The sequence below is a fragment of the Oryzias latipes genome, chromosome 10 (assembly GCF_002234675.1).
Source record: "Oryzias latipes chromosome 10, ASM223467v1".
Classification (NCBI taxonomy): Eukaryota; Metazoa; Chordata; class Actinopteri; order Beloniformes; family Adrianichthyidae; genus Oryzias; species Oryzias latipes.
In genome coordinates, this window is record NC_019868.2 from 13953490 (window position 1) to 14093925 (window position 140436).

General features: G+C 39.5%; 13 protein-coding genes across 21 annotated transcripts in view; 5 read left to right on the forward strand and 8 right to left on the reverse strand.

Annotated features, from left to right (window-relative positions):
* Positions 1–289: 289 nt before the first annotated feature.
* On the reverse strand, positions 290–3021 carry ran (RAN, member RAS oncogene family). 3 transcript variants are annotated; one of them, XM_004073231.4, is made up of 7 exons: positions 2931–3021; positions 2032–2089; positions 1868–1952; positions 1368–1493; positions 1097–1284; positions 825–995; positions 290–679 (listed from the first exon to the last, which is right to left on the reverse strand). In XM_004073231.4, the coding sequence occupies exons 2-7, from the start codon at positions 2074–2076 to the stop codon at positions 635–637; spliced, it is 660 nt and encodes a 219-aa protein (XP_004073279.1). In that variant the 5' UTR covers positions 2077–2089; positions 2931–3021; the 3' UTR covers positions 290–634. The 3 variants fall into 3 exon arrangements, with proteins under 3 accessions (XP_004073279.1, XP_004073280.1, XP_020562191.1); XM_004073232.3 differs by having other exon boundaries at positions 2841–2935; XM_020706532.2 differs by lacking the exon at positions 2931–3021 and adding an exon at positions 2287–2673.
* A 241-nt stretch (positions 3022–3262) lies between these two features.
* On the reverse strand, positions 3263–5823 carry LOC101164653 (NADH dehydrogenase [ubiquinone] iron-sulfur protein 8, mitochondrial-like). The gene is given in 6 exon segments (XM_011480088.3): positions 3263–3706; positions 3831–3959; positions 4728–4900; positions 5249–5338; positions 5471–5539; positions 5617–5823. Coding segments are annotated over 6 exon segments (675 nt in total). The 5' UTR covers positions 5699–5823; the 3' UTR covers positions 3263–3574.
* A 749-nt stretch (positions 5824–6572) lies between these two features.
* LOC101164901 (ecotropic viral integration site 5 ortholog) lies at positions 6573–17129 on the forward strand. 2 transcript variants are annotated; one of them, XM_011480093.3, is made up of 10 exons: positions 6573–6673; positions 6890–7021; positions 8152–8251; positions 8450–8557; positions 9222–9328; positions 9515–9629; positions 12891–12956; positions 13091–13280; positions 13495–13652; positions 13724–17129. In XM_011480093.3, exons 2-10 carry the CDS (start codon positions 6894–6896, stop codon positions 16028–16030), a joined length of 3279 nt encoding a protein of 1092 aa, XP_011478395.1. In that variant the 5' UTR covers positions 6573–6673; positions 6890–6893; the 3' UTR covers positions 16031–17129. The 2 variants fall into 2 exon arrangements, with proteins under 2 accessions (XP_011478395.1, XP_011478394.1); XM_011480092.3 differs by lacking the exon at positions 6573–6673 and having other exon boundaries at positions 6680–7021.
* rad9a (RAD9 checkpoint clamp component A) lies at positions 16098–22833 on the reverse strand. Its single transcript, XM_004073234.4, has 12 exons — positions 21474–22833; positions 21296–21366; positions 21097–21170; positions 20964–21012; positions 19589–19703; positions 19397–19496; positions 19181–19287; positions 18755–18861; positions 18595–18659; positions 18411–18509; positions 17145–17382; positions 16098–16539 (listed from the first exon to the last, which is right to left on the reverse strand). The coding sequence occupies exons 1-12, from the start codon at positions 21505–21507 to the stop codon at positions 16432–16434; spliced, it is 1167 nt and encodes a 388-aa protein (XP_004073282.1). The 5' UTR covers positions 21508–22833; the 3' UTR covers positions 16098–16431.
* On the forward strand, positions 21177–27532 carry LOC105354882. Its single transcript, XM_011480089.3, has 7 exons — positions 21177–21395; positions 22913–24287; positions 24398–24516; positions 24998–25448; positions 25536–25647; positions 25844–26028; positions 26375–27532. The coding sequence occupies exons 2-7, from the start codon at positions 23430–23432 to the stop codon at positions 26621–26623; spliced, it is 1974 nt and encodes a 657-aa protein (XP_011478391.1). The 5' UTR covers positions 21177–21395; positions 22913–23429; the 3' UTR covers positions 26624–27532.
* Positions 27533–29805: 2273 nt separating this feature from the next.
* LOC101165153 (P2X purinoceptor 3) lies at positions 29806–36212 on the reverse strand. Its single transcript, XM_004073266.4, has 12 exons — positions 35821–36212; positions 35560–35695; positions 34966–35037; positions 34660–34729; positions 34204–34291; positions 34037–34114; positions 33642–33783; positions 32266–32402; positions 32067–32160; positions 30633–30698; positions 30476–30553; positions 29806–30399 (listed from the first exon to the last, which is right to left on the reverse strand). Exons 1-12 carry the CDS (start codon positions 35961–35963, stop codon positions 30286–30288), a joined length of 1218 nt encoding a protein of 405 aa, XP_004073314.2. The 5' UTR covers positions 35964–36212; the 3' UTR covers positions 29806–30285.
* Positions 36213–39169: 2957 nt separating this feature from the next.
* ssrp1 (structure specific recognition protein 1) lies at positions 39170–53748 on the reverse strand. Of its 2 annotated transcripts, XM_023959106.1 has the most exons (19): positions 53657–53748; positions 52966–53024; positions 52041–52226; positions 49358–49463; positions 48943–49136; positions 48732–48832; positions 46717–46846; positions 46496–46599; positions 46193–46321; positions 45895–46116; positions 45629–45701; positions 45517–45522; positions 44498–44630; positions 44370–44415; positions 44165–44300; positions 41577–41744; positions 41337–41434; positions 41073–41244; positions 39170–39695 (listed from the first exon to the last, which is right to left on the reverse strand). In XM_023959106.1, the coding sequence occupies exons 2-19, from the start codon at positions 53017–53019 to the stop codon at positions 39630–39632; spliced, it is 2124 nt and encodes a 707-aa protein (XP_023814874.1). In that variant the 5' UTR covers positions 53020–53024; positions 53657–53748; the 3' UTR covers positions 39170–39629. The 2 variants fall into 2 exon arrangements, with proteins under 2 accessions (XP_023814874.1, XP_023814875.1); XM_023959107.1 differs by lacking the exon at positions 45517–45522.
* A 592-nt stretch (positions 53749–54340) lies between these two features.
* On the forward strand, positions 54341–70199 carry clcf1 (cardiotrophin like cytokine factor 1). Its single transcript, XM_011480094.3, has 3 exons — positions 54341–55429; positions 64061–64212; positions 66272–70199. The coding sequence occupies exons 1-3, from the start codon at positions 55411–55413 to the stop codon at positions 67577–67579; spliced, it is 1479 nt and encodes a 492-aa protein (XP_011478396.1). The 5' UTR covers positions 54341–55410; the 3' UTR covers positions 67580–70199.
* A 35570-nt stretch (positions 70200–105769) lies between these two features.
* slc43a1 (solute carrier family 43 member 1) lies at positions 105770–125958 on the forward strand. Of its 2 annotated transcripts, none has more exons than XM_011480095.3 (15): positions 105770–106018; positions 111193–111356; positions 111983–112175; positions 114197–114252; positions 114706–114782; positions 119659–119751; positions 119929–120062; positions 120145–120266; positions 120418–120564; positions 120641–120676; positions 120766–120901; positions 121009–121129; positions 121232–121305; positions 121939–122062; positions 123332–125958. In XM_011480095.3, exons 2-15 carry the CDS (start codon positions 111203–111205, stop codon positions 123527–123529), a joined length of 1665 nt encoding a protein of 554 aa, XP_011478397.1. In that variant the 5' UTR covers positions 105770–106018; positions 111193–111202; the 3' UTR covers positions 123530–125958. The 2 variants fall into 2 exon arrangements, with proteins under 2 accessions (XP_011478397.1, XP_011478398.1); XM_011480096.3 differs by having other exon boundaries at positions 105770–106014.
* Positions 125959–126186: 228 nt separating this feature from the next.
* med19 (mediator complex subunit 19) lies at positions 126187–130292 on the reverse strand. Its single transcript, XM_004073236.4, has 6 exons — positions 129877–130292; positions 129314–129436; positions 127590–127723; positions 127329–127425; positions 127153–127247; positions 126187–126540 (listed from the first exon to the last, which is right to left on the reverse strand). The coding sequence occupies exons 1-6, from the start codon at positions 130094–130096 to the stop codon at positions 126475–126477; spliced, it is 735 nt and encodes a 244-aa protein (XP_004073284.1). The 5' UTR covers positions 130097–130292; the 3' UTR covers positions 126187–126474.
* Positions 130293–130310: 18 nt separating this feature from the next.
* LOC101157951 (polyamine-modulated factor 1) lies at positions 130311–132683 on the reverse strand. The gene is made up of 5 exons (XM_004073238.2): positions 132436–132683; positions 132152–132257; positions 131974–132074; positions 130788–130983; positions 130311–130461 (listed from the first exon to the last, which is right to left on the reverse strand). The coding sequence occupies exons 1-5, from the start codon at positions 132654–132656 to the stop codon at positions 130396–130398; spliced, it is 690 nt and encodes a 229-aa protein (XP_004073286.1). The 5' UTR covers positions 132657–132683; the 3' UTR covers positions 130311–130395.
* A 34-nt stretch (positions 132684–132717) lies between these two features.
* On the forward strand, positions 132718–135622 carry tmx2 (thioredoxin related transmembrane protein 2). Its single transcript, XM_004073239.4, has 8 exons — positions 132718–132998; positions 133147–133207; positions 133458–133571; positions 134408–134484; positions 134601–134707; positions 134915–134980; positions 135083–135212; positions 135291–135622. Exons 1-8 carry the CDS (start codon positions 132810–132812, stop codon positions 135462–135464), a joined length of 918 nt encoding a protein of 305 aa, XP_004073287.1. The 5' UTR covers positions 132718–132809; the 3' UTR covers positions 135465–135622.
* A 149-nt stretch (positions 135623–135771) lies between these two features.
* Positions 135772–140436, reverse strand: part of zdhhc5 (zinc finger DHHC-type containing 5) — a 9553-nt gene continuing 4888 nt past the window's right edge. For 2 of the 4 annotated variants that reach the window (XM_023959109.1, XM_023959108.1), the window contains 3 exons: positions 139882–139988; positions 138220–139154; positions 135772–137753 (listed from right to left, as the gene is read on the reverse strand). In XM_023959109.1, coding sequence (XP_023814877.1) covers positions 137648–137753; positions 138220–139154; positions 139882–139988 — 1148 coding nt within the window. In that variant the 3' untranslated portion in view covers positions 135772–137647. Of the gene's footprint in view, positions 138131–138219; positions 139155–139881; positions 139989–140436 lie in introns of all 4 variants that reach the window. The other 2 variants (XM_023959111.1, XM_023959110.1) reach the window with 2 other exon arrangements.

Here is a 140436-nt window from a genome sequence, read left to right on the forward strand (position 1 = left end):
GAGTCATCAATCCATCATCTTCAGAACTTGATGAACCCTTCTCAGGGTCACAGGCTGCTATAGGCAATAGACAAGCTAATAAAACAAGTTTTCACTATTTGAGCCGCCAGTTATACATCTTTAAATTCCTTAACCAAAGAATGCCTAAAAGCCTTAATACTTTTAAAGGAAAATAGGATTGAAGAGCAATTAAGGTTGAAAGTTTTTTATAAACAACTATCATTGAGATTATTTCACATTTACATGTACTATTTAGGAAACAAAGATATTAAGCAAAAACAAAGTCAAGTCAATGTTTTAATGACAATATTTTTATTCAAAGTTTATTCCCCTTAGTGCTCCCAGTACACCGTACAACAGCATTATGTGAGTTGGGTAGATGCAGTGGAGAGTGCTTGATGAAAAGTAGCACGTTGCCATGCCAACAACAAATCTGGGATGGGCTTGTCCTACAATGAAATTAGAACGACAACTTTTGCACAAAGTTTTTTTTTCTTTGTAAGTTTTAAAACAAAAAAATTCAAAAATAAAAAAATCTGAAAAGGGATTTTACAGTAAAGGGGCAAAACAACTTCCTGTCCACAGTCAGAGAGAGAAGGGTAAAAGGAAAGGGTTAAGGAAAGCGGTTCCCAGGTTAGAGGTCATCTTCTTCATCTGGGAGTGCTGTCTGTGATGCAACCTGGAAAACAAAATAATGTTTAAGCACCCAACAGGAAAACAGAAGCAGAGCGTGTATATCGTTCCTTTGTGACATTTATTGTTTTTTTAATGAATGCACATGATGATTAATGTGCAATATGAAAGAAAAACCGTGTACTACTCACCTGAAGTTCTTCCTCGTATTTAGCGGCAAGGTTGGGGTCCATAAGGACCTCTGGGGGAGCAAGGGCAGGCATTGCCACAAACTCCAGATTTGGATCACCGATCAACTTCCTTGCTAACCACAGGAAGGGCTTCTCAAAGTTGTAGTTACTCTTGGCAGAAATGTCATAGTACTGGAAAAAGAAATTAAATAAGACAAATACAAATGAGTTTGTGTAAATTCAACACAGAGACACTGAATAATTAAAAAAAAAAAGAAAAGAAGCAATTTTACCTGCAAGTTCTTCTTGCGGTGAAACACGATGCTCTTGGCTTTGACTTTTCTGTCTTTGATGTCTACCTTGTTGCCGCAAAGGACAATGGGAATGTTCTCACAGACACGGACCAAGTCACGGTGCCAGTTGGGTACGTTTTTGTAGGTGACCCGAGATGTGACATCAAACATGATGATAGCACACTGAGCTGTTGATGGGACAGATAAGTATCAACTTTAATATTCAGAGGTCACACGCACAAGACAACCTCTCTGAAAATAAAAGGAGCACCTTGAATATAGTAGCCATCTCTCAGGCCCCCAAATTTCTCCTGACCAGCTGTGTCCCAGACATTGTACTTGATGGGTCCTCTGTTGGTGTGGAACATCAGTGGGTGCACTTCGACTCCGAGAGTAGCTGTAATAGAAGAAGACGCGTAGAGGTGTCATCGAAAGCACAAAATATTTTAAAATCAAGACAAAACCATATTGCTTTTAAGCGTGGCTCATGGGTTTATCTGCAATACCACATATTGCTAAACAGAAAATATTTACATTAATACTTTCAAATGCAAACTTTGAGCTTTTTGACTATTTTTAAACCTCCGTGTCACTAAACGCGACACCCCAAGTAAAATATTGGCTATTATATACAATCAAAGATTTGAATGATGTTCCAGCACATTCTAACTCAAAAATAGTATTGGGAACTTCCAACTGTTTCGGTTTGTACAGCAATATCTAAAAAGATGAAAATATTGTTTATCTGTAATTACAGTGGAATATACTCACCTACATACTTCTTCTCAAACTCTCCTGTAATGTGTCTCTTCACAAAAGTCGTTTTTCCTGTGCCTCCATCTCCAACCAGCACCAACTGTTGAGGAGACACTGCATTTAGCATTTACGAACACTGGGCAACAAATAAACATATCAATTGCTATGACATAACTTACCTTGAAAACTGCAACTGGTACAGACTGCCCCATTGAATCAGCCATGGCTGCGACTTTTCTAAGTAAAAAGAAAGGCGGGATGAATTTGTTAGCATGCTAGCGGTCTGCTCGGGTTAGCATTGGTCACATTAGAGGAAATTAAATATGACTAAACGAAGAGCTACAACCGTAATTATTTGTGGAATTTACGGTCTGTAAGTTTAAGAAGAACCGGGCCGTTACCCGCCTATAACTTCTAGCATGTTCTATACACACCAGCAAGTGTGTAGCAATGCGTTCCTCTTTTTAGTCGAAAACATAATTAACGAAAACGGGTCAAAAGAATACGGCATCATTAAATAAAAACAAACCTGCCCTAAGGCACAACGTTAAAATCGATGGTTACCAACTAGCTCGAATGCTAACAAGCACTAACGTAGTGCGCCATATGACGCGAGAGCGCACTTTTTCTTGTTCGGCTAGAACAATTGGTCTCGATACGCCACAAACGTGTTCCCCTCTGTAAACCGGTTCGAATCCGACCTAAGCACGTTTTTCACGTGCAAGTCATTTACGGTATTTTTAAAATCTAATATAAGGATACAATCAGACGATTATGAAAAAGCACACAGAAGTCCCCTTAATAACTGCTAGCAAACGCGAGCGTTAGCTTAGCACCGTGGGTATTCTTTTCAACGGGGCCAACTGCTAGCTTAGCTTAGCTAGCAGTTGGCACACAGAAATACAAAAAAGAAACACGAATAGCTTGATTGGTTTCTCTGAGTACACACATCACATGGCCTACACAAACGCGTGAATCCTAATCCTACCTCAACGTATTTTTCTCTATTAAACCCTTTAAACGGGTACAAAGTTGAAAATATGGAATGGCCTGCGGCAGCAAGTGATCACAGACTCACCGGTGTAACTGCAGCGAGAGGAAAGACTAAATGGCCGCGTTCGCGGGAGATTCAGCGTGGACTATGAGTCAGTTTCCGCCCTGGTCACGTGACTCACTAAACGGTTTGAAAAGAATTACCTTTTTGAGTTTGGGTTCTAAATACAGTTTAAAAAATATATAGTTTAGTATATTTATATATGTATATAATGTAATGTATAAATATAGCAATAATATAATATATAAATATTAAATATATAAAAGTCTGCTATTAGTTCTTTATATTCTCATGAATGCGTCCTTATATTTTTATTTTAAGACAATGATGCAATGCAACAAACAAATGAGCACAACATTTTCCAATGTGCTTTATTTTAGTGTCATAACTAGTCCTAAATAAGAGTATTTCACATTTTTCAAACTACACAGTCAGATCAAAGTGTTTCCAGACTTTGTATTAGCCTCATTTTGTATAAAAATGTGCAAATTTAACACTTATAAGTTTAACACTACTCATCTGTACAATATATAATATAATTTGTGCGTTTTTACGATTTTAAATTCTGACAGGAAAGCAGCAGACCTAAAGGCTTTGTGGCTCATATAATAGTAAAGTAAATGCTTTTAATGCAGTAAAGCCTAGTAAAGACTGCAGATGCAAAAGGTTTATCTGTACAAGTAGTCTGCTTGTATGTTGGCTGCTATCTCTGATTCCCATCGGTCCCCATTGTTGAGCAGCTTCTCTTTGTTGTACAGTAGTTCCTCGTGGCTTTCTGTGGAAAACTCAAAGTTTGGACCCTTAGAGAAATTTAAAGAGAAAAGGACAAATGTAAAAAGAAATACCAGACATTCAAACGTGAAAAACCACTCTGATCGCCAAACAAAAGAAAATCGCGATAAAAAATACAATACTTTTTCCTACCTCAACAAAAGCATCAACAGGACAAGCTTCCTGGCAGAAACCACAGTAGATTCACTTTGTCATGTCAATGTCATAGCGAGTAGTTCTCCTGCTGCCATCAGCTCGAGTCTCAGCCTCAATAGTAATGGCCTTAGACATGAGGAAACAAAAGATCAGACCAGACAAGCAGTTCTTGGTATAAGAAATCTTTACTTCAAAGGATAAAGGGCTGTAAGAGCCCAGCATGTCGTGTGCATACTGAGTGTTAGTCAAACGTTAAAAAAAATGCTACAGAAAAATATAGTATGTCATAAGCAAAATTGAAAGACCTGAAAATATTACTTAACATCAACTTTGGCATTTCTCCACCACCAGCCTGTAAATTTTGTAGTATTTGTAGATATTTTATTTCCTTTCCTTAACTTCCACTTCAGTCAGATCAGCTGATCAGCTGCTCTGGGATGAACCAAGGTCAAAGTGTAAGCTCTGGGGGGCCAGAGCTTTCGCTGTTGCTTGCTCCAAATGCTCATTAGACAGTTACCTGCACTATTTATTTGTATAACCTGCCAAAAAAAAGCTTTTCTTATGTAGCATGTCATTCATTTGAACAATAGAATAGAATAGGATAGAATAGAACAGGACAGAATAGAATAGAAGAACTACACAAGACAGAATGTATCACACTGAATTAAAATACAAGTAAAACACAAATTCAAAAGCATTCGATAAATGCAGACCAGTTCCTTTTAGTTTTTTTTTTAGGTTTATTTTTACTTATTACATCCTTGCATTTTGAAAGACGATGCTTTTATTCTTGTCATTTATCTTCCTGTCTGCCATATGTCTATTTCTCATTTGTTGACATGTGCATCATTTTATTTACAATAAAAATGTAAAACACTGTTAATTTGCGCTCACCTGAGCAGGGCAGATGGCTTCACACAGTTTACAGGCAATGCAACGCTCTTCTCCATTAGGATATCGGCGAAGGGCGTGCTCGCCACGGAACCGTGGCGACAGAGGGCCCTTCTCGAATGGATAGTTGATGGTCGCAGGCTCCCGGAACAGGTAGCTCATAGTCATCCCCAAACCTGTGAGGAAAAAGTGGACAAAGGAATCAAACAGAACATCAGCCAGACACTGTGTACTAATAATTACAGTATGAGAAATGGAAACGGGAGACTTATCAATAACATCAACCCAATCCTTCAGTTTTCTTAAACACTTTCTGCTCATTAAAGTTGAAATAATTAAGATCAGTAGAAAACCAAAATGCATTAGGTATGCTGAGGTGCAAACAGTATGTGCATCTGTTAATGTATGAATAGGTTTGTTTTGTTTTGCATAATGCCAGTTTGTAAAACATGTTTACTGGGAATCTGAATTGTCTAGCTTTTACAAAACGCTCCATCTTTGCTAAAATCAAAAAGGAGTGTTACCTCTAAAGAGTTCAGTCCAAAGCAGGGTTGTGGCAGCACGGTCAGTTATAGATCTCAGATCAGTTGGCAGCTCTTGGGCATTGACATACTCTGCAAGAAGATTAGAGAGGAAATTACAGAGTGCTTTTTAAGGATTTATTAGACTTGGTCATTATTCAGAAAACACCAATAATCTGCAGTTCTTTTTTGTTGTTGTTGTTGTTGTTTTTTGGCAACACGTACTATAACCGCCTCTCTGCACGCTAACACTTAAAGTTCGCATGATGACACCGGGGCCAAATCCAAAAATACCTGCAGAGAGAGAGAGAGCCAGAGGAATGGAACTGAATCACTCACTGTGATGATGTTTAATGCATGCGGTTCGGTACCTTGCTCAGAGCAGCAACGCAGAAAACGCAGACTCAGTGAGGCAGACATCTGCGGGGATACAGACCAGACCAAAACACACATACGAACTTACAAAACTTAGTGTTAAACCACAGAAACCTGCAGACGGGGGAACACAATTTGAACAAAGTCGTTAATCTGGGGTTCCAAATCCGTGAGAGAACTTCAACGTCATGGTGCATTCAGGAAACACAGGATAATCGGAAAAAGTAGCCCTCGCAACATAACAGCACTTCATTAACACTACAGAATTATAGATTAACAGGCAAACAAAAATTTATAGATTTTTATTGATTTATCTTTGATCCTCATTGTAAATAAGTAAGAAAGGATAGTTAGTTAAACTGCTAAAAACTAGCCTAAAATATACCTAGATATTTATGGCCTCTACACTCATTTTAAAACATTTTAGAACAGCACACATGTCTCTTAAAGATTTATTAACGTATTCCTAAATATGTTTATTTAGATGACTCCTGTTTATCGAGGTTTTTCACTGCTTGACCTGATTTAGACTTCATTTGGCACTCAGCCTTTTTTCACTATTGTGATAGGTAAATGTTTTGGGATAATTCAGACAAGATAGTACAGATTCCTTTTTTAAAGTCTATACCAAAAACCAATAGTTTTAAAGTGCATGTTTGTACACAAATTTCCCACTGAGCTATAAAAACGGGCAGCAGTCCCTGAACTGTACATTAGATAAGTTTAAGGGGCGTCTTTATTTCATATTTTGCTCTGTTGTGACACCTTAAATGTCACTTTTGACATTTCACAAGTCAAAATCTCTTGTTATTCCTTTCTTAATTAAGTAGTTTATATAAAAAACAAGTTCACATGGATTAAAACATTTTCTCAGGGTGAGGATTGTTAGATACACAAGTTATGTATAAATGGGCGGAGTGTAGAATGAACAGCTAAAGGAAAATGAGTAAGAAAGAGAGAGAGAGGAAGCTTGCCTTCCTCTTTCATCACTGCTGGGTCTTACGCTTTACCTCCTCAGCAACAGACAAAACAGCCATGACGAAACTTTGAAAGGTATTTATTATTAGTGCATATTTTTAAGAGCGTTGATGCTTGTGCATTTTCATAAAATGGCAAGAAGTTAAACATTATCAAAAAAAGACAAAAGATCTCAGCAATCATCTGACAAAACAGTGGAAAAACACGTTGACGGCCATTTGAACTTCAACGCTGATGGACCTTTCCAGCTTTACTGCAAAGTGGACGTAAGAGTCTCATCTTCTGCTGTAGGAAGATGTCAGGTCAAGCTCCAAAACACACCAGCGAAGAGGACAACTCAGGATCTGATTCAGGGTCAGAAATCAGTTTGGAGCCAGAGACAGACCGGTTTGGCTTTATCCTGACCAATGGATCCACATCTGTGTGAGTACATCCTGATGTGAACGCTGTCATTAAAACAAGGCTTTAACAGTTCTTACTGTATTTTAAGACACACACTTAAAATATGAAGAAAATATGCGTAAAAATCAAAGTTTGACATCCTTCTAAAATTATTTACATTGACTTTCTGTAGACATTGTACAAAACAGAGTGAAGTCAAAAACAAGTGATTTATAGAATATCCCATCACTGCTCATATTGAAAATGAACGGTTCAGCTGGAACAACATTTTATAAAATATTACATCTGTTCGTCTATGTGATATTTAAGTATAACTGAAACATTTCTACCAGCTGTTGTAGCTATGTCATAAATAAAAAGAGCGAGTGCGCATGGGTTTCCTTCACTCTGATAGGACTTACTTAAAAGCTTTATGCAAAAGAGTTACTAACATACAATTAAGTTTTATCAGATATGTAAGTAATCTTAATCTCTTTTTGAAAGGAGGAGCATTAAAACTGCTTTGGAGGACAGAAACGTTTTTGAAAACGTTTTTTTTTTTTTTTTTTAAAGTAAAGCTGCGAGCCTACCACCCCCTAAAAAGTAGTCAATTAACAAACTAGAGCAAAGTGTAAATGAAAAAAAGTCTGTTACAGAGAGAGAACTTGAAGACGGAGACAGTTTTTGGAAATGTCACAGATCTCACTGACCTCAGATCACTTTTACTGTACCATAAATGTGGAAAAAGCTCCGTTTGCATTTCTGGAAAAGTAATTTGTCTCATTAGATAACTTCTGTAGGTGTACAAATGAATAAAATGTTGTTAACCTTTTGCAGAAAAATCTGTTTATGCAGAGACTAATGAATATTTCTATAACATTTTTAGCAGGTGAAGCTACACTTAAATCACATTTTTAGTTGGTCCAAGCAAACTTCTACCTGTCATCTTCACACTTTCTTCACTGATAACATCCTGGGCAGTTACCATGGAGACATCATGCTGCTAGAGTGTGGTTTTCCTGTTTCCTGCCTCCTTTTTTGTAGCTGAGTTTCTGTGCAGTAATGACAACACAAGCTGTGTGAAGCAGCACTGCAGGCCGACAAAACAGAAACAGAGCGGATCTGAAAAACACTGAAATTAACTTGATGGTTTTTGTACTTTGTCATATCAGAAGTGTGGGTCCGTCCCCTGAGCTGGTCAGACAGAGGGAGGCCAAGTGGATTAACATCATTGGGCAATGGGATCACATCTTGTTGAAGAAAAGCAGTAAGGTGCGACCTGCTTCAGACAAGAAGTCATTATTTGCACTGTAAAATTAGCTGCTGAGATAAACTGAGACACGTAGAATTTTATATAATTGTACAATAAAAAATTAGAGTAGATTGTGGATCAGACACTTTTGTTGCCTAAACAATGTTTATGTGATGGTTGAATGCTGGATTGAGTGTTTGATGGTGATATCTGTGCAGGTCAAGGTGCAGTGTCAGAAAGGAATTCCTGCATCGCTTAGAGCAAAGTGCTGGTCTCTGCTGAGCGGAGCGTCCGAAAAGATGGAACAGAATAAAAATCTCTACGAGGCAAGAAAAATGTGTATTATTTGTGTGGTCCAATGTCTTCTGTTTACACAGACTTTACATAGGACATATAAAGAAAATTAGACTGAAAATTGCGGTAGTATTTCTGTATTCAAACTGTTGTGAATCAGGAGCAGATGAAAAAATGTAGTTGAAAAAATCTTGTAGCAGTGAAGTAGTTACTACAATCGGCATGTCACAAGCTCCTTACTTCACTGTGATGCATCCACTTGGAGGCAAATAGATCCATATATGTCTTTGTTTTCTTCATCTTAGCTGGTATCTGGCTCAAAATTGTACTGCTGGATAGCTCCAACATTGCTCACATTTTTTCTGTTGCACCACTGAAGTTAGCTTGGGGTTGTGAGAGGCTGTAAGCTAGTGGACTAGCCTGTAGACAGATGAATGATGGGACTTGTGGGAGGGCTCACATCATGTCGGCGGTCCTGCCCATGACTCAGAGGTAAATTTCTGATGAATTCCTGCCGGTCTGCAGAAACTATGGTCTAGAAAATGACACAGGATTTTTGATTTATGATAAAAACAGCAAAATCATAATTTAAAAAACCCAGTGGAAATGCTTTTACAATAGTTCAAAAGATGACTGGAGTGGGACTACACAGTAACACATGCATGACTGATTTGACTGAATGATTATACTGTTTAGTCCCTGGACTCACAGGCGGGTGTGCAGAGCTGGGTGGACATCATTGAGAGGGACCTGGACCGACAGTTCCCCTTTCACGAGATGTTCCAGTCCAAAGATGGACACGGGTAGGCAGCTTTTCCCCTGTTTAATTTACCGACCACCATCCTAAAGCAAAGTCCTATGCTTGCTTTATTTTTCTGCAACTGCTCCAACTATTTTATCTGTGTGAAAGAAAAGAAACATCAAAAGCTAATACCTTGTTTGTGCATTTCAATGATTGGGTGTAGGTAATTGTTGTGGTTTGTGTGCAGGCAGCGTGGCTTATTCCGGGTGTTAAAGGCTTACACCCAGTACCAGCCAGACGAGGGTTACTGCCAAGCACAAGGGCCGGTAGCTGCAGTGCTGCTCATGAACATGCCAGCTCAGGTAGTGATTGATAACAGTTTTCGGTCCCACTGACTATAAAACCTCCCTCAAATGCATAGGTGTGTATATAGTACATATATATTATGTTTTATTGATATTGAAACAGAATTGTAAATCATTTTTTTTGTCTGCAACCCAAAACTAACCTTGACCCCTTCACATCTTTTGCACTATTTGAGATCCCAAAATGTAAACATTTTAAATTTAAGTTTATGATGTTGTTTTGGCAAATGCAGTAAGATGCAGGGCTACTTAATTGACCAAATGTTTTTCTTCTTCATAAACAAGGGTGTCATTATCGTTTAGAGAGAGATACAGATTGTTTTTTTCTCAAAAATATAAAATTTTAACAGACTTTTTAAATATGAGATGAAATAAAAATAATAGATAAATTTGTGCTTCTATAAATAGTTTCAAGCCTAGTTTTTATTTGAGGATTGTAAAGAAAAAGGTTTCATGTTAGTTGATATGAAAGAACAGAGGTTGTTCCTTGAGAGTTTGATACACAATAAGTTTTATATTTTTCATTTTAAACTAATTGCGAATTTACAATAAAAGTTGTAGTCAACATTTTAGGATGCTGCTGTGGTTGATCTGCCTAAAATGAGTAAACCATCGTTCAGTATCTTATTAGCAACATGTTTGGAAAGAGTATATGGGAGTTTGACCAATATAATGCACATGAAAATGTCTGCTTTTGACACCAGTTTCCCATGATAACAGAAAACAGGTGCAGGTTCAAAATACCTCAAAGGCCAGAATAGCACGACAGGCCAAAGTAATGTCATTTAAAGTAGCTATGTGGTTTCACAGTTGGTCTCAAACACTTGAGTTCTGGTTTAAAATGTGCATGTTTCTTCAGGTTTCATTGTCAACAAAGCGGAATGGCTTTAGCATAGCAATGGAAATGACTGTTTCTCTTTTAAATAGGAGTACTCAGAAATATCATGGATAACAGGAACTGGACTGGAGCAAAAACTTTGTGGAGCACCATAACGATCAGATCTAGGAATGGAATGAGGATTTAACATGTTCTCCAGAACATAGTAGATATCTATTGGAAATAAAACTGATTTGGGGCAGAATGAAGGATCTCAGGACACCTGTGGGTGTTAATGCTGACATACTTTTTGTTTTATTTTAGTTTAGTTTTTTAAAAAGGGGATGGAATGTGTTTTACCAAAACAGTTCCACTTTGGTCTTCTCTTTTCGAAATGTAGTTTTCCCTACGCACTTTTAGTTTTATTGACATGAAACTCTGCAAACCTAAAATGTGCTGCCTCAGTTGTATTAGTAATAGGGTGCTTAATCTGTCCAATTAAGTGATGTTTGTGCATTCAATTGCGCTTTAAATTATAACCTGAGGCCTCTAGGATCTGAGATGCAACTCGTCTGATTTCTGGTATTTCTTAGATTGTATTACTGTCTGATTTGTGGGTTAACTTACTGAGATATTCACTTTTGGGAGGCTCTCTTTTCTTCATGTGAAATGTTCTCATTGCAGAATGATGGGCCCAACCTTATTAGAATTGGTTTTCAGATACATCCTCGATTAAAGGAAAAGCTCAAAGACTGCAGAAGTTATTTTCTGATGTCCTTGTATTTAAACACTCATGAAGACTTCACAGCAAAGTAAACAAAGGTTCTGCTTCAATAACAGAGATCATACTGTCCGTTGATTGCTTTATTCATTCCATCCTGTGAGCATGCTCTGGTCACCTTTAACATTTTGAAAGCTGCAAGGGTGCATTAAGTTCTTCCACACACTTTTTTGAGCTTTATACCAAGTTTACATTTCTTCTGATGACTAAATTATGACCTAGCAATACTTATTTATACACTGTATATTTATTTATTTGACCAAGGTCAAATACATTATTTTGTCTTTGTAGATGTACATAAACTCTGTGACAGGATACAGAGGGAAAAGGTGTGGTTTGTCTGCGGAAGTCTGGTGTGGCAGAGAAATACGTTTGAGATGTTCAAGACATGTATGAGAGCTGTAAGACCATGTAGAAGTGTGCTGTAAGTGTGACAGATGAGTTCTAGGTGGAGGCGGGATCAGCTTTGAACTCAAGTGTAACAGTGAGGTTACAGGTAGCAAAAGTGAAGAAGGTGGAGGACTTTAAGTACTTAAAGACAACAGAGAGTGTGGGAAAAGGTAAAGAGGTGTGCAAGTAGGCTGCAATGGGTGGAGGAAGGTTTCTGATGTGTGACAAAAGAGTGTTAGCAAGAATGAAAGGAAAGGTCCAGAAGACTATGCCAAGAGCAGCCATGTTGTTGGTTTAGAGACAGTGGCTCTGAGAAAGAAACAGGAGGCAGAGCTGTAAGATGAAGATGCTGAGGTTCTAAATGGGAGTGATGAGGATGGATAAGATCAGGAGTGAATACATGAGAGTAACAGCTCATGTTAGCCAGAGATAAATTCAGGGCAGTAGATTGAGATGGTCTGGAGGGGAGCCAGTTTAGCTCGTGCTGGTTTGCGGCGCCTTCCGTCCGTGAAACCCGGGTTCGACTCCAGGCTGCTCCCTGTTCCCTTCTCTACCTCTGCCAGTTCCAAGCCCGGCTAGAGAAGGTTGCGTCAGGAAGGGCATCCGGCGTAAAAAAAACATTGCCAAATTTACCATGCGACTTGTTCGCTGTGGCGACCCCTGATGGGAGAAGCCGAAAGTGGAAGAAGATTGAGATGGTCTGGACATACTGGGAGGAGGGACGGTGATTATGTTTATAAAAGGATGCTGATTTTAGAGCTACCAGGAAACAGGTTAAGAGATAGTTCTTTGATGCAGTAAAGGAAGTCACAAGGGTGATTTCCTTATTTGTTGTGGCGACCACTAAAGGGAGCAGCCAAAAGGCAAAGATTTACCTATGTGATTTCTACTTTCTGTTTGGGTGAGCGCTCTAGCCTCACGGCGAGATGACCTTGATTCGAATCCTGGTTGGGACCCTTCTGTGAGGAGTTTGCATGCTCTCCTTGTCCATGCGTGGGTTTTCTCAGGGCATTTCATGCTTCTTGGGTAATTGGTAACTCTAAATTGCCCCTAGGTAGTGTGGCCCTGCGACAGACTGCCGACTTGTTCAAAGTGTATCCCGCCTTTACTCAACTGTAGCTGCATTGGCTCTAGCAGGCCTATTATTATTGTGATTCAGCGGGTTTTGAGGATGGATGGATGCTTTTTGCTTTTTGACTCTGATCATATAATCTTTTCATTAAATTAAAAGCTCGAAACCTTACTTTTTTACTTTGTTTACCTCTGGCAGGAAGCCTTCTGGTGTTTGGTGCAAATCAGTGAGCAGTACCTGCCTGGATACTACAGCCCTCTGCTGGTAAGCACATGCACACAGTGCACACACATGTTCTGAGCAAAATACCAGTTTAGCAGACGTGCACTGAAGTAAGCAGTGAATGCTGTGGCTGCACATGAGCTGTTTGTCTGAGCCTACAGAGCTGTTTTGTTTAGGAGGGAGTTTTGTTTGACGCAGCCTTACTGACTTGGGTTTTGAAGAGGACGTGCCCGGCTGCACACAAACATCTGCAGCAGCACGGCGTGGAGCCCCTCATGTTCGCCACCGACTGGCTGATGTGTCTGTTCACACGTCACCTGCCTTTCAACACTCTCCTCAGAGTCTGGGACCTCTTCTTCTGCTATGGTGTGTCTACTCTTCCAAAAGTAATACTGATGTTTGTCCTCTACCATTGCAGTTGGAGGACAAGATGATTATCTAGAATTAGATCATTTTTAGATGCGTTCTTGACAGGTTTATTACATTTATTATTTTAATGTTGCACTCACTGCTTTACCTTGCTTAGAAGTTGATTTTAACCTCTTTATGCCCTGCACCCCCCTCCTTTTCTGCTGCGCAGGTGTGCGAGTGCTCCTGCAGGTGGCAGTAGTGCTGGTGCGCCGGGTCCTGGGACGTGCAGAGCAAAGGAAGGAGTGTCAGGGTCAGGTGGAGACTCTAGAAACACTGAGGGGTGTCAAGGCACAAGTCCAAGAAGAAGATGATGCCTTCATAGTAGAGGTAGATTTTTTTCTCTTCTTTTTAAATTAATTAAATTAAGAGCGAGACCTGACACTTTGCCTTCCTTTCAGGTGTGCTCTGTACCCCTCTCAGCCAAAGATCTGGAGAAGCGAACAGAGAAGGAGCTAGGCAAGTGGAGGAAAGAGAGGCCCACATCTAAATTTGACCCTAGAGCCCGTTGCCATGGATACAGGATGGTGTGGACAAGAGCTCGAGAGAAAAAAGCAGAAAAAGAAAAAACTCAAAAAGTCAAAGGGAACCTGACTCTGTCTCTCGCTCGCTCAGCCTCTACTCTTTCGCTGTCACCTTCCCTTCTTCGCAAAAAGTGGAGGAAAGTAGGAAAAGTCTCCACAGATGACCCTGAAGGTGGTAAAAAAGTTGTGAGGCACCTTTCCATGGGAGAAAGGGGCGACTGGAAAAACTGGACAGATTTAAATTCCGAGTTGGCAACCAGTGTTCAAGAAGAAGAGGAAGACTTCATTTCAGAGGGAAACAAACCACAGAATTTTTTCACAACAACAACAGAGCAAGAGAAACTCAAAACACCAAACCCATCAACTGAGCACGCAGGAGAAAAAGTCATCGTAACACTCACACCTCCATGTGAAGAAGAGGAAAAGATAGAGACAACCAGTCAGAGTCAAGTCCCGCAAGAGCAAAAATATGAACAAATTTCCCAGGAATCTGAATTTGACAAGAAAAACAAGGAAATAGACAAGCCGGAGGCAGATGTTGAGCACATGGCTTCAGTGGAGGACGACCACGCCGAGATTCAGGGGGAAGCGGTGCCAGATCCAAACACAGAGGTGCAGGAAAATGTAGATACCAGTCAGATAAAAACCAATATAAAACAACAAAAAGAGGCAGAAGCTGATAATGTGGAGCAGATACAGGTGGATACAGTCACACAGACATTGGAGACAAAAGACGAGAACGATTTAGACTCAGAAGAATTCAGCAAAGTAAAAGATTCAGCTGCCAAAGACCTGATAAAAGACACACAACAGGAGCAAGAAGAGCTGACAACAAATGAATTGAAACCTGCTCTTGTGGGACAAAACCAGAGTAGTGAGGCATTAGCTGAGATAGAAACAACAGAAACTGTTTCACAAGATGTGATTATAGAGACCTCAGAGGAACCTGACGGGATCCCAAATGAATCAAATTCTGAACTAATAGCAACAGAAAAACAAATAGATTCAGAAAAGGAAGCAGAGAGTGAAGACGACGCACCCAAACCAGCATCACCTGAACAAAGAAAGATCCCTGACCTCACAGATGATGCAGAGACGGATCAAGAGGTTGCAGCTTCACCAAACATAGAAACATTTGTGGCTGAATTTATAAAAGAAATAATAAAAAATGTTGTGGCTGAACTCTCAGAGACACAAAAAGAGGGATGTATTGTTGATCAAATAAATCTAAATGAAACACAAGGAGAAACAACGGAGGACAACGCAAAGTTTGTCGCTTTAATGGAAGGTGATGCAGCGAACCAAACCGCTGAGCCCGAGGACAAGACTCCAGAACAAGAACACACTCCTGACTTGCAAGCAGTGGAACAATTGAACAGCCAGGCCACTTTGAGTGTTGCAGACCGGACGGAGAGCACAGAAAAAGTTGCAGAAAACACAGCAGCAGAGAACAATTTCTTCATGTCTACCCAGGAAACCCACGAATCACCTCCAGGCAGTATTCTACAGACCCAAGACCTAGATCCAGACTCCAGAGAAAACCAGGCTGACTCTGAGAACCGCAGTCTGGAGAAAGGACTTGAGTATCGCCGCAGCAGCAGGTCCTCCAGTGACTTTTGCATGCGCCGGTCGTCTCACTCACAGGGGTCAAGGTTAGCACGCAGACTTTCTGAGGATCTCTTCACCTCCCCAGTGAAAAGCAGCAGACCACAATGCACCACTGATCCCTCAAAACCAGATCCTGGAACAGTAGATGTAGTAAAGACAGATGTAGATGAGACATCCGTGAGACTCCAGGAGAAGCAGCCAGACTATCCTAAAGGTTTCGGCCTTCTGCGCAGACTGAGAGGGGAGAAGCCAAAAAACACCAAAGTAAAAATGCAAGTGCCCAAAATCTTGATTCAAGATTTCAGTGATGAAACGGTGTCAGAGAGACTCATGGACGGAGAGGTGGAGGGAAAAATCAACTCCAGAGAGAGAAGGAGGAGGCGGAGAGAGAACGAAAGAAAGGAAAAAGAGGAGGAGAAGCTCAAGAAGAAAAAGGAGAAGCTGGAAAAAGGGAAGAAGAAAAAAGAGGCGAAAGCAAATAGTTTTCAAGTGAAGACGGAGAACAGTAGCGGCGATGTCGCTCAGCCTGCAAAGACTGGCTCACATGCACTGACTTATGCTGACTCGTATTTCTGACAGGAAACATTTTGAGTTGAACATTAATGAACACGTGAAATCTTTAAAAGTAAATTATCTTTACACATTTACTTGAAAAACATTTATTTGGTGGGATTTGACATCCTGCTTCTGCTTTACATATCAGACATATTGCAAAACCAAAAAAATAAATAAATAAACAGAAGTGCTTCTTTTTCAGTTCTATGTGATCCCAGATCAAATCCAACAAGAACGCTGCTGGCCTCTCAGTAACAAACAGGGTCCATGTAAGCCTCACAGCGGGCGATAAAGGGGAGCAGCACAGTCCAAACTGCCACTTTTTTTTTTTATTGAAGAAGTCCTCAGGTCGTGATGCAGTAGCCTTTTCACATCCCCTCTACCGTCACGTCTACCTGCAACTCCCTTGTCTGTCACCCCGCTTAAGATTCATCCTCACTGTCGCTGGCCAACACCTCCTGAGTCGTCACAGGTTGTGTACTAATCTTGGGGGATGGAGGAAACACGGATCCAAAGAAAAGGGATCGGAACTGTGAGAGGAAAAAAACACGAGACGTTAAAAAATACATCATTTTCTACTACAAAGACAAATAGTTATTTTAAGTTGTTGATTTTTCTGTAAAGGCCTATGGAGAAAAAAATAGATAAACCAGTAAACACCCCCATGCCATGTTTGTATAATTATTATTTGCTTTAATCAACACTCAAAATTAAATAATATGCAGTTAGAACCCTTGATACAACAGGTCACAAGTGTTCTCTTTTTAGTGCCAGAGTATCAAGAGAACTGTTAGGGATTGGAAATAATCTGAGCTGCATGCAGCACAAAACTATGGTAAATCTTGTTGTCAACAGTGGGCTTAAGGAGCTGTTACATGGTGTGTCAGCAGACAGACTGAGCAAATGTAGAGCAGTAATCCCTCTATGGATGTACATGTCAGAATAATCTGTGACATCAGAGTAGATGAAGTCTTTAGCAATTTCTATGTTTTCAAATTTGTTTTTACCTGGTTGGTGTTCCAAACCATGTTTTTGCTGTGTTTGTTGGATTAAACCTGATCTTTAAACCTGGAAACTCAAGTTAAGCTTGTGTGTGCAGTGATTAAAAAAAAAAAAAAAAGTATCTAAACCAAACCTTTTTGTTGGGTGGCCTGTCAGAACCATCCTCCATCTCCTCTTCCTCCTCCTCACTGTGTGTTCTTGTCCTGTGATTGGCTTCAGGGAGTTTTGAGGTACAGGGGTCGGTTAGTGTTGATGCTGATGGGCCAGCAGTCGAGGGTCCTGATGCAACACTGGTGTCCATGGCAATTAGGTAGGAGTCCATGTCATCGTTCATAAAGTCATCAGGAGGAGGTGACGGCGGTGCGTGAGCTCTTAGAGTGGACCAGAAAGTCCAGAATGGAAAAAGAAAAAAAAAGCGCCGTGACTAATTTACTCTGACGTTTCAACGCTTGTAAAGGAATTTTCCCTGAGGCTTTTTACACATTTCCAGACATGCAACTCCTCATATTTCAAATACCTCAAGTCCCATGTCAACCAAGTGATTGCTTAGAATTGTTGATCCACAGGTTGTAAGGAAGACGGATTCTTCATTGAGTATAAAAAAGTCAAATGCTTTTAATCAATCCGTCCTTTTGCTTTAGATCGACTTCATTCTGCTACATCAATGATCCACTCCACTAAAAATTATGTTTTTGGTTTTTTTAACATGTTTTTGTGGCCTTTTTCTAATTACAAAGGACATACATAAACAATAATAATAATAATATTATTATTAATAATATTATTATTAATAGTATTTCTTTAGTCAAATCATTGTAAATCAGGTCGCAGACAAAAAATGCTGCTGGAAAAAGCTTGTAGTTGTGACATAAAAGCTGCAATCAGCGGTTCACAAGCTCCCCGCTCCGTTCCATTTTGATGCATCCACTTGTAGACAAACAGATCCATGATCTGGCTTAGAACTGTGTAGCTGGATAGCTCCAATCTGGCTCGCCATTTTTGTTGCATCTGTAATGTTAGGTTTGTAGTGTGAGGGGCTATAAGCTAGTGGAAGAGTATAGGAGCTCTTTTATACTTGGGGGGGGTCTCGAATTTTAAGTAAGTATTCAGATTACCTGTTTTTCATTGCTCCATTTGCTGCAACTGAAAAGGTTTTTTATAAAAACTACCTGGGGCAAAGGCTAGGGGAAAATATACGACGCTTAAACAGAGCTTTCTTTACCCGCCACATGGTATAGTACATAAATGCTGACAGGCTTACTTAAGTAATTTAAGTTACTAGTGAAATGGCAATGCCAGATTTTATTTTTGACATGCATATTCATCTGAAAATGACTGTCAATATCTGAACTGAAGAGACAAGACATACTTCCAGCTTTTTCTGTGTTTGTGTGTTTACCCTTTGCTTTTGTTTTTAGGAAGGCTGGGGTCGTCTGAAAGTGTAGCCAGCACAAAGTTTCCCTCAAGGACACCGTCTGTCACTGAAAGCACCACGGGACTGATGCACAAAAAAAGCACACATAAATATACAGAGAATGAATTCAGATTACAAACGGCAAGGGTCTGACGATAAACGCGCTCACCTTCCTGGTTCATCAAAGTACATGGAAACAGGAAGATTGCTGGACTCTGCAAACACAAGCAAACCCTGAAAGACAGGTGGCATTAAATATAGAATATGTCTATATCTACAATTGCTTTTGCATGGCTCCCATGATTTACTTGGGAAATTAAAAATCTCACCCGAAACTCCTTCAAACAAAAGGTGACACTGTTAGGAGTCTTGACAACAAAATGGTCAAACTCATCAGAAGCCAGACACAGCTCTGTCAGCATGGCCTTGGACCGCTCTGAGGAAAACGGGAAAATTGAATGAAACACCTGCTGAAAAGAACTCCTTTGGAATTTTGCGTCCGTCAGAAAAAACCTGGTCAAACTACCACAAGAGCCCCCATTGGTTCTAAATCAAACTTCTTTCTTTTTTATCCATCAGCAGAGTGATTTAAACATTTCCAGTTAACAACTATATGCATGTGTTACAGCTGAATTTGTAAATATGAACAGTTTGTATTTTACATTTTTTTGGCAAATATGTCTGTACAGTAATTTGCTGATGTTTTAAATAAGCAACCATTTGTCGCTTCCTCCTGAAAACACCAGTGGTGTTACCTGTTTCATCCTCCACATGGTTTCTCACCCACATCCGCTCATCGCTCACCGTCACAGTCACTTCTTCCAGAGATGGAGGGAAGTGGGCGACTGTATCCACCAGCACCCTACAAAACACAGTTTTCATTAGCAAAACTGCTAAATATTCTCCTTTTTGCTAATAAAAACTGAAGGAAATAGTATCAGTAAAGCCGTTTGACAACAATATTTATATACCTTGGCTGCGCTCTGAACTCATTGGTGCAGGTGTCTTTATCAAACACTGCCTGCAGACTTTCACTGTCCTGGTAAGACAGGTTGTGTGTTTTTAAAAGGCCTATGGAGAAAAAGAAAGTAATAAGAGACGATTAAGATAAATACGATGAATTGATGACTGTTGAGTAACTGGATGGAGTGAAGCACTGTTACCATGTTTGCAGTGCAGGGTGAAGGTGAGGCGGTCTTTCTGCTCATTCAGCTCAATGTGACACTTTTCTACCGTTTTCTCCAGAGTTGCCAAAGATCTGAATACAGACTGTACACTCTGACAAGCACAGAAAAAAACAACAACAAATAAGAGAAAAATAATGAATGCACGTGTGTCTGAACATTTACAAAACAACATATCCTAACTGCTTCTTTTAAAAAAGGGTTAAAGGTTAGACATTGATTTGCAAAGTGATGTTACTATTAGGTGAGCTTTCACACAGCAGTGAGAATAGGCGTATTTGGCCCCTTTTGTTATTATCTACAACTGCCAGAGGAAGGAAGCTAAGAGGTTTGAAACATTTTCACTCAGATAACCACAACATTAAAGTTGCTACATGGCAGCAAAGAGATAACTTGAAATCAAGAAAACGGGTTTTAGCTCAAAAACTTTCACTTCTAAACAGTTAAATCGGATAACAGTCGGTAAGCAATCATACATATTCCTATTCTTAAAATTGAAAAAGAAATAGATTGGGGGAGTTTAGGAGTTTGAAAAAATAATAATAATAGTCGTACAAATGCATCGTATGACAGTCAAGATGTCAAAGAAGGGAAATAAAGGGATTTTTTTTTCTAAAAGGGGACAAAAATATGTTTAATGACTAACCAATAAAAGTAAGCTTGGACTGCCAAACTTAACAGGACGGGTGAAAGCTATAAGTGGCAGATTAAAGCAAATCATATCAATGTCATAAATCTTTCATCTGATCACGTTTATATTAAAAACTTTAATTGCAATCCACCTCTTTATTTTTAGAGCACCTTTCATCAACATGCTTGACATAAAAGTCATATGTAAACATAGGTTAAAAAGTCATAAAAAACAGTAGATTAAAAGCTTAAAAGATAGAAGGGTAAAAACATACTAACGATAACATAAAATACTGAAAAGCCAAATAAATAAATAAGTTAATTATATGAGTTACGCAGTGCTACGTTAGAATGATGCATCTTTAATTTACATTTAAAAATCTCCACGGATGCAGAAAATGTCAGATCTGCAGGTAAGTTACTCCACAGATGAGGAGCACTGTACTGAAAAGAGGCCTCGCTGTGAGTCCTGGTTCAGATTAGAGAGCAGGACCTGAGGATCTGACAGTTCTGGAGGAAGGAGTATGGAGATGTAATTGATGCTAATAACAACTAAATGATTACAAATATTACTAACAAATAATGGTCAAAGTATGTTTTATTGGGAAATGTACTTAATAAAGGACAAAGAAAAGTACTTGGAGTCATCTGATGATGAGCTTTGGGATTTTTCACAAAAAGATAAGCAGATTCACTTTCATTGGTAAACAGCTTGAGAATCCACCTTTATTGCTATCTTGCAGCGGAAGTTTCTCCCGTCGGGAATCGAGTACCTGCACAAAAACACGGGCAGTTGGAAGCTGACTTGCATCACTGACACGATCTGTGATTGATTGAAACGAGAGCGGAGCGTGCACCTGCTGAAGAAGAGTGGTGCGAACAGGAAGCAAGCATATGCCGACCGAGAAGAGTTCACAGACCGCAGCGCCAGCTACAAGAGAGAGATGCATTCAAATCAGCACCATTCGTCGACGCAAACAGGAAGTAAGCAAAATATATACATGATGGTTGGTAGGAGGAAGTGCTGGTGTTTCTGACAGCGTCAAAGCAGCTCACCCCGTCTTCCTGGGGCTCCACGTACAACTCATCACCGATGCGCGACAGAGAATGGATAGCTTTGGCCAACACTATTGAGTGGACGCACGCGCCCAAACAGGTAATAACGACAGCTTTGTTATTATTATCAATGGTAGTAGCACAATTGTGTTTCAGTGACAGAAAAATCCTGGTCTACCTTTCACGTTTCCTCCCGTCACGACACACTGCATTTCTGCAAACGAACTTTCCCCGTCGAGTTAGTCTAAAATGAATCCAAACTAGCAGCTGTGCAACACCATCGAAATAATTAAGGGGGCTTTCGTATGTTGCACGTACAACACAGACGCACTTTCTAAACTTATGCTTAAATGTTAGTGGAATACCAAATGTTTTTTTAGGAGACTGCAAGACAGTTGAGCCAAACCTCACGTTGTTTACGGCGCCACAAGCTGCTTCCGCACAGTTGACCAATCAGAGTTACTGAATTTCGAAGAGGGCGCGGCTACACCCATGCACATGCGCAATAGCTTTGGTGTTTTTACTATGAAATTTCTTTACGTCGACACTCGCAGTATTAAAGGATTCAACCTGTCTTTACAACTTATAAAAATATTATTATTTTTTTATTTAACAGACTCCGAAGCAAAGTATATAATATATTTTTCTGATAGACGGACAGCAACTTAACTGTGTCCACTCCGTCCACCACAGCCACCCACTATCACTCAATATCACTTTCCACTTAACATATTACATCAAATTCGTCTTTTTAGTCTACTTCTGTTGAGGTGCCCACTCCCCCAACACATTACACCTAAGAGCAAAGCAATGTCATTTCAGTCATTTAAACTAAAACAGAGAATTTGGTCCTTTAAAGGCTTTTACCTTATTAAAAAGTGCAGTATGTTTCTTTTGACCCTCTTCAAGCTTTAGGTGGTTACAGGTGATCAAGTTCTTCACCTTCTTTGTCCTCTTACTATGACTAGATTTCTTGAAAGAACTTGTAAAGCTGCAGTCTTTGTTGTAGACTTTGCTTTCTTTGGCATGATTCCCACACATTTTGGGCTGTATTCTGGAAAACAATACCAATGTGGAATAATTGTAGGTGTTTTTATAAAAATACAGGTAATATCCTGAATAACTGAAGTGTTATTATCTGTTTCTTAAAGTTTTAAAGATAATTCTGTTACTTTATTCTGTTTTTGTGCTTTTTATGCACGTTTATTTCACATATAGGGAAAAGTTGCTGTAGTTCAAGTGGTAAGTTTGACTCCCTGCCAACAATGTCAAGTTTTTGACATTGTTGGCATTTAGATAAAATGAAAAAACAAAAGTAAAGGGTGGAGGTAAAATGGCATTTTCCAAAAAGCTGACTTTTTGTGTCATGTTTCTTCTTCTGTTTAGAAGTAGCTACTGATCTTACAAAACCTCACTGTAATTACTAGCTGAAACCCAAAGTGGAGAAAAATAGTGCATGTGTAAGAGAGCCTGAGAGAAATAGGACGGAAGGGCAAGCTAAACTGGCTGCAAAGCCAGAGTCACAAAGGGAGTCACAAAGGGAGAGTCACAAAGGGAGAGTCACTGGGAAAGCAAAGTTATCTAACCTCACTGGTTTTACGTGTTGGTTTGCTTCAGTGCGTGAGATCTGAGGAACGCTGTCGAGAACCACCTCTCCTCTGATCACCGCTGACAGTAGTGGCCGCGAAAAGAAGAAGAGGTGGGACTAAACTAATCGCTGTGGACATTCAGTGAAAGATATCTAATGGATACAAGAGGACTGCCTTCGGGAGGTGCTGGCTTCTTTTGTTAAAACGAGGAAAGGAGGACCCCTACTTCATAAAACCTGAGGATTCTAAGTGGAGGAAATTCAAAATAACAGGAAGACATCAACAAAAGAAGTGACAGGACGTTCAACTGACCGTTTGCAAAGAGAAAGTGTAAGCATGATTGAAACAGACCAGAACATCCCAAAAAAGGGACTTAGTCCTTGCAGGATGTTTTTTATATCAAATAATTGTGACATTTCAATTTTTCTAACATGGGTTTCAGCCTCAGTACAACAGAAAATGGTGTGATACCTTTGCTAGTTTAGATAAAAAGAGGATTATTCGTTTGTACACACTGTGACTACATCTAAATGTGACCTTTAGAGATGTCTCAGTCACAGCAACAGACAGACACGCAGGCCATGCTGCAGTCAATGCTTCAGAAACTGAAGCTCCAGCCAGGATCAGAAGGCCATGGATCCCAGCAAACATTTGCCGTGGATGCTCCCACACCGGTGCAACATCATGAAAAAGGATTGTTCCCTCCACAGGGGGTCAACACCAGCACTGTGGAAGTGTTTGGTTTCAACGGAAGTGCCTTAAAAGAGTATGGGTCCCCCACTGACTTTGGCTTTAGTGGTGGAAAAGGGAAGCAACCAGGTCCTGGCTGTGAGGTGAGCAGTCCAGTTTCCTTCCCTTCTTTTAATTTCAGTGCTGTTAGCAACAAGAGCAAGAGCTGGGTGCTGGAACACGCCACTCATCCTGGGGTCACACCAGCAGCAACGTGGCATCTGTTTCCTGCAACATCACCAAAGGACATTGATCTCACTTCCTTTAAGTCCACTAATGGGGACACAAGCACTTTTGGAAACTTTACAATGACTCAACCCTTCCTTGCTAATAAGGAGACTGCTTTTAATTTGAGATCCAATCAGACCACAGTTCAGGGTTTCACACCCAAATCGCATGTGTGGTCCAAGAAGGGTACTGATGCTGACAAAGACAACAAGGAGTTGAACACGGGGAATGGTGCAGGTTTGGACCAAAGTAGAGGCTTGCACTTTGCAAGTAACCAAAAACCAGCAGGCAGCAGGAGAAAACAGAGATCAGAATCTGAGAATAATACCAAAAAGAGATGGACACAGAAAATTAAGGAGAGACTAAAGGACAAACAAGGGAACAATGGCAAAAAGCCAAGAGAAGAGGGAAGCACGACAGATAAGATAGCCGAGCAAGAAACTCAGGTGAGTAGGATATGTTCACTTTTCTTATTTCCTAAAGTCAAAATTTCAAAAATAAATCTTTAGATGGAAAATTGAGGATTTTTAATTGACAAATTTTAACCTCAAAACAGCAACGGGTGGAGGATCTTTTTAATACATCAAACTCGGATGGGAAAGGGGCTCTTTCCTCAGTGGGCAGCAGCATGTTTCCTGTAAAAACAGAGGACAGCACAACTGACAGCAGTTCCAGGTAATCAATTGACTCCAAAAAAAGCGCAAGGGTTTTAGCTCCAGTAATAAAGCACCGAACACTCACAGTCTGTTTGCAATGTCTCTCAAAAAGCCATCATCACAAAGATATGAAAGGAATTTAAGAATGTTTCCATGCCAGTACAGTTACTAGATTTTTCCCCCCTCATTAATGGCCTTGACTTATATCAGTAACTGACAGCATTTGTCATCAGCTGCCCAGAGTCACATTTTCATACATGTGCTGTGGGCTTTTTTGTGGAAGGAAATAACCTTCTGCATGCAAACAGGATGCAGAAATACAATGAAGCCAACCTGAAAAGCATGGTTCTCATTCATGGTGTTAGTTGTTAGCTGACATTGTCATCCAAATGCCAGTTTGTTTGGTTTATCTCCAAAACCAACAAAACCTTTTCACAAATTAAAGGGCAACATTAATATGTTATCATTTATTTTATAAGTGACCTTTTTTCTTTTTCCAGATTCACCAGTGACTTTGAGATTGGTCTGGGGTCATTTAGTCTGCTGGATGAAATTGTCAAGGGTCAGGAGTGGGCAAATTTCTTAAATCCCAGCCATTCAACCACTTCAGTGCGTCAAAGGCCATCAGCGGAGTCTGTATTCCAGCGCCACAATCAACCAGATTCTCACAACAATAATCAGTTACTGCAGAGCTATAATCACCCTGGAGACGGAAGGAACACCTGGAGTTCAAGGAGCACCATCTCATCACCAGCTGACGGCTTTGGGATGGCACCTCAAACTTTCCTGCCTGCCATTACGGATGCTTATAAAGGAAAACAGCACGCTGTCGGAGAAGCTGAACATTCAGAAGCTATGGAAGATGATAATAGCAAATTGGACCTGCAGTCTGCAGGAAGTGAAGCAAGGAGGAATTTTAGGTCTTGTCACAGACCTTCAACACAAGCAGATGTGAGAAACTCAACACTGTATCTGATAAAATGATGCAAAAAATGTTTCCAGGTTCAACAATTAAAACAAAGGTATTTTTGTTTGCAGTCTGAGGATAATATGAACAAGTCCACCCTGATGAAGAAACTCTATGCCAGTAGAAAGAGGCAGCATCAGCATCGGGCTGAGAAGATGGATGAAGGAGAAGTAACAGATGGAGGTCAGAGCACTTTAATCCTCGGCAGGATCGCAATCATGCAAATATTTTCAGTCAACACACAAAATCCTCTTTCTATGAATCAGAATATAAGTTTATAGCTTTTCTTTGATCTTTTATATTTTTCATTTACTTTATTTGTTGTCATTTGTTGCAGGAATGCTTTAACTTTACTCTTTTTTTTTTTCTCATTTCACAGCGGGGACAGTGACTTATGGGACCCAAATCAACTTTGCTATGATGGATGCATCAGGAGACTCACAACAGAACATGCCACCTTTAAGTGCGCCACTCTCACATCCAGCTTTTTCTGCACCACGTGGTGTCCTCAGACACCCCAAAGAGCACAGTTCAGAGCCCTCAATGGAAACTGACACAAAAAGAGTGAGTTTCTTCCCTTGCGGTGCCATCTAGTGGTGGGAAATGACAAAAAACATCTTCTAACATTGCTATAATTAACAAAAGATATTGCAAATACAAATCCAGTGTGTGTTATTTATGAATGAAATAATTTTGTGTATCTACAGTAGATTTTCTCCTTACTACAAAATCCTAATAATATTTTGTTGCAGTGAATCTTGTTTGCTTCTTGAGATGAACCAACAACTGCAGTTTTAAAAAGCAAAGCATCATTACAGATCCCACGCTATACATAGTAATGATTACATTTAAGAAGACCTTTACATTTTTGTTGTCTTCTGTTCCTTCATTCATTCTGTTTCTGTTTCAGAGACGTGTTGAAGACAACCGGCGGGTACATTTTGCAGAGGAAGTGGTGACTGTAACCTCCTCAGTTCTGTACCCAGACTTGATCGACTCAGAGGAGGAATCATTTCCAGAGGAGGACTCTGTCACCGAGCAGGAGGGTGAGGTGCTGCAGCCAATGATGGAGGAGGTGGCGACGGCTCGTCGGCCTGAACGGTCCGGCTGGATAAAGGCTCTGATCAGGAAGAATACCAGGAGGAAGCACAAGCAGTAACTTCACTCTTCCAGGGTTTTCATCTTACAAGAAAACGAGTCAGAAAACATGTCAGCTGCTGCAATTGTGGTGCTCAGAATCATAATCCCTGCTGTTTTAAATATTTTTGATTGACTTTATTTGTAAAAAAAAAAAAACCAAAACAATTTAATCAGCAGTGTGAGTCTAATTCTGAGAGATCTTAAACACGTGGTGGCCTATAGGGGGTGACCTAACCCTTAAGACATTCAAAACCAACCTTTTAATTTTGTAGCATACAGTACAGTTCAGATTTTCTGTAAGGATTCCTATGTGTCTTCAGACTCAGCTCTGACAACTACCAAATACGTAAATCAGTGCAGGTTTAATGTGCATAAACTGCCATTCTTTGTTTGCAGACTGGATTTTGGTTGGTTGGGACAGTCTGTGTGCTGCAAGTGCTTCTGTCACTTTTTAAGCATGGAGTTAATATTTTATGAACCTTTTTTTTTAAAGTGAAAAATGTCTGCCTTCATCAGTTGAACACTTAACACTGGAAAGCAGCAGACTGCTCTCTGTTTAACTGTGTCATGACTCTGCACACTTCCTGTCTCCTGGTAATGATGGTGCCACTTCAAGTCATTGTGAAAATGGACCCCGGAGAAGGAAAGATGGAGATGGAGCATTTCATTAGAACGGCTCAGCATGTTGTGATGGACTGCTGCTCCTCCTCTTCCTCTCAGCGATTTGCTTGCAGAGATCAAATCACCAAATGTGTGGAGTGTTTTCATCCAAAGTGTTTCCACTTAAGACAATGCTACCATTATTGTTAAATCTCAAATTACTCATCACTTGTAAAAGAATATCCTTTGTGCTTCTGTGGACTTTAAGTAGTGGCATCATGGGACATTTTGTTCAAGGTTTGAGCAAACATTAAAGTTATTTTCACAATTTTGTGGAAGGGTTTTGATTCTTTTGGAGGATGGTGAGAAGATTCACAACATTTAACATGTTGGCATGCAAAATACACTAAAACTTAACTTAAACGAGGAGAGATATTGGTTATACGCTGACAGATGTATTCATAAAACGGAAAATGTGGATGAAGTAATTCGAACCCTTTTGCGGTTAATGCTCCGGTGATGTCTTGTAAGCATGGGATGACTAAAACTATAGATAAAACAATCCTAGAGCTTAGATGCCAGGAGGAGAATGGGGTGAAGGGAAGCTGGCGAAAACATCTGGAATGTGACTAAACAGACATCTATGAGTTTAAATGCGGGGATTTGATTGTGATTGGCTGTGAAGAAAAGTGGATTCTTTAGCTATTGGTTCAGAGTAAACTTAATTGCTGAGTGACATGTAGAGTGAAGTAATCAACAACCCAGCCCACCTGGAATTGAGGTTGATCTTCCGTACTGAAATTGTGCCAAATCCTAATGAATAAAAGAGCAAATACCTAGCATCTGTGGTTCTTCCCCCCCCCAAAAAGCTTCAGGTACATTTATTAAAGGGAGATGACTTTGGGGCTTTTCCTCTTAAGTTAGAAGCATGAAAGTTGTCAGCTTCTTGCTCAAATGATCACAACATTGTTGTGGAACAATTCTGCATGGATGGTTCAGTTGTTACCAATTAAAACAATCAAAATAGTCCCAAATCATAATTCATCCACCACTTGGCAGTTATTTTCTGAAAACTGCAGTAAATGTTTTTTTTTACTTGTCTAACTAAAGCCAGTCTACAGGTTTCTGTTTTGCTTTTCCATCCCATGTTTCTCTTGGAACTGGCTTTCTGCTTAAAGTTTAAGAACGCTCTGCTCTCCCTGTTCACCTCTAATTGCATTCTAGCTGAAGCCTGTAGTGTCTGATGTGCGTCTCTTTTTTTTTTCTGGAGCACTTTCTTTTTTGGATCACTCATTTTTTGGAGAACTTTTTTGGAGTTTTTTGGAACTAATTAACGTATTACTGTATTTATGTGTAAATTTGATTATTGCAGTACATTGAAGCAACTGGTGTCCCATGACCAGAAAAGTTAAGACATTCATAAGGTAATGTATTTTCACATATGCTTTTATTTACTTTAAGAAAAGCAACATTAGAGCCTTCCAGTGGGCTTTGGTTGAAGTTAAACAGAAAAAACAGCAGAGTAAAAAATAAATTACATCTGCTGTTATTATTACCCAGTGTGTACAAATTTGATTCAATCGTCCAACTTGAGCACTCTCACCTCATAGTGAGAAAGCCCAGGTTCAAATCCTGGCTGGGTCCTTTCTGTTTTTGCGTGATGTCTTTGTGCATGCGCGGGTTTTCTGCGAGGAACTCATAGGTTAATTTCGGACTCTTGTTGTCCCTGGATACAAATGTAAATGTGAATGGTTGCCTGTCTCTCTGCGACCCTGAGATGGCAAACAATCCAGGATGTGCCCCACCTTTGACCAACAGTAGCTGGGATGGGCTCCAGCATCCCTGTGACCCTGAAAGGGATTAAGCAGGTTTGGAAAATGGGCGGATGGATAGTTGCAGTTGGTGAACAAGAATTAATGGTTAACTGAACAAAAATATCTATAAATCAGATCGTTTCTTTTAATTGGTTGCATGCATTGTATTGTTTATCTGTCGTTTTGCAACTGGTTGTTGGTAATTTTATTTCAGTTCCTGAGGGATCTTCTGCAGACTTCCGCCCTTGTAAATCACTTTCAGAACCATTAACCCTTGTGCTATCTTAGATGACCCCACCCTTACATTGACGTGTTCTCCCTACCATGACAAAGGTGGATAAAGGTGAAGACGATTTCATGTAATCCATGGACACCAGTGAAGATCACAAATCATTGAAGAAAAAAGGTTCAGAGCACTGTCTAGTGGGTCTAGATGACCCAACTCCCAATGTTAAACTGCCTAGGATAGCACAAGGGTTAAGGAGCATTTCTGCTTCTGTTTTTAGTTTTTAGCCCACATTCAAAATCAAAAGATTACAGAAATTAACTAAAAGAATTCTTCATTCTGCAATCATACATAGAAAGACTTACAAGAAGCACACAGCACAAGCGCAAGAGGAAAAACTGGAAAGAAAAACTAAAAAGAAAAAATAAGAGTATTTGCTTTAGTCCATTACTGTCTACAGAATCATCAGTGAGTGCACTAAAGGACCCATTTGTTAGCACTGGGAGATGCATGTTTGTCTCTTTCTCCCTCTTAAAGACAAACTCAGAGGAAATCACGTGATTTACCCAAAGTATAGACTTCAACAGTTTATTTGAGATTGCAGGCAGTTGTTCAACATGTGCGCACAGTTACAATAAGAAACATAACAATGAAAAAAAAAAGTCTCAACAGTCGAATGGTTTTTCCCCCCGCCATTCTTACATCAACAAGTATAGCTTTAATGATTTTTTTTAATTAAGAAAAAACTACTACAGTTCAGAGTTTAAAATAGTGGAACTACGTAACATAATACCAAAATACATTTACTTTTGTTTTCTTTTGAGAGTCTGCTCAGAAACTGGAAACCAAAAACATGCGTTGCCAGTGGTAATTACTTCATGTCCCGTTCTTCTAAATGTTCACACACACATCCTCCAGACAAACCTTGCATGTATTTGTAAACTAAACCTGCCTACATCATCATTCTAAAAAACACACTGTAGAAACGTCTTAGCTATCCAAAAGGAGGAGGTGCTTCCATTCTGTCAGACTTTGGTTGTGTCAGTCAGAGATGGACAGGGAAATGGCTCCGGAGTCGCAGGAGCTCTTCATTCCCTCCTTGATTGATGGCTTGCTCTCCAAACTGGGAGATGTTTCTATCTGAGACTCTGACACCTGGACGGACAACAGTCATCATGACCCCAAAGAAAGGAATTCGCATTATTCAATTTTATGAGAAAAAACAGATCACCTCTTCAAACTTCTTGGCTTTGTACTGCTTTGCTCCTTTCAGAAAGTTTAGTAAGATGATATCACAGATGACCGTTCCCTGTTGGCACAGACAGAGGGTGAAGACAGCTGACAGAGACAAGAACATCCAACATCAGCTCATTTTCGGAAATGCATACCAGTCCGATGGATGTAAATGCAGCAACTAAGTTGATCAGTGTTGGGATTGTGCTGAACTTTCCAGCCTGAAAGAAAAATTATCATTTACAATTTTGTAGAAACGCTGTCTTCAGAAATATTCCATGGGCACCACAAGAATACTTACTTAGAAATTAACAAGTAAACCATTTAACTCTACAGGAAATAGCTTCAAGTGCTAAATTTTATTGAAAAGACTGAAGCCACTTCAAAGCTTCAAGAAATGACGCTCCCTCCTCATATAAGCATCGCTCAGTCCAGCAGTCTGCAACCTTCAACATTTAAAGAGCCATTTGGGTTAAATTCTTACCAACCACATCCGAGCAGGAGCCAAAAAGCCCTACTTAACCCTTTAGAAAAATAACACACTGATTTGTATTCATGCTATTGATACTTTTGTGATACAAAATAAATGTAATGTTGTTTTGGGCATAGAGAAAACAAAAAGAATTGCTTTTTTTTCCAGAAACAATGAAACAGTTTATAATTTTTGACAGAGGTTCACATGACTTCCTTTCAAAATGAAAGACATCCGGCATGACATAGGATCATCTCAATGCAGTTTATGTGACCCTTTGTGGTGCATCTTAGTTAGGAATTTGTAAATTTAACTATCCAAAGTTAAACCAGAGCTAATTCACTGACCCATACCATACTCTTTGAACCATAAGACAAACTTAAAATCCCTGAATTTACTCAAAAATATAAAAACTGAATTATAATCCAATGCACCTTAATTCTGGTTGTGCATCCAGAGCTCTGATTGATTTTCTGTAGTAAATTGCACAAAAAAATCTGTCAAAATGTTTTACCTCAACTTGTGAAATGTACTGTCCTTTGGGTATTTGAATACACTTTGAGTTAGTTTTCTATATTTTTATTTATTTATATTTCCTTACTTTTTAATTTAAAGTTACTTTTTAAAATAAGAAAACATTTTATTTTTCTTTAACCAGAGAGCCACAATGGAGGGGTTAAAGTGCCACGCGTGGCTCTGGAGCCTCAGGTTGCAGACCCCTGTCTTAGCCCTATATGGTTAAAGGGATAGAGTACACTAATTAAAGTACTTCCTCGTGAATAAACTTTTTAACAGGATTTTGCTCATTAAGTTTGTGAAAAGCAAAGAGTAGTTTACCCTTTCAGTGTTTCTGCTTGCGAAACATGCTGATCATGAGGATGTCAATTCACATTGAGAGTAAGGTTGTTTCTTCTGAACCAGCTTCTATTTAAAAACTCGTACCCTTAGAGGTGCATAACACTTTAAACAAACTCACTGCTGCATTCAAATCTATTCAATTTAGTTTTTTTAACTAATGTTTTGCAATCCCTTACCTCATATTTGATTAGAAAAAAACTGCACATTTTCATGTATTTATGTATTTATTTTTCATGAATAGGCTAAATCCACAACTCACATTTCCAGTAACCATGACATCAAAACGGATGGCAAAGGCTTTGTGAAGAGTCCTGAATTCTGTTCCATTTTCTGTCTTGTAATATTTGGCAAATCTGGATTTTATGAGAAAAAAATGGCACAAAGGATTGAAAAAATTAATGAATAAATATTTTAAAGCGAAAAAATTCATAAAGAAGAAAACATCCCCAGGACTTTACCTGAAGTTGTAACCCTTGGAGACTTGGTTCTTCATGAAAGGGGCATCCAGTCTTGTGAAGGAGTACTTGGGGACACACAGCTCAATATCTCTGTCAAAGTTACACTTCCATTCAATATTTATTCCGATTTCTCCACCCTGTGAAGAGAAAAAAACAAAGAAAGTATATGTGACACTTTGCAATAATTAAGACAAACTCCAGAGTGCAAAGTAGATATTTAAGACATCTGTCTTTTCCTAAATTTGTAGTTATTCTTTAAATACTCAGTTAGATTGAGAGTTGCACAAGTAGAACTCCATTTTGCTAAAGAAACACTTTGGTAGCATTTTCATTTGTTTTCTTGCTATGATGTTTTATTCTCCATCATTCTGCTCTTTTGTGAAGGAGAAAAACAGAGGTTACCAAAATTGTGAACTTTGTAAACGTGTTACAAACAATTTTTAAACTAAAAATAAGTTAAAAAGCTAAATTTGCTTCACACAGCTTCATTTGTGCAGTGTGAGATTGACCCCGTAACAGACCAGTGATCTGTTTCAGGGTGTACCCCAACTTCATCCAACAGTAGCCTGGGACAGGCTCCGATGACCCTGTGACCCTGAAATTAATTCAGAGGGTTGAACAAACGAATAAAGAGGTTTGTGTCAAAGTCCTTAGATTGAATGAATGTGATTCCAGTTAAACCTTTCAAAAAAGAAACAGTGGTGCATGAGTTGGAACAAACAGAGGGAATATGAAAAGTATTATTTGGTTATTTAACCCTTGTGCTATCTTAGATGACCCCACCCTCACATTGACATGTTCTCCCTACCATGACAAAGGTGGATAAAGGTGGAAAGATCTCATGTAATCCATGGACACCAGTGAAGATCACAAATCATTGAAGAAAAAAGGTTCAGCGCACTGTCTAGTGGGTCTAGATGACCCAACTCCCAATGGTAAACTGCCTAGGATAGCACAAGGGTTACTCCACTAAAGCTATGCTTAGCTAGACTCTGCTGATGTCCAAATCTTAAAACAGGACTGCATCATGAGGTGTTGTTACCTTTTAGCTGCTGATTAAAACTGTTCTGCTCAAGCAGGGTTCTGCACAAAGACAAATATAACTTCACTGAGTCCAAAAGAAGCCTTACTTTAGCAATATTTGGAAAAGACCAAGTCTTTGACATTACAACTTAATCTGGAATAAATTATAATCCTGAAAAGCAGGAATCCCCATTTTTGTCTTTTTTGTCCATTTGTTTATCTTTTTAAATAGAGATTTATGCAATACCATACATGGTTACCATGTCCATTCTTATTGTAGCTGTTGTTGAGATTTTTATAATAACAATAAATCAACGTTTTAGTCCAGAGATTGAAAAGAAAAATGTGCAGACCTTCTCTGTCAGGGAGGTTAAATCCTGTCCAGTGTAGTTCAGCACATCTCCCACACGGAAGATGGGACAGGAGGGATTATGTTCCGGATGGTAGACACAGTTCTTGATCATCTCGGATGTCATAGAAGAAGGGAAATTTCCCCTGAAATAGAATGTGTTTAATGATTTCATATCAAGGCTGCCCAGTCCTACTACGCACTATATTCCACTGTTTTGTTTTTCAGCCTTCCCCGCCCACATTGTTGGTGATTAAGTGTAATCAGAATCAATGGATTCAGATAATCAGAAGCAGGAAGGGCAAAATTGCTGAAGAACAAAGACGGTGGGAGATCTTGAAGACCAGCATTAGGTATACACGGTTTAAACAGTATCAGGTAGACTTGAATGTGACCCACCTGGTGACATTAAAAAGGGGGAAACGAATGCTATTTTTGATGAAGATGGTGAAGTTTAGCACATCTAGTGTCGTTGAACTGTGGACAAATTTGAAGAATGTTTAGACTCCTAACTCAGGACAATTTGGTGTGGTTTGGCACATGGATGACTTTGTTTTAAACTCTACTTAGTAACATCGTCATTCTCAGCTGGGCACCATCCTTCAATTTCACAGCGACCCCCAGACTCATTACGGCAAACACCTGTAATTACACCTGTAGAAAAAAACCCCACATAAATAGTCTTGTGTTAAGCATTTGAGTCATGAAGGAAATGTCATAAAAAGAGGAATATCTTTAAAAATGGCCTTCAAAATTAAATTTAAATGACTTTTTAAAATGTTTTATTTTCAAGTATCAAAAATACGGAGTCAAAATTCCTTAAAGTCCTCCATATTTTGATGAACCAGTTACTTTTATTTTAAAAAAATTGAGGTGGCAATGTAATGCAGCTTTCCACCAAAAGCACATCGTTCATCTGTGTTCCTTGGAATAACAGCTGAGAATCTGCAGTAACATTATCAGACCAAGAGTTCACACAGCACCTGAAATGCTGTTGTGGCTGTGGATTAAAAGAGACTCACCGTTGGACAGGAGGGTGTTTTTATGCAAATAACAGTCTTCATCTGTGCTACAGTTGAAGTTTGGCTGAGACTGAAACACACAAGCAAAACGGGAATCCATGCTGGAAGTTTTTCTCCCCTGGTTTAATCTTATTGGCATAATTAAAGGTTTTTTTTAAGATAAATCATTAACTTGTGCTAAATAGTAAAAAAAAGAGAAGCTTAAAAACCTACGGTTCCGAAAATCTCTGAAAATATCCACATGATTTTGCTTTAAGACAACTCATGCGGATCAAACTTACTCTAACAGTAATAAAGTGTTCTCACCTCTGCACATCGACCTTGAAACTGGTCCTCAGTGACGATGATTCTGGTCATGATGCAGAAAATTCCTGAACCCTAACACACAAAATAGAAAAGTCAGAAAGGTCCAAACATTCATCCAAACACACATATTTCCTTTTAGTTTATGCTAAGACAGATTCCAAATGTGAGATTTTGTCATTTACAACAAAACATTACAATTTTTACAATTATTTGCATTTTGCAAACAGTAAAACAGAATAAAGTAGAAATGAAACATCTGCAGTTTAGACTTTGCAGTCTTTGAACCTGCAGTTTAAACTTTAACTTGCTTAGGCTTAAAGAAAATATTATTATCTAATCTATTTGTGAATTTCTAACTCATATAAACGTCCATGTCCATTTGTTTGCATTTATCTGTCGTTGTTTCTGGCATCAACTGTACTGTCATGTTGGCTTAAAACAGATCAGGTTCGGGAACAGAAAAAAAAAGTTTAGTCATGGGTTACTTGTCTTCATTTGAAGATGCTTCTAACACCCCACCAACCATCAAAGAAAAAGCTGAGCATTAAAAGATGCTCTGAAAGCAGGAATCTCTTGTTTCTGAGGAAATCTGACCTGAGGAGGATAGACGTAGTCGGCCACATCCATGACTTGATGGTTCAGACGACCAAAGCCTTTAACTTTGGTCATCACAGAGGACTCAATCCCAGTGTCAATCACCTGATAAGCCTTCTCGTGAATGAAAACCCAACTGCAGAACAAAGGAGCCAATAAAAATAATCAGATTGAGTTCAGTCACAGAAGTAATCATTTTAAGCTAAGTATTGCTTTAACCTGATTACTTCAATTTCATTCAGAAACAACAGAATGACTCACCCAACAAAATAGGTGATGATGAGCAGTTGTACGATTCGGTTGATGATCCCCACAGACCAGCTCTTCACCACCACAGACTTGGTGGTCTCGTATGTGAAGAAGCCAGTAACGAAGCCCAATGCCATAGATGTCATGGCTTCCATGTAACTACGTTCCTCGCTTCAACAGGTTTGTCTCCAATCTGGGATGGGAGATGTTTAAAGATGATTTCTACCTGAACGTCCAGAGAAGATCCGTTTGTCTCTTGGGGGGGTGGTTGGCCCGTTTGTTTGCTCCTTTGCATATTTGACGACTGGAAGCCCTCTGTCTCTCTTCCCTCACTGCCTCTGTATCATTGGTTCATGAAAACAAAGTGGACCTCCTCCTCTTTACCCAGATGGGCAGGAGGAGGAAATATTTCTCTTTTCCACCACAATTCCCAATCTCCCACGCCTCATTCTGTATCTCTGTCATGATCTGAAAACACACTAAGGATGTAAACATTTCGGCAGAAACCAATCAATATCTCATAAATCACCTCTCATTTGCTGTACACACTTCACTCACTGGTTTTCTTCTAGCTTTCATTAGTTTATTTAGTTTTGATATAAATAAAAGGATGTCAGTTACAGCTTTGGACCTGAAGATAAAGACAGAATGGCACTGGGCTGCTAAATGATTATAGCTATTCTGATCAGGTGGAAAACTGAACAGAAAAGATTCAGATAGATTTGGATTTTTTATTATTGTGTATTATTTTCAGTTTTTCTTAAACATTAGGTTTGATTACAAATTTGAGAAAATCCAGCAGCTGAATAAAAAAAACTGTATTAGCCTTTTTTTTACAAGAATAACAGAAAGACAAAACACACCCTTTCTCATCAAACAGCAGACTAAAACACAATACAAGATTTTTACATAACCATTTGTTATAATGTTTTAATATATCCTACATTATACATGTTAAAAAAAAACATAAAAAATGGTATACTTTATGATGTTATCTTGTTGCCTCTCCTAGATCCAAGATGAAAAATAGTTCAAGAATTAATGAGTAGAAACAAAAAATAATAATAAACGTGAAAAACATAAAATATCCGCAATATTATTTTATTGTTATTAAGAGCTTTACAAGCTAGATCGTACATTTTGGAGCCTTCAGATATGACAAAATTGTTTTTTTAATGGCGAAAAAAATATTTTTTAAAGTCTACTAGAATTTATGGATTTATATTTTTACTTCTATTGGAAAATGTAGTTTCTTGGAAATGCTATTAAAGAGTCTAGAAAATATCCCTTCTTCAAATGCGGCCAATCCAGAGCTAAATATTTGATTTGTCTCCTTTGAACATTGCATTATCATCACATTTCTGTACATTAGCTCCATAGAAACAATTCTAGTTCCACTTGTGCCTCTGAGAGAGCCGCATCCGAATGCACTGTAAAAAATTGCACACAGCAGTAATTGCAACATTTGATCCCAACGATTCTCTGGGCCAGCAGCATTACAGCCTCTCACACTGGAAGATAATGCAATATGTGACAGCGCGTTATGGGTGTGCACACAAACATGCACAGATGTACTTAGACAGTATGTCATTTCTTAAGTGGCTCCATTATGTTTGTGGGCGGTTAATGGTAACATGACCAAAGTCCCATGTGATCTGAACGTATGCACAGAGATACAACCCCTAAAAGGTTAATGCAACTGTAATATTTATGCAGGGTTTGCATCCTGAATGCACTCGTGTTGTCACACGGTGAAAAATATCACACGGTTGGTGAGGCCTTTGGACAAATGGAGAGAATTATGCATTACAGCAGATTAACAATACCAAAAATTGACTAAACTGAAACAAAAATCATCACAATCGTTGAAACTCTAAGCATGATGGAGGTAGTTTATGGCAACATTACCAGACTAGACTGAGAAAATAGCTACAAATTAAGATTTGTTGTAATTTTACAAAGAAAATTAACAAGCTAGAACCACTTTATCCCCCAGTAGCCTCAGAACTGCATCATGGTGACTTAACCCTTGTGCTATCTTAGATGACCCCACCCTTACATTGACGTGTTATTTCTACCAAGACAAAGGTGGATGGAGGTGGAAAGATTTCATGTAATCCATGGACACCAGTGAAGATCACAAATCATTGAAGAAAAAAGGTTCAGCGCACTGTCTAGTGGGTCTAGATGACCCAACTCCCAATGGTAAAGTGCCTAGGATAGCACAAGGGTTACATCAGGGGTCATTCTCAGGACTTCTTGTCAGTGCTGCTGCAGGAGGTGCAGGAAGAGCACTTTATCATCCAAAGTGAAGCTCATATCCGTCTGGGTTTGTCTCTTCAATGCAACGCTACAAACCACACATTACTTTGGAAACCACTGTCTCTCCAAACTTCATTTGTGTTTCTGTCTCCCTGACTAAGAGGATAATCTGCGACTAAACTCATGTCTTTTAAAAAGCCTCTTAAGCATTTTTAGATCATTTCTAGCGCAGGGGTCTGCAAAACGTAAAGCTAAAAGTCATTTAGTCCATTTTCTTACTGATGAATATCCAGCAAGAGCTGCAGTCACTGCTTAGAAAAAAAACATCCATTTACATTTTGTGAACATAAAGCCATGAATTTTCTTTTCATAAAAAATGTAACTTTTTTTGACAGCAGCGCACACAAGTTCCCTTCAAAATAAAATATACCCTGTTAAAAAAAAGGTACTCCTGAATCAGATTTACCGGTACTTGAATAAAAAAAATGCATGAAAGCCAACATCGAACTTGGAATTTTCCACCATTATGGCTTTGGTGCACCTTTCACTGTCAAACACAAACATGCCAACAGTGGTGTAGAATCCACTGTTATAAACTAAATCTACATGTACATATCAGCTTATTTTGATAATATACCACTCTTACCATTAGAGTTCTGTTGACATTTAATCTAACATCTTTTTGAAAAGTGGAATAATGTTTCTTGCTAGCCAGCAAAGAGCTACAATGGATGAAGGGCCACATGTGGCTCCAGAGCCTCAGGCTGCAGACCCTGTTCTACAGATTTCTTGAGATCCTTCATTGGAGGAACACTTTTTCAGGATTTGCATTGAATCTTAAATAGGCAGAAACAAATGTTAATTTCTCTATAATTCTGGATTTAATCTCCCAGAAGATATTTTTTGCATTTTTATTTGTTGAAATGGTTTTTGTTTTAATGCTCTCTAACCAATATGCATCTGGGTGGAGGACTGTCCCACTCAAATGGTGAAGTTTTTTGGTATAGAACCAAGCAAATAACACATTTCTGGAAGGCAGTAATTCCTGAAACTAGTTTGGGTCTCAGGAAAACGGAACCAGAGAACGTAAGAGAACATGTACCAAAGGGGAAAAAAAGTTAAGGTTTATTGAAAATTATTTATGTCAACCTGAAAACACGGCGTAGCAAAACACACAAAATGTTGTTTTTAAAAGCACTATACAGAGAGAAGGAGGGAAACAAAAAATCCACTACTCTGCATCATTCACATGACATAATCGGGGGCTCACAGTCTTTCCTGCTGCTTCCGTCAGAGCAGCTCCCATGGGCTCGATGGAAAAAACACCTTAATAATTCAAGCGAAGCAAAAGACCCCATTGCTTCATTGAGCTGGGAGGGGGCCGGCCGCCTGCTCAGATGTCAACCCGGAGATGACTCTTCTTATCCAGACATACAATTTAGAGTTGTCTTAAATCTAAACAAAAGAAAAATATGTATAACTCAAGTTTGCCGACTAGTCTGAAATCAAAAGTATAAATTGTTGGTCCTTGTTGGTTTGGGGTCTTTGACGTAACTTGTTTAGTCAGACTCTTCCTCCGAGTTGGCAGGGGTGGACACAGCCTCTTCTTCCTCATCATCTGACTCCTGTTCAAAAAACAAAGTTATCATTGTTTTTAACTCTTAACACAGGTATATATATATATATTTATATGTATACACAACATACAGTCAGGTTTTGGTGTGTGCACTGAACTGACAGAAAACACACAAACTGAAGATGACTTAAGGAGTTCATCACTTTACTAACTGGAGGCTTGAGACATGATCTTCCTGATGCTGCGTTCACACTAAATGCCATTCACGCAAAGACTTTTGTAACCTCCGCCTGTTTGGACGCGCGGTCAACGTGCTGCTGGACCTGACGCTCTCACTGCGTTGATGTGGGAGGAGCTACTGTCAAAAGCTTTTAGCCTCAGGCCTGTAGGAAGCATAGACTGTATTTCAGTAGCTCTCATGAGCAATGCATGGAAGACATGGATGATGTTAAGAGGTTTGAAACGCTCTGCAAAAGATGTCGGTAAGCACGTCTCCATTTCTGGGATTTTGACATCATTGGAAGACACTTCCAGTACGGTTAGGTTCACCATCTACTGCAGGAACTGCGTCTGAACGACAAAATGACTAAAGCTGTCCTGCATTAGTCCGAGAAAGTTTAAGATACAAAAAAGGGCCTTTTAAAAATATATCTATATTCTTTTGATTCTTATATGAAAAATATCAAAGTTTGAGAGGAGGACGAATCAGCTTCTCCTCCATGATGGTTTTAGACTTCACCCACTGTTCCCGTCCTCAACACATCACTGCACATCTGAGCTCCTGATTGGTTGATGCCGCGCTGCAGCTCCAGCGTCCCGCCACGCCTAATGCTCAAAGCCACAGGATGCCACAGGAACTCTCATTGCTACAGTACAGATGGACTTTTTCCAACAAAGAAGCATTTGTGTCAAAAACTCTGTCTTTACTTTGTTTATGAAGGTGTAAATAGATAAATAAAGTGCTGATTGGATATTGTCTCAATTGAGTTGAGAAACAAAACTAACAATATATTCAGAGGAAAGACAAATAGTTCTTCTTATTCCCCCAACAACAAGTTTCCAAACAGTCAGTTTTTTTATTTGAAATCTGAATCCCACTGTAGAAGAAAATAATTGTTTTCTGGTAATTTAATAATCCAATTATCACTCACTCAGAACTGTAGATGCAAAGTAAATGTATAATTAAAGAAAATACGGTCGTTCCTTTGGCGAGACGTTCATTCATTCAGACCTTGTATTAATGGCAGGACACTCCGTGGCGTCAACTTTCTCAAAGCATTAGATTGATTTTTTAATGAAAGCTGATCTGTGTGAGTAAATGATGCTTCACGTGTTACTTATGGGTCTTTCTTTGATCAAATTGAAGTGTAACTGGTGCTGCTGGCCTTTAAAAGGTTAACTTCTGTGACAGCAACCATCAGTGTACCTTCTTCCTCTTGGACTTGCTCTTGTGGTCGGAGTCTGAGGAGCTCTCCTCGCTGGTCTCAATGAACTCTTTGCTCTTGAAGCTGTCGTTGCCTCCTCGCTCCTTGTCTTTGTCACCTCCAGCAGACTTCCTCTTCTTCTCCTCCTTTTTGCTGGTAGATTTTTTACTCTCCCTAGCGAGAGAAGGAGGAAGCAAAGAATCAAAGTAACAAGTTCAAAACACTTTCAGGAGGAAGAAGAAAAATCACAGAGGAGTTAGTTTTACTTTTTGCTACTTGAAGTTGATCCTCCACCACTCTCTTTGTACTCCTTCTTTGCTTTGTCATACTGCCGTTTCGCCTCCCCTGCCTTTGTGTCCCACTCCTGAGAGACAGTTTTCGCAGCTCAATCAAGCATTACTCCGTACTGAACACTCGTCCTCCAACATCAACACTGATTACGAAACAGTATTTCAAAGAATCCAGAAGGTCTGGAGACTCAGACTGAATTCATTTTCTTGTCTCACCTCCTTTTCGTCTTTGCCCAGCCCCCTCCACATTTCTCCAGCCTTCTTGGAGATTTCGGTGATGGAGATGCCGGGGTTCTCCGCCTTGATTCTCTCTCGGCTGGAGTTCAGCCACAGCATGTAGGCGCTCATGGGCCTCTTAGGACCGCCTGCATCCTTCTGCTTTTTCTGTTCGCATCCACAAAAACAAGATGTTTAATGAGCAGATGTCCTTCGTTCCTAAATACAGAAAAGCAAAAGAGTCCCTCTTTAGTGAGCGAATGATTTAACTACCGTATTTTTCACACTATAAGTCGCAGCAGCCAAAGAAAATCCACAATAACAAAGAAAAAAATATCATAGGAGTCGAACTTTTAGGAGGATTTCATTTAACAAAATACGCAAAGAACAGACATTTTAATCTTTAAAGTCAAACCATAATAACGAAATAGATGAACGCTTCACTGCTGCACTAACCCTATTTAGCTTCATGAGACATAGGAGGAATCTAGTATATTAGCACAACATATGAACAATTATTCAGATAAGCATGAATAACACGCCAATAAGTCAACTCAGCTCTTTATACATCTTCAAATCACAAAATTATTGAATTCTTCATCGTCTGTGTTACGTTAGAACGGCGCTGCTTCTTCTGCGTCACACATACAGTGCCCTCTAACGGCTGTTACTAGGAAAGTAACGAAAACGCGAGCCTTTCTTTTGTTTTTACCGTAATTTCCGGACTATAAGCCGCTACTTTTTTCCTGCGCTTGCAGCCCTGCGGCTTATTCAGTGACGCGGCTAATTTATGGATTTAATTGACGGCCGCCATAAACATACTTGCAGACTCAGAGCATGGGTTGAATACTCTATACAATTCCAAGCAACAAGGCATTTATTTTTCAACACACCCCTGAGCAGCCAAACAGCATGGACTTGACTTCAGGTCTTAGACACTTCAGTCATGGTTCAACAAAAAAAAAACACCCATTACCAGCCGCATCCCAGAATCCTTTGGTGCCATTAGACCCAACGTGCACGTGATCGCCACTACAATATGACGCAGCTTTCAAGTTAAAAGCAATCGTTTAAAGCAGCGTGAAAAAATCCACCATCACCAACGGGTTTGGAAAAGCCGGTCTGCTGCGCGACGGAGAGAACAGCGCATGCTCAGGAGTGAATTTACATCAGTCATGGTGACACTAGTCCATCTATTAGCAGCTCCGTAATATACGAGATGATCTTTTAAACGTACGTTTATTATTGCTATGTTATGGTTATTATGAAGTGCATGTTCGCTCATTTTATTTTTAATTTGGTTGGTCAGTGTATTTTTCTGCCAGAACGAAGCCGGAAATATGGTTAGGTGAAGGCTAACAGGCGCTAACAACATTTAGCCTGGATGAACATGAATCGATGCGGGAAAAGCTGCAATCTGCAGCTTGGCTTAAAGTAAATATGTGGGAATCACATCAGCCTTTATTTTGTAGGGATACGACTGGAAACACAAATTGACGTGATCGTTTGGACTGAGCGGAATTTTGCATTGAAAAGCTCACAGCCTCCGTGTGAGCTGGAGACATGTTCTCCTGCTGCTCGTTCACATAGAGCTGCGGGGCCGATGGCAGTCTGATGGCAACGCATCCGCCCCTCATCCACAAAATGTTCAGTTTTAAGTCCGATTGCTCTGCACAGACACGATTTGCTCCGTCCACCGGCGCAATAGGGACGAGGCGTTCTTCCCTGGAGCCGCCCTGGCAAGGGGTGTCGGAGAAGATAGGAAGGGGAGACAAAGAGCACGCTTGGCGAGAGCGGAGCACAGAGGCGTCCCCGGAGCAACAGTGTGTCACTGTTGTGGAAGGAAACTTCTGGCGCACGCGCCGCGCGGAGGCACGTGTATCGCGCTGAGGCGCGCGCTTTTCAGTCGCCGCTGCTTTATTCTACTGGTGCGTTTTTTCAGCCCCGTTACTACCATAATGCTGCCGCGACACAAGTGGAAGGAGAGCTGTTCTCCCGTTCTCCCCTCCATCCACTGCTGCTCATTCTTTAAAAACTGACAACAGTATGGCAAGCCGGAGGTTAGATCCGCCTTTAGCCCCTAAGACTCATGGGAAATGGGGAATCGCAGATGTAAATTTCCTCATTATAACTGAGGGATGTAATGTTGATTATATGGTTACTGTTTGTAATTTTATGTATGATACCTAGATTGTCAATACGTTAAAAAAACTAAAAAAAAAAAAAAAAAAAAAACCATAACTGAGGAACTTGTGAACAGAATACAGGTCCATGCTGTTTGGCAGATGTGGGTGAATTCAAACACATCAGCTGATCCAATGCTATTTGCTCCTACAGTGTGCAAATGAATTCATGAACTCATTCTGGGAGTCAGGATGTGACTTGTCATGCTGGCCATGTTGCGTAATGCATGCGGCTTGTACACTGACGCGGCTTGTGTATGTGCGCTCTGTAGTCCGGAAATTACGGTAATCACATATGTCGCACCTGAGTATAAGTCAGGTCAAACTGTGCAAAAGAAAAAAAAAAAAAAACACACGTGACTCATACTCGTAAAAATTCAGTACTTTCTCCAGTTTTCCTCTGACCTCTTTGCGTGGCTTCCTTTCTTTCCTTTCTTTCTTTTCCTTGACCACTTTCTTGGGTTTTTTCTTCTTTGAGCTTTCGTCTTCGCTGTCATCCCCTTCATCACTGCTGTCACTCGCACTGGCATTGCTGTCGTACCTGCCAGCGGGAAGACACCATCAGCTGGGATAAAACAAGTTCAAAATAGGAACCATCTAAGTGGCTTACTCTTCTGCTATGTCATCATCCTCCTCTCCTGGGTTGAAGGATTCGTCTACAGGGAGAATAAATGAGGTTAAAGCAGATGTTCTTCTCAGCCAGCTGCTGCTGCTCTTCTTGTTCTGAGTCTTACTCACCACTTTCAGCATCCGACTCGTCGCTGTCGTTGCCCTCCTCCCTGATCTTGCCTTCAGCCTTCATCCTCTCCAGATAGGCATCATGTTTGTCTTCGTCCGAGTCACTGTAGTCGTCAATTTTACCCTTCATGCCCTGAAAACAAACTGCACCGTCAACAAACCCCCCCACCACCACAGAGCATAAAACTAGTCCAGCATTTTTGCTGAAATCTCACCTCCAACCACATCATTACCCCAAACACACACTGTTAGTATACAATCGTTTTCCAAATAAATATATAAATCTGTGGTCAGAAAAACTCAGTAGCCAATTAAAGGACAACATTGAAACAAAACAGATTAATGAGTGAAGGTTTTTTTGTTAAGTGAATGAATTGTGGGTAATCCGGCACCGGACCCTCTTCTGTCCAGCATCGCCGCTTCTTCTTTTAAGGCCAGCAGGTTAAATTCCACTAAAGACTCCATGGCTTAATGCAGTTGCATCATCTTTTCCACCGCAAAGCCACTGTCATCTGCTGCCACCTTACCCCCTCTCAACATCCACGTCTGTCAGTGGACAGACACCCGAAGGGAAACAGCCATGAAAACACCACCAGGAAATGGAGAGCAAAACCATTCGATCTGTTTGACCTCTTCTGCTGACCCCATCACCACAGCAACCAATAGCTCTGCTGCGAGCACTTAATGTCTGGACGTAAAGAGCGTCGTCAGATTTGATGGCGCTGGCTGAACATCGCGTCGGAATAACGATCGTGTCACGGAAACCCGAAAGACCCAAAGAAGCAAATCAGTCGGCAAGATGCAGACAAACACACAATTACTGCAGACCCAACGCCTTCCCATGATTAGTCCATATGTCACTCAGTATTTAACCATTTCAACCTCAAAAAAAGGTCAATCAAGATTACTGATCACAATCCTTGTAGCACACGTCAGCAGCACGCCATGCAATCAGACATGATTCCACAAAGAAAACCAAGAGCTGCTAGTCTACAAATGACGCCCAAGACCATACCCACCTTCTTCTACAGGGGTACAAGAGCAGACAAAGAGGGGCAATAAGAATCTCCATCTGACATGGAAGTCTATGAAAGCCTGTTTCAGGAGCGGGAGTGCAGGTTGATGCGTTACCTCTTTGAATCCTCTGTTCTTGATGTTGAGCTTCTTGGCGTTGACAAAGTCAAACAGTTTGCCATACTCCTCTCTGAAAAGTAAAGAAAGGTGAGGGTAACCTGGATGACAGTAGATGGAGACAGTTCCACCCCTAGAATACTAGGAATCTGTTCAAAGACGACTGGGGTCATGCTTCTGTTCTGCAAACTTATAGACGAGGATGAAAAAACTCCTACAAGTGTATTTATTGTTTAAGATGCAGCTAAACACATATAGTGCCTTACCGCTCAATGCTGCTAAAAGTATACTGATTCCCCTGTTTGGTCTCGATCTCAAAGTCGAAGGAACGTGTTGTGGTGGTCCCTCTGGCAAAATTAACGCAGGAGATCTCTTCAAAGCGGAGGTGGACAGGAGGTTTGTGTACGTAGATGAAGCCTCTCTCCAGAGGATAGAGGAGGCCTGAAGAAGCCTTGTATGAACAGGTGATGCACTGAGCCCCAGAGTGGCTGGAGAAAATACAACGTACAGAGTTTTATTAGATGTTCTTAGACCGTAACGTGTTTTAGTGTACGACATGTTTACCCCTGGAAGTTTCCTGGGACAGTGATCTTGCGATTGACCAGAGCCTTCATCACCCTGCTGACTACCTCATAGAGAGACCCCGACATGTTCTTATTGAGTTTCCCCTCAAAACGGCGCTCCACGTCATCCCTGAAGCATCAAGAAAACAAACTTCTTTACGGTTTGTGAACGGGCAATAAAGCAGACTTTTGTCTCCCCCTAGTGGACATCTTTAGTTTTCCAGATTTGTTTGCAAAACCCAACAAGCTGAAGCAGCCCTAAACAAAAGGAGTTAAATAGTTACTAAAATGTACTTGTACTCACTCGTTCATGTTAAGGGTGAGATTTATGTCCTCCTCTTTGGAGAAAAGGAGAATGAGGAAGTGATAGCGAGTCTGACCCTGCTTGATTGGAGGATCAAGGCTAATCTGTGAAAAGAAAAGAAAAACAGACCATCAGAAGGAAGTTAAAATTTAAAAAATGCAAGAAATGTTGTAAATTTACACTCAGTATTGTAAGAAAATAAAGCTCAAATGTTGACGCACCACAAAGAACATCTGCCTCTGATCCTTGTGTGGCAGCAGGAAGAGACGGAGGACAGTGGTGTAGGGAATTTTGTAGTCAAAAGTTTTACCATGCAGGTGAAGGAATGTCGGATAGATACGGATGTCATATCTGGAACAAAGGAGATAACGAAATGACAGGAGGTCATCTTCTCATCATAGAACATCAGTTTCTGACAGCAGGCAGAACAAATACTTCACTTGAAAAAAAAAAAAAGTAATACTCTTGAGGATTCAAAAACAAAAGCATTTAATTCAGAAGCTGCAATTCGGCTCTTTATAGGTCATTTATCTACTTGTATTAGCAGTTTTTTCCACGTCTCTTTTAGTGGAATTATCATTCATATTGTGTATAAAGAGCAGTAAACAAACCAAAGACAGGTTGAAGGTCAGTCTTAACTCAGATTTTAAAGTAGCAGAACACGAGAAAAATGTTTGCACAGATGGTATGAAAATTACTTAAGAAGCTGTTTAAAGGGAACAAAAGCTGCAACAAATAAACTTCTGTAAAGTTTGCATTTATAACCAGAATTTCTAGTTTGAATTGTGTTCTGAACTCAACATTTTTCTACCAAAGCCGCTGTAGCTACCATAGCCGTTCGGCCTGGAACTTCCGTTCGGGGTCCTTTGGACTGAAGGTAACGTCACGCTACGGTAGCCCCACTTGGACAAACTACGTAGCGTCGAGATCTGCTCTACAAATTTTAATTTCACGTTCCCTTCTGTAACCTAAAGTTATTTTCCTCAAAAATTGTGTCTGACAATATTCTTTGTAATTTTTATAAAGACATGTTGCCACAATCGGCTCGTTGTTCCAGTTTAAGTTCAGCCGTGGCTGAAAATGTTATCAGCACGGCTAAATGTTGTTCTCCCGGGTCCGTTCTGCCAATAATGAAGCACTGGGCGCACAGATTAAAAAATCTATAAGCAAACGTGCATTTAATATTAATAATAAAGGCACGTTTAGAAGACAATCTCGCTTATGTCGAAGCTGTGTTTGTTTACAACAGACTTCATAATATTTTGGTAGTATCATAATTTGTCCAGACCAACCACTATCTGACACGTCATCGGACCAACGGACAGCCAATCACATAATGTGACGTCAGCATTAGTCCCAGGACCCCGAACGGAAGTTCCAGGCCGAACGGTTATGGTACATACACCGCCTCAAACAGCTGCACACTAGGGGTGCAACGGATCACAAAACTCACGGTTCGTATCGTTTTTTAGATCAGTGAAATGGAAAAAAACAAAATAAAAGTCTTCAGTTATTATTATTTTAAAGCTTCAAAATATAGATTTGATTAAGCATATATGAAAAGCTTCAAAACATACAAAGACACAAATGTATTCTAACATCAAAATATTTGCTCATGGAGGTCTATTTATAAAAATAAAACATTAATGAGATCTTTGAACTCAAGATATTCCTTCATATGAAAGATGCCCACATAGGCAAAAGTGCTTTGAGACATTGTATATTGAAAAACAATTAAATTTAAAAATAAGTAAGATAATTGGGGATGTTAGACTCTACTACTTTTCTTCCTTTCCCTGTGTTTCCTGCTATAAAGCCCCTCCCACTGGTTCCAGCTTTTTACGCTTTTGTAAAGTTCTTCAAAATAAATGAACCTGATCTGTACTGATCTTCGTCCTCCGTGATGAGGTCGAGAAAAGTGCGGCAGGAGTTGCAGGTTAACACATTTTTGGAAAAACCTCAAGCAGCAACTTTGACGCACGTTAAAACAAAGACGGCGTTCATGAATTTGGTGCACAAATTGCGTTCGGTGTGAACGGACAGTTCATGTAAATGATGCACATGTGAAGTGTGCAAGAGGAGGGTGATTTTTGGTCCCCGTGTGTGCCGAACCGTGGCTTGTGATCCGTACGTTGCACCCCTAGCGCACACTAATGCATGGATTGGAGAATGGGTGGACCTGATATAAATACGAGTTGAAAGACGGCTTTTCAGACAATAGGATATGATATTTGACCTTCCTCTGGGAGTAAGACACTGCAGCTCCTTGAAGATGCACACAGCATCTCCTGTGGCTTGGATGACGTCAGCCTTGGACAGGACATTCTGAGCAAAAGCCTACAGGAAAAAAACAAACCTCTGCAAATGACACAATCACACTGACAACACAAACACTTCATAAAGAGCGTTTCTGCACGGAGACCAGTATTTGGAAGCCGACTGCTCACCTCCACAGACTCTTGTCGCTCATCGGCCTGGCTGGGGGGGACGTAAAATCGGACTTCCATCAGGGAGACCTCTGTGTCGTCATTCTGGTGAAACTCCAGGGTGACTTCATTTTTTCCCGTTGCACACTGGGAAACATTGGAGAGGGGGATTTCGAACGCTGTGTTGTCGTTGACGTCAAATGACAGCAGCGGACCTGAGGAGAGATGAGAGAGAAGACAGACGCTGCCATGCATCAGTGGACGCTCAATATCGATTATCTCAACAACAATAAACATTATTGAACTGATATTTATCTGATAAGTCTGTTTAAATGAATGGAATTGATCAAAGTGGCCGTCCTGTGCCAGTAACTGCCTCATACTTTAGCATGGATGAAACAGGCATCTTAAAACAGGGATTGTGGCCAAAAGTCACCTGAGAACTTTGCTGTCCCCCAGTTCCAGCCCTTCACACACATGTCCTTCTCTGCCAGCTCCATCTTGTAGTTGGCCTTAAAAAACTCAGAGAGCTTCTCGAAATCCTGGTGGGAGTTCAAAGAATGAAAGGCCACATGAACTGAGGTAGTGATGATAGAAAGTGTTAAAGAGGGGGAAGAAGGGGAAGATAGTAAAAGGAGAAACTCTTCATGAGCCGCGGCTTATAAAAAAACACCAAGTAGGAAGAAGGATGTGGTTTATTAATCACACAAAGGAGCAAAAGATGTTAATGTAATCCACCCGCTTTCCCTGTGCAGCCCCAACTCCAAACCAGAACTGACAATCAGTCTGTTTATTTATCCTTCAGGCCCGCTTACAACTTGCAAAGGACTCGCACACAGCGACAAAGCAGTGACACACAGACACACACACACATACACACACACACTTCCAGTAGTACAAACACATGTGGAAGTAATTGCATGTGCATGGAAGAACCAGACTCGGTGGGAAAGCAAATTTACACACCTGGATATCTGCTTGTCCATAAGGTTATTATAGCCAATTAGAGGCAGCATGACTGTATTAGAGTGTGTGTGTGTGTGTGTGTGTGTGTGTGTGTGTGTGTGTGTGTGTCTGTGCTGAAGTTCATCAGCATGTTTGTTGACCTGGATTAAAGAGCTGTTTAGATACAGAGCATGTGGGAGCGGATGCGTAGCTGCATAAAAATCAGCGCTTGTTCACTGTTGTTGCATAACTCAGCTAATACAAATAAACACTCAGCCCACCTTCATCACACACACACACACACACACACCCACAAACACACGCACACTCATGCAGCATGATGACCAACGTCTGTGTCATAGCCGAGCACATTTAAACTCAGAAAAAAAAAGGATAAAGGTTACAGGTTGTAACAGGACAAAATTCCCTACAAAATGAATAATCACATATTGAACTCTGGTTTATAAATAACATGACTTTGCTTCTTTAAAAGTTTGAAGAAAATTATGCAAAAACTCTACTTTCCACTTCCTGATACTTAAGTAATCTAACAACAAACTCCACAATTGTGTTTGTGACAAATACCGTATTTTCCGGACTATAAGTCGCCCTTTTTTCATAGTTTGGCAAGGGGTGCGACTTATACTCCGCAGCGACTTATATTAGAAATAAATTGAAATAAATACATTGTTAACCCTCCTGTTATGTTCATTTGTGAGGAACAGAGATGATGTTTCTGGGTCAATTTGATGTATGAGGTATGTTAAGTGTTAAGAGGATGTTAAGTGACTCAGAGAATCAGCAAACTTTTTTTTACAGTAAGATCTTGAAGGCTAACAACATAATATTCTATTTTCCAATGATTTCATAGATTCAGAAATGCAATAAAAGTGAAAACTGTTTCTACAAATACAGGATGAAAACAGAGTATTAGTTGGCCAATGATGCTTCATGAAAGGAATAAATAATTAAGTAAGAGAAAGAATTACTGTGAAATTATTAGATAAACAGTCTGCTATGATTGTGTCATTTAAGGTTGTGAAAGTTAAAATGCGACTTATAGTCCAGTGCGACTTATCTGTGTTTTTTCTACTTTATAATGCATTTTTGGGCTGGTGCGACTTATACTCCGGTGCGACTTATAGTCCGGAAAATACGGTATTAGTGTCAGAGTGTTCAGTTTTTTCTTGTTCTAAAGAAAAATTACAAGTCGGAGTGATCACAATCCATCAGATCTGCTGGATCCAAGTTCACTAAACAAAGATTTGCTTTCAAAGGCGACACACAACACCACCTGTCAGGGGGTTAAAACTGAACTCTTAACGTGATCAGGAAACATGGGATCCCACTGATGACACTTGGAGGTTGACCCCCCCGTCTGGAAGGAATTCACTGGACTTTCTCAAAAGGGGCAGATGATTCAAAGTGTCTGCTCAGCACGCCAGCAGCCTCAACTTTCAGCCAATTCTCGATTACTGACACTAAGAGAGGGATAATAAACAATGACATCAGGACCTGGGGAGAAGATCCATCTCCCCTGAAAAATATACTGATTAACCCCAGGAGACTGTCACACAGTCCCGGTTATACCCTCTTCTTCATCCCAGTCTTGTTGACATTCTCCATAGTAAAAAAAAAAAAAAAAACTGTGACAGAAAACAACCACAACCACATTTATTTCTTGCTCGTTTTCTGGGCCAAATTGTTTTGGTGGATAGATATAAACACTGACTCACAAGAGCCGATGATTGCACTGTTTATGGAACGCATATGCTAGCACTGGTTTCCCTCATTAATCCCATTAGGAGCTTCGAGAAAAGGAGCAGACTTATTCACAAAGTTCTGACAGAACACATGCGCACAAACGCCCATGCGAGCTCCAGTGGTGGCATTTTCGCAAGATGGTAGTGTTTTTCGGGGGAAACGTCAAGCAGGGGGGGTTGCTTATCAGAGGCCCCACTGCTTGTGTTATGCTCTTTACCATAAACAAAAGGTTGACCATAGCAGTGGAATGTGTCAGGCTGAAATGTTCCACTATTCTACATGGAAAAAGCTGACACACGTCCCAAAAAGAGAAGGAACAGGTTAAGAGACTGGAAAAAAAAGAAGAAGCCAATACCGCAATAAAAATATCCAAAAGCAACAACACTTAGGTGGGCACGTGGGTAACTTACCGTGTCCCTGAAGCCGTCATACTTGTACACGTGTCCTGTGCTGGTGCCGAGTTTGATGCCGTGACCTAAGCACACTCGCCTCCACTGCGCTAAGTTGAGCTCACCAGCAGGAATGCTGTCCACCTTCCCCGTCTTGTTGCTCTTATAAACCACATTTTGTTTGCTGAACCGTAGCCGTCCGTCATTCTGAAAGACCAATAAAACAAAGAAAAAGCTCTGTGAAAATGCAGAAAGTATTTGCTTTAAAAAACATCAAAAGAACAAAATCTACTAATAGATTGGGAACTGATAAAAAAGAATGTTTTTCTTAACAACAGAATAGTCTGCAAATGTATTTTTCACCAGTGTAACGCTTAATTGACAAATCATTGTGTAATCCTACAATCCAGCCAGAATGATCTGTCTGAGGTCATTTTCTCTTATCTGAATCAACCTATACCGTTGAATGAAATGAAATAAATGGATTATATTGATGGTTGCCAAAAATGATTAAGACGTCATTTTAGTGTGGAAACACTTTAAATTTGGCAAAGACATGTGACCATAAAGTGTGGTGGAATGTTCTGATAATGGTCCCTTTGGATTATATTGATGAAGAAAAACAACACTGAGCTGAATTTCAGACAAAAAGCTGAACGATTAGACATTAATTCTTGCAGTTTTTTTTATTTATTTTTTTTCTGGTGAAACACAATTAGAAGGTCTCGAAAAACAACATAACCCACTTAAGACTACAAAAAGTCAGAAAAAGGACAAAAAAACATAGTTTTTAGGTTAAAAAACGTTTACAGAACAAACTGACCACTTCATGATCTGTAGCATATGGCTTCTTATGTAACTAGATTTTTGTTTGACCAACATTTTATGCTAAAATGTCCAAAAATTCAGAATATTGAGGAGATACAGAAAAATAACATATACAAACCCAAGAGCCTTTCACTTCCTGATAAATCTCGTTGAACTCCAGCATATCACCCATGATGCCTGCAGGCAGAAAACAACTTAAAGGGCATTGAAATAAAAATAAAGACCAGTGGTATTTATATCATGCGTTCTCAACGTGATGTTTACAGACACATTAAAATCAGATCATCAGAAAATGTTGCTTTACGAACTAATATTTTAAAAAAATGTAAATTTGGCTTTCAGTTAGTGTTGCACTGTGCAGACATTTATGTCTGACCGAATATTTGGGTATTAAGAAAATGAAATAATTCTTGAAAGGGGCAGTACATAATAGTAACACAAATATTTTTTAAAGAAAAGGAATGCTTTCATTATTCGCAGAGACTGTCATTTTACTTCAGCTAAGCTAACGTTAGTTATGCAAAGTGCGCTAATTTTATGTTACACCACTCGGTCAAGACAAAAATGTTACCATGTGTACCAGCATGTACCCTAAAGCCGCCCGATAGGGACAAAGCGGTCATTAAATCAAACGTACCTAAAAGAGACGGGCCGATTCTTTTTTTTTTTACAGAAAGCAACGTTAGCGTTACTTTAGCGATTTGGTGATAGTCTGTCTACCACGAAACAACCACCAAAATAACAAATGGTTAAAAAACAAGCTATACTTTCACATCGAAACACAAATAAATAACTTAAAATCTTACTACCTCTGTTTCGTGCTGCTTTGCCTGTTTCCCGCGTGTAGCATCAGATGCTAGCGTTACGTCACCGGAAACGCTGGGTTATAAATGTACTTCCGGTTCATTGTTTTGATTTATAGTTGTGGTTTTTTTTGTTTGAAAAAAATAATGAAAAGGGTTTAAAATTACGGATAAATCGATGATTTATGTTCGTTATTGCGGCTATCACTGAATGTGCTCATGAAAGAGTCAAGTGCAGTGACTGTTTACTGCCGCTAGGTGGCACACAACACATCCTAGGAAATTGGTTATTGAAAACTACAGGTTTTTCAATTCAAAAACAGTTAACACTTTTAAAGTGATCTAAAAAATAGATTCTAGGGTATTAAAACTTTAATTGAAGTTAAAAATGGCATTTAACGAACAATTGGGGGTTGAGATCAGCTAGTAAAAGACTAAACAAGACATAACAATCGCTTGAGTGTAGATTATTTAATGCATCCGTATTGTGATTGGAAAATTAATAAAATAAATAAAAAGCAGTTAACAAGATAAATAAAAAACAAGCAAAACATACGAGGTAAGTCAAGTTAGTTCTCAAAAGCGGCCTCTGGGCACGCATCCTATTAACTCAGAGGAGTGTGGTTTACAGACCCCTGGCAAAGAAATCTTGTCAGTCATTAGCACAGTTTTATGGGCTGAACTCCCGTGCTTTCTCTAACTCTATATTTTTCTCTCTTTTTTATTTAGAAGCTAGCACCTGAATTTAACCAGACCGCTTTATTAAAACAGACACGAACGTTTTTTTTATATACATATATATTTTTTTTTTTTATCGGCGCGGGACTTTACGCATGAGGCCCAGACTCAGTCAGAGGAGTTTTACTATTTCATCTTTTTTGTTTTAGCACAAACACGGATTTGTAAACCGTGACTGCTGAAGGTAAATCGCGGTTGTTAAAAAAATAAAATGAAAAAGTTAGATTAGCGAGGTGTACAACGCAATTCTCAGATCTTGACGCTTATTTTTAATATGAATATTAGTTTTTTTCTCACCGTTTTTTATTACTGTACAATTTACTACACCGATTTTATGACGAAATATCGCATTTATGATCTGTGTTTGTAATTATCTAATTTTTCGTTAAAAAACGACAATTATAACATCTTTTTATTCCCATTTATTCTCCATTTTTTATTTTCTCTCTGAAAGTTTTTGAGTGTGCGTAACTCCTGGACCTTTTCCTTTGTTGTCCTGAAAAGGATCCTTTCCGACTCGATACCTTATTAGCGGGAAGTAGATTAAAGATCAAACAGCTGAAGTCAAAACGTGTTCGTGGGGATGAGGACGGGACAAGAGACAGGAATGAGTTGTGACAAGTCCCGAGGTTCAGCGCCTCTGTCAAAGTTGCGCTCTGGTGCGTCAACCCGGTGATTCACCAGCACCGAGGAGGAGGAATAACCAGGAAAGAAGAAGAGACAGGGATGAAAAGGAGGGCAGGAAAATGAGTTAAAAGGAAGAAAAAAAGAGGAGGAGGTGGAGGAGGTACAAAAAGGCTCCGCAGTCTGTCACACAGACCACACAAGTGAGAGGATCGTTTTTGCGTTTAAACCGAGAAAAGTTATTTCATTAAAAAGTTATAATAATTGTATAAAGGATCAAGACAGAGCATCATCTGCATTTTTCCATCTTCCACCGAGCAGAAGGGAGCAGGTTTTTACTGAACACGTGATGAAAAGTTTGTCTGTTCAATCTGCAAGGAAGCTGTGAACGGAATAAGATGAAATGCTTCAAGGGAGGTGAGTGCATTCAATGAAACTCTAAAAAGAAAACTAAAATGAATTTTAACATCTTTGTCCAAGCTTTGCATGTAAATGTATATATTTTAAAATGGTTTCGTAAAAATGATTTGTCCAATCAAATATTTTGTCTTGTAGCCTACTTTTTTGCTGCATATTTAAAGACACATTTTATAAAAAAAAAGAAAAAAAAGAAAATTCACTTGTTTTAACCAAACTACTTAAACCGTTATTATAGTCTATTCAAGTACAAAGAGAATCATTTCTTTGCAGGTTAAAAGTTAAGATTTGATTCTTCTAAAATAAAATCAAAAGTGAAATATTATTAGCTAGAGAATTAGTTATTTTGTACAACGAATAAAAAAGATTTGCTAATTGGATTTTAGTTAAACATGAGGCATAGCTTGGAAACAAATGGGGCGAGACCTGACGGAGGTATTGGAGGTCAGAGCAGCTGAGGAGCCCCTGTCTCGTTATCTGTCACTGATATGAGAAAGTATATGATTCACGTTAGTCAGGGTGTGAGAGGACACACACAAATTTCATCCCTCTTGGGAGGACCGCCACGGCTGCTGCTCCTCGTCTAGGAAAGGTGGGGAAAGGAGGTGAAAGAAAGACAGGACAGTCTACTGAGGGATGGCTCTGTGATGAAATTAGGCATTTCAGAAAACATCTTCCCACATTTCAGCCTTCCTCCGTGGTCCTCTTCACCCCATTTAGGTGGGGACACTATGACTTGCACTGCAAATTTAGTCTAACTTTACAAGAAAAATAAATACAAACGCTTTGCAGCTCTTTCTGACACACAGAGCAAACAAATACGCTGCTGCACAGCATGTCACCTCTGACACAAACAGAGCATTCATCTCTCCAGGTACATACACAATGTGAGTTTTATTTTCTCACATACGGGGCAAAAAAGCTTGCAAAGAAAGCCTGAAAGCCCTGGTGTGTCAATGAAAACAACAGCCAATCAGGGGAGACAAAAGGAAGAAGGGAAGAGGAGGGGATGTGGAAGAAGGAGGATAAACTGAACCTTTTGATTCTCTCAAGCCATCCTCAATTCTTCATGGTACATATATATCAAGAGGATGTGAGGAGGGGCGGAGTGGTGGGGGCTCCGTGGATGAGTTAGGATGAGGGAGCTTAAAGACGGATAAAAGTCCATGGAGAGGAAGAAGGGAAGCGGCGGCCGAGGGGTTAATGCACTACAGATTGACAGAAGTTAGCAGCACCCGGAGGGGAGGAGAGAGAAGAGCGAAGGGGGGAATGATATAAAATGAGCCGGTCACGCTTTGAACAGTTACACATGCTGTTTACATTTTTCCCAAATTAACATGGCCCCTCGCTTCAGAAAACTCCCCCTTCCCTCCACCTTTTCCTCTTCCTCCACCTCCACCTCCTCTTTTCCCTCTGTCTCTGTCCTTCAAGACTACAAAATATCCTGCTTGTTCCCAGACTATGATGCTGTTTTTTTTTTAGTTCTGTACCCTCTGCTTAAGTAATACCTACTGTTAATTCAGGTGTAAGATTTCAGGGAACATTTTTTTTGTTGTTGCAAAAACTGGAAATAGAGGTGAAAGAAGTACATCAGGAAAGCACATTCAGAAAACTTTCTGTGACACTAACGGCAGAAAAATCTTTAAAAAATATGAAAGGAAACACCTTTTAACATAGAAAAAAAAATGACCGGGAATGCTTTTAAAATAGATTTAAAGCTGTGGGACTTTAAGACCTGGCATCACATTTTATGTTATATTACCACACTGGTTAATTTTGCTGTCAAAACCTAAATAACAAAGAAAAATGAAAAAATCTATGTCCAACAAAAGTTAAATAGGCCAAAAGTATCTGAATTAATGGTTATCCACAATTTGTGGTTCCACAAAAAAAAATTTTTTCCGTCAGCTTAACCCAGTGTCCTGTTGACGTAACAAATGTTTGAGAAACTCATTAAAAAAGGAGGTGTGTCAAAAAAAAGAAGATAAGTAAAGCTTTTGAACAAAATTTCGTGGTACAAATGGGGTTAAATTTTCATTTTGATTAAAATAATATTAACTATTTTGGTGCAAGTAAATGAAAATTTTTATTGAGAAAGGATAAAATCGATCAAGGGAGGAGATTGAGTGGATTTACTCAGAGGGAAAGAAAAGATTTTGTCAGATGTGGAAGCTTGATGTTTCCGAGAAATTTACTGAGCAGTGTGAGAGATGAAAAAAAAAACAGAATTGAAACCAAACATGATGATAAAACATGAAGCGGCTGCGGTCGTCTGAGAACAAAGAAGAAAAGGAAAAACATTGATTGGCTTATAAAGTGAGAAGAAAGACAGACAACAGACGAGGAGGGAAACAAAGACGACTGTTGAGTTTTATGGCAAGAAATAGTCTCACAGAGTATCTGGGGATAAATAATAACTTTTATTGAGTTTATAAAGGCGCTTTCTGTCGTGTTGTTCTTGGGTCGCCTGATGTTTCCAAAGCAAGTGCACCCATGAGAGGTCCATCCTTAGAGGGATTATGAAAACCTCAATCTCATGAGATAAAAGCGTGTTGATTTGTGCTGGAGTGTGTGTGTTTAAGTGGTTTGTTTGCTTTAGATTGGGACAGAATGATGCCCGTGGATACACAGATCCACACAGTCTGGATACACTTGTGTGTGTGTTGAGTTAGTAAAGGAATGCATACTTGATTGAGTGCAGACTCCACATAAATCTGGCCTGTAACTGTACGCAGGCACACAATAGTGCTCTAATGTCAGATTGTCAACCACTAAACCCCCCCCAACACACACACGTGTGTGTCTGTCCACATCTCCTGGGACTCTATCCCTCCCATCATTCGGTTGATGAATTATTTCAGAAGCACATTTATTCAGAAGGAAAGACTTGTGACTGAAGACTAAATCGCCGTCAGGTACAAAGTAGCTGAATCCTTTCAAGAAAAAAAATGATTGAAGAAAAAAACCAGCTCCCATGAGTTTGGCTCTGCTGACTCCCTCCTGTCAACAGGTTCTCCTGCTCAAACTCCAGCATGTCAGCTGCATGACAGCAATTATGCAAATCAAGGTGCAGATGGCTGCGCATGCTGTGAAAAGCACGACAAACATTTCTATTTAGTGGCAAAAACGTGTTGATTTTAGTCAACACACATGTGGTGTATAGAGCTCTACAGTTAGATGAAACAGATGTTCTGATGATTTGTATGTAGAGAACAAGACTGTGGGACAGAATCTAAAACAGTGGAGCTGAGACAGCTGATTTAAAAATAATGGAAAAGGTTTGTAGGACCAGAGGAACCTTTGAGTTTTGGATTATTATGTCCAGCTTTGAAGACCCCTGGAATTCTTGGTGAATCTGGATATTATTGGATTAGCTGTTCAAATTCCAGTCAAAGCCTGGACTATTGAGTTGAAATTTTAATTTAAATCACTTAAGTGATGGCTCCTACAGTAGTTCCAACCCCAAACTGGCTCAATCTGACTGCTGAGGGAATCCAAAATTCCAACGCATGCTAAACATTTTGTGTTTTAGGAAGTTTTTTGGTTTACACCTCCATGGGAATTTCTTGGTTTACATGCCAATTCAAAGGATAAAAAGTTGATATGGCTGGAGAGAATTAAAATACACAACATCAAGACATTTTAAAGCAAACATTAAGGCCAAAAACGTATTTTAATCAGTTCTTTTCCCTCCAAAACTTATTATAACTATGTAGGATTTTAAATTCAATTAAATTATCAAACAAAACCAACTTTACGTTTTTCCTTTAAAGCTTTTGAAATGAGACTGACTGATCTCTATTTTCCATTACGGTGTGAAGAAAATATCTTTATTTTTCTTTATTAGTGTGTGAGCACAGTTTTTCTTTCACATTTACAAATCATATCAAAATGTTGCACTTTTAGCAATTTTTTAGTATTTTATTTTGGAAATCCATTGGCAATTTGATTGAGGTTTGGATACTGTCATCTCTGCTTGACCCTTCATCAAAAGATGGATTTAATACATTTGAATTCCCACAAAAAGTGTACTCTAATTGAGTTTGGTGCAATATTTTTATTGCATAACATGAATGTACAGGCTTACTTATCGCTGACGTCTCCCTGTTCTGATACCTAATAGACAGTAGCTGGCAGACTAAAAAACATGGTAGTCCATTGATTTGTCAACAAAAGATCCATGCAGCAATACCATAATTGTGCAATACCATGCAGATTGTGCATTTATAGTAATTGAACTGATCAGGTGAAACACTAAAGTTCAGGTTAGAAGTTAACATTTGCTCACTGTAATTCTGTTTTTCTTTAGATGCTGCTGTAGATTTGCTTCTGTGTTTTGAATTACTTATCTGTAGCATGATCCAGTTTCCATTTAGCTGTCAGATTGAATTTTGAATTGAATTCTGTAACAGAAATTTATTTTCCCAATGGCTTTTTCAGAAAAGATCAGTCAATTCAATCACTGCAAACAACTTAATTTCTTGGATGCCAAACAAACCCAAATCTCTTCTTTTTCAAACACTTCGTTTGACATTAGGTTAGAAGGATTTAGGCTGGTGTGGTGTGTTTTTGTCAAAGCTATCTTTGATGCCAAACACGTCGTGGCCCTTGTTCTGAAATGTTTGAGTTTTGTTAGACATAATACAGAGAACATAAGCCGTGCTGCCATGTTGAGTTCGGATGGAAGGGGCTTCTTATCCAGCCACACATTTAAAAGTTTAATTTACAATCCCTGACTTTTAGTTACTGATTCCAGTAGAATCTGAAATTCTGCATGACCTCTGGGTAAACCTATTAGGAATCAAATTTTTGGGACGATTGCATTAAACATTTTCAACTTTTAAATGTTACATTTCATTGTAGATTCATGCACTCCCCGTCTGTTTTAAGCAATCGTTCCAGCACTCTTGCAGTCAGATAAACTTCTTTAATGTCATATTCTTCCTTCTTGGTTTTGTATTAACGTTAATCGGAGTGATCCAGAGCTTCAAAGATCACACTTCCTGATAATCAATTCATCAGATGCTCATGATTAGAAGCACCTGGTACCTAATTGCTTTCTTAATTCCTTAGGAAGCAAAAGATTTTGTTTAGTTTTTCATCCTCTGCTTCCCCATTTTGGCCAGGATTTTGTTAAATAAAATAAACAATCACACCGTATGGTATGTCATGTGTTGTTTATCTAAGGTCTTTTTTCCTTGGTTTTAACACTGATAAGAACCAGATGAGGTTTGTGATGTTCTGTTATTTAAGATGTTAAAACGAAAAAGGGTGAAAATTGGGTTTTGCATGGCTTAGCATCTCATTCTCCTGTTCTTGTAGTTAACCTGGTTGTGCTTTACAACACAACGTAGTTGTGCAAATTCACAAATGAGGATAATTTCAGCACCCTAATTAACAGCATCCGTATGCAGGATGTTCTTTTTATACTTTCTTTCAAGAGTCTGTAGAAAATGGGGTTCCTGGGCTAGACTTGAGTTATTCCTATTTGTTCCACATGACCAAACCCTAAACATTGGTGCACGCTGCAAACAACGAAACCCTAGTCCTCTTGGTTAGAAGTGGAACATCATACACAAACACTGCAGGTCATGTTTATCAGACGCCCTCTGGAGTGTAAAGTATCAGGCTCTGTTTGCCCTAAAGCACGTCCCAATGCCCCCAGATTCAACTCTGACCCTTGATTTTTACAAACCTGATGCTGAACAGTGCTGTTTCCTTGTCTAAACTAAGCATAAAAAGGTCGATCTCCCATGAGCAGCAGGACTTCACTGGGATTGCATGAACACAGCTCTTTTGGAAACTTTTTCTGGAGATCTACAGACATATGAGCAGAGGCAGGTCACCGTCGGCCATAGGGAACCCCTGTGTTGCTGTAACGCAATCCTCCCGCAGTGAATGTTCTGGTTTCAACCTTGCCCTGCGGAGTGTGCCTCCACCGGCAGGTACAGAGCCTCTCGCCCGCGGGGCTCTCTTTGAAGTCAGGATCCATGCCGACTACAGCGTAGTTACTCAATCTTAAATTGTATAACGACAACATGCCTCCCTGTTAAAGTTATCTCAATTTACTTGTACAACAGAGTGGTAGTTTTTAGCCCCACCAGAGGTTGCTTTTAAATACGTCAAAGCTCAATCAAAACAACAAGAGTCTTCACGTCTGGCAGTCATCTCCAAGCATGTGGCCGCAGACAAAAGAAAACTTTTTGGAAGTGTTCAATCTGATTTTTGCCAAGAAAAGTTTTCTTTGTTGATCCATGTCTCCTGACTACATAAAAATTTATTTAAAACAGTTTTCTTTTGCACTCTACATGTCCGTTTCTGTCAGGGATCTTGGTGCTGTTGGGAATTTTGGGTGTTTTGGTGCTAATGGAGGATGTTTAGTGGAAGATGCCAGCGGATTGATGAGCCCCATATGTTAAGCTGAAAGATGCATATTGCTTGTGACAGATAATGAGTTTAAGGAAAACACAGGAGGCTTGGCGTGCATGGCTGACCTGATTTGAAGGTGCGAGGTGGGGGGAAATGGGAGCCAAACCTCCCAAACCTCAGTCAAGGTTTTTGATAATCTTTCAATAGAGGATGTTACCGTTTCCCATTTAGAATCAGAAAACTTTGGGAGAGTTTGCAGTTTCACTCTAGCAAGAAGGGTTTCCCAAGCATGTCTTCTCGTTTAATTAAAAACCGCCTGTCACCAGCCTGTCATTCCCGTGAAAACTCCTTTAATAAACATGTTTCAAAGTAGACCTGAGCGTGTTAGGTGGGGTTAGATTATTTGGAAAATATGTGTCATCCCATTACTTAACCATTACAATGTAATTATTGCAATTTGTAGCCAATTAATCATTTAAATTGTTTTCCTCTCAGTGACTTCACAGGAAGGCGGCACATTAGATAAAAAAGATGTGTTTTGGTTAATTTAATTGAAGTTTTTCCCCCACATATTTCTGCTTCGTGGAGTTGTTACCCAATCGACCCATTGGAGGGATGGTCAAAGGGATCTACATTTTTGTGAATTGAGTTGTATAGAAAACATAAGATGTGTGAGTTTCCACCCAGCCCTCTTTGGGAGTGGGTGCCAATACGAAAAATGCAAGAGGTTGAGTCAGAGGTAAAAGGTGTTGACTGCCATAGTTTTCTTTTTTTTTTTTTACGTTTCACAGTAGCAGAGTGAGAGGGAATGTTTTGACAGGCACTGAAGCGACTCACAGTTATTCTTGTTGTTCTTCTTGTGGGGCCAATCACATAAAAATGAAACGCTGAGAGAAAAAGAGAAGCAGAGCCAGTTGGGTTAATTTTCTGCTGCTTTTTGACCCGAGGCAGATGACAGATAAGAGTGCTGGGAGGAGGAATTAGTGGAAAACGACTAAAAATAGATATAAGTTTGTGACTAATTTGAGAAGGACTGAGATGGTGAGGTCACAAGAGGCGGGTATCAGGTGTGTCTGAGCCTAAAGAGAGACAGGGTCACGCACGTTGTGTAATGCATATTTCACACTTGATGAACAGCAGCATGTTTTACCATGGAGTTTTTTTTGTCAGGGTGAAAAGAGGTGTAGAGGGATGACAGAGATGAAGAAAGTCAAAAGAAACGTGTGCCGAGCTCTGGTTAAGAGCAGAACAAGTGCTGAGGGACAAGTAGAAAATGAAAGTGTGAAAGCATCTAGAGACAGCGAGCAAAGAGCAGTGGATGGACATGAAGTTCCGATCTGCTGAAAACCACCTTTCAGCTCCAATTTTCTCTGTTTGAAACCAGAGACCGGGCCACTAAAAGGTTTGCAGTGTTACAACCCACCCCCTTTCCTGTCTTTCCCTCTTCTCTCCTGCTCACACACTGTATACACTCAACTATGTGAATTTAATCCACATATATAATTACGGCTACAAACATTCTCACAAACACTCAATAGTAACATGAAACACCTACACAAACACTCAGAAACCTAAACAAGAAGTCCACAGCAAACACAGAACTGATACAAACACATTAATGTTTGTGATGGTTAGAAAAAAAAAGGAATCCACATGTCTTTGTTTCTGGGATTTTGGGCAGAAGATGGATTTGTGTGTGTGTTTGCACAGAATGAACTAGTATACTGACCATCTGAGACATCTGTCTGACTGTCTGAAGCTATTAAGTAAGGTTGTGTTTAAGTAAACTTCAGACAGACAGGGAATTCGCAAATTAGATGGAAAATGGAAAGAGAAAATCCTTGTATTGCAGTGCGCGATGACGCTGATCTTCCAGTGTGTAAACAGACAAAGTCATTGCTATGGACACACAGAAATAAACTAAAATACTGTAAAAAGGACAAAAAAATTCTATAAACAATAAAGTTATGAGGAATGAGAGCAACGCTTCAAAAATGTTGCTTGAGGTGATTCTTGTCTTTTTTGCTCTGTTTCGCTAAATTCATTCAAAAATATCAACATCCAAGTCAAATAAGCACCAAGAGCCTGAGAAAATGATTGGTGAAATAAATTTTGCGCGGCTGTTATTACAACAAATACCTCTGCAGTGCGTGTTAATTGCAGCTTGGACACTTGAGATGTGCACGTCATTAAAGAAAGATTTCCCAGTGTTTGGGTGTGTTTTAATCAGTCCCTTTTGTTTTGATTTTTTTTTTTCTACAGTCAATCACCTGCTGGCATTGCTACTGGCTGCTGCTGCGGCGTGGAGTGTGGATGCTTTTCACAGCCTGGCCACTGAGAGGAAATCCATTGAGAGTACTTATGAGCTGACCAAATACTTGGAGTACCAGCTTAAGGAAATTAAAGATGTATATGTGAGTGTATACTTTTTTCTAAACATCGGGTTTAATTAAAAAAGAACTAATGTAATAGATGCAAAAATCAAAGAATAACTGAAAATAATGCTTACCACTGCCACAATTTTGACACAACTGAAACCACAACTTTTCAGGTGGTCATAAATTACACTTTTCCAGGAATGTGGAAAACCACGTGTGAATGTGAAAGAGGTTTGTTATAGTAATAAAAAACAGAACGTGAAAGAGCACGACGACGACTCACCACCTTTTAAAAAGACAGACTAATTACAAGACTGAAGACACCTGAGAGGATAATTAGAGGACACACCTAAGTTAATGTCCCAGGGGTCAAATTATTGTCAACCTTTTTAACATTATTTTTCTGATTATTCTATTGAAAAACAATTCAAAACAATGTCTGCTTGTCATTTGTTGGTTTTAAATAATTTAGCAAATTCTGTTTTATTCTATGATAGTTTATAGTTATTCAAACCTAGACTGTAGATTTAAAATAGGTTTTTAGGTGTTTCAACTAGGGAAACTTGATTTTTTTTTTTTTTTTTTAATTATTATGCCATTTTTGGCCAAAATGTAAAAATCTGTGTCTTTTTCTAGGACATAGTTTCTGTAGAGCAGTAGGAGTTCATTAAAAATGCACTCCTGAGTTGTGGGCAGGACTGTTGTGGAGAAAGCACGCCCCCACATCCCGTCATCCGTAACTGACTGCTCTGTTTACACGCTCTCCCAATTTACAGCCCCTCACACCTCCAACCTAACATCATTGGCTAAACAAAAATGGTGAGCAACGTTGGAGCTATCTAGCCATCACAATGGGGCGCAGCAGGGGGCTTGTGGCCCGCCGATTGTAGTTTCTACATAACAACTAAAAGGATTTTTTTCAAACGACATCTTTTTTGTCAGCTCCTGATTCACAACAATTTGAATAAAGAAATACGCAGAAACACCATTTATTGTCGTTACAAATGTCCTCCATCATGAGAGAAATTCCACAAGATGTTAAAAACACCAAAAACACAATTTTCCTCCGTTTTTTTTGCTCATTCTCTCTAGAAAAGCAAAGTCAGGATCAAAGTCATTACTAAGGATGATATACTTTTTGTAATTCATGAAGCTCCAGAATCTGAGAACAATAATGTTTTGGGGAAGATTTAAAGGAAAGGGTGTAAAAATTGATTCATCCATTTAAAGCAAGACAATCCTCACGAAGACATTTAAACATCAATTCATCAAATCCATGAATGGATTGAAGTCACTTCCTTAAATTGTTTAAAGAGTGAACTTGTGACTCAATGATACTCAGCCACATTGTAAAAAGAATTTTGAATAATGACCTTTGAACTATTTTAAACCAGTTACAGGTTGTTGCAAAGGCATATGTTAAACATAAAAAATACTATTATTATTATTTACTGGTAGTCAGTTATATGTTACCACACAAGTACTGGTACATATCTTTAGTGAAATTCAACCACAATCAGTTCTCTTTTAAAAACAACAACGCTTTTTTAGATTTTGAGATTTCACATTTTTTAAAAGGTTTTTATGGTACTTTGCGGCATTTTTCTTTTCTTCTAAATCGTTGGTTTTGAACTCATTCCTATCTTTTATTTGCTAAGACATGCAAATGTGACAGCACAGCGCCCTTAATTCCAGTCTGACAAATTTTATTCAAATGCCGAGGTTAACCAAAGTATTTTGAAACAAGGCTGGAAGAATAGTCAGCGCCAAACTGCTAAGTCATTGTCAGTCATTGCTGTGAAGAGACTGACTTCCCATTTTAATCTATAAAATCTGCAGCAGTACAATTATTCCTGTGTATTTTGGACTGATTACAGACTTGACAGAAGCTTTCAGTTTCAGCTTAGCTCTCAAGTGAAGTAGTTGAAATCATGCCTTTAAACTGTCATCGTTTGTACAGCCTGACTGATCTGTGTGCTATTACTATGGTCTGAGAAACTTCACTTTATTAATGGAGTGTAAAGCTTAAAATGGAACCAAGCTTTTGATTGAAAACGTCTCTCCTTCCCTTCTCATTTGTTTCTTTCTCTTCCAGCTGACCTACCTGGGCCCTCCATTCAACGAGAAGGACTTCTCTCCACCTCGCCCAAACAGCACAGCTCTGAGTCAGGCCAGTGCTGCCACTCAGCTGGAGCAGTGGCATGGCCTGGAGAACCAGGCCCGGCTTGCCCAGAACCAGAGGGCTTATTCTATCTTGTTGGCAGCTGTCAGAGAGCTGGCCCGCTCCACTCTCTGCCCATCGCTCAAGACCTCCCTGTTGCACTTCTGCATGGGGCTGGATGGGCTTCTGGGCTCAATTTCTGCACTGATGAACACCACACTCGGTTATTCATCATTGTCTCCGTCTACAAATGGTGGAAATATTGGTGCTGAGCTGCAATCCTTGCAGGAAGGTGCCATCCAACCAGCTCCACTTATGAGCCACAGCCTGTACAGGTCAAGAACAAGCTCCAGAGCAGAATTTGGTCAGCGAAGTAATCCAAAAAAAAGTGGGGCAAAAGGGATTAAACGAGAGAGGGAAGATGGAGTCAAAGTGGACTTGCTGGAAAAAAGGAGAGGAAAAGAGGGGAGGGGAGGAGAGGAGAGCATCGCAGGTGGGAGGAGTAGTCGATTTAGAGAGAAGGGTAGAGGAAGAAGAGATAAGAGGGAAGAGCCTGGGAGCAGATTGGCTGAAAAAAAGACAGCAGGTGAGGAGGAAGCAGAGGAGCAAAATGAAGAGGTGGAAAAATGGGGAATGCGGAGAAGGCTCCTGAGCTTTGATAAGGAAGAAGAAGAAGAAGAAGAAAGGCATCCTTTATTCAAGGTTGAAGTGTCATATCAAGAAACAGGCAGGACGACAAACCAGCAAAACAACAAGAATCAGTTTAGCTTCAACATGAATTCGCACCACCTGGACACTGTAAGGGAGGAAGATGGATTTATCTTTGAAAGAAACAAGGGGTTACTGATTGAGGACAAGAAGAAAACAGACACAGGTGTCATCTCTTCCTCCTTCCATCATCAGCAGCATCGACCCCCTCGCTCCATCTTCTCTCCAACCCTGCAACCTCCAATTTCCACCCTGTCTCTCCTGTACCAGTATGGAATCGGTGAGGGTCACACTCTCCTCCCCCAGAGTGTGCCTCTTTCTTTACAAAGGGGCACCTCCCTTCTTTCACCTCCATTGAGTCCTCTCTTCCCTTCCTCCACCGTATCAGCCTCCTCTTCGCTTCTGTCCGTGCAGCCAACCATGAATGACTTTGCCAGAAAGGTAGAAGGCTTCTGGATACTGCGAGAGCTGCAGAGCTGGCTGTGGCGATCAGCAAAGGACTTCAATCGCCTCAAGAGGAGACTCAGAGGCTGAGACATCTAGAAGCAAATGGACTTCAGGACTCGTGAAACTCATAAAAATAGACTTTAACGCACCCATGCACAATGCAGTGATTCATGTTGGACTGGAATTAATGAATGAAGGACCAGGACTTGCTAGAATACAGACTCACAAAGCCGTGGCGTTACCAGCAGTGCCAGTGATGCACACTGAGCGAAACTCACGGACACTTGGAGTCACGGCTCATAGATCAACAAAAAAATCATTCTGGAGGTGGCTAGACACACATAGAGTCAAAGGTCAGGCCATGCTACAGACACTGCAGCCATTGAGCGAAAACAATTTCAGTGACCTCATATGTGTGAATCAGCAAACATTCATTTTCTCTAAAGGAAGAGGGAACATTTTTCTGAATGAATAGAAGACAAAAGGAGAGGAAACGGAGCCGGAGGGGTGATGATGGCAGCAAGTAGAGACGAAAAGAGGTATGAGTCAGGCGATGGGGGCTGGATGTATTGCTGAGTAAAGACTAATCAGGACTTACAGTAATCCTACAGCACGTTGCACACAGTGAGCAGACACAAAGGTCAAAAACACCTGTTATGGTATTTTATGCCATAACTTACCATTCACTACTATCCTGCTCAAACCTTCCACTACCTGTTAATCCTTCACTTTTGGGCAGTTTTATAATTATTGCTGTTCTATAGTAAATCTTATTTCCCCCTTAACCCAACTGTGAAAACTGAGCTTTAATCTTTAAAAGACATGTGATAATGAAAACTGCATTTTTCGACATGGATAATAAATTCCAAATGATGAATTAATGCGTTAAACTTCCATAGGAATGATAGAGGCTTCAGATTTTTAAAACTACTTTAAAGAAATAATGTTTTTTAACTAGATGAGATTCTGACAGCTTTAAAAGTTCGGACTGGACCAGGCTAGCATTTCTGGCTGATGTCAAGCATCATTTTGATAGCCATACAAAGCACCACAGTTGCAGGACCTGTACTTATTATCGTATTTTCCACACTATAGGGCACATTGGATTAAAGGGTGCATCATCAGTGTTTTATTTTGGTACTTATGTTGTATTAAAGGCGCACCAAACTATAAGGCGCATTAAGTGAGACAAAAGAGTCAGAGATAAGTCCATCAGTCAATCCGATTTTCTTAACTGTATTCACAGTAGCTCTAGAACTGGTGTGCCACATTAAAAATGTTAGTGTATTCACATTACGACCAAAACAAACGCTGCTGTGGCTACCCTTTCTCCCAACCTTGTTCTTTATATGTCTACACATTATCTGCGTCAGCGTATTTACAAAGCACCCAACCTTGTTCGCAACACGTAAAAAAACAGACTGACATTTCAGAATCACTTCAACATCAGTGAGCACAACCAGAGTAAATCCAGATGTAAGGAACTCTGGATTAAAAGGCGATAGGTCTTTTTTTTATTAAAAAAAAAAAAGAGGGCTTTTAAGTGTGAAAAATAGGGTTCTATGAACAATAATATATTATAGAAATATAAAAAAGATGAAGTGGGCAACTTAGTATGAATTATTATAGTCAGAGTTAAAATACAATACTGCAGAATAAAAAATCTATTGATAAAATTCCATTACAAGACCTTTTAATATTCTCTGTTGTAGATACTGTGCAATTGAAATCAACAGTTAGATTTTTTTGTGCCATCCCAAGGCTCTCAGTGAGCAGAACACAGTGAAATTTTAAAGACTCGACATAGGGCCCTTTTTTTTACATATAAAGAGAAGCAAAGTCTGGAGCAGTGGTGACTTTGCTTGAAGGACGCATCTTTCAACAAAACTGTGATCATCCGTTTCTCAGACAAAGTCCGTCTCCCTGCTGTGGCAGGTAGCCACATACCAAAAATCAAGCACAGCATTACGTTCTTAGCCTTCTATGTCAAAACGGCGTGTCGGAAATTGTAGGTGGCGCCACCAAGACAGTCAAATATCCTGCCCACATTGTGAAGTAAAAACAAAATGCCCAATACTGGTGCTGAGCACTGTTTAAATGTATTTACAGAAAAAAGTTCATTTTACTGTAACAATCTGAAAGTATTCATTCGTCAACACCCACATAGCCAACCCAGAACCTCGGTGAGTCTGGACCTACTTACGCAAGTCGGATGAGTCAATCTGTGTATATAACCTATAAACCACAGAGTAGCTCTCTTTGAAGCTTTCTCCTGAACGCCGAACAAATATCCGTTGGTCAAAATGACAGGTACATCTCCTAGAAAAGAGTGGCTGCAGGGAGCATTATGATAACATTCCACCTTAAATAATATTCCCAGAGGGTTTGGTGTATCCTTGCTGTCTTCAGACCAAAACAGAGTAGTTAGCCTTACAGGACACTACATTTACATGGCCACAATGCAAAACGCTTCCTGTCTTCACATCCCATAAGTACAATAAATCAGACATTGTGACCTTTTCTCCAAGTGAGTTCAAAGGTTTCTTAAACAGAATAAATCTGTTAGAAATGTGCCTTAGAAATTTTTGTTGAGATTGTGGATCATATTGACACTATTTATTGAACAAAATTTGTATTTATTTTTTTTCCTGTGTGAAAATACCGTATTGTAACTTGAGAGAGAATAAATACAAGCTTTTGTACACAATGTGATGATTTTTTCCCCTTTTCTTTCTTTTTCACAGTGGGTTTAGGTTTATTTGGGGAGTTTCGTGTGACTAAAAAATAACAATAAAAAGAGCTTTAGGTTCATAGGGTGTTTTTTTTTCTTTTGGAGACACAAGCTGGTTTACATTTAAAGTAGAAAAAAAATAAAATTAGAACAGAAAGAGAGGCAAAGGCTTGAAAGAGATTTTATATACTGTATAAAAATTACGATCTTTCTATTCATCTGTCTCTTCCCCAAAGTATTGTCCCACTTTCCCCTTTACTTTCTCATCACCCTCCTCACCTCAAAAGAAAAAAGTAACCTGATTTAACCCGACTTACTTGAGCTCAATAAAAGCCCACAGCCTCTTGTTGTGTCTGCTCAATGCCAGCATTCATTCAGCCTCTGTCACCACCTCTGCTTCCCACTGTTTTTGCACGTCCCCTGTCTCCTGTCTTTCATCACCTCCACACCTGTTATCTTTGTCTTTTCGTCCTTGTTCTGCTTCATTGCCGTCAACTAGACATTTTCCCTGCATGCTTCACGGCGCTCCGGCTCTCCCATCTGGCCTCAGGCCAGGTATTAAGGGATCAATTAGGATCTCCTGTCCGTCACCTTAGAGGCACACACCTGCTTAAAACTGCTCCCTCTTAGGCTCAAGCGCGGAACCATCACAACATTCAAAATGAGAATTAGCTGAGCCAGAAGTGGTCAGTATAAAAGGGATATCTGAACAGGCTGAGATCACACACTCATGACTCTCAGTCAGAGGTGGAAGGGTGAGGAGTGTCAGCGACATGACACATGTATACACACACTGCGCTGAGTGTTTTTTACTTGCAGTAAGCCGTGGCCGAGGGGCAGCCAGCAATCAACAAAGGCGGCTTTGTGGGGTCTATCCGTGCGCGTTTATCAGTTTGGGCCCACAATGTTTGCCCCTGTGTGGGCTTGCAAGCACAGCACGTGTGTGAATCATTATCTCTATGTGTCAGAACTTCGTTGGAATGAGGCTTGTCATGCACAGCTATCTAACAGCCATCACTCACTGTTGTTTCGCTCTTTCTCTTCCTGCCTGTCAACAAGAAAGAGACAAACCGCTGTATCTAATATGTAACAGGACTGCTGGGCCCTGGAAGGATGACTCAGCTGGTGAAGCCTTCCATAAGAGCAGATACTGCGTGGTATGGACATTATTGGCTTGTTTGGTCTATCAGGCTCAGACAAGCCAGTCTGTCTTACTGACAGAGCTCAGTCGAAGAGCACTTTAGCTGCTGATCATCTTATTGGAATTGATTTTAGCTTTGCAGAGAAAAATAGCTCATTAATCCACAGAACTTAAGTTAATAAGAACTAATTTGCCATTGCCTTTAATAGAAATAGGGCATCACAAGAAAAAATAAAACTAAAAAAAACTAACAGTCCTTCTTTTTCTTGCCAGCAAAGTGTGGCCTTTCTCACTTAAATACATGCAACCACACGTTTAAGTGGATTACCCTGTCACAGGGTCTTTTCCCTTCTATTTTCATGTTGACAGCGCAGATATCTTGTGATTCACAGGCTTCTCCAAAATTATGTCAGTGGGCGGCGGATGAAGCCGAATCGGCTCTTAGCTTTCCTGTGTCACACAAAGCAGCAAATGCCTCGGATTTCCTCCCTCGTTTTTAAATCCTGCCACTTACCAAAAGCATTAATCTATTGACTTAAATTTGTGTGAAAACAATGGTATTTGAGGTGACAAAATTCTGCTGAAATGAATATGCAGTTAAACCAGATTATATTGTCAAATAAATTCTCCACGGCTTTAAACCTTCACATCTGCTTTGAAGAGATTCTCCACTAAATAGGCTATGCCCTTTAATACTGCTGCCTTTATAGAAAGGCAAGTCCAAGTCATTTCTCCTGACAATTTACCAATGAGAAACCTAAGACAAACAAGTAAAAAATATATGGGAAAACAACATGAAAAAAGTTTTGTATTTCTGTCAGAGTAAAGATATTTTTTGTAAAAGTTTTGTTTTGCCGTAAAGTCAAATATTTGGACTTTGTTATCTCTTTATAATTTTCTTCATTTATTCAGTATTAAATTCAACCCTTCAACACTAACTTTTCAGAGACAGTAGGATTCGACAAGATGGAAACTGTCCTGATTAATCTAGATGACTGCAAAAATCTTAAACTAGTTGGGAAAATCACAAAAAATGCTTAAAACTATGAAATTTGTGACTTTATTAAAGCGTATTTACTAATTTTTCATTAAATTTTACAATATGAACGTTTTTTTCATTGATACTTTTGGGATATTTCAAAGCTTTCCATACAACTTTGCAGGGCACAATGAACATTTAGGTTTTTAAAACAAAAGTAAAAACTGATCCAATATTTAAGCCTTAATTAAGTGGAAAAGAGCAACAACTAATGTGTTTTACTTTAACAGATGGAAGCCTTTTTAATGTTTTTGTACTTGAGATCGTGGCACTGTCAAACGCTATCAAAAAGGACTAAAAGCTTTTACAAATAACGTTTAAGTGAAAAGGGCTAAATTTGGAAGTTTCAAAACAAAAAAAACATAAATATTTCTAAAAATATGATTGTTTATTGGGGTAAAGTTGTTAAAATAGAAATTAAAGCAGATTTTTAAATTAAATTAGTGCAAGCATTGTTTCATTTTTCACATGAAGGCATCAGTAGATTTAAACATATTTGTCCATGTTTGTAATGAACTCTGAGGCCGATGGCTGGAACACACACTAAGTCAATAACTTCTGTGTGTGGAGGAGGTGGACCAGCAGAACAAAGGAAAAAAGAAAAATTAAATGTTTAATGCTGAAACAGAACTAGTTGGTTAGAAGAAATCAGGAATTCAGCCTGAGACTGAAACTGGATTAAAATCAAATGTACTGAACAGCTTTAAAAGACTGCAGGCAGACTGGATATAGGTAAACACAGGCTCACAGAAGAAATCATTTCCAAAAATGTGTTTTATGAGTTTTCACCCAGCCTACATTAACCTGCGCAAACCGGCTTTCCATTTGAACCCAGTACATGTAATCTGGGTCATATGAGTCACACTTTGTGTTACTTTGATGAGAAACTATGTCAACCAAAACCAAAATAACAATGATGTTTCAGTGGCATGATGAGGATAAGAGGCACCAAATCCTTCATGATCTAAATCTTATGTGACTGTAGTCCACTTGTTTAAAAAAAGGAAATTCTAGCAATAATGAGAAAGGACCAAAAAAAGCATTCTTTTATTTAGTTACCTCTCCTGGAATCTGTCTAAAGAGTGTTGAACCGTCACTGACTGATTATGAGCAAAACGCTTGAAACATTTGGAGTAGTCTGTCTGTTTTAACAGTCTATACATCAGCTGCTGGTTTCTTTTCCAGCTCCCTCACCATTAAACCCATTTGTCTGTTTCAACTCTGAGCTTTTTTGATCTGAGTCCATTAGGATGGACGGTCAACTTTCAGATGCTAGATCTAGGTTTGAAAATTATTTCTTGCAGATGTGCACTCTGGCATTTCCTTCGTGTATGCTGAACTCGTTAGAGCAACTTTCAGAACAAGTTAAATGATTTCAATAAAGAAACCCAACGAGGGTGAAATAATGGAAAACCTTTTTCAGATTTTGTTTTTTTTTAATGCTGGATTAGAAGACCTGCAATTCCAGCGTATACCTTCACTTAAATGGAAAATAAACTTGAAAAATTATCAAGTTCACAACATAATAAAATTTTCAACTGTTGCATCAGCTTGCAGTAGAAAGCACAACTATAGACTCACTGATCTGAAATCACAACAGTATTCAAAAGTTGTGTTTGTGATTTCCGGTGTTCAGCCCCTTAAAAGCTTCTTTGCTCCTCCAGAACACAGAGGTGCCTCATCTTCCAGCGTGTCAGTCCATCTTTTTCTGTTTTTCCACATCTTTTCACATCCATCAGAGTTGCCATTTTGTTTCATTTTGATTCACTTTTGCTCCATTTTCACCCCGTGTGTCCCCTTTTCTCCGCTACAATCAGACCCTTTCACGCTTCCCTCGAATTCCCTCAGCCACTCCCGCATTCTGTCCATCTTCCTCCATCTGTCCATCTTTTTCCCCCCTCTTCTTCCCTCTCTGCTCTGCTCACCTGCAGCACATAAAAATTCCTCTTTCCTTTCTCCAGAGGATAGTTCAGTCACTCAGGGATTTACTGCATTCCTCCATGCTTTCTCTCCCTCTTTGTCTCAGTATGTGTCTCATCTTTTTTTTTTTTTGCTCTGTGTTTTGGCAGCACCACACAGTCTTCAATTCTGACTATCTTGTCTTTTGTCTATTTAACACATTTATATCCCCCTTTATAATCCCCCTGTGCTTTTTCTCTCCATCCCATCCCCACTTTCAAAATAAACACTGATCCTGTACCTGTCGTTTGAATGACCCCACCTGTTTTTTTTTTTGTTTGTAGCACCCACTCCACCTGCCCCACCTGGCCTCTCCCTCTCACTGGGTTTCTGCTATGAGCTGGAACAACCCGCCTCCACCGAGTTAGCTGGAGGGTGCAGGGTTGGGCTGCAGCTTCTGAGTATGCGTTTTTTTTTTTTTGTGGGTGGGGGTTGCTTTAAGGCCTGGGGCTTGGGATGAGGCTGATTTATGAGTTAATCAATTGGTTGTCCGTGTGAGTGAGCAAAACCGCAGAGATGTGTGAGCTCTTTCATGTCGATGTCTGTGCATGTTGACTTAACCCGTCGGGGAAAATACCGGGAGCTGTAACTCCCTGTGTTGTTCTGCTCCTCGACATGTTTTCAAAAGCAATTAGGGAGAAAATGGGGCTTGGTGCTCATTTCGGTGATGGTTGAATGACTTACATGTGTTGATGCTCTCTCCCAGTTGTCTGCATGTTTTACAGGTTTTACTGAAGTCTCACCCGATTTTGGAAAAAAATAAAAACATTAAAGTTGAGGGAATTTGTGAAATAGAAATATCACAAGCCATCATGGGATAAAATGAACATTGTTCAATGTGTTTAATCAATATTTTTGTTTGCAATCAGAACCCAGATCTGAGCAGATCATAAGGAATTTTGTAAATGTCATCACCAAAGTACAAGTCTCCTGGTGATAAAAAACAAGCAAAAAAAAGTGTTTAGCTCAGAGGGGGCAAAAGAAAATAAAAAAGAAACTCCTCAACTACTGCAAATAAACAAAAAGAATGAAGGTTTGCTGGTTGATTCTAAGCTTTACTGTCTGTAGACAGTGGTGGAAAAACAAATACAAAGGGCAAGTCCATCATGGAAACAACAATTATCCTATCCATTCATTTTCTCCCAGCAGACCAGGCTGTTGTTACTGAGTTCATCCTCTGACAGACTCAGGAAATCATTTGTTCCACAGGCCCAGATCGTTTAACTGCTCCTTTAAGAAAGGGAGAGTCGTGTTGGGTAAAGTAACAGGTTGAATGCTGTTTTTGTATACAACACAGTAGAGGTCTCGTGGAAAGTTTGTGTTTAAATGTCCCAAGATTCCATCATAGCATCTGAACGACGTTGAAATAGATGGAGAGATCAGGATGGACCATCATCAGCAATCCTAGCTTCACACTTATCTTAAATTTGTGTCTCTCATGTTATCCTGAAGACAAAATCTGGTATAGACAGACTATAATGAAACACTAATAATAATTTTTTTCTGAGCCTCTTAGACTAATGTATACACTTGTATTCTCATGCTCATATTTAAAAAAACGCCTTGAAAACTGTAAAGCAGGAATATCCAAATTCCCTAAAGCCAACTGTTTCTCTTTGGCTCAGTTTTTCCAACACATTCTTATCACCACAGAAAGTCTTTTTAAAGCATGGATAAAGAAGCCTGTGTGGTGCTTTTTATTGTCCTTGATTGACTGCAATACAGATTTGCTTGATGCATGCTTGTGATGAGCAATTGTGGAAAAGGGAGTCTGAGGGAGAGTAACTTTAAAGCCCACTGTGACCGAATGCAAACTGTAAAAATAACTGACAAAGGACATTTGATGAAATTTACTGAGTCTGAAAACTGACGTGCAGGCAGAGGAAAAAGCAGGAAATCAGAGAAGGGAGCAGAACAGGTCAATAGAGGATAGCAAAGCAGATGCATCCATCGAAAAACTTTGTTCCCCAAGTCAAGTAATCTTGAGGTGATTCCAGCCGCCACAGACAGGAACATCCCTCAGCATACAGGCTTAGCACATTTTATGATCATATTCCTTCCATTCCTCATAATATTTCACAAGTGATTAATGGCTTCAGTTGAAGGATTAGATGCTTTTTCCTCTAATATTTCTCCCATGGTTCAGGGTGGGAATCACTGAGGCATTTTATATGCTGCCGAGTCGCACTTTTATGCTTTACACGTTTGATGTGTCACGGTTTGTTAGAGACTAAATCGCCTGTTTTGGACCAGCTGTCCCCCCACACAAGCAGAGCTTAAAGCGCTGTCTCTCCTTCTTGTTCTCAACACACACCTCCGTCCTCCAACCTGAGAAAGAGAGAATGGTGCAAAAGGTAAATAGAAAGCTTTTAAACTGTCTGCTGGACGCACAAAGACTGGGGATAATAGAAGAACTACAGACTCTCTTACACATACACACAGTTACACGTGTTTGTGTCACTTTGGAGACAGAGGATTCATGTTTTGGAGACCAATCCTAAATGTTATCCTTACAAGTACATCCTTCATCTCGGCTTTGCTTGAAAAGAAAAAACACAGTTTTGACCTTAAGTTTGCTGTAAAATGGAGAAAACTTAAAGATACAAAAATGACTAAAAGTTTTGTCTTTAATGAATATCTCCTATAACAGATGATTTAACTACATTTCAAGATTCAAACATTCGTAATTGTCTCATCCAGAAATAAGTTGGTGTGATCAAGGCCACTTTGGGTTACTCATAAGCCAAACTTTGGAAGGTGGCAGTCACCTTTTTTGTGAATAGTCAGCTTTTTTTGTTTTGTTTTTTTGTTATTGAAATTAATTTCTCAGTAGAAAAAAAAATAACTAAACAAAACAAACATGTGGGCACCAGCATGCAAAACCACTTAATAATATTTGGTCGCAGCTTCTTCCATTTGTTGACCCACAGATCCACTGATCTAAAAATACTGAAAGCATTGTACATAAAATCTCAATTTCAAGGTTTTAGGTGTGATCATAAACAAGACATGAAGCCCAAAGGCAAACATACAAAGATGTGTCTGAAAAAAGATGTGTCTGAAATAGCTGGTTTACTCTTGTAAGAATCAATTATAGTCACGATTATTTCTAGTGATGTCCAAGAAAAAATAAATAAAACAACGAATGGGTTGTATGTAAGTCCTTACGGGCGGCTGCGGTGCAGCGGTAGGGCCGTCAACCCCTAACTGGAATATTGCAGGTCAAATTCTCGCCTTGCCCTCCTATGTGTCGAAGTGTCCTTGGGCAAGGCACTGAACTCCACCCTGCCTCTGGTGGTTATAGGTTGGCACCAGTGAACGGCAGGGGCCCGCCATCAGTGTGTGAATTGGTGAATGTTACTGTAAATTGCTTTGGGCCTTCAAGGAAGGTAGAAAAGCGCTATACAAGTATATGCCTTTACCATTTAACTCGACATTATGGCATTAAAAGTGTATAAAAAATAACATTTCCTGCTTATGGAAAAACTGGTTGCTCAAAATCCAGTAGGTTTTGTGAGATTGACAAACATCTCAATACAACGGTTTCCCAATTTGTCTTTTGTGGCTATTGTACCCTCTCAAACGTGTGCATTCATATTATCTCTGTTATATGTAAGGCAGGGAGGATCAAATGACAACAGATAGACATAATTAAATTATAGGGCCCAACTATGTTTCTACATCCTTTAATAAATGTGAGCTTAATATTTGGTTCCATAGGGGCCGGTCAGCAATTTTGGCTCAGTGGTCGCTCTTTTTCGACTATGAGAGTTATTGCCTGTTTGTTGCTTTCCAGTTGTTTTCACATAATTTTAACAGGTTGATGAGTTTCCTCTCTATTGCCATCTGCTGGTTAAAGCTGGTGGGTTTAAGGAATAATTTATGAAAATCAATTAAAAAATGACTTGAGACTTAGGCTTCCACTTGACAAAAAAAAAAAAGATGAGTGAATAACTAAACTATCAGTTTGAGCCAGTTTTCATGTAACAGCCAGCAGCTACAGCATTGAATTGAAGGCGTAGGCACCATGGCAGTGGCAGCAGTTTCGGAAAAAGCCTGGTCCACCATATGAGTAAAATCACATTTGCACGGTTTTTATCTTTTTTTGATGATGGGTGGGGAGGCATAAATCAGTCAATATATCTCAGACTTCCCTTGATCCCCTGCACCCAGCTCCCTAGTATTGGAAAACTCCCATTCCTGGGCCTCCTGAGGATGTGTAAGAAGTGTTGACCTAACCCAAATCACCTGTAAGCTCCACCTGTTGCTAAAACAGTTAACTCCACACACTATGTGCAGAGTAAAAAAGGTCCAACCAGATCAATCTGTCTGAGGCAAATTGACCTAAACCACCATAAAATGGTTTTCAAAATAAAATAAAAATCGATCCACAATTGATATTGGAAATTATCCTTTGGATAGAGGCACAGTTTGTTGTTTTTTTTTTACTAATTTTACTATAACGTAAAAATGACTAAGGGCATCACAGTGGACAGACAACACACATGTGATGACAGCAAAAAGTTATCAATCCATCATTCCAGTCCAATGTGTGGAAACACTTAATTTTGCAAATGCATGTGACCATACAGTGTGCTAGAATGTTCTAATAATGTTCCCTTTGGATTATTTTGATGTGGAAAATCAACAGTGAGCTAAAGTTTATGAACCCAAAATGTGAATGAATTGTCCATAAATTCTTGTTTACTTTTTTGTTTGTACAAATATTTATTTAAACTTGATTATCTTGCAAGAAATACAAGGAATCTGGAAAACTTCACCTCCACTGTTCAGTATCCAGGTATTTATCTCTGAGTCACACTGGCTGAATATTTGGCTAAAGATGTGCTGGATTCATTTTAGGTCAGTGAATGAAATTGTTCAAAGTGAACCAATATCCACTATGAATCGTCTCAGCATGCCAAAAATCAATATATATCAAGATATCAACAGAATTTTTGTTAAAATGAATTGTTCCACCCCTAAATTTTACCTCTTTTACAGTGTAGAAAAGCTTTGGTATAATTACGAAAGACTACAAAAATGGGAGTCAAAGAGTTCTGTATTTTACTGAATAAAAACACTTTCTTGGCCTTGACAGCTCTTTTTCCCCCTAAATTTTTCTTAATTCTGAATAGCTTTCTTTTTTCGGACAAGTTTAAAAAAAGGAAAATATTTTTTTGCACAGACACATCAAGTACCCCAGGCTTATCTTTTCTTGCAATTGTTTTAAAAATCTAAACCAATACTTTTTCTTAACTCCATCTCGCCATCTGAGTTTCTTCTGCTTCATTTTCAAGGAACATTTTTAGAATAAATAAAAAAACTGAGACAAAAGCAGACCAAAGAACTTCTAATGCTTGCTTTTACCGCCAATGGATAAAATCGAAAGTCAAAGAGAAGAAGACCCTCACATACAGATGAAGTGCTTCCCCCTTTCCCTTCTCATCAATAAACATGTAGCAGAAAGGAGAAAACCCCACAGCGTGTGACCAGCCTGACTGTTTCTTTTATATTGTTGTCAATTTCAATCATTTTTTCCCCAGAAATAAAAAAGATCATTGTTGCCATCTACAGAATCACCCCTGGAAGCAAAATTATTCAAAGGAATGCAGAACAACTTGTTTTAAATAAATGTGTGCTTTCAGTTTGAATTTGCTTGGTAGGAGGAACAAACATTGTTGGTCAGTTTGGCTCAGCTTTTCCACGTTTTGCATCACGTCACTTGCAGGAACCTCAGCAGGAGCTAATGTGAGCAGAATAAGCTTTGCTGTATTGTGGCCATGGCTTGATTGGCACTTTAAACAATCAAATCAAATTGTTGACGGCTGGTACTGGTTTTCCTCAACTATGGTGGTTATAGGGACAGAAATGGACGAATCGGCAAGGAAAAATGGACAAGCATTGGAAAGTACAGAAAAAAGACACAAAATAATTGTTTTTCTGTCTTAACAAGGTCTTTGCTTACAAAGAAGCTTGTTTTTTTTATTTTAACTTAAACGACCAAACATTCAAGGCATAATCAAATTCATGTGGATCTGCTGGACATGTTGGAACAAAAACATGTTTTGAGAAGCCTTCTGCCTCACCATATTTTTGTTACTGAAGAAAAATAAATTCCCACATCACGGAAAAAAAACCAATGATGTATCAGTAAATTCCAAGTCCCAAATAAGTGATGGGCAGTTGTGCAGTAGAGGTAGAGCGGTCGACCTCTGGTCAGAAGATCACAGGCTCCTGCCCTGCCCGCCCATGTGCCCTGCCATGTGTCAAAGTGTCCTTAGGCAAGACACGGAACCCCACTTTGCTCCTGGTGGTTGCAGGTTGGCAGCAGAACCCCATCTCTGTGTGAATGTGTGTGGGTGAATGGGACTTTGACTGTAAATCGCTTTTTACCTTCAAGAAAGGCAAAAAGGAAATACTATACAAGTAGACCATTTATGTTAAATGAAAATAGAATCCTGTCTATTTGTCCAAGTTTGTCCAATCTAGTTATTTTATAAAGACATGTCGTCTTGGTGTCTACTAATTTCATTTTATTTTATTTTCATTTTGCTACCAGAGAAAAGTTCATTTGGGCCAAATACTCCCCTCGGAATCCCACAAATCAAATTTATTGTGCTTTAAACAATATTCACAAGTAGTGATGTTGGGTTGAGGTGGTGGACAGTGCTCAAGATCTGCAACCAGCAGGTTGCTCAGCTTTTCAATATTGCATTTTGATTTATGGTAATTTTGTTTTCCGTTTCATTTTTTTGGAATTGTGTTTTGGAATCTGGAATTTATTTTTAATTTTTAAAATGTAACATCTTTTTTTTGTCCTACTTTTTCATTTGTCGTAATCTTTGAAATGTTTTTGCTTTGAGTGATTTGATGGTGGGATTTGGGCTTCAGGGCCACCGTACTTTACAAACTCCAGAAACTTGCATTTCAGAAAGCTGATCCCTCTTTTATATCTAAAAGTGATGCAACAATGGTAACACTCAGCTGGAACTGATGCCATTCTAAAATTCCAGAATGAGGCGAGAATATGCTTGAATTCTGTGTACTGAAAAAATGAAGTTGTAAATGATCCAACTTTATTCATCATTTAAAGAAAAAACCTTCAGACTGTAAATATTGAACCTCATTGATGATGAACAGACGGGCTTTAAAACCTGAAACATACCTGTAAATGTCTGTCACAAACATTTGTTTCCCTAACCTTTGCCAAATCCAAATTTGTACCTCCTTCTCTTAAGCTTTTGGTTGACTTTCATTAAAGTATCCTTTTAAGTTAATGCATGATCTTATCACGCACCACAGTTCAGCTCAGCTCCTCTCGCTTCATTTGTTATCACTTCTAATCTTCCTCTTCCTCCTTCTCCCTTGCACTGCCTTTGCCTCACACGCACATGCACGCACCTTTTTTCTCTTCCTTCGTTGTCCTCCGTCTGCTTCAAGGCACTCATTATCTACTTGAAGTTGTGGAGTTCCTTAAAAGGCAGAAACAGAAGACAAGGAAAAGGAGACTGGAATATTTGAGGCCTGAGACACTAAGACCTCCACCATTCTAGCCTTCAGTTTGTCTTTTGTTTTGCCTGTCTTTCTCATTCCTGCATCCAGAGTTAGTATTACACTAGTAATCCTGCTCTTTCTCTACTAATCTTTAGCATGTTTTCTTTTCCTGGCTCATCCATCATGTGCTGTCGCCGGCGGTGGTAGCCCCGTCTTGTAATTATCTCATATTTATGCGAAAATGCTTGTCCTGTACCAGCGCCGTGTTGGTTTGATGCACACTCAGGATTCCTTTCTCTACATGTCTCTATTTTTAAAAGCTTTGTGACATAATATAAGCCAGAAGAAGAAAAACGGTTGGCTCGATGGCACTGCGGGACCTCTTTGATTTCAACCAGCCTCAGTGGTGGCCGTCATTTTAGCCCAACGGGAGTCCTTGTGGAAAAACACGGTTCTTTTAATTACTCGAGGCATCTGCATACCTCACATGATACAAATGTATTAGGAAAATACTTTTTATTGCGACTCTTTGAGTACTGTGCAAACATGCATTTTCAATTTAGGGGACCACAATGGGAAACCAACTCCTCACCACTCCACAGCTAGTACCTTGCTGTGCCTATTGAACTTCAGAGAAGAGTGCATAGAGAATCAGCAGAAGGTAATCACCCAGTGCCCTTAAGGTCTAAAGTCTCCTTGAAAAGGATAACTGAGACCACATTCAGCCTGAACTTCATTTCCATGTTTTCTTTTAACTCAGACTGTTGTTTATACTATAAGAAAATGAAACACAATGCTCCGTGGGCAAAAAAATGTCTTTATCTCCTTAATGCAGACTTGACCTCTGAGATCTTCTCTGATTTGATCTAAAGCCTGTGATGAAAAACAGTTCAGGGATAGGCAGTACAGACTTCTGAAAAAAAACTTCTTTTCATCGTTTTTCATTTTGTCCAGTGATATCTAGTCAAACTTGCCACCATGAAGCTGGAAAACTGGCTTCAAACTGGTCCAGAACAAATCAATGGGTCATATCACTACTATTCATACTCAATCAGTGGTGTCAGTGAAGGTTTGGTAGTTCCTAGGGTTAAGATGACCTGGCTTTGGTTAGGTTGTCTCAAATTAATCAAATCCTGTAGAGGTGCCATCCACTTCAATCCTGCAGAAACTTGGGGAGCTGTGCTTGACACAGCTGTATCCCTGGATTGTGATGAACTCATCTCCTGCCTTAGCTCATTTGAACCCCTCTGTTGGACGTGTTAGAGGATGTTCCAGCATCTCTCTTCCAAGCAAAGCCACACATCTTGAGCGTTGTAGCTATCTGAATTACTTTCTACTGCAAATCACAAATATTCCATCCAACTTCTGTATTTTCGTCACAGAATATCATAGACAGAAGACCGAACTGCGGGCACCACAGTTTCTGTTTGCCTGGAAGACCAATCAGAATAGCAAACTGCTTGCATCACTAAGGCTTCGTACCACTTCCACAGTTTTTTTAACTGGCTTTTCCAGCACAAGTGGGACAAGTTCTCCATTCATACAGAACCAGATATTACACAACACCATTTATAATTGAAATTATTAATATTATTATTATTTTTTTTGTGAATGAATTCTTTTCAAATTTCAGTCTAACATTTCTCCCAGCCATATGGTACTTGGGGTCGTGGTGGTGGTTGTTGTCATGTCATCCATGCACCCCCCTCTCCTCCTACAACCACCTTAAGCTGTCCATCTTCAATGTCAAAACCAGAGAAGAAACTGTGCTCCCTCCCATGTTCACAGCTTCTAACTGTTGCCACAGTACTAAAACACAACTGCACAACACAACTTCTTCTTGGCATTTCAGAAATATTCCTAAGACATATTAAGTGGTACTAAGCCAAATGGATTTGCGACATCTAGAGAAACATGCAAACCTAACTTTTCCATCTTTGCTGATTGAATTTGATGTCAGATCCTGCTTGTAGGTTTAAGATTCTTTCCAAAAACCCAATTTTTAATCTTTTTATATGGATACATCAATGATCTTTTTATTTCACAGATAGTCAATTAACCTTTAAGCTGCTGTACTATGCCAAAATATTGACTTCAACCATCAAGAAGAAAAATTGGTCAACACTAACTTTAGTTGAAGACTTCTGCTCTTCTCCTGGCCTGGATGTGTCCATGTGTCACTTTTGGACAGTCTTGCTGTTCCACCATGTTCCATGCTGAACAAGGCTCTAGAACATTTATGTGGATTCTTTTAGAACAGTACTCAATCTTTCTACCTTTTCATTGTGCAGGACACCTCTTTTTCTCCTCATATGTGGTCTCTCTCCACTGTGAACTATCTCTCTTGCCTCTCTATTTCTGTTCCTTCCCAGCTTCTTCTGTTTAAGCCCGGACTACTTTTCGAAAATCTCTTTCCTTTCTAATCCAAATAATCTTATCTACTCTGACTACATTTTCTCAATTGTCCCCTTTAGTCACTATAACAGTACAATAAGGTCTGAATTAACTGTGGCCAACTTGCTCTTCTTCTTTGAGTGTTCTGCCCTTTTTCTTCGCCTGAAAGAGACACTCCCCGTTCTCCTAATTCCTTCGATTGGTGCCGCTTCCCACTTCTTTGTTATTTTTAGGGGCGCTGATATCCTGCATACTTTGATTATCTTGGTTGCTGCTGGATCTCCCCCAACTTACTTGACTGACTTTGCAAGAAACAATGCTAAATGCAGAGCGCTAGTCAGAATTTTTCACATTGTTTCCCCATGAGTGCCTTTTCCTTCCTTGGTGTTTTCTTAGGCCCTTTTATGAAGTCACTGTCCGCATCCACAAAGACATATCCGTACTTGCCTTACCTCAACATTTGATGCTAGTTTTTCCCCTAAAATGCTCATAGTATTTAGTGTCATGTACGTTCCAAGGTTGTTAACTGTTTACTGTATTTGCTAAGATGCAGGGCTGCACTGTGGTGCAGTGGTCACCACTCTGGCCTCAAAACGAGAAGGTCCTGGTTTGAATCCCAGCTTGGACCTTTCAGTGTGAAGTGTGCATGTTCTCCCCGTGCATGTGCGGATTTTCTCCAGGCACTATGACTTCTTCCCAAAGTCCAAAAACATGCTTCATAGTTTAATTGTTGTCTCCAAATTGCCCCTATGTGTGTGTGATTGGTGGCCTTGCAAAAAGACTGGCAACCTGTTCAGGTTGTACCTTGCCTCCACAGTAGGCAGGGTACAACCTTCACAACCTAGTAGTAGCTAGGTTTGCGTCAGCAACCCCGTAACCCCAAAATAGATCCAGGTTATGAAGATAGATGGATGTGTAGAGGCATAAACCACTTATGTATGTGCTAGCATTAAACAATTTTAAGTATATTTTCATTTAAGATGGAATTGTGTGTATGAGTAATTTTTCAGGCAAAACAGGTGTGATCAATATTTTTGTAATTGCAACTTCAAACAATGCATGTTTTTTTTTAAGTGTTCAAAATCTTAGTTTCACAGTCAGTTGCTTCTAAAAATAGCTCTATAATTAAAACCATGCTCAATTTACAGCAATACCAGTCCAATTAGAAAGGAGCAGCAGGAATTGTTTGTAAACAAAACATTCTAACTTGACTGTTCATGTCCAGTTTCAGCAGCGGGGTGAGCCAGGGTGCAGCAGGATTACACAACACAGCTGAAGCAGAAATCATGAAAAATAATAGTGGTCAAAGAAAAACGAATGTTGCTTTATGATTGTCTCAAATTGATCTTTTTTTACAGAACAAATACAGATGTCACTTCTAAACTAACAGGTTTATTTGTTTTTGAGTGCTGTAGGTCTGTTGTAACAGAACAGTCAGGACAGGTTGTTCTTAATTTGTCAGCAGACTAATTTGCCTCTTTGCATATAAACCTCAGGCAAAACAGACAAAATATTTTAAAAAATTGGAAAAATAAAGGTTGCAGTTTGTTTATGGACTTAACTTCTTATTTAGGAGCATTTTTAAGTGTTCCTTCATAGTTTGCTTGATATAAACATTCCCTCAAAATTGAAGTTTAGGACAAAATTCCTGAAAACTGAAGTCTTTTGAGACTCCTGCTTCCACAGGTTTTCTTTGACATGTTGATTTAGGTCATATAGCTCTGCGTCTGTGCTTTTTGAAACAAAAGTCCTGGGAAAAGGAGTTGTTTTTCACATTAGATAACTATGTACTGAGTATATTTGGACAAACAAAATATTGAACACATTCTTTTTAAATTCTATTTTAGAATATTTGCCATATGTTGAGGCTAAAAAACCACTGGATGTTGAAAAGTACAACAAAGTTTCACAGGTTTGTTTTTTAAAGTCTGCTCTTTTGACACTTTCTTTTTTTTTATCAATTGGTAAAATTCAAAATCTATTCTGTCAATTTTGTGAAATAATCACATCTTTTCATGCGGCATCTGATAAAATATACAGCATGTAAAAAACCTTTTTCGTTGCCAAGCAGGTAACAAGAAAAAGACCCAAACGCACAACAGACATAAGTCTCCATCTGAAATCAATTCCTCCAAAAGCTAAGTTAAAAAATGCACAAGTTGTGTTCATCTTCACCAAAAAGCAAATTTTTTAAAGCTGAAACGATGGAATGTCAAAACCTTCGAGAAGTTGGCTGTGCTTATAAGAAAGACTCATGTGGTCATTGTTGGAAAAGGACTCTACCTCTGGTATAATGTTTCAGACAGAACAAAGGAAGACCTTTTTAGGCTATGTAATGGTCAAGAGTAGGTCTCACAGTGGGTTCCATGTTCTGATCTCCTTCAGCTAAGGTTAATTCCTTGTGGCAGAGTGAGTTTTTCTCCAAACGTGTGGGTGTAAACATGCAGCTTACATGGTATTTCAATGGGTAAAAGTAATTGCTCATTGTTCCACTAGTAAAACCATAAATATATATATTTTTTTCTAGTTGTGTTTAACTCAGGGAGGAAATCCTAAATTGCAGTATGCATCTCTTTTGGACTATGCCCGCCCCGATTTCCAAGTGTTGGATATTTTGGTTTTGTAGGCCGTACAAAAGCCTCAAATCACTGCATGGAACAGACGTCAAAGAGATGTGTCAAAAAGATTCATTACTGCTTTCCTTGTTTAGTTTGCAGATGATCCGGGATAACATTAAGAAGAAGTTTTGTCTCACATTTTGCCAGTAAAGGTAGTAACCTCACTGGAAACTCTTTTTTTTCAGCCTCCAGTTCTGTTTCCTAAATGATTGGCCAGTGTTTAATGAGGTCAAATAGACTTCTCTAGTAAAAGTAAGCCCCACACAGTTTTTATAGGCCTCTGTTGCCCTCCTGTGGCGAACATTAAGTGTTGCGAACTGCAGCTCAGGGCTTCTCAGCAGCCAGTCAGTGTGTTTCACCACCTGTGTGCAGTTTTAAGCTGCAAAGAAAGATGTGTTATGTTCCTCAAGTAATGAAATCACAGGATTAGATATGTTTAATGTTCCAAGGACCGTGAGACTCACCCTCTTTCCTGCCAACCCACCAACCTCCATCATCTTAATGAAAATTAGGACCACATTGAATTTGTGGGAGTGTTCAGGAGAAAGTGTGTGTTTGTGAACATTCACTGATTGCTTTCTGGACTAACTAGAAACAGATTGAAGAATGATAATTAGACCTAATAGGATGGAATTTCCCTCACAATGTCGAACAGCAGCCGCATCACAGAGGCGTTAAAAAAATCACGCCAGTTAGAGCCACATATGACAATTTAAGTTACTTTGAACTTTACAAATGGTGTTTGTTTTGTGGTGCTAAAACAGTTTCCCCATATTCTGGCAATTGTGTTACATATTAGGGCAAATTCAAAATGATTAGGTCTTGTCAGATGTAGACATATGGAAATTACCTACTTTTATGAGCAACTACACACAACATATTACACCATGTTGTTATTTGTTGAGCAAAAGCTGTGCCACGGTGCCGAAACGATACTGGAAGAACTCATGTTGACGTCTTACACATTAATAAAAAAATCAGCTGGAAAACACATAACTTTTATCAAAAGCAGTTAGCTTTTAGTGAGTGAAGCTAATTTGATAAAAGCAACACAATGTCCAAGGAAAAAAGCCAATCAGACAATCAGTTGGAATAAAGACATTTAAAAGTCTTGACATTTTTCTTGCAAAGTCACCTCCACAGTAACGCTGTCTAAAACTATTAGAATAAAGACTTAAAAAAAAAAAACGTTTTTTGGAAAAAAAACATTTGCTTGGTTTTTCTCAATTGGCAGATTTAATAGAGTAGTTCATTGTAGTAAAAACAGAAAGAGGTTGAACTCACATGTGGAAAAGATTACCGAATAAAAAAGTTTTTGTGAAGTTGAAAATGATAAATCACAGGACTCCTGAAACTGAGTCCCTTCCTTCAAACAAGACCAAATTGGATGATTGGCTGCAGTTTGGTAAAAAAAAAAAAAAAAAAAAAACAGATGCACCAACACCTCATACATCAAATAAACACAGTAGTGGAGGGGTGATGATTTGGGCTTGTTTTGCCGCCATAGAAACTTATTGTCTTGCAGTCAATAAATCAACTGTAAAGTCAGTCATAAAGTTTTTTAAAACACAAAGCACTCTGGAATAGAATGTGGCATCTTCTACCCAACACCTGAGTCGTGACTACATAGAGCTGTCGTCATATAAAGGCGTCATGGTCCAGACCTTGATTTGAAGGAAATTCTTCAGGGGGGCTTTAAGAGAGGTGTGTCTAAGCATGTCTGCAAACCTCCACCCAGTGACACACAGCTGTTAAGTCAGCTGACTTAACTCTCATATGTACAGAAAATGATTATTGGTATTTTAGGTTAACTCATCTCATGCTAAATCATCCATCCATTTTCTTAATCTGCTACAGCCCTGTCCGGGTCACAGGCTTGTTGTCCCAGCTACTGTTGGGCAGGGCTGGTAAACCCTGGGCAGGTCCTAATGTTTAACCTGCAGTCCATTTTCTTTTCGGATTGCCATCAAATTTTTGTTTTTGTTGTCAAGCCTGTATATTAGTCTTTATGAATTCTGCTCTCGTTGTCATTTACTGTTCTAATAAATCCAAAAATTACATGCAGTACATTTATTTTCAATGTAACATTTGTGTGGCTTTATTTAAAATAATTAAATTAATTATTATTATTATTATTATTGGCATTAATATATACTTTAAATTTCATTTCGCAGTTTGAAATGAGAAGTCAAAAAATCATTAATTACTTTATTTACTTTATTATTTATTTCCATCAGCAAAGTTTTCAATGTTCTTGAAAGCATCACCCATTTAACCTTACTGCTACACAGGGCATCTGCCTTAACAGCCAATCAGAGGTCATGGCAGCTCTGAGATCAGTTTAGAGCATGTTTCACTGCAAGTCTTTTCACCTCAGCAAGGGAGGACAGAAGAGGTGCCGCTGCTTACGTCAAGGAACACGAGGACTGGAAACTAGTTTTGTCGGCTGGTTTTTAACTTCAACCACAGAAGAGAGGAGAGGTGTTGCTGTCACAGCTGAACAAGATGAGAGGTGTCACTACTCTGGACATTGGCTATGGCAGGTAACTTCTCACCGGCCATTTTGTGAACTGTGGCCGAAATCGACGAGCTAAGCCTTGAACCCAGAACAACAGTCAGGTTTTTTGGTGGACCAGAAATCCCAAGAACAAGACGAGATCCAGATGGCGAGCCAAAGAACCCAGGAGAACAGATGGAAATACTTACACTGACACATGGACTAAAATTGTCACACAAACTGTGGAGATCAGGTGCACCTGCAACCATTTACTTTTTTATAAGGGTCCCATTAAACATTATTTTTGTATGAGCACACTCCTTATTTACAAATTTCTGTTATGTAACTGGTTGTTTCCTGTTGGCTAGCTGATTCTTTTGGTTCTGTAACAAAAACATATGAGTTGCTACTCAACTGTTAATACTCAACAGTATCAGTTGCTTGGCTCCAGAGGAACTTGGACCTTCTAATGCTGGCCCATAGTTTTGTCTGAATATTTAAAGTTTTACCATACAGTAACCAATCTCTTGACAAGTTGGTTACAACTGAACATCAGAGGGTTAGCATCTTAAGATGATCTCTTTGGTCTTTCTCTAGACCTCTTGTCTGGCAGCTCTAGGCCCAGCATCCTTCTACCAATATATTCGCTGTCTCTCCTCTGGACATGTCTGAACAATCTCCGTCTGGCCTCCCTGACTTTATCTCCAAAACCTCTAACATGTGCTGACCCTCTGATGTCCTCATTTCTGATCCTATCCATCCTGGTCACTCTCAAAGAGAGCCCAAGCATCTTCAGCTCTGCTAAATCTAGCCCTGCTTCCTGTCTTTTCCTCAGCGCCACTGTCTCTGGGCCAAACAACATGGCTGGTATCGGCACAGTTTTGTAACCATTCCTTTCATTTGAGCTGAACGTCTTCTATTACGCATCCCATGTGACACTTTTCTCCACCCATTCTAACCTGCCTGCACTGATTTCTTCACTTCTTTCCCCCACTCTCCGTTACTCTAGATTGTTGACCCAAGATACTTAAAATCCTCCACTTTCTTTATCTCTTCTCCATGTAACCTCACTCTTCTACTTGAGTCCCTCTCATTCACACACATGTACTCCGTGTTGCTGCTGCAACCCTTAATTCCTATCCTTTTCAGGGCAACCTCCACCTGCCTAGCTTCTCCTCCACCTGTTCCCTTCTGTCACTACAAATCCCAATATTGTCTGCAAACATCATAGTCCATGGTGATACCTGTATAACCTCATCCAGCAGTCTGTCAGTGCAAACAGGAAGGGGCTCAGAGCTGATCCATTATGTTATTCCACTTACACCATAAACTCCTCTGTCACCCCTACAGCACACCTCACCACTGTCTTACAGCCTTCATGTCCTCTAACATACTTCTCGGCCACTCCAGACTTCCTCACACAATACCAGTGTTCCTCTCTGGACAATCTGCCATGAATTTTTCTAGAGATCTACAAAGACACAGTGTAGCTCTCTCTGACCTTCCCAGTACTTCTCTCTCTCTGCATCCTCATGGAAAAAATAGCATCTGAAGTGCTCTTTCTTGGCATGAAACCACACTGCTGCTCACAAATGTTCCCTTCTGGTCTTATAGTCTAGCTTCAACTGCTCTTTCCTATAAGTTTAGCATCTTAACATCTTGAGATCCCAGCTCTAGTTTGATGTGCTTTTTCATTTCGTGGTCACAGGGCCCCAGGTAATCAGACTTAACCACAGTGAAAATTAAACCCACAATGTCATCTCCAGGTCTCAAGATGTTAAGATAAATTTCATATAAGTTGGCAATTGAAATAGTGAACAAATGGAAAACAACCGGAACCATGAATATTTACTAACTAGAAAAAAGATATGTAAAATTATTTTTTATGTGTATTTGTTACAAATTATTAACTATAAAATCACATACCTCGTGTATTGAACTAAGAAGTGGTTCAAGGATGAAGGGAAAGAGAATGTTTAAATTAAACGGTGAAGGCTGCAGTAGGGAAAGGACTACAGGCCTCAAAGAAAAGTGTGTCTGCAAGCTTTTACTCACGGCTGATCTCCTGGATCTGGTGTGTTTAGCGAACTAGAACATGCCAGAACGGGGTGTGTTGGACCCTCAATCCCACCCCTGACACCATGATGATCATTTCTGTCGTGTTGGTTTCCGGGGTTTGATGACATTCATTTCTTATCATATCCAGTCAAGGTGGGGTCAGACAGGGTCACCAATCCATCACACAAGGAGACAACACATTTACATGTTGAAGTGAGAATACAGGGACCTTGCCTTTGTGTGGGTGCAGACAAAACATGATGAAGGTCAATCATAAGACTCCCATGAGATGTTGCAAAACCGTAACAAATATAGTTAATAACATGTTTATCAGCTATTTTCACACCAGCCAAGGATAGAAAACAAAAGACAATTTTAACACAAAAAGTTAAAAAAAACACCAACTGAATGATAATACATATGAACAATACAAGGGTCTTGCAAAAGACTCAGTAACATGTAAAGGTGTCAAGGTTTGAGCGTGGAATGACATAGAATGAATGAGTGACAGAAGTGGCCATGGATGGATGCTGTTTCACTTGCACACTTGTTTCAACTGCACAGCATTTTCCAGGTCACTACATTTTTAACAAAAGTATGAAAACACATCGCTCTAGTTTTAGCAGTACTCCACAGGTTCATTTAAGAACTGTTTTAAAAATGTTAGTTCTTACTTTTACAGCTCATGGTAAGACTCCACGTTATATATATCTGAGCTTCTTATATTCCACAAACCTTCTCTGGCTATTAGATCATCAGGTCAGATTTTAGTGGTAGTCCTGCGAACACATAAAAAAAAAACACCAAAGGGGATTGAGAACCTTTTCTTTTAGCTTTATTGTTGATTATTTTAAAAATGTATGCTTGCTTTATCTTTAATGCATTTTGTACAATATTTTATCCTTTTTATGTCATTTTAACCTTTATTGTTTGCAATCTTTTTCTGGTAGAAGTCTAAATAAAGTCTAAATAAACTTTACTTGCTTGGCTAAGTTCTGATGAAAATAGTGTTTTTTGGTGTTTTTGACATGTTCTTGTAGAATTGTTCTCACGATGGAGGGCATTTAGAATGAAAACTAAGCTTAAAATTGCATTTCTGAGTCTTTCTTGATACAAATTGCGGTGAATCAGGAGCAGACTAAAAGCTGCTTTTAGAAAAAGCTTTTACAAACTACAGCTGACAAGACACAAGCTCCATGCTCCGATCCATTCCAATCCATCCACGTGCAGACAAATAGATTTATGTACGTTTTTGTTTTCCTTGTCTGAGATGGTATCTGGCTAAAATCTGTACTGCTGAAAAACTTCAGTATTGCTCACTATTTTTGCTATTTGATTTTGGCTGAAACCGACATAATCATAATTAAAAAAACACTATAAACCCTTTTACCTTTGATCAAAAGATTATGATCAGAGTGGGGCCGATGATTTTTTTGTAAAATATTGTTTGTTTTTTTTGTAAAGTTGTAACATTTCCTTTTTTTCAAAAATATGTCAATACATATTAATTAGAGATTGTCTTAATCTTACACTTCCTCTTTTTTTTACACTATGACAGGTCATTTCAGGATAAGTCGATGGACGCATTTTTAACACATGGTGTTATATCAAAAAAAAGTCAACAGTTTTCATTTTTGTGATAGTGGATCATGCATAAACATCTTTCTTCGTGAGAAAAAACATAACAGGCTTTATGTCACATGAAGATCAAATACAAGCTCTCAGCATGTCCAGAAGATCACTGTTGAAGCCTGTCAGTCTGGAAACACTTCTAATGTCATTCCAAAGACTCTGGGTCTCCTCTGACTTCCATCCAGCTTCACACTGTTCTCCCAAAGAAAGTGCTGATAACTGCTGGATCTCACAAAAAGTTATCTCTCTGCCAAATTCTCCCCAGGAGCTAACACAGGAAGTTTAAAAAAGCTTTTTCTCCTCCCCAACATTCAAGAGTCTGCTGGCTTCTATTGTCCTTGGCTGTGGTCATGCGTCCATCTTCAGAAAAAGAAAATCATATCCATGACAGCATATCAAGACAGAAACCGCAGCTTGGAGGAAATTTGAATGCTTGGCTAAGGTTTGCCCCAAAAAAAGGCACCTCGCAGCACCCCAGAAGCAGAAACTTTTTCAGTCTTTAAAAGAAATGTTTTATGCATGACCAATGTACAGCAAGTGCCAATAATTACTGATTTAATGGCTTCTCCAAACTCACAACAGTGAACAGTGAAGTCAAGCCTTTTTGTCGCCTCTGAATTTGGTAATGGAAAGACTTTAAAAAAGATGTGGTTATATGGTGTAAAACTACAAACACTTGCCAAGAGATCTCTGGAGTCTGTTTTAGCTTACAGCCACCACATTTGTATTCCTGCGTTAAATATTCATGTTCTGGATGTTAACATTTGTGACAAAAGTTTTTTTTTTTGTTTTTTTTAACTGCTTGGTCTGTTTTCAACTTCCCACACAGGCATAAATCAGTGAGCTGCATAAAAAAATCATCTTCTTCTCTGAAATTTTTACGAAGATGTTCTGACAGATGGAAGCTGTACAAAAAGAAATCCCTGTGGGATTGACAATTTTGCAATTCTGAGAAGTCAGTAACTTTTTTGCAAAAGGGTGACCCTCTTGGTTAATAGAAATTTAGAATGTTTATCTTTTTCAGAGGAGAAATGCTGATATGTCAGATTTTCTTACATTCTCGTTTTCTGCATTTAGGATTTATTTATGAGTCTTGTGTCCTTATAAACTGCCTACAGTGACAGTTATCACATCAGTGAATGCTTTTCAAATGTTGTCTGTATTCAGAGGACTTTCAGATACAATTTTTTTCTCAAAAAGGTGGAGGGCCAGTTCAACGCTTACATCCCTCAGAGAATCCAGAAACTCCTCTCTTTGTGTTAAAACATGACATAGTTTGCTTCACTCTGGTAACCTAATATCATCCAACCCCTTAGATCCTCTGTGCTGAAAGATTTATTGGTTTAATAATGTGCTTTATAAGCACATACAAATGTTTGAGGTCCACTAAAAAACAATGACCTTCTGCGCAATTATAGGCTTACCTCTGTAGGGAAAATCACACATTTGGCGGAAATCGTTTTACTAAACACCAGGGACTCACAACAGGTTGTTTTTTTTGTTTTCTTTTTGCCTCATCTTCTTTATTGGCTGCCTCAAGGACTGTTCAGCTTTATAGTTTTGCTCTGGAAAATTTGGGCTTTTGGAAAGTGGGGACTGGTGCTGATTTGAACACATATATAAATGAGGCTATCATTGTTATTCCTAAAGCAGATTCCAGTAAATCGAATGTTTATGTATGGAGTTTTAACTCCATAATCCTGACCACAGTGCAGTTCTGAACAAGAATTCAGTGACGTGAGCCCCTCCAAAGGGTCACCGCTGTGCTTAGATTTTTTATGACAGCTTGAAAAAAGTCCCACATGAAAAACAGATGTGGGTAAAAACAGTCTGCTGCTTTTCTGTCGTTTTTTTAGCTGCGGGGAATCTAATAGGAGGTGGGACCGCGGGTGGGAGGTGGTCAACAGGTGAGCAATGGCAGGACTTCAAAGAGAAAGTGAAGAAATACCAGCTTAGAAGTTAAATATTTACAATCAGTTACTAAACTGTGACAGGGTCAAGACATATTCTGGTCATTCTGTGGGTGAAAACCTGCTTCAAGAAGTGATCAGGTCACTCTGGTGTTTGCTCTGAAGGCATAAGGTGTCAATTAACTCATGTGAAACCTTCAAGGTCACTGTGACAACCCATTTATTTAGTCTGAAACACCTTGACATGTGGATAATGATCATTTTGGAAAAGAACAGTTTGTTTCTAGGAATAAGAAGTCTAATGTTGCATATTTGAAGTAAAAGGACACGTTTCTTTCTTGTTTCATTTATACCTCAGAGTTTTTTGTGTGATTTTACAAAATCTTCTGTGCTGCTGCTGCCTGTTCTAAACAACTGGACTGGAAAGCTTTAGCCAGTGGGCTCTCAAAGGTTTCAGAAATTGTATTACAAGATACATTCAATGATTTTATTTATTATTTTGATAATCAGTTTGGTTATAAAGCTAAAGATGATACAGACATTTGTATTTATGCATGAAAAGAGATGCTGTACTTTATTGATGCTTCTAAGGCCTTCGACCGAGTCAACCACACCCAATTTTTTCTGAAGAGGATCCAACAAGGGGTGCTGTGGTATGTTGTAAGAATATTACCATATGGTACTCTCAGAAAATGTATGTTGGGTGGGGATCAAGTGTCTCATCCACCTTTGGTGTGAGTAAATAAGACAAGGGGGAATATTGTCCCCAGTCCTCTTCAATTTGCATGTTAATGCATAAATGCATGTAAATGTAAATGCAGATGATTCAGTTGTTTTTAGCCCCAGCAATTCCGGTTTACAGCAGCTTTTAAATGTCTGCTACCATCATGGTTTTTAAAGTGATATTTTATATCATGCCAATAAGAGTACTGTGCTGATCTGTTCTAGACACAAAATCATGATGAGTTTTTGGAGCCACACAACAAACTGAGATGTAGGATTTTTTTTCTCAAGTGCATTTAGCATGAAACAATAGTTGTTCAAGAAATAAATGTGGGTCTTGGAGAAGAAGATTGGATCTCATGGATTGGACGCCACCTGACAGATTAACCCCAGATAGTCGGGATGTAAGACTTGCCCTCATGAGGATGATGCCTCTTCTTTCTAGGCAAACTGAAGTCATTTGAGGTGAGCACAGGAAATGAATTACTCTGGAGAACTGGACATGCTGGTGAAAAAAACCCACACCATCCAAGACCCAATACTCGAGGGTGAAAAGAGACAGGTGTTCACCTTTTACTCACCTCCATCTTTCTGGATTAAATTTAAGAAATAATTTCTTGGCTGTAGCATTCAATAATTTGAACCAAGTTCAGATAAGTTTACTTTGGCTAATTCATCCAGATTTAACCTCCAGCACACCGTTTTCAAGGTGTGAACAAAACCATTTTAACTTTCCACTGATTGAACCACAGTCATTTCTGCTCTATACCCAGCAGGTGGAGCTCTTTTACTGGAGGCTTGGCTTTAAACACGTTTGTCTGCCAACAGTGTGTGAGCTGAGAAAATAAGGCTTCTCCAGAGAGGAGAACACACAGAAACTGCATCTTTAAGGACAAAAACTGCTCATTAGAAGTAGACTGTCAATTTAGTCATGTTTCCTTTTAAAGATGGAAACTAAATGTTCTTATACAAAAGTGGAACGCTTGCTTGCACCAACCTACAGAAGATACTAGAAATGTTCATCTCACAGAGCCCAGAGTGTGTGGATAGAAAACGCAACACAGGAATAAAGTAATCAATTGATTGTATTAAAACAAAGAAAAGAAAAGAAAACAATTTGATGGGACAGTGGAGGATGGAGTGTCCAGAAATCCACTCGACGATAATTTACTGTATCTTTTTTGAAGTTCCTTTGTCTTTGGTGTTGGTTTTCCTGTCAGGATTCCTTTTCCAAACGTTTTTTTCCCAGAGTTCTTGTCAGGTGAGGTTTGTGCATTGCTCACTGTGCACCATTTATGGAGCTCAATGGAGCAGATTAGTAGTTCAAAACATAACTGCACTTTGAATCATTTCAGTATATCAAAAGGAGAACAACAAATGAATGCAATGAGTTCAAAACAACAATGGTCGACCGGGCTCAAGAAGAAGAAAACTACGTTGAAAAGTCCATACGGACAAAACTGAAAGCAATCATTTACTAAATATTTCGATTTCATACGGCAAACAGAATAATCAGACAACCTTGGCCGCACTAACTAAGTACGCGTAGCATTACTGTGTGAGGCAGGGAGCCTTAAGGCCTGTTCACACCGGGACGAATTTCGCCGGCGATTTTCGCCGACGTTTAACGCCTCGTGACTAAACAAAGGGCACCAACGAGAGTGTGCACACCGACGCGAAAAAACGCCAGGCGTTAAAGCGTCAAAAAAAAAAAACGCCTCGGGTTCGTTTTTTTTTTCGACGCGTCGCGTCGAAATCTACTCGACCAATGAGAATGGCGCTTTTGCTCACGTGTCTGGAGCTTCTGAAGTTACAGTAAAACACAACTTGGGGGCGCTCAAACACAAAACTGCCTTGCTGAGCACACATACCAGCGAAGAAGATAGACGCCAAGTAGCGTCTACACACAGCCGCGAAGCAATAATGACGGACATTCTAAAACATCCCCGAACCAAGCACCAGTTGGAGCTACTGGTGCTTGAAATATTCATGTTTTCTTTGTTTGATTCTGACAAGCGTGTAAATACTTGCTCTCTTCTTCTGAGTGAAAAGCGACTTTCAGAAGCGTAAAGTTGCGCAGCGCCACCTTGTGTACAGGAGTATTTCTGTTTTACATTAAGCGCCATCTAATGTCAGGGAATGAAATTGCATGTTCACTCCACTCATCGTCAGCGAAAATCGCCTGGGTGTGAACACAAAAAACGTGGCGAAAAACGCTGGCGAATAACGCCTGGCGAATATTCGTCCCGGTGTGTACGGGCCTTTAAGGCCTGTTCACACCGGGACGAATTTCGCCGGCGATTTTCGCCGACGTTTAACGCCTCGTGACTAAACAAAGGGCACCAATGAGAGTGTGCACACCGACGCGTAAAAACGCCACGCGTCAAAAAAAAAACGCCTCGGGTTCGTTTTTTTTTTTCGACGCGTCGCGTCGAAATCTACTCGACCAATGAGAATGGCGCTTTTGCTCACGTGTCTGGAGCTTCTGAAGTTACAGTAAAACACAACTTGGGGGCGCTCAAACACAAAACTGCCTTGCTGAGCACACATACCAGCGAAGAAGATAGACGCCAAGTAGCGTCTACACAGCCGCGAAGCAATAATGACGGACATTCTAAAACATCCCCGAACCAAGTACCAGTTGGAGCTACTGGTGCTTGAAATATTCATGTTTTCTTTGTTTGATTCTGACAAGCGTGTAAATACTTGCTCTCTTCTTCTGAGTGAAAAGCGACTTTAAGAAGCGTAAAGTTGCGCAGCGCCACCTTGTGTACAGGAGTATTTCTGTTTTACATTAAGCGCCATCTAATGTCAGGGAATGAAATTGCATGTTCACTCCACTCATCGTCAGCGAAAATCGCCTGGGTGTGAACACAAAAAACGTGGCGAAAAACGCTGGCGAATAACGCCTGGCGAATATTCGTCCCGGTGTGTACGGGCCTTTAAGGCCTGTTCACACCGGGACGAATTTCGCAGGCGATTTTCGCCGACGTTTAACGCCTCGTGACTAAACAAAGGGCACCAACGAGAGTGTGCACACCGACGCGAAAAAACGCCACGCGTTAAAGCGTCAAAAAAAAAAAACGCCTCGGGTTCGTTTTTTTTTTTCGACGCGTCGCGTCGAAATCTACTCGACCAATGAGAATGGCGCTTTTGCTCACGTGTCTGGAGCTTCTGAAGTTACAGTAAAACACAACTTGGGGGCGCTCAAACACAAAACTGCCTTGCTGAGCACACATACCAGCGAAGAAGATAGACGCCAAGTAGCGTCTACACTGCCGCGAAGCAATAATGACGGACATTCTAAAATATCCCCGAACCAAGCACCAGTTGGAGCTACTGGTGCTTGAAATATTCATGTTTTCTTTGTTTGATTCTGACAAGCGCGTAAATACTTACTCTCTTCTTCTGAGTGAAAAGCGACTTTAAGAAGCGTAAAGTTGCGCAGCGCCACCTTGTGTACAGGAGTATTTCTGTTTTACATTAAGCGCCATCTAATGTCAGGGAATGAAATTGCATGTTCACTCCACTCATCGTCAGCGAAAATCGCCTGGGTGTGAACACAAAAGACGTGGCGAAAAACGCTGGCGAATAACGCCTGGCGAATATTCGTCCCGGTGTGAACAGGCCTTTAGCGACACTGCTGTGCTGTGCCGTCACGTGTGTCTCGCGATAGTATAACTCGAAGAGTAGGTTGTTCTGTCGATCCAGTGAGATAATTGAGATCAACCAAAGTTTAGTTTGGCTTTTTGATAGCGGACAGCTATGAGAAAAGCAGCCATATACAGCAGACCAGCGGCTGCCGGAGCTAGAATAACAGGAAGTGGCATTGAGAGCCAGCTGTTAATCAGGGAACTGGCCCCACCACAATAAGAGCAGCCAGGTGTTCCAGATCTGCTGCTGTAAGTGAGGCACTGATCCGGGTTACAAAGGGCCATTTCTGTCTAACCCAGTCTCACTAAGATGTGTATTTATTCCATCATCTTCTGTGACAAAAACGTGGTCTTGTTTACTGTAGTTACACCCCCAAAGTGCATTAAAAATTCTTTTTAAAGAGTTTAACAAATTAATGCATTTTCCAAGCAAACATGGCACTTCATAAAGTGTAAGAAACGACTTTGCAATCCTATACAATATATTACCAGGGAGCATTGTTTAAAAAAGGAAAAATTTGACTACGAACAAGTTGTTCTGTTCACGTTTCCATTCAGTGCGTCTGACATGGACTACATCCTGTGCCTGTTGGATGTCCCTGCAGAACAACCAATTCAACACTACTACGTTGCACTCAGCAGGTGAGGTTAAGGCTTATGTTTACAGGTGTCACAGTTGGAGACAGCTCACAGAAATTCCAGCAGGATTATTTCATTAAAAAACTAAGGCCAAAATTTCCCCGGTCTACAGCTGCTGCTGGAGCAAATGCTCCTTGACAAACTGTGAAACCGTGACTGATCTGGCCAAAGCACAGAAAATTGCTGCAGATTTGAGGAGGAGTCCTGTAGACTTTCCTGAGGAGCTTTAGTGCACATTTTTCTGTCAGATTTAGATTAATTCCCTCGTTCAGAACCTGAAATTAGAATAATGAATTAACAGAGCTCTATTGAAATGAATAACTAAAAATGACAGACCACAAAAGGGGTTATTAAGGATTAATGTTTACTTGATTGACTTTATGCATTAAGCTGGCAGAAGTCCTCTTTATAACACTACCAACAGCGTAATTAACCTATTTCTTCGACAGCTTGACTCTGGTCAGGGTCAGGGGGGTTGTAGTATAGGAATATGAAAGGCAGACAGAAAAAATGTCTTTGGTTTGAGTGACCCACCCTCAGTCGTTTGTATTTAGAATGAACTCAATGTGGAGTAAATTCAGATAAAAATAACCAAAAAGGGACAGAAACATAAATAAAGATTTTGACCTTCAAATGTTTGGCTGTCAGACAAAAGTATACCACCGCACTATGCAGACTCAACTACAACCACATTTTGGCATTAGAGATAATTTCATGCATTTTGATAAAATAGTGTCCTTGGTCCAGCTTACAAGCCTGAGACGCAAATTGACAGACCAGAAAAAACCCAACTTAAAGATGACAAAAAGTTTGGTTCAGATTTCATTAATCATTTTTTGGCTCTCTGGCAAATGAACTTCTCATGCAAGACATCAAATCAATTTGATTCAAATCAAACCTCATGCCCAATTAGTAGTATCTTCATGTTTCCTGCTCGTATGTGGATCATGAGATCTTACTCTGATTGCAATACTAAGAAATTTGCATCTATTTGAAAAACATTTTTATTCAGGCTTACACAAAAAAAGTGTATTTCCAAAATCTTGGAATTGGAGTTTTTGATTTGGAGACTTTTAAAAGTTTAAATTACCATATTTGTTTTCAATTCAATTTCAATTTTATTTGTATAGCCCAAATTCACAACAACAGTCGTCTCGATGGGCTTCGTATAGGTAATTGAAAAAGTTAAACATAAAATCAAAAGGATCATAAATACATAGAATTCAATAGGAAAATACTAAATTGAACTAACAAACTGACTAAGCTAAACTGGACACCCCTGCCCTTAGACCCCCCTTCGCGGTAAGGAAAATCTGCTAAAAAAAACGGATTCCGGAAAAAACGAAGAAACCTCAGGGGTGCCCACATGATGGAGGGTTCCTCCCCCAGGACGGACAGGCGATTAACCAGAACTTATAGAGAAGAATTAACTTATCTAACTCTACAACTACATATTTAAAGTCCAGCAGACGAGCTTCATCCAGCCGGAGTTGGAAGGACAGTCAGGGGCGCGAGTCGAGCCGGAGACAGGATCCACAGCCAGGTGTAGGAGCAGTAGTAGAGGTGAGCCAGAGACGAGGTACACGGTCAGGTACAGGAGCACGGATGAGCCAACTGGAATCTGGAAGGAGGGGAGTGGGAAAGAGGGACAGTACATGAATCACACTGCACAAAACAGAGGGAACTAAATGATGAATAATGATCAAGAATAGAGAAGAGAGGGAGGGTAGCAGTAAATGAGAAAAGAGGACAGAGCCCCAGTGCACCATAGTTACCCCAGCTTCAACTTCTAGCAGCCTACTAAAAAGAAATTTTTATTGTTATTAAGTTTAATTTAAACACATTAACATTAAGTTAAATAATCTCTGAATACTAACTAGTCTGATAATAAGCCTTTCCAAAGAGGAATGTTTTCAGTCTAACTTTGAATGTAGAAACTGAGTCGGCCTCTCTTACATGAGCTGGGAGTTTATTCCATAAAACAGGGGCTTGGTGGCTAAACACTCTACCTCCAACCGTACTTTTACTAATTGTGGGAACCACAAGCAGTCCTGCATTTTGCGAATGAAGTGTTCTGTTTGGGTGGTAAGGGACTATGAGGTCCTTAATATAGGACGGGGCCATTCCATGTAAGGCCTTAAAGGTTAACAGGAGGATCTTGAACTTGATTCTAGAATCAACTGGGAGCCAATGGAGCGAAACTAACACAGGAGTGATGCGATCTCTTCTGCTAGTTCCTGCTAACAATCTAGCAGCTGCGTTCTGAACAAGCTGGAGACTTCTTAAGGAACTCTTAGGACACGCTGCTAACAAAGAGTTACAGTAATCCAGCCTCGACGTAACAAACGCACGGATGAGTTTTTCAGCATCACTCTTAAAAAGAATATTTCTGATCTTAGCAATATTCTGCAGGTGAAAAAAGGCAGTTCTACACGCCTGAGATATGTGAGCCTTAAATGATAAATCCTGGTCAAGTAAAACCCCAAGGTTTCTAACTGTGGAATTGGGGGCTGTACTTATGCCATCCAGGGAGTCTATCTGGGCAGACAGAGCATCTCTGAGGTTTTTAGGACCTAGTATAATGATCTCAGTTTTTTTTGGGTTCAAGAGGAGGTAATTAATTGTCATCCAGGTCTTGATGTCTCTCATGCAGGCATTCAGTTTCCCCAAATTGTCATTCTGGTCAGGTTTCATGGACAAATACAACTGCGTGTCGTCGGCATAACAATGAAAATTAATGCTATCTTTCCTGATTATGTTTCCTAGGGGTAGCATATAAAGCATAAACAGGATGGGTCCTAAGACTGAGCCCTGTGGGACTCCATAGTTAACTCGAGTGCACTGAGAGGAATGTCCATTTACATTAACGAACTGATACCTATCGGATAAATAGGATTTAAACCACTGGAGGGCAGATCCTCTGATCCCTATGTCATGCACTAATCTTTGGAGTAAAATACTGTGGTCGATAGTGCCAAAGGCTGCAATGAGGTCTAACAGGACCAGAATAGAAAATAATCCCTTTTCTAAGGCCAATAACAAGTCATTAGAGACTCTAACTAGTGCAGTTTCCGTACTGTGGTGAGGTCTAAACCCCGACTGAAAGTCTTCAAAGTGGCTGTTGTCCTGTAGGTGGCAGTAAAGCTGCTTAACTACAACTCTTTCTAGGATTTTAGAAATAAAGGGGAGGTTTGATATTATTCTATAGTTGGCCAAGTTGCTAGGATACAAACTGGGCTTTTTCAGAAGAGGTTTAACAACTGCATATTTAAAAGACTGTGGCACGTAACCCGTTTCCAGAGAGGCATTTATCATTGTTAATATGGGATCATTAATTAGGGGGAAGGTTTCTTTAAAAAGTCTAGTGGGAATTGGGTCTAACAGACAAGTTGAGGATATGGAGGACATAATAATTGATGCTATTTCCGCTTGATCCACAGCAGTGAAGCAGTTCAATGTTACAGAGGTTTCTATGGAGGCCTCCACTTCTACCGCTTCAGTCTGCTCTGGGCTGATAGTAGGAATACCTTGATTCAACTTATGTCTAATATTTGAGATTTTACTATCGAAAAATGTAAGAAAATCATCAGAGCTGAGAGAAACAGGAACATGTGCTTCTACTGAGCTCTGAATGTGAGTTTATCTAGCAATAGTGCTAAAAAGAAATCTTGGATTACTTCCATTATCTGATATTAAGGTTGAATAGTACTGACTTCTAGCTCTACGCAGAGCTTTTTTATAATTTAATAGTCTATGTTTCCAGGTATTCAGAGACTGTTCTGACCCGGTGTGGCGCCATTCTTTTTTCAACTTACGGGTTACTTGTTTGAGAGAACGTGTTTCAGCGTTAAACCACGGTGCTACTTGGTTTTGTCTAACAAACTTAGGTTTCAGGGGGGCAACAACATCGAGTGTACTCCTGAGGGCTTGTAAGGCATCATTAACAAATTGGTCATTTATGCTATGACTGATGTTATGGGAGCTGGACTCAGAGTATTTGCTCAGAATGTTACTAAGTACTGGTTGAACTGTGAGTTTAAACTCAGACACAGAATGGTCAGATAAGGTTCTTCTAGGCTGTTTTCTTATTCGCTGGGGCAGTAGCATGTTCTAATGTAAACTGGAAGTTAATCAGAAAGTGATCAGAGATGATGGGGTTATGAGAAAAGACACTCAGCTGGCTTATCTCTATACCATGGGTTAAAACAAGGTCCAGGGTGTGCTTATGACACTGAGTGGGTTCATTTACATTTTGGGTGAAACCAACATCTATTAAAGCTGCAAAAGCATTTCCTAGACAGTCACTGGGGTCATCAACAAGAATATTAAAATCCCCTATTATTATCATTTGATCAGAATCTAAAACAATAGTCGATTGGAAGGAAAACTCAGTTAAAAATTCTGAATACGGGCCGGGGGGGGGGGGGGGGGATAAATATGTTTTATGTGTATTACCAATAATTACTCAGATTTTGTGGAATTGTGTCCCTGTCTCTTGTTTAAACTTTATTCAAATTATTTAAAGTTATTTTTTTCTCTACCACACTGTGGCACAACACAACCTCTTCTTTATAGATATATTTTTATTCTTCTAACTTTAAAGGCAATAGTGATCAAGTTTGTAATAAAAGATTTGAATTTCTGTTCATAGGCATTTCTGCTACATGACTGCACCCCCCCAAAAAAAAAAAGAAAAGAAAAAAGGAAAACTCTACATTTTCCAGAAAAACCAGAAAGGCGCGCCTTTTACCAAAACATTTAACAAAGAATGCACAAAACCTACCACTGTGTAGAATTGCTTAGGGGAGAAGGCACAGTAACACCAATCTTCTGAACTTTAGTTCCATTTGAAACTATTTGCTTATGTGCATCAAGGATACCTTTTATGGTTAGAAAAGCTAAATAATTGTGTAAAAATTATCTTTTAAGGTCAGTGTTTATTTTACATTGTTTATGTCCTCTTGAATGCATTATGGGTCCATCTGTGGCTCCCTTGAGTTGACTACAGTCTCTTATGGGTTCTAATTAACAACTTCAATCTCCTTTATTTTAGTTTGATCCAAGCCAAATGGAATAAACAATATACTGAAGGACTATTACAAACAAAACACTGAAAATGTAAATATAAATGTCAAAACAATCTAATTAATAAGCAGCAACTATATATGAACAACCAAATACTTGCATACAAGCGGCTGACCCCTTGACCTTAAATCAAGGCCCAAACTGTACTGCCTTTTTTACTTTTAGTTCCAATTTTAATTCTAGTGTAAAAATACATAAATATGTTAAAGTTGATCAAGCTGTTGGTTATTTTCTACATAAAATAGGAGCATCTTTGACCAGGCTTTCTAGCTGGGAGGTGAGATTACTATCAACAATGTGGTGCAACTTATCTATCTATCTATCTATCTATCTATCTATCTATCTATCTATCTATCTATCTATCTATCTATCTATCTATCTATCTATCTATCTATCTATCTATCTATCTATCTATCTATCTATCTATCTATCTATCTATCTATCTATCTATCTATCTATCTATCTATCTATCTATCTATCTATCTAGATATTGATATATGTATTGATTCGTTGATGGACATAATCTACATGGCATTGTTTTATGTTTTTGAATAGTCAGAATGGGAAGCCGCAGACAACTGTGAGCACGTGGAAAGTGAGTCAATGGGGAAACTGATACGGTGGGGGTGTAACAGGGCGTTACTTCTCTCCACCCCCTAAGAGAGGCAAACTTTACAAAGAGGGAGGGAAATAAAAGTCAAATTGGATAGGAGTAAATGGCTAGAGAGGGAAGAAGCATTGAGCTCAGTAGACGGTTTTTAGAAACATCATTAGAAAACGACAACACAAAAAGAAAACGTTGTAATAAACGTATAGTAGGATTAAAAAACAACAACAACTAATCTAATCTTAAAAAGGAATACAAGTAAAGTCAGACTTTTGAAAGTTAAAGAGCAACTCTGAAGTTGATGTGAAGAAATTTCCTCCTAAAGAAGACTCAACAAAAGTGAGTAAGTGGTTAAACTTTTTCTTTCCCCCAAATATTTTGATGCGTAAAAGTTGTCCATATCATTTGAGTAGAGCGGCTGGATAAAACGGGTTAAGACACGTGGCATGAAGCTAAACAGAGGATTACAACTTCTCTGTTATCTCCTAGAGGCCATCCTTTAACCCGCGGAAATTAGAAAGATTCATAAAGTGTTTTCTTTCTTTCACAGAAATGAAATGGCTCAGTCAGATGTGAAATGTTAGCGCGAAAGCAGGAGGCTCACGTGGGGGGATATTACATTTCTGCTCTCAGAGATTATTTCCTCATTTAGTATTTCCTTTTCCTGTAGTGTTAAACTGGCGCGCATAACTCAAGCTAGAAGAAGATTGGGGGAAAAAAACCATTAGAAGGTTTGTTTCGCTCATTGCTATCAAATAAAAAAGAAGCGTGGTTCTGTGTTTGGTCAGAAACAATGGACGCGTTTGTCCATCCAGATAGATACCTTTACTTACGTGGAAAACGCAAATGTATATGAACTTTATCGGTATTATTCACAATGTGACTCAGATATAGACATTCTGGTGCTGTGCACAACCTTTAGAAGACGGTCATGGAACCTTCTTGGTTGTTAAAATTTTTTTTAAAACTCTTATAGTGTTTCAAACGCCGGTAACCCCCCCTGATGGGAACACCCGTGCGTAATTCTTAAAAACAACTATAAACATCAGTAAAACAAAAAACAAAAAAATCTGGTTTTGTCTTTAGGATTGAAGAATAGTTTTTTCGATAAACTTAAACGGTGTAAAACTGAGAAGCCATGTGTTGGAACAATGAGTCTTCATTGTAGTAGCAGCAGCCAAGTTGCGTCCCAAAGCCAAAGTCTACTATTATTATCATCCCACTATTACCCCTTTAATTATTTGTATCAACTAAACAATTTTTGATAAACGTTTTGATCGAAATGTTTGTACGGACTTCACAAGTATTTAACTTGTGGTTTTACTAATATTGATAATTACGACATTACCGGCGGTAAGTAAACGCCGCAGCAGCGCTCCTGGAGGAGTAACCGGACCCGGCCTGAGGTCCTGATCGTGTAGAAACAGCTGCCTGCCGGCCGGGCAGCCTCCGAGTGTTGCGTGGGCTCCGTGGGGAACATTTGGTGTATTTTCTTAAAAACATGTGAGGATAAGGAGTTTGTGATGCGGTTCTCTAAAGTCCCGCAGAGGTCGACAAACACGGCCTGACAAGGTCATCATATCCTCAGCAGGGAAAGAAGAGAACACGAACCTTAGGAGTTGTGAATTGCAAACAAAAATACAGATACTCTGCGTGTTGTATTTCATTTTATGAATGAAAAAACTTGATTTTTCCATTTTAATCCCCAAACTCCATTGGAAACTCCACAGCTGCAACATTGCATCATTCAACTCAGGTATTTCAGGAAACAGCTTCCTTATATGGTGTTCTCCCTGTTTAGGCTTCTGCTCCCTCCTCCAAATACACACTTCACACTGTTATGACAGGAGTTTGCAGCCGCCTGCCAAAGCTAAAAAGCACACGGCTTACATGTTTGACTTCTTGGCAAGTCTTTGTTGCTTTGACCTTCTGGTATCATCACACCACCAACAGTCCTGCTGTTTACGAATGACAAAGTCCAGTTTCCACAAGAACCGACCTACACCAGGCAGGTGACAAACCAGGAGGAGGTGGAGGCTGCATACTGGTGTGCTGTATGGGTCTCACATGTGCTTGTTTAGCCTGAGCCTGGAGACGCAAACACTTGATCCCAAACCAGTGTTTTCTTTTCCTGAATATTTTTGAAAAACCACATGAATTATCAGTGGTCAGGTGTATTTTTTTCATATATTTGTACTTTTCTTGAATTAATTAAATATATGCTCATTAATGAGAATGAGTTTTAAATGATTTATAGGGCACTGAATCATTCAGCAGTCACTCAGACTATGTGGGCTTAAATATTTAATCTGTCAACAATCAACAATGTTTTGTTTTTGTACCCTTTAAAGTTCTGTATACAGTTTGTTCAATACATTTACTATCTCCCATAACTCATAGTACAAAAAATGTAATACAGCTTAGAAGTTGCTTTTATCACTTTTTGGTTTTTGTTAACTGGGATATTTATTTAAATCACCTCTTCGGAAAGGAGCCCCACTTCTATCTCTGGTAAAGAGATAAAGTCAATAGAGCGTATGCTTAGTAACAAACAATAACCAGCATCAATCATCAGACTTTTGGCCAAATACCTAACAACCCCCTCTGATGAAAATCTTTTGGTGTTTTTAACCTCTTCTCTTGTGACATTTTTTTCAGGATGGAGGACATATATTAGGAACATTAAGCTTAAAATTGCTTTATTTTTACATAATTTATTCACATTATTGTGAATGAGGGGCAGATGAAAATGCAGTTTTATAAAAGCTTGTAGGTGTGATGTAGAAGTTACTAAAGAGAGCTACAAGCTCCCTGCTCTGCTTCATCCCGATGCATCGATTTATAGACAACTAGATCCATATACGTCATGGTTTTCCTCATCTGAGCTGGTATCTTGCTCGAAACTGTACAGCTGGATAGCTCCAATATTCCTCCCCGTTTTTGTTGCACTGGTAATATTAGGTTGGGGTTGTGAGTGGCTGTAAGCTAGCAGGAGAAAATGTAAACAGATGGATGATGGGAAGGGGTAAGGCTTACTCCATGCCAGCAGTTCTCCCCACAACCTAAAGGCAAACTACCCAGAAGCCACTGCCGCCCTGCAGAAACTATGTCCTAGAAAACAACACAGGTTTGTTGATTTTGGCTAAAAATGGCATATTCACAATTAAAAGACCACTAGGAACGCTTGTAACAATAATATAATAATAAATCAAAAGGTGATAAAAAGGGAAAAGTAAATGTAGCTTAAGGAATCGGTATAATATAAAGTATTTTATAATTATAAAATATAAATATTCAATTTTGTATTGAATAACAACAAATTTGGAACTTTTTCCTAATTTTCCGATTTTTTAAAATGTACTTGTGTTTAATAGTGGGAAAAAATCATCAAGATTGCACAAGTTTTAGTAGTATTTGAATATCTTTAATTACAAAAATGTGTATGAACTGAATCAAACAAAAATTCAATTTGATGCTCCTGACTATTTTTTACATTAGTCCTGGATTGTTATTAAGGAATAATCCCAGCTCTTCTCATGTCTGTTGTACAGAATAATTGTAGTAAATATTTTAATGTAATGATGTCCTGTTCCACTTCATAGATTGCCATGGACTACCTCAGGCCTGGCAAACCTTGGTTCTCAGAAGCAACAACCCTGCCTAATTTCCTGTCCTACCTGCCCAACTTGCTGCTTATTAGCTGACTCAAGTTATTGCACGTCCTGATTGACTGAACGTATCTAATTTAGGTAGTCAGCAGCACCAATCAGTTGCAGGGTTGTAGCTCTTGAGGATAAGTTTGTCAGTTCTGGGTTGGCTGAACCATTGACAGATTTGATCCAATTTGGAAATCTGTTTATGTTAGCAAACATATCTATATGCACTGATTGTGCACTGATCAAAAATGTGCAAACAGGCCTTCTTTTTCTCAAACACTCTGTGGGATTCAAAACCCTTGTGCTATCTTAGATGACCCCACCCTCACGTTGACGTGTTATTCCTACCATGACAAAGGTGGATAAAGGTGGAAAGATTTCATGTAATCCATGGACACCAGTGAAGATCACAAATCATTGAAGAAAAAAGGTTCAGAGCATTGTCTAGTGGGTCTAGATGACCCAACTCCCAATGTTAAAGTGCCTAGGATAGCACAAGGGTTACGGTGAAGCTAAATAACGACACAGTTTAGGAGACTTTAGTTGCTGACAGGAGCTAAAGTTTTATTTGCGAAGTGAGCTTCTTGATCCAATCATAATAGTTTTTTTTTTACTGTTGTGAAGCCTGTTAAGTTCACTCTGCCTTTTGCAAATTACAGCATGCAGTATGAGAAACAGGAAGCAGATAACAACTGCTTTGCTTTGGGTCTGTGACATCACAGCACTCTGCAAGTATAAATGTGTGGTCCCAAAAAGTACTGCATATGTATTAGGTGTTTTCATAGCTTTCAACATTAAACTAATGTCTTTAGCTATATTGTTTTTGTTTATGTGTATTTGTTTTATCTATTTTTAGTAAAGACGTTTTAATATTGTGTTTTTGAAACAATGCTAATCACAAAGATTAGCTTCAAATAAAAACAGGTCTCATATTTTAGGCACCTGCACAACTGCAAACAGAAAAAACTGCAGATGTTTGCTTTCCCACCCCCCAAAAGTGTTCCTCTTTACTGTCTTGACCCACTGAGCAAGTTCCTTTAGGTCTTTTGTATTTACATTACTGGGTTAAACAGCTTTTTTCCTCGCTCTGTCAACTCGCTGTTGAACGTTGGCGAGTTTGTGTGTGCATACTGGGTTTTCATCGTGGGGTGTCAATTACAAAGAAATCCTCCTTTTCAGACTCTCCTTTCAGCGCAGAGGCAACTCACTGGGCTGCAAGTAATCGCATTACACACATGCCGGACAGGCACACGCACAGACAAATCTGTCCTGTTGGACCCCCTGTCCCTCCTGTAAGAGGCAGAAGGCTGGCAAAATGCCCTCATTAAGCCGGGTTTCCGGTACAAGGCTGTGATTGTTGCCATTTCCACCCCTTTTTTTTTTGGTTTGACGAGAGGAGCTGACTATTTTTAGATCACATTGTTTAAAATGTGCGACAGGGATCTGTACAGCCTTTGGTTAAAGTGACCGATGTTCTCTAGGTGGTCACGACTGACCTGATCTCATTCAACAGGTCATCCTTCTTTGTTTGAACATACATGAGTGTTTACAAAAAGGCTGCATCGCCCATAATCTGTATTATAAATCAGGTTTGAACTGTGACAGTAAAATTGAAGCCTATCTGTTGTGTTGCGTTAAACTTTTCTCAAGCTAGGCTTTACCTTGATCTGTGTGAATCACTAAAGCTTAACAGTCTAACATTCACACCCTTTTTTCACTTCTTTAGCATAATCTGGGTGTAACGCTGGCTTTTTCCTCCTTATTGGTTGAACAAACTGAAATGAGTAGTGTCTCACTGAGGTGCATTTTCCATGTTCAAAACTGATTATTCTCTCATTTCTCTCCCCTGTCCGTCCTTTAGATCAGCAGACATGGCACCCTCTCTTCGCCAGGCCTACAGGAGGCGTTGGTGGATGGCAATAACAGCGGTGATTGAAAACCTGCTGTGTTCAGCCGTGCTTTTGGGCTGGGGCTCCCTTCTGATCATGCTGAAGAGAGAAGGTTTCTACTCCCACCTGTGCTCAGGTATGATGGAATTATAGATGGTTCGTCCACTTCATAATGGATAAAATGTATGGAGTCAAATTAGGATCAGTTTAAAATAAACGAAAAAACAGATTTTAAAATAGAATTTTTTGGGGGAAATTTTCGCCTTTCGGGGTCTCCTTCTATTGTTGATTTTTTTTGTCTGCATGATTTCGCTGTTGAACTTGTCAATCAATGCCTTTCATGCCATGTTTTATGGAGACGCGACACGTGAAGCTTGCCAACGTTGCATAGATCTTCATTAAAATTAGATTCTTGTTTTCATTCTAATACTGGACTTATTTTCTATGAAGGTAGGAACTTCGAGAGTTTAAACAAGAAAGAAAAATTATCCTAATTTGACTCTATAAAATGTCTTCCGTAGGTGGCAGAATCTTCTACAATGTCAGTTTTGTTGCTAAAACAAGCAACGAATGAAGTCAATTTGATAATCTGTTTCATCTATAAGGAATCGTTGGACTTATTTGTGATAAATGCCATCTGAGAGTGCTAACTGTTCATATCCAACATGGATGAAAACAGTGAAGGGTGTAAAAGGGTTTTTTACAGAAAGTGTGTTTGTATTTTCTAACTTTCGTATCTCCTTCGTTCACTTATCTTCTCAGAGAACGACTCTGTGGTCGTGTCGATCGGTAATTCCTCCGATGGTCATGCGGATCACTGGCTTACCTGCGTGGACCAGGAAGAGATGCTGAATCTCGGCTTCACCATTGGGTCCTTTCTGCTTAGCGCCACAACCCTGCCACTCGGCATTCTGATGGACAAGTTCGGTCCACGTCCCATACGACTGATGGGCAGGTAATGCTTTCAAAGAAAAGATTTTTGAACTTACATGGGCTGCACGATGCTTAGAAAATATAAAGTATCATTGCTGAATGTTCTAGCGAGAAGATGATTCACAATCTTTTTATTTACAACTAAAACATTGTAAGACAATAATTAACCAAAGCACTATTAAATACATAAATACAGAGTTAATATTTATAGTATGTGTATAGATTTTCAAAATGATGAACTTAAAATCAATCAAGCAGATTTAGTTCTCTGATAAAAACATTTTGCCCTGAGGACCTTCTTCTGTCTGTTGAAGCAGCTTCCACAAAGGTTAATTCAGTGCATTAATGTAAACGGACGACATTCCAACCATGGGAACTAGAACATTTTTCCTGTCATTGTTTACAAAGGTGTGGTTCAATTAACATAACCGAGTAATTAAGTGTATACACTACTCTGTTTAAACATCATCTCACACATGTTAATGTTGTGGTTTCACTTTGCAATGCGCCTACTGTAGATTGACTCAGGCAGAGAGGAAGCTGTGGAAAAGTGGAACAAACTCGAGTCAGTTCATGTGTGGAAAATTCTCTGTTCTGCCCCAGCTGTTGGCAAACTTGGTTTTTTAATCAACCACACGGCTGATGGCTGTGGATAGCGATGTCTGCCTTTCAAACAGGTTTTACTCCTTGGTTAAGATGACTGGTTAAGCAACAGTTTCACTTAGAATAATACTCTCAGCTAACTTGGTCTTACTCACTAGGAAGTGTCACACGAGATGATCTATGACTGAATGACTAAAAATCTGGTTCTTAGTTCACTTGTAAGTAGGGCATCAAGATATGAGTCAGATGTGCAATATGGGTGATCAATACTGGGATGACTACATGACTTTGATACATGAACAAATAGCAAAACAAAAAAGGACTCATATGTTATTTCCATTTCACTGCAACAGTTTTTTATTTTTCAAAAAAGTAAACAAAACAGAAACAACAGAATAATGTCAATAATGGGCGCTTTTGGCTTTTTAACAAATGTAATGATATCTCTGTCTATGCATGCATTTAAGGCAACCATTCATTGCGGCTTACGCCGTCTTTTGTGATATGCGTACAGAACCAGCTGAAATCCTGATGTTGATGAATGTTCCTTTTATTGTGCAGGCCTACTGGTACGTGAATTCTGGTGCAGTTCATTTATGGTGTGAATGAAAAGGGAATTAACCAAAGGCAAGGAAGTAAATCTTAGAGAGTGAGTGAGTAGAAAACTAAAACAGCTGAAAAAGTGAAAAGCCTTGAAAAGGTTAGGAAGTGTTTCAATGCTGAGTTTGGTAGTTTGAAGCCATTTGAGACCAGTTAGTATTTGTCTCTTTTTATCCTTTTTGGTCAGAACTAGTTTCCAGAAGTATCCCAGTCCCTTTACCTAAAATGCATACCAAAGGTTTCTGTTCGTGCTATGAAATGTTAGCTAAACTGTCACTGCTCTTCTGTAAATCGGAGGCAGTTACCTTTCTCTTTCCTACCAAACAGATTGTCGACCATTAAATTATTACAATCTCAAAATGTATGAAACTCAAACACCAGGTGTCAACTGTAAATGGTGTATATTCATATAGAACTTTACTACCTTGAAGGCCTATAGCGCTTTACAGTCACAGTCCCATTCACACACTGATGGCAGCTCCAACCTATAGCCACCAGGAGCAATGTCGGGTTCAGTGTCTCGTCTAGCCCAAGGACACTTCAACACATGGGCGGGCAAGGCGGGAGCCAGACCTGCGATCTCTCAATCAGAGGTCGACTGCTATACCTCTACACCAAAACTGCTGTAAATCCTGTTTTAGTACCTGGATTCCCCTTTTTTTTAAGAAGGGGCAGCCATTTATCACTTTTGTCAAACTTTTGAAAATCTGTAAGAACAACTTCTCATACTGAATTTGGTGGTTAAATCATTTTTTTTATTTTTACCTTTTGTCTTTATAAAGTTATAGAAACTTTTTGTGATCTTATTTTTTTCTTTTTTCTTTTTCTGTTTCATTGCAGCTCATTATTTGGTCTTTCATGCATCATTATGGCCGCGTCTGTCTATAACCCTCATGGTGAGTACAAAGCAAAAAACAGTCATGTCAATCCTTAACATTTTTAATGTGGTTGACCCAAATGTAAATATTGTGCACAGCGGCATAAAAATAGAATATTCAAAAAATGTTTTGTTTGGTGGAATCTGGTTAATGTTGACATTGTCTCTGCTCTGATGTATTTTATTGGAAATAACCTTTATTTCTTGATATAGAAATGCTGAAATGTTTATTCTTATTCTCTTAAGTCAAATAAAACTAAGCTATAAGGAAAAAGCACAAACTAACTTCTAACTATTTAATAAGCATGATGCTTCATCCCATTTCTTTTTGGTTGATGTTGATTTATCCTTTAAAAGCTGTAAAATGTTACGTTTATAGAACCAAAATAACTTCAACTTCAACTATTCTGTTCATTTTTTTGCATCATTTGAGTGTGAAGAGTGATTTGGTACTCTTATCTTTTCTCTTCAGCTTTATCGGCGCTCATCTTTTTGGCGCTTTCCCTAAACGGCTTTGGAGGCATCTGCCTGACCTTCACCTCCATCACGGTGAGACACACTGCAGAGAAAAGAATGCCATCCCAATATTTGAATATGAACTTTGAGAGTTTGCTTTTGCCCGAACACCTCTGAAAATGTTACACTTTCCAAAAAAATGACAACACTGGGAATTATTACAAGAGATCACTTTTTCCCTTATTCTAATACTTTTATGATGGCATTTTCCTTTACAAATATTAGATCTATTAAATTAGTAGCCAAGAGTAGATCACTTTGTTAGAAAAACTGCAGCACTATGTAGAAAAGCAGCCTTTTTTTTAAATTAAATAAATTGCTTTTATTAGTGTATACACCACATTAAGTTAGTCTTTTTCCGTAAAGATCAATTTAATAGAAAACATTTAAGCTTGGTGCAAAAATATTAACGCGTTGCAAATCGGGCTAATATTGCTTCAGGCTTTTTGTTTCACAGCTCTATTCTGAAATATGAAAGACTTGATGTCATAGAATTCCGTCCGCCCACAAACTGCAATTATTAATTTCTGCTTAGTGATCAATTTTCAAACGGTTGGCATCTCTGTAAACTAAAGGGGACACCATCCATGTGTCATGACCAAATCCAAGCCCCTGATTGGTCAAAGTTCCTCCTTGTTGAATCTTGCACCATGTAAAGAAATAATCTAGATTGCATACAATGGAATAGTGTTAAAAGTATAGAAAATGTATTGAAAAAATGACGTCATGTCTTGTTATTGACTAAAAAAAAAATCCCTGCAAGTTAAATGACCATTTAGTTTAAGGGGGTGGTGTTATTAAAGGTACTGGTTGGTGCAAACAAAGGAGTCCTTCAGTGTTTAAATGATTGATGATGGTTCCAGTGTCCTTAACGTCAAAAACATTCACATCATGTGAAAAGTTCCAAACCCAGCCGCTAACCTCTGTCTGTCTCCCATTTAATGGGGTTACATAACTCATGCTATAAGCCCGTTTAAATTTAGTGTTTATTCCTGGAACAGATAGGTTTGAATGTTTGGTTGACGGCCTTAACGTGCCTGAAGCCAGTGTTGACCTCAGCTCTGGAGAACGGTGTTGTGACTGGGAGCTGTGTTTATTTAATCTCCTGTTAGGCATGTGAGTTCAGCTGGGATGTGTCAGCTGGTACCAACATCAGCAGCTGGGCTTTTATTATCACCTCTTGTTTACCATGCAGAATGTCCTGTGCGTCTGAGCTGCACATGACGACTCAAAGGTGGAAAGTATGTCACTCAACTTCCACCAATGACAGCCTGGGGTCCGCCACACACCCTCATCAAAGCTCAGCCCACTTACCTCTGCTCAAAATAATCAAGGACACATTTCAATGTTTCTTTCTTATGACCATCCATCTATGTAATCACCTTGACAGTCAAGGAAACACACGCATTACAGTTGTGTGAAGTTTGTTAGTGTTTAGTCTGATTTTTTATTTTTTTTTCCCAGTAGGCTTTTCTGTGTTGGCTATAGCCCAGTTTAAAAAACGTGAAGTTCTACTTCAAAAGTCAAAGTAGAACTTCAGTATTTGAGATTGTGCATGAAGCTGCTGAAGTTCTGGTTTCTCATCAACTTTTACCCACTTAAAGAGGAGCCAAAATTATTATTTTACTAGAAAACCTGGAGAATAAATGAAAAGATTGAAGTCAGTTTGGTGCCCTGTTGTTTGCAGTGATTTGTTTGCCATGCACCAGACGTGGGGGTTAATATAAAACAAAACCTGAGCTCTAAATGTAACACTGCAAATTCTATAGAGGTCACATTGAGAGAAGTTTGACAGAAAAAGACAGAATTTGTAGAAATACAAAAAAATACTTTCTTCCATCGTCCTCTCTGATCTGCTGAAGAAAATACTCAGCCCTGCAGCAGAACATCACTACATAGAAACAACCCCAGCTCACATCTGCTTTGTCATTTCTTTTTATAACAAATGTCTAAGGCAAAGATGCAGACAAAAATTTTTTGGTGTAAAATAAGTTTGGTTCTTGTGAAACCTTTTTGAAGTTTTTCTTTTGTGTCTTGGCTTAGGGACTTTAAGTTTAAGGCCTGTTTGAAATAAAAGCAACTGAAGTCAGTTGCAGTTCACCAAGTAACTGCCTGGGGACTTATGCCAATAGAAAAGCATCAGAAATCAACACTCTCTGTCTGCCTCTGTTTATTGATGAGAACTAGAATGTTATAGTCTATTTCAGCTTTGTTCTGGCTGCGACCTCCGGGCTCCCTCTGTTACATATCAGCCTTCTAGGAATGAGGATAGGCATCCTCCTGCTTTCTCCTCGGGACTTGTCCTGCAGGATTAGCAGAAATGGCAGGGGCATGTCAGCTCACATGCTGATGATAAATGTGTTCTCAGTTGTTCCGAGCTTCAGCTTTTAAAGTTGTGGGTAAAAATTTGTTCAGCAAACAGAAGTCACTACAGGGAACTGAGCCCCACTCATATAATGATGCCAGAGGTCAAATATGAAGAAACTTCAAAAGCTCCTCAGCGCTTGACCACTGTTGGAGTCACGAAAGATCATTACAGCTGGACACGAGCGCTGCAAGAGATGCCTGTTTGACCAATCTGTGAGAGGGTGGCAGAGTGGAGGTGGAACGGAGAAGGGGGTGTTAATCAGCTGGGGTTTGAAATCTCCTGCTAGGTTTGCTAAAGATTTATAAACTGCAGCTGCAGCTTAAAGAGATCCATCAAAAAACTTACTCCCACTCCAAATTCTTTTATTATCCTTGTCGTTTCTTCTTTCCTCCTCAAATAATTAGATCTAAAACAAGGATCCATACCAATTAATCCTGCAATGTCCCCCTTTCACTCAGCAATTAAAGTCTTAATTAATCTCTGTGCCAAAGTCTGTCAACGTCCAAGTGAGTGGGCACAGCAGGAGCATAGCCTGAACTGATTAATCGGAACAAATTGGACCAAAGCTCTGTTTGTGTGTGACTTTCTTGACACCAGCTGACCTTTATGTGCTGCCATGCAGTCACGTGTTCAAATAGGAGACACGTGCTGCAAGGCCCTGAAAGCTGGCACATGCATGTCATCGCACCATCATCCCAGACGAGATGGTTGATGCCGGCGTTTTGGAATCACGCATCCTGTGGTTGACATCTCACACTGCAAGAGCTTCTTTGCTTTAACGTTAGTAAGAGATCCAGAAACTCCTGTGTGCTCAGACAAATGTGGCATCAGTTCTTCGGATTTCCAACTAATGTGATTTGGGAGATGTGAAGTAAGAATTCTCAGAAGTACTGAATGAAGACGGGTGTTCTCGGTGAGGTTTTCTCACCTTGTGCAGACAGTCAGGCTCTGCTGACCTCCCATAATCCTAAGGGGAAACTTTTTTTCCCCTGTTTAACTGCCAGCTCTCAAATGGAACTCATGGTTCCCAGCGCAACATGGAAATACTTTATAACCTGCCAGCGGAAAACTGTCAGAGTACTGTCAGCAAAAGGTAGACATCAGCCTACACACACACAAACAACGCAAACAAGAATCAACTCTGGTTAAAAAAAAAAAAAAAGTTTTGTGCTTGGATCCGCTTTCTTGAAACTTGCTGGATTCAGAAGCGGAAAGAAAATTCTTGGAATTTTAGTGGAGCTGGAACATTTGACAAAGACCTTTTATGGCATGAGCAGAACTAGGAAACAGAACAAATGTATGATGCTAATACATAAATCAAATGTTCAAAATTCCCTTTTGGGTTTTTGTGTGTGTGTTTGTGCTGAATTTTTACCAGCTTCTTCACATGTTTTACTATCTGTTCAGTATGAACATTAAAACAAAACAGTTTTTAACCCTAAGATACTGGAACTGTTGTGCTTTAATGTTAATGCAAACATTTTTGTATTATTGAAGTTATTACAAGATATTAGATACCAGTTACACTAAAAGCTGCTATAATCAGTATTTATATGTCAACAATGGATCACAGGATACCACAAAGGACTATTAGCAGAGTCTGCAGCTCAAAAGTTTTTTCTTTTCTTTCTGGGATAACTGGGTTTTCTTGCTGCTTTTTTTCTGTCATTAATCAGTAGGTAACGTAAGATAACAGGTTAGCCACATATCATAGTTTGTCAGTATTGTTTGCAGCTGTTTGTTAATGACAGTTTAGATACACACTCAAACGTCAACGTATCTCTAAAATTTGTTGTAAAAGCGGCTACCACCTCGTATTATTAAAAATGTCTGTGCCTTACAAGGCAGTGGAACAGAGGTCACCCTGTGTCTTAAAAATTGAGGTCAGCGTGAGGAGAAGGGGGTCACAGAAGGGGGGTCAGTGACCCCGCTTGCCGAACTTAGGCACAGCTTGGAGATTAGTTGAGGCGAGCAAAAATTTGGAAACTTTGAGAGAGAATAGTAAGCATGACTGCAATCCTTCCCATGTGATGTTATAATCGTGTTTATAGCTTTAATCAAAGAGCACTTAGTTCACTGCCAGTACAGTAGGTCATTGTTACGTTGTTCTAATCTACTTAAGGCAGTAAATAGGTCGATGTATGATGTGTTGGTGCCTGCCACAGTGTGCTTATTGCTGTGTGTCATACACATTCTTATAGTGGGATTAAAGAATCCAGCTCGGTTCGTCTGGACGGTATGTACCCTTTAATCCCAACACTTGTGAATTGTTGGGGTTGAAAGAATAAAGACTATACATGGTGAACAAGAGGTTAGTGAGTGACTTAACTCGAGACATAAACGGCAAGCAGGCTGTGGTTTATATATTCAGTGTCATGGAAATACATTTTTTTGCCAGCTCTGCCGGGATAGCGGGTGTCACTGAGTGCAAACTCTAAGCTGCCCTCTGCTGGCCAATACTTGCATTTCATGTTCTGATGGTGAACTTGTGAGATTAGTGTTGCGATTTATGGTTTTGCCTTGTTTTTGTGTTTTCTTTAGCTTCCTAACATGTTTGGTGCGATGAGCTCCACTATCATGTCGCTGATGATCGGCTCCTACGCCTCCTCTGCTGTCACCTTCCCTGGCGTAAAGGTAAATTGGTTCAGTTGAATAAGTGCAGCTCCCGCTGGTCCACTGCTGTGCCGAGTATGTGTGTTCCCTGTGTCCCTGCATGCTTTTCCCATGTGCCCTGGGTTCCCGCTGCTGTCTATGGCAGGTTGATTAGCTGCTGTTTCAGCACCTTAATCCCTCATATGTTTGCACCTCCAGGTGATCTACGATGCAGGTGCATCTTTCCAGTTGATCATGTGGATGTGGGCAGGCCTCGCAGGCCTTGTGTTCATAAACTGTTTCTTCAACTGGCCCATAGAAGGTTTCCCGACACCAGACGAAGTCGACTACAGGTAAAGCCTGTTACAAAGTGTTTTTCAGCATTACAATTGTATAACAAAAGCGTACTCCATTCTTCTTCTTTGCCTACAACAGCAAAATTCTCACAAAGAAAGAGCTGCCTTCATCTGAGGAAAAGAGCATCACAGAAAACCATAAAAATGGAGATGTTCATCACTCTGCAGAGAAGCTTCCAAATGGACCAAGTACTAGCCCCAGTGAGTCCAGCAACAGTCTTATTTTTTTATTTAGGAGTCTTTCTATTTATTCTTAAATTTAATCCAAGAATTACATTAGTGCTCTACACTTCTGGTCTAGAACCTTTGCAAACACCTAATGAAATAAATGAAATCTCCCCTCTGCTTCCAGATGGTGTTCCCTTCCGCCGGTCTGTGTTCTCCCCCATCTTTCTTTGGAGTCTGGTTACAATGGGTATGACCCAGCTGAGGATCATCTTCTATATGGGAGCAATGAACAAGATGCTGGAGTTCCTGGTGACTCATGGGAAAGACCACCGTGAGTGCCCAAAATGGTCCTATCTTGCAACAAACTTGAAAATGCATTTTTATTAAAGTCATCTTGTGTTTTTCAGCATCAGAGAAGCTGGTGTCAGAGGCAGAAGAGACAGGTGAGCACTGGAATACTGTGACTTTGAGCTCACATTCCTTGCTTCTTTTATTTGGTATATTTATTCACCTTTTTTTTTCACTTTTTCAGTGAATTTCTACGCATCGATCTTTGGTACGATGCAGCTGCTATGTCTGGTCACCTGCCCTCTGATTGGTTACATCATGGACTGGAGGATGAAGGAGTGTGCTGATGCCACAGCTGTCTCTTCAGGAGAAGAGAAAAGGTGCAAGCAACAAAACACTTCACTGTTATTGATAGTTTGATTAAAGTTTGGCATTAATGTGAGACTAACAGCATCCCTTTTTTAAAAATCACTGTTGAACTGACTAGTGGACCTCAAAGAGACCGTAAGATCCAGAAAATAACCAACGCCATGAGGGCCTTCATCCTCACCAACATGCTGCTAATCATTTTTGGAATCTGCTGCCTTATCGAAAACCTGCCTCTACAGGTATCTCACACTCAAATGCAAAAACACACCAAGGCAATAGAATGTGGATAAGAAAAAAACATTTTAAAATTGCATTAATCGAGGAAAATTGTTTTTGTTTAGTTTTTGACCTTCATCCTCCACACCATGGTACGAGGCTTCATCCACTCGTGCTGCGGGGGCCTCTATGCTGCTGTGTGAGTGCTAATTCATCATTTACGTCAATGAAGTATGAAGCACCTTAGGCATGGAAAGTTTCTCCACAACATTAAAGGAGTGCCACTTTTTATGTTAACAAGGTGCAAATATGATGTTTATGTTTAATTCTTTAAATTTACAACATCAAAGTCCCAGCGACGAGACTTTATGCTCTTTCTGTTTCATTTAGAGTTTTGTCATCGCGCCATATAAACATGAGAGATTTATAATGTGATAAAAGCTACCAGATGTGCCCACAGAAGTAGGGTCTGCTGCATTATGCATGTGCAGAAACTACGGTGCTGCAAAGAAAACGGGCGTGCTTTTTGGCACAAATGGAAAAACTTCCTCTGTTGTTGCACAATTTGTTCAGTTCTGTGTTTAATAAAGAAATCTCACAGCATCATGTGTGGAAAAGTCACTGAAAGAAGATGTGTCTGCTGGAGCCTCGTCAGCAAGAAAGCTAGTAGTTTCTGGCAGTAATTACTCTAAGTGTTGGATCCACAAAAAAGGAAGATATGAATGAATATGTTATGTTATAATTTATTACAATGGTGATTATTGAGCAACTCTGTTTACGGTAATTCCAAACGTTGTTTCTAAGTGTTAACGGGTCGTGTTTTTCCCCACAGCTATCCATCCAACCACTTTGGCACCCTAACTGGCCTCCAGTCCCTTATTAGTGCTGTGGTAGCTCTGCTGCAGCAGCCGCTTTTCATCATTATGGTCGGGCATCTCCATGGAAACGGCTACTGGGTGAGGAACTTTCTGCAAGCCTGCAAATGCTACTCTGAGCTATAAAGAACTATTAACATCAAAAGTGACCAACTTGAAATTTGTTACTGATTTCAGTGTGAAATATTGTTTGAGTGAAAATTACACCCAAAAAAAACGAATTACAAGCACAATTTTCGAAGCTCGAATCCATAAAATCATTTTTGCTGGATAAATTCGTTGAGCAGTGTGTATTCTGAAATAGCAAACCCCTACCTTCTGTTTAAATCTAAAAGTACATTTGATTTGACTCACTCTTAGGGTTTTCCAAAAGAATTTAGATGTTTATTAGTTTTTATAATAAAGTTTTGTCTGTTAATTCCTGTCAGGCAAAATACTTACAAACAAGAGTTCATAAATGTGACCAATAGATTCCATCAAACCTTTCCAGTGTAATCCCAGGACTAACAAAAACTTCCAGTAGAGTCTCGGTAAAGGTGAACATCTGCTTTTGTGGTTCAAAGAGAACAGGAAGAAAAGGAATAAAAGAAACACTAAAATACTCAAATATCAGCTATAAGGCGAAACAGAGACAAAAGTATTACTTAGAAGCCTGTCAAAGCTGTAGATGTGGCTAAAGTCATGGTTAAGAGTCATCAAGGACAACCATAGCCATAAGACTAATGTCTTACTCTTGCTTAGGCTTAATTGTTTATGCTTAACATAAATGCAAATGCACAGAGTCAAACAGACTTGACTTAATTATTTACATATGCAGTTATTTCTATTAATGTGTGCTATGGCAGAAGGAAAAAAGGCTGTTCTTATGGCGAGAGGTTCAGGTCTGGATAGACTTGAGTGTCCTGCCCGAGTGGAGAGGTAAGAAGGGTTTTATTTAAGGAGAGTCCTAAAAATCAAAAATAGGAGAACACAGCCCTAAAAGCAGCCGAATTCTCATTGTAAAAAGCCACATGCACTGCTTTTCACCATTTTTTTAAACCAACAAGTTTGACTTTCTAAAAACATGGTGAAAATAACTGAATCAAAATATATCTTATATCATATCTTCAGCTAATTGTTTGCGTTAACACACATGTGATCAAAATGAATGGGAGAAAGACTAAGACATGTACATTTGTGATAAAAAACAGCCACAGATTATTGAAAAACACTGGAGTTTTAGGGGTTTTTTTTGTTCTGTTGTGGACGAAATGAAAGTAAAGCGTCTTAACTTTTACTGTCAATAAAGTACAAATTCACTAAAGTGACCTTAAGTATAGCTTTTTCACCTGTGCTATCCACTTTTTTCAGATCAATGTGGGCCTGCTGATCTTCTCCTTCGCCGGCTTCCTGTTGCCAGGTTACCTGTTCCTCCACCGTAAAAACCTGCTGAAAGAAAAGGCTGTCAGAGACAAGCAGCCGGCCTGTCAGGAGATGCAAGCCCTCAAGCACGCTGAAGCCAACGGCCACAAACCTCACAGCAATGGAGTCACTGCTACTGACGCCTAGACCTCCACAGAGTAGAAGACTGGGGGAACTTTTTAAAAACAATATTTTCTTTTGACCAGAAAATTCTTTATTGCTGGTGTCAATGTTGCTTGTCACCAAGGTATCTTGTTACCATAAAGCTCGTAAAGGGACATAGAAGTAAAAAAAAAAAAAAAAATTAGTACTGGTTTCCTATGCACACAAGAAAGTAACTGATGATTGGGAGAAAGTATTTGGTATACACAAGAAACATCCTGAATTGAGTCTGAGGCTCTACCAGGCACAAAGAGTCCTTTGGCCCTTTAAAATGACCAGAGGCTCAAAGAGGGCTGCATGGCGTCCACACCTTTCTGCTGATCAATCCCCCGTCCCGTTCTTGCTCTGCCTCCTGGTGGCTTGTCCCGCCCCGCTCCCGCTGCAGCACAGCTCTGGGAGCCGGGTAGCACCCATCTTGCCCTCCTGTCTGTCTTCCTTTCTCATTCTGGTGCTCTCCCTCTATTTTCATCCTGGTCTCTTATTAAAGCCAATCCATGCCAGACACTAAGTGGGCATCCATTGCCTGTTCTGCAATTACGAAGTTCAAGGTCCTCAGACTTTCCGCTCACAGCGTTACAGTCTAGAACAAAACCCAGAATTAACACAATAAAAACACAACCCGTCACAAGGACGTGAAATTATTGAGTTTTATTTTACTTTGGCGCTTTGCATGTCCAGCGTCACCGTCATGTTATCTCTGAACTTCCCCTAAAACTAAGTTCTGCAGTCATAAGGTTTGTTTCAGTGCAGGGAATACACCTGCTTTGATCAACTGCAGCGCTACACATACGTTTCTTACTCATGAACACCAAATACTTTCTCTCGTGCAAGAGAAATCAGTACTAATTTTCTTTGTACTTTTATCTCCCTTTAGAAGCTCTATATGTTACAACATAGAGTGGACTTTTTTAGCTTGTGATTTCGGGAGTGCATGTGTCATCAACATTTGTTGCTGTTTATTTATTTTTGCTTTAGGTCCAAGAGCCAAATTAGTGTCAGTCAAAGCCATAAAGGAAGAGTGCAGGCATATGCAAAGACAGGCCGAGAATATCACTATACTTGAAATACTATCCATTAGTTTTCCGACAATCAACACAACACTTGCTAGCACCAAAGAGCAACCAAAAGATATGAAAAAAGTTATACTGTTTATCTGGTGTTTGATGAAAGTGTGCCTAATTATTCAGTCTGTACAGATGTTTGTGATGTTTCTCCCACACTTCCATTGCAAATGCATAATCAAGGGCACGTTTTGATCATTTTAGACAGTAGTATATGATATTTTGAGTCCAGCCTGTTTTGACACATTTACAGACACCCGCTTGTCAAGATGCCACATCTACCTCCTTTCTATCCTCAGTCCTAAACACAAGCCTTTCTCGGTCTATTTTTTCCCACATTACTATAAATGTAAACAATCCAAAGGACAAGACGATACTTTTTACCACACTCAAGTTAGGGGGGTAAAGTAACGTCCTGAAAGTTCTTCAGGTGTGACCTAATGTTGGCTGGGGCTGGGGGATTGTCCTCAGGTGGGAGGTGGGGAACACAGCTTGGACCTAACATTTCTGTAAATCTGTTTTACACAGAACAAATTTCTAAAGGAAAAGTATGAGTGACGTGAATCACTGTGACACACAGTGTGTGTTGGTACTTTGGAACACTTTAGCCTGCCCTGTGTGCAGAAATGAACTCGTTTGTGTGTAAAACTTGTATTCAAGTGTCTCTTTGCACTTTAGGTGCAATAGCAATGAAAAGGGAATAGTATTTTCTTAGATGCTTGATAGAAAAACACTAATGATTTTCCATCAGCTTCACGTGTTCCCCTTCATTTAGAAGCAACAAAAATTCTCCAAAATTGATTTTTATTTTTTTGTAAATATCACATTTGTTGCATATTTTTGTAAAGTATTTCTGTTGCTTTTCTGGCTATGGATGTGTAAAGTATTTTAAAGTATGATACCTGAATTATGAGGTTTTTTTTTTAATGTAGTCTCACATTTCACATGAAACCAGACCCCCTACCTGCACCCTGCCATTGTTCTGTTAGTCAGCTGCAGAAAAACCGGCCGTCGAGGCAAACAAAAAATCCATTATGTATATTTTGGAAAAGTCAAAAGATCTGATGCATTGTATATTTTTAGTGCTGTGTGGTTTAGTCTTTCCTGTTTTCATTTGAAATGAATTCTGCTTTTTAACTTTTGATTTTCTCCTGCCTGTCCTAAAGTAGAATTTAAGATTGACCAAATGTATTTCTTTGAATGTCAAAGCCATCTTTTGGTACTGTAAACATGGTTAATTGCTCAGAAGTTGACCTCAGGATAGTATAGTCTGCTGACGTCACAAGTTTGATTAGTTCTGGTTTTGCTTACGTTTGGGTTTCTTAGAATAAAAAAAAAAAACTTTCTTTTTTATCATAGTGTAGTCTATTGCCTTATGTGAAGTCTTTGCCTTCTGACAGGACTACACTTTCTTCATCACTGCTTCATTGAAGTGTTATCAAGCTTCACTTGTATTTCCTGCTGCAATTGATGATGGATAACTAAATCCATACATTAATCTGGATTCATTGTTTTTTTGTGTGCATACGTGTGATTAATATTAAAAATAAACAACACTCCTTCAAGATTTTAACAAAAAAATGCAAACAAAAATAATAGTTTATTTAATTTTGGCCATATGGTGAAAGGTGTTACAACAAAGTTAAAGAAAATATGTACAGTAACCTCTCAAACACAGTTCATCCACATTTTTGTTTACTCTGCAACATCTCCATCATTCCCTTCCCCTGTGTTGCTGCTCATTCACTTTCACACACACACGATCATACAGCTAGTTCTCTCTTTAAACATCCTTTTATTAATACATTCACCTGCAAAACACACTTCCTCTTACAAAAACAATCAGACATGCACACAGTGAGCTCTTGTCTATCTGAGGCTGTTGCTGTTTGGTTGTGATCCAGCGAGACCGGGGTGATCAGGACTGTGGCGGTTCTGCAATGAGAGAGTTTCAACGATTAAAAAGGATGAAGAAAAAGTTTAAAGACTTGCACTGAAAGACGAAAAAAACTGCCTAACTGATGTGCATTAAGGTTGCATAGTTAAACAAAACAGAAAATCTTTACGGCCACTAGACATGAACTGCACTTCACGTGTTTTTCACTCTGAAGCTACATTCACACCGCCCCAGCAACACGACCACTTCCAATGACAAGTCTATCTTAAACGCGCCTAAAGGGCTTCCCTGTTCGAAACTCTTTAGTTTACACGTCGCAATACACATTTCTTAGACCGCTTTTGGGTTCTACGGGGCTACCGTGGTGCAGCGGTAGGGCGGTTGACCTCTGATTAAAATATTGCAGGTTCAATTTCTGCCTTAGGCACAAGGAAGGTTGGCAGCAGAGCCACTATCAGTGTGTAAATGTGTGTGTGAATGGGAGTGTGACTGTAAAGCGCTTTGGGCCTTCTTTTTCAGGAAATATAGATGCAGATTTTTGCTTTAATTGTACGAGACAGAAAGTTCGTTGTATATGAGAATTCCTGGTGTTTCTGTAAATCAGGTTCGGGGTTAATTAAACACAGAAAGACCAAAGAAAGGTTTCTTACCTTCTTCTTTTTCTTGTCTTTCTTCTTTTTCTTACGGTCAGGATCGTCATCCCTCTTTTTCTTCTTCTTCTTGGGATCAGTGTCTGATGGAGTTTCTGTGGCATAAAACACAGAACGCGATCAGAGAGCTGAACCTGCGGGGCAGTCGTGCATGGGAAGGGGAGTTTGTGATGTACCTTGGGGTAATGGATCTTGCGGCCGATGATGCTTGTGCTTGTGTTTGCTCTTCTTCTTTGGAGGTTGTATGTGCATCAGTCTGTACTGTTCTGGGAGCTTATAAAAAAATAATAAAAAAATCATTTTATCAACATATTAAAAAAAGTTTGTTTGCATGTTACAACACTCAAAATGAAGACTATATATATTGTTATGCAGCGAAAAGAGTGGAGAAAAATGTCAGCAGGTTAGAGGTAGGAGTTTGGAGTTCATCATCATACCGGTCCTGTGTGTAGTCTGAAGCCTGTGAGCATAGTGCCAGTCAGTGGGCTGAAGGAATTTCCACACACTGGAGGCTTGTCTATCAGAGAGCGCAGAGAGCTGCCGTCCTGAGTGCCTGGAGAGTCGATCATACCTGCAGCACATTTTTATTTTACACACAGGTCAAAGAACAGCTGTGGACAGATCTCACCAGAATCAATGTGTTTTTTTGGTTTGATAAGCAAAAGCTCGATCCTTTTCATCTGCATATAACTTTGGACCAAGGTGTCTAATGCAGTGTAAACATCCTTTAAATTTCAACACTTTGTTGGTCGCGTTGTGAAAATCCTCATCTTCATCATCTTCTTCTTATCCCAAATTATTCAATAAGTATCATTAGCTCCATTGCCAAAACCAGAATTTACAGATACTATCTTGTTTCTTTCTGCATTAGAGCTGTGATCTGACGTTTTTAGGAATGTAACCACCAAAAACTGTTTATCTTCCGTCATAAAATGCAAACATCGTTGTACTTTTGAATATCTCACATTATTCAAAAACTGTTTAAGATTTTGTCAAATCTACCAGTAAAGTGGACAAACTGTTTTTTTTATGAACAATTTACAATAATTCAGTAGGCAGATTCTCATGACCAATGAAACTTGTCACACATCTAAGAAAATGGTGTTTAATTCCCCTTTGCCCAAAGACAAAACCCTACAAAGGCTAATAATTAAGCTATTAACCATTTGGTTGGCAGATACCTGCTTTATCCTGAGAAACGGACAGCAGTTTTTCCCCGTTAGCTCACCTCTGTTAGTGTTTTGTCTGATCAAGGCTGGTTTAGAAACTTTGTATTATCAGAAGAACAGATGTTGACCTATCCTAAGTTTTCTGTACATCTATGTCAACCTTTCAAAGAATTATTTTAGCCACACCAAGAATATTAAATGTCTGTTTTAACTAAAACCTGGAGTCCTTTAGGAAACACTTGACATATTCATCACTGCAGACTGTTCTATCTGCTCTCTTTCTCATTGATAAATGCATGTCCCTTAAAAATAATCTTGTACCTAGTTTATTAAGATCCCAAGCTTATCGTCATTTGATCGATTTACAAAGCAGTCCCATTGGTCTTTTAATTATAATGTTTTTAGCCAAAAATATAAAAACTTAAGTCTTTTCTAAGAGATAGTTGCTTCAGAGGAGTTCATTGGGAATTCATCTATGAATAGTGGGCACAGTAAGCCTGCCCCACTTCCCGTCATCGATCTGTTTACATGCTCTCCTGGTAGCTTACCGCCCCTCACAACCACAACCTAACAACATTACTGGTGCAACAAAAATGGTGAACAATATTGGAGCTATCCAGTCCTACAGTTTGGAGTCCGATTCCAGCTCAGACAAGGAAAACAAAGACGCACATGGATGTATTTGTCTGCAAATGGATGCATCCAAATGTAGCAGAGCAGGGAAACTGCCCGATTCCCAACAATTTGAATGAAGAAACTCTCAGATATGCAATTTTAAGCTTAATTTTTTATATATAACATGTTAAAAATGTATCAGTTAACTGTTATTAAATAATTACTGCTTTGTTTTACATTTTGTAGAGTCTAATAATACCCATGCAATTCTGATTTATAATTCCCTCGCTCTTTTTTTTGGTAGCTGTTTTTGATTATACCTATAAAAACTACTGCCCCAAATTGGTATTCTAGTGTGAGCATGTTTTGGTACACACCTGGTAATTCTGGCAGAAAGTTGCTGAGCTTCTCTTTCACTTTCTTCCCACAGAATTTGTTGTAGGCATGCTCCAAGTTGTAGTGCGTGATGAGGTTAGTGTTTCCCGTCAGTTCATTTCCAACTTAAAATAAAATAACAACAAAAAAGTTCGAATTAACGCAAAATAAGGGGGAGAAGAGACACACAGCCATTTTAGTAATTTAGGTACATAAAACAAAGGCACTAGCGCCACTAAACGGACACAAACAACTTTGATTACAATACTCACGAAACACATATAATAACAGGACATTTACTATGTGGATAAAAGCTGCGTTACATTTACAAATGGCTGTACATTTATTTCAGTTCAATTGAAAACAGAATACTCCAAACGAAAAGAAACAAAAAAGTTAGCAAGTGTTATGGCTTACTCTACTGACTCCAAAAACCTGTAACGTTAACGCTTACAGTTGTCTTTTTATTTTCCGAATTTTAATAAAATCTTGCTTGATGTACACAAATGTTTGCATTGTTTATTCAAATTACACAGTACAAGCAGTAGAACACATTCAACCGTACCAGGAAGCTCTCGCAGCAAGTAAAAGGGTTCATTCATGGCTCCCGTCTTTCGCAGAGTAGGCCCGTCATCCCCGAGCTGTGGTGTCATCTGCCCCGCCATTGGCACTTGATTTTGCGGCATAGGTGGCGGAGGTTTACCCGGTCCGAAACCCAAAGACGACGACCCGGGAGGTCCCTGAGCTTCATTTTGCCCAAACAGAGTTGAAAACATTTCCGTCATACTTATCAACGGAGATACATTTACACCGAGACGAAAAGCCGGTTTTGTTTAGCTTCTGGCCTGTCGATGGAGGAAGGATCACCATGTATCCATCCGAGAGCCAACTACACTACTCCTCGCTTCTTTGTGCGGCTTTATTTCCCTGGACCGAATACCGTAATGAAGAGCACAAACACGCAGCATACCGTAATATGTTTATATGCAAGAGTCCAAGTTCCAGAACGTATTTTTTTTCTTTATTCAGAAATATAAAAACAAACAAAATATACAAAATCATTTCCTGTCAGCTGATTTGATGATCACACATCAAAAACATCAGCAGGACAAAGGGAAGAAGACAGCTTTTCAAACTCAGCTACAGCGGCCTGTAAAGATAAAAAAGAAAATATAAAAACATGTCCACTGAACCTTACGCAAAGATCTGATGATGGTAATAAAAACAATGTCCATTTAAACATAAGGTTTAGCAAAGAAAACTGCATTTATCCAACTAATAAATTCTCTTTTAGCAAATGTTTAAACCCTAAGGAAAGGTTCAAGTAGCCTGGAGAATTCATATAAGAGCTTTTCTTAGGCCAAACATTTGGTGTTACAGTATAACTATAACAATATTACTAGATAATTCAATACACATTTAGTAAACTCAAACTTCTTTTGCATAACAACAGAGTCAGTCTATTATTCATCTCACCTTCCACTCATTGACAGCTGTGGAAATCCGCTGTTCAGTCTGAGCAATATTTTCTCTTCCTGCCTGAACCTTCTGAGCCAGAGCAGCATTCTCTGCTTGAATCTTCTTCAGCTCCAGTCGCAGGAAGGCCTCCTGTTTTTGGTAATACGGCATCAAAAAACTGCAGAAGTCTTGCTCAGGGATTCCACTTGGACGCCTAAGAAAGCATATGAGAAGAAATTGTAGGACAAAATAAGGCAAAAATATTAAAGACCTAGATCAATGAAAACTGTGTTTCTGGTGTTTTTAACATGTTCTTGTGGCATTTTTTTTCCTGATGGAGGACATATATAAAGAAAACCAAGCTCAAAATTGCATTTCTAACTATCCCTTTGTTCAGATCATTGTGTTTGAAAAAACTTGTAGCTATGTCTAAACTACAATGGGCGGGCCACAAGCTCCCTACTCTGCTCCATTCTGTACATGCACTTGTAGACGACTAGACTAGTCTTTGTACTCCTTGTCTGAGCAGCCATTTGGCTCAAAACTATACAGCCGGATATCTCCAATATTGCTCGCCATTATGATTGCACCGGTAACATTATATTGAGGGTGTGATGGGCTGTATGGTTGTGGAAGAGCAGGTAAACAGCTCTCAGTTATGGCTGACAGGAATTTGGGGTGATGGTCTTTGTCCCACGCCAGCATTCCACTCACAACTCGGAGGCAAGTTTCAAAGGAACTACTCCTGCTCTGCAGAAAACCTGACCTAGAAAACAACACGTAATTTTAAATTTAGGCGAAAAACAGCATAACCATAATTAAGACTACTGACAACACATTTAAAATACTGTAGATCAAAAGATGATTGAAGTGAGTTTTAACCATCCAAATTTTGCCTACAAGACAACGGCACTGTGAAACAGTGGAGTTATGTAAGTAGGGGTTGTGAAATCTAGATATACTATTCAATTACAAAAATGAAGTAGGCAATGACCCCAGTGAATCAAATACAAAATAAATGAAACCCTTGTTTTGCTCAGTAAAATCAAGAAAACTACTGTATCTTGGTGGTACTCTATTCGTGAACTGGTAGTTTAAATTTGTAGTACATGTGGTTGTTCTGTAAGGAAACAGAGCATAATGAGGTCAATAATGAAATGTTGGCGTATTATGCAAGAATTGAGGTTTCATTCTGGATACCGACCATGCAGGGTTTGGATCGTTTTTAGCAGCATCTTCCAGCTTGTCGAGCTCATTCAACTTGAACTCCAACATGCCTTCTTCGGTTAGCCTGCTGATGTCCTCCTGTTTATGAATGCAGAAACAAATAATAATCAAGTTCAACCTGAGACTTAAAACTGGAGGATGTTTGTGTTCTTCACCTGAATAGTTTTCTGCAGCTCCTCTGCAAACTTCTTGTGAATGCTTTCCATCTTCTGGGGATTCTTCTTATACAATGGACGGAACATGCTAGCAAATCCTTTGTCACTGATAAGGACAATATTATATATGATCATGAACACTCACTGGCGAATTGAATACATTTATATCACTAGATCATACTAGAAGTGTATTTCTATTTTTCATTTGACTAATTCTTTACATTTTTTTTTTATAAAAAATATATAAGGTGACATAAAGCTGTTATACGTCAGTAAAAACATACCTGGCGATCTCTACGAATTTTTTTAAACTTTTCTGCATCACTTTGTCAAACAGCTTCAGCCTATTGTACTGAACGTTGGTTTCCTCTGCTGGTTTATTCACGCCATCCGTGTTCGACATCTGTGAGGAAGCCTCTCCCAGGGCAGCGTTTGTATTCTTTTCGTTAAAGTTGTCTTCTTCAACTCTTTCCGATAGCTGCTGAGGACAGCTGCTTTCCTCCATGTTTACCTTTTTCCCCTTACCCGCCAATTCTACGGCGAGTGGCGGCGTCCAAAAAGAATCTGAACGCCCCTCTTGGCCGCATGCGCAGTAGAAGAGTTGCGCTCAGCTGTCGTTTTCACTTGTCCTCTTGAGGCTGCTGTCCCTTCTGTCAGCATGGGCTTAATCACAGGACTCTTCACTTTTTTGTATCACTTTCCCCAGATTTACAAATGGCTGCTGAAGCCGTACTACATTGTGTCCTTTTCTATGACTGTCGCATTCTTGCTGGTACGGAAAACTCCAGGTCTTTGTGAGCACCTGTCAAGCGCCCGGGACGACGGGAACTCTTGCGAGTTTGACTGGGTGAGCATGTGAGACATATAGTGTTGCGCCAGTGTGCTGCCTGATGTTATATATAGCAGATTTAATTCATCACCGGAAATAAGGATGTGTAAAGTCTCTCATTACGTTTGTTTTATTATTATTTTCCCTCTTCTTTTTTTTCTAAAAGAGAGAATTGGAGATTCTCATGTTTCTGAGTGCCATAGTGATGATGAAGAACAGAAGAGCCAGTAAGTACCCCAAAGATTTTACAGTTTTGATGGAAATGCTGTTTAGTGTTACCTTTTATTTTATTTTATAACTTATACTGAAAAATCCTGAGGAAAATTTTGAAACCAACAGAGACCCCACTCCAGGGGTAGATTCAGGAAGTGATTCACTGAAAACGTGCCTTTATTGTGTAAACATAACAGCATGATTCCACCCTGGTTTGACCTTGTAGTCTCAGTGCCTTTTTTCTCCTCCCTTCCTCTTCCTCAGTCACCATGGAGCAGCACATCGGCAACCTGTTTATGTTCAGTAAAGTGGCCAATGTCATCCTCTTCTTCCGACTGGACATCCGGTTTGGCATCCTCTACCTTGCTTTGTGTGTCGGTCAGTGACCTTTTACAAAAAGCTGTCCAAATTGTTTTTAAATGGCACCTGTGATTATCTTAAATGAAAAATTACTTATTTAGGTCCCTTGGATTTCATTCTACCACCCCAATACTGTGACTTTCCCTGGGAAAACACTTGATCAAAATAAAACTCAAAGCACTTTTGAAATTTTAATGACTTACCAGTTATAGCTATTGGTAAACCAATCTGCAGTCAAGGTCAATGCACAAGAAAACACCAGTTATTTCTTTGAAATAGACAATCCAAAGAATCTTGTGAGGAAATTCTAATTCTGAAATTCTCAATTTGCCTTCAGACATAAACATTACAATAAGGTTAACTTCTTTCTAAAGAAACAATTAGTGTTTTTTGTGGTTGCAAACATTAGAAGCTTTTTTTTCCAGTTAATACTGTTTTCTCTAAAAAAAAGTCTGAAAGTCAAGATCTCAGTGCATATGCTAAGGAAGCCTGTAAGGAGGTCAACATTTTTCACTCATTACTTAGTATTTTACAGTATTAAACACATTTTTGTCACCAAGTGTTAAGGCACTGACATAAAAATATATAACGTTTGAAGTGTTCAGATTTCATAAAAAGATTACATGGATTTTGTCAAAGAATCGAATTTCTATCAACACTTCAATTTTTGTTTAAATGAGTTGCAAGAATCTGCTATATAGCAGCTTTGGAAATTATGCTGTAAAAAAATGGATAATGGAGTTTTGAGTACTTTTAATATTTGATTAAATGTGAACCAACATGGATGAAAACAGCATATCCACTTTTTCAAACATTTTTTGGATTAATGTTAAGCTTTTGTCTGTCGTTTCCAGCATTTGTAATGACCTGTAAGCCTCCTCTTTACATGGGTCCAGAGTACATGAAATATTTCAGCGACAAGACTATAGACGTAAGTTCTCTGTGTTGTGAGAACTCATTTGCATTTCTGTTGGACTGCTAAAAAAATAAATGTTTTACTGATGAAAGAAATGTGTGCAATGTAATTTAGTGTTATTGGTTCATTAGGAGGAGCTTCAGAGGGACAATCGAGTGACCTGGATTGTGGAGTTTTATGCTAACTGGTCATCTGAGTGCCAGTCTTTTGCACGCATCTTCGCCGATCTTTCTCTCAAGTAAATAATTTTTTTTACAAATATTTACCTTTGGCTTCCACAGAGGGACATTTTAAACCATTTAAAGACTTTTCATAGTCTTGACTTGTTTTTTTTTTTTTTTTTGAAATAGTCATGGTGTTTGGGATCATTAAAATGGAATGTAGGAAGTGTAATTTGATGGTAACACAAACGGATCTCCTGTTTTTGTCACCTTGCATACTGCAGGTACAACTGTGCTGGACTCCGGTTTGGAAAGGTGGACATCGGTCGATATAGCGATATCTCAGAAAGGTTCTTTATTTTTCTAAATTAATCCTACATTTGAGCATACATTATTAATACCTGATTTTTGTTCAGAATGGTTTAATTATTCCATTAAATCCTCATTCACAGGTACAGGATCAGTACTTCTCCTCTATCTAAGCAGCTGCCCTCATTGCTGCTTTTTCAAGGAGGACGAGAAGTTATGAGACGTCCAATGGTGGATAACAAAGGAAGAGCTGTTACTTGGACCTTTAATGAGGTGGGTTTTGGTCAGCTTTTAACAAATAAATTAACATTTTAAGAGTTATTAATAATAAAATCTATTTATACTCAAAAGGAGAACATCATCCGGGAGTTTAACCTCAATGAGCTTTTCCAGAAATCCAAAAAGCTCAACAAAAGCATGAGCTTGAGAGAGAAGCAGAACAGCGGTCAGCCAGAGGAGGGCAGCGATGAGCTCCTCGAGAACTCCGATTCAAACCAGCCAACAGAGAGCAAGAAAGACCAGTGAAGGGATTCATTACTGCAAAGAAAACCAGTGCTTTTTGTTTTGTCTTTTTTTACCCCCAGGCCTGACAATGTAAAAATGAACATTACTAAGTAACAGAAATAAGATCTGATTAAAATGTTTGCAGTTTGATTAAAAAACACTCCTGGATCTGAAAAAAAGCATCTCTTCAATTTTTTGGCATTCAAAAGGTTAACACCTCATAACAAAATGCAATGTTATGTTGCATTTGTGAACATTGTTTACCTTTCTGTCAAAAGGGACAAATAAATAAGCGGAAGTTGAAACAGAAAGAAATCATGACATTTCCTCCTTGAAAAGTTTGACCTTTTATTTCTAGAAGACATTTTCTTAAAAACTCTTTATAAGGCCATTTTGGAAATGTTTTTAATGTATTCATTACAGATATTTGTGAAACTAGTTCCATTCATCACAGCTCACAACAGCAGTATATTTATTTCACTTTTAAGTGTCCTGTTTCCACGCACACAGTTTCAGATTGTTCAGTGGCTACAATCCTTGGCTGGAGCCAAAACAAAAAAAACAATAGATGGTCTTTTTTTTATTTCTGCATGGCAAACGCTTGTGCCATTAAAATGTATTTCCTTTTGCCATCCACAACTGAACTGGGTTAAGGATTGAAGCCAACATTTCTAATAAAAGCAAAATGTCACCAGAAGACAAAAAGAAACAACATGCATGCCAGAGACAAAGCTTGGAGGGTTAAAATCCTGCAATAGTTGTTTGGGTGGACTGGTACCTAAATGTGCTTATAGCATCCTCCCCCCCTCCCCCCTCCAAAGATGAGTCCTTTTCAAACAGCTTTGACTTTCGACTGCAACGAATGATGGGGGGAAAATGAAATAAATAAAACTTAAATATTGTCCAATTTATTCCTTTTTATGAACATCTCAAAATGAGCAAAACAAATTGACAAGTAAAATCTATTCTACTTGACTTTTCTTCCAGCAAATGTGGAAAAAGTAAAAAAAAATAAATAAAAACAAACTCAAGGCATCACCCATTAAACACAGAATCAAACCAAATACTAGTCCCTCCTTAATTTATTTGATGTTGCTTATAAACTTTTTTCATTGAAAATAATCAGAATTTTTCTTTTTATAGCCAATAACAAACTTAAAAAAATGTACTTAGGTCCAAGGTCATATCTTCTGATAAAATAAATAAGCCCTTCCCTCACTGCTCCTTTGTGGCTGGCCACCAGTTAATGTTTGCGGTCGCTAGCCTCTCAGCTGTTAGACAAATATCACAGAAAAGGATCAACTAAAAACACAAGAAAAAGAAACATTTTAAAGCTACAAAGAGATTTTGCATAATGTCTTTAGCATACACATTACAAGCGTACATTCCACAAAGATGCTTGTGCTGCAGTCGAGAGAATTAAAAGTTTCCTTGTGGCTTTTTCAAAAATAATCGTAATTATTTTCACGTTAGTTGTCCGATTCCAAGATCACGATTTCTCTTTGGACGACATGAAATTCCAGCAAAAGCTCGATAGTGGCTGATGCAGCCATCAACAGCAGACGGGATTCCGCTCCGGTGTTTCTTCCATGAATAACAACATACAGTACATTTGCCAACCTCATCTATAGTGCTTTTCAATACCTGACAATTTCACCCAATGACGAGCCATACTATTTTATACACAAATATAAAACCATATTAAGAAAAATGTTTATAAAACTAAATTGATACAGTTTACAGGTTGGGTATTTTTGTGACGTTGCGGTCCATTTATGTGTTTCCATTGGTCAACAGACTAATTTTCCTACCTTTTAAAATAGAGTTAAATCCTTTTCTCAACTGTTGAACGCCCTTCTGAAAAATGCTCATATTCCAAAAAAAACAAAAAAGATGCATGTTTTCTCAACATATCTGTACCCAGCCGTGTTGACACAGTCATATCAGTCTATGGCTCACAAAGTGGTTAAATGGAAACTTCAGTGTCCCCAGTTTGTTTTTGTTCAAAACGGAGAGGCTGGCAGAGTTGGCTCGTGGCGTTTAAAAAGGACAACAGGAGTACCACACAGGCTTGCTACTTGCGACCAGTCCAGTAGGAAAGTTTCTCGCCACGGGCCTCAATTCTTGGTTATTTTCCAGCTCGGGTGAGAGCCAAGTAGACCACATCCATTGAGCATCTTCCCTCTTCCTCGCAATAGTGTCAATCAAACTGAAATCTCATACGTGGTCCCTCCAACGCCGGTTACCTTCTTCACCCCGCCCGCTGGTTTGGATATTGTGTGATTGGCCAAAATTGGGCGAAAGGTGGGTCTGATCGGGCAGCCGTTGGAATGGGGGGAAAATGGAGGAGGTTGGAGAAAATTAGGGGGAAGGGGAAAAAAAAAAGAGGTGAGAAGGTCTAATTTCAAAATATAAAACAACTTCTTTATTCTAAGAAACTTGTAAGGCGTTTGGTATTTATACTTGTGGAATAAAGAAAGGACATTGACATGGCAGACTAAAGACGTACCACTATTGTTTCATGTAGCAACTACACACAGCGTCATGCTTTAATGATACACACATTCTAACCACTTAAACAATCTTTCCAAGGATGTATTCAACTGTTTGATAAAAGGAATTCAGGCTGACTAAACCCATGCATGAGGAAAAAGGAGACTCACACAGATCAGGGAGGAAGAGGAGGGCTGACATAAACCAGGCGGGAAGAAGAGAGGAAAGAGAAGGATGAGGTAAGGTGGCAGGCCGGCGAATATGAAGACGGGTCACTACTCACTGTGGAGCCTGGTGCCCTCCTCCGACATCTCCCCCTACCACCATAGTGCCCCCTCCTGTAGGCCGAAGCTTGTACTGAGACCCTGTCTCCCCAGTGTAAGCTGTGGACTTGCTGAGGGAGAGGCCACGGGGAGGTGGGGAGATAGGAGGCTCTAGCGAACGAGCCCCGGGGGAAGAGGACAAGGAGGAAGTGTTACGAAGGGCTCGGGAGGAAAGGTCCTGGCCATACTGGAGAAGGTGCTGGGCCTCGGGAGGCCGAGGGGAGGTGGGGGGTGGTGGGCTGACAGCACGAAGGTAGGCCCTATGAGGGGAGGAGAAAGTGGCAGAGCCCTGGAGCAGCTGCCCCTCCCTCTGCTGGGCGATCTGAGCCGAGAGGAAGGGCGACGTGTAGCCCTTCAGCGGGCTACTGGGTGACACCACCCTAGGCTGGCCTGCTTTAGCTGAAGAGGGAAAGGGGCCGGGAGGCTTCTGCGGCGACAACTCATGAGCGGCTGACTCGAACTCAGGGCTCTCGGAGGGAGACAGCAGGCTGTCATAGGACAGGCTGCCGTTCCGAGGCGTCTGATTGGCCAGACTTTTGTAGCTTGTGTCTGTGGTGCCCTCTGACTGCAGTGTGGCCAGAGGGTTGTGTGCAGTCTGTGCTGAGCGCAGGCTGGAGGAGTGTGAGCCGGCGGCAGACAGAACCAGCGAGGACGGGTAGGAGGTGTAGGAGCGCCCAGTCAGGGAGTGACCCGACACGCCCCCCGATACCCCACCAGCAGCTCCGCCAGGGCCTCCAGAGCCCTTACCCCTCTCCCCTCCCCCTCTGCGCACCCCTACACCTCCCCCCACCAGCGTGACCCCATCCAGGCTACTTGGCTCTGAGCGATAGCTAGGTTGGCGGCTAGACTTGAGGATGGAGGGGCACGGAGAGTCAAGACTCTCACCGCGGATCATCTGAGGCGAGAAGAGGAGAAACAAAACAAAAGCAGAGAAGGAGAAGCGTTACGGAGAAAAAAAGAGTGATGAATGTGACAGCATGAGTGAGGAGGGGCAGAACCATATCTCAAGAAGAAAAAGCAGAAAACAAACAACTAATTTGGTATCAATTATAACTGTACACCAAATAAAAATAAATAAAAAAGGTGATGGGGGGGGGGGGCTGGATGCTTGACTGGTGCTCTACTCCATCATCACACTACTTGATTGGAAACACTGGTTTGAACAAACACTGACACTGCATGTGAAAGACTGTGTGTTTCCACACGTAAATGACGGTACATAATGGTAAATAAACTGTACATTCCAGTCAATGCAGTCTTAGGGGTAAAGATCAATCCAACACACAGAAACAGTCAAAGGGAGACACGCAGTGAGACTTACTGCTCAACCGACGGCCACTGAACGGTCAATTCAAAGTAAAGCAAAAAAAAGGGTGACGGATTATTATTGAAATAGAATAAAGACTGATAACAGTTAGCTCTGAGATGGACACACTTCGTTGTCGTTTCTTTTTCTTTTTCTTAATTGGCACATCTACGCTCGTCTTACATTAGTTAAAAAAATAAAATAAAAAAATCAAGGCAAAACCATTCGCTGCATATGAATTTAACCTCTTACCCCAATAATTGCACCCAGACAAACACGTTAAAAGTGACGTGAAGGAATTTGTTTTCCAGTGTACCTTATTCGAATGTGAAATAGCAGAATGGTTCCTCCCCGGACTGTTGTAAGCTAGTCTGTACTTGAACATGGATGGTGTGGGTGGAGCTTCAGTTAACAAACTGCTCTCTGTGGTGGGACAGGGGGGGGGGGGGGGGGAGTATTAGAATGACAGATATGGATTATTAAATGTAAAAAAAAACATTTAAACACTTAAGTGACAAGAAAGAGACTCTGGACCTTATGTGCAACATTCTGCAGATCCATGCTATTTTGGCAGATTTATCAATGCGTGCATGCCAATGTATGTATTTATGCATGCATCAGAATTGGCAGAATTATTGTCACATACATTGTGCGACTGCAGCAGCAGTCTTGTATACATACACGCGTGTGTGTACAGCTCACCATGATCAATGTCAATGATGCTTAGCTAGTCTACAGTGACAGAGGTTTGATTCCTACACTCAATATTTGCCTTGAATAGATACAGTCACTGGACTGATGTGTACAGCTTAAACTGAAATCAACTGAGAGACAGTTTAAAAAATGAAGGTAAGAAAATGGTTGGATTGTT

Coding starts and splice junctions, on each gene's coding strand:
- ran (XM_004073231.4), bottom strand. CDS start 2,076: ATGGCTGATTCAATGGGGCAGTCTGTACCAGTTGCAGTTTTCAAG. Junction 1,494..1,867: donor GTTTGAGAAGAAGTATGTAG/GTGAGTATATTC, acceptor CTTCTATTACAG/CTACTCTCGGAGTCGAAGTG. Junction 1,285..1,367: donor AGATGGCTACTATATTCAAG/GTGCTCCTTTTA, acceptor TCCCATCAACAG/CTCAGTGTGCTATCATCATG.
- LOC101164901 (XM_011480093.3), top strand. CDS start 6,894: ATGTCAGGTCAAGCTCCAAAACACACCAGCGAAGAGGACAACTCAGGA. Junction 13,281..13,494: donor GGACCTCTTCTTCTGCTATG/GTGTGTCTACTC, acceptor TCTGCTGCGCAG/GTGTGCGAGTGCTCCTGCAG. Junction 13,653..13,723: donor ATGATGCCTTCATAGTAGAG/GTAGATTTTTTT, acceptor CCTTCCTTTCAG/GTGTGCTCTGTACCCCTCTC.
- rad9a (XM_004073234.4), bottom strand. CDS start 21,507: ATGCAGTGTGTCGTGACGGGAGGAAACGTGAAAG. Junction 18,660..18,754: donor TTTGTTTGAAGGAGTTTCGG/GTGAGATTTTTA, acceptor CCTGTCTTTCAG/GGTTTGCTTGTGTTTGCAGA. Junction 16,540..17,144: donor ACAGGCCACCCAACAAAAAG/GTTTGGTTTAGA, acceptor TTCCTCTCACAG/TTCCGATCCCTTTTCTTTGG.
- LOC105354882 (XM_011480089.3), top strand. CDS start 23,430: ATGTCTCAGTCACAGCAACAGACAGACACGCAGGCCATGCTGCAGTCA. Junction 24,288..24,397: donor TAGCCGAGCAAGAAACTCAG/GTGAGTAGGATA, acceptor ACCTCAAAACAG/CAACGGGTGGAGGATCTTTT. Junction 25,648..25,843: donor AGGAGAAGTAACAGATGGAG/GTCAGAGCACTT, acceptor CTCATTTCACAG/CGGGGACAGTGACTTATGGG.
- LOC101165153 (XM_004073266.4), bottom strand. CDS start 35,963: ATGGAAGCCATGACATCTATGGCATTGGGCTTCGTTACTGGCTTCTTC. Junction 34,292..34,659: donor AAACACCCTCCTGTCCAACG/GTGAGTCTCTTT, acceptor TTTTTTCTACAG/GTGTAATTACAGGTGTTTGC. Junction 30,554..30,632: donor CATTTACATCCATCGGACTG/GTATGCATTTCC, acceptor CTGTGCCAACAG/GGAACGGTCATCTGTGATAT.
- ssrp1 (XM_023959106.1), bottom strand. CDS start 53,019: ATGGGTGATATGCTGGAGTTCAACGAGATTTATCAGGAAGTGAAAGGC. Junction 52,227..52,965: donor AGGAAGTGAAAGGCTCTTGG/GTTTGTATATGT, acceptor TTGGTCTTTCAG/AATGACGGACGGCTACGGTT. Junction 41,435..41,576: donor TGGGCAAAGACGAAAAGGAG/GTGAGACAAGAA, acceptor ACTGTCTCTCAG/GAGTGGGACACAAAGGCAGG.
- clcf1 (XM_011480094.3), top strand. Junction 64,213..66,271: donor AGGAAATTAAAGATGTATAT/GTGAGTGTATAC, acceptor TTTCTCTTCCAG/CTGACCTACCTGGGCCCTCC.
- slc43a1 (XM_011480095.3), top strand. CDS start 111,203: ATGGCACCCTCTCTTCGCCAGGCCTACAGGAGGCGTTGGTGGATGGCA. Junction 114,783..119,658: donor TGACCTTCACCTCCATCACG/GTGAGACACACT, acceptor TGTTTTCTTTAG/CTTCCTAACATGTTTGGTGC. Junction 120,902..121,008: donor TCTTCAGGAGAAGAGAAAAG/GTGCAAGCAACA, acceptor TGAACTGACTAG/TGGACCTCAAAGAGACCGTA.
- med19 (XM_004073236.4), bottom strand. CDS start 130,096: ATGACGGAAATGTTTTCAACTCTGTTTGGGCAAAATGAAGCTCAGGGA. Junction 129,437..129,876: donor CTTGCTGCGAGAGCTTCCTG/GTACGGTTGAAT, acceptor TTTTATTTTAAG/TTGGAAATGAACTGACGGGA. Junction 127,724..129,313: donor CTTTCTGCCAGAATTACCAG/GTGTGTACCAAA, acceptor AATGTGCTGCAG/GTATGATCGACTCTCCAGGC.
- LOC101157951 (XM_004073238.2), bottom strand. CDS start 132,656: ATGGAGGAAAGCAGCTGTCCTCAGCAGCTATCGGAAAGAGTTGAAGAA. Junction 130,984..131,973: donor AACGATCCAAACCCTGCATG/GTCGGTATCCAG, acceptor ATGCTTTCTTAG/GCGTCCAAGTGGAATCCCTG. Junction 130,462..130,787: donor CAGCTGTCAATGAGTGGAAG/GTGAGATGAATA, acceptor TTATCTTTACAG/GCCGCTGTAGCTGAGTTTGA.
- tmx2 (XM_004073239.4), top strand. CDS start 132,810: ATGGGCTTAATCACAGGACTCTTCACTTTTTTGTATCACTTTCCCCAG. Junction 134,485..134,600: donor TCAGCGACAAGACTATAGAC/GTAAGTTCTCTG, acceptor TTGGTTCATTAG/GAGGAGCTTCAGAGGGACAA. Junction 134,708..134,914: donor TTCGCCGATCTTTCTCTCAA/GTAAATAATTTT, acceptor TGCATACTGCAG/GTACAACTGTGCTGGACTCC.